Source organism: Opisthocomus hoazin, chromosome 3, assembly GCF_030867145.1.
Source record: "Opisthocomus hoazin isolate bOpiHoa1 chromosome 3, bOpiHoa1.hap1, whole genome shotgun sequence".
In the NCBI taxonomy this organism is placed as follows: Eukaryota; Metazoa; Chordata; class Aves; order Opisthocomiformes; family Opisthocomidae; genus Opisthocomus; species Opisthocomus hoazin.
The window spans coordinates 88,982,456-89,089,929 of NC_134416.1; the positions used below are offsets into that span (position 1 = coordinate 88,982,456).

The 107,474-nt window shown below is 44.6% G+C and overlaps 2 protein-coding genes across 3 annotated transcripts in view; both read right to left on the reverse strand.

The window, feature by feature from the left end:
- Positions 1–15,390: 15,390 nt before the first annotated feature.
- Positions 15,391–56,131, reverse strand: DSP (desmoplakin). 2 transcript variants are annotated; one of them, XM_075416967.1, is made up of 24 exons: positions 55,636–56,131; positions 45,427–45,529; positions 43,568–43,716; positions 43,047–43,221; positions 40,254–40,382; positions 39,019–39,069; positions 37,912–38,073; positions 36,887–36,991; positions 35,555–35,650; positions 35,193–35,318; positions 34,173–34,325; positions 32,476–32,630; positions 31,948–32,074; positions 31,215–31,419; positions 30,498–30,715; positions 29,524–29,690; positions 29,061–29,199; positions 27,471–27,664; positions 26,449–26,611; positions 25,756–25,839; positions 24,665–24,772; positions 23,936–24,034; positions 22,609–23,106; positions 15,391–19,251 (listed from the first exon to the last, which is right to left on the reverse strand). In XM_075416967.1, the coding sequence occupies exons 1-24, from the start codon at positions 55,824–55,826 to the stop codon at positions 16,057–16,059; spliced, it is 6,792 nt and encodes a 2,263-aa protein (XP_075273082.1). In that variant the 5' UTR covers positions 55,827–56,131; the 3' UTR covers positions 15,391–16,056. The 2 variants fall into 2 exon arrangements, with proteins under 2 accessions (XP_075273082.1, XP_075273081.1); XM_075416966.1 differs by having other exon boundaries at positions 20,815–23,106.
- Positions 56,132–97,147: 41,016 nt separating this feature from the next.
- RIOK1 (RIO kinase 1) overlaps positions 97,148–107,474 on the reverse strand; it is a 16,454-nt gene continuing 6,127 nt past the window's right edge. The window contains exons 7-17 of the mRNA XM_075415311.1: positions 107,273–107,385; positions 107,065–107,145; positions 106,431–106,517; positions 105,758–105,895; positions 105,082–105,185; positions 103,469–103,575; positions 102,247–102,312; positions 100,450–100,569; positions 100,110–100,163; positions 98,905–99,048; positions 97,148–97,405 (exon numbers count right to left, since the gene is read on the reverse strand). Of these exons, the coding sequence (XP_075271426.1) occupies positions 97,295–97,405; positions 98,905–99,048; positions 100,110–100,163; positions 100,450–100,569; positions 102,247–102,312; positions 103,469–103,575; positions 105,082–105,185; positions 105,758–105,895; positions 106,431–106,517; positions 107,065–107,145; positions 107,273–107,385 (1,125 nt within the window). The 3' untranslated portion in view covers positions 97,148–97,294. The remainder of the gene's footprint in view (positions 97,406–98,904; positions 99,049–100,109; positions 100,164–100,449; positions 100,570–102,246; positions 102,313–103,468; positions 103,576–105,081; positions 105,186–105,757; positions 105,896–106,430; positions 106,518–107,064; positions 107,146–107,272; positions 107,386–107,474) is intronic.

Genomic DNA, 107,474 nt, shown 5'->3' on the forward strand with positions numbered 1-107,474 from the left:
TATCTGTGATGTCCCTGCTCCAGAGTTACCAGTTAGTACTTGCTTTATAGTTGACAGGTTGACTCAGACCCAGTAGGCTCTGAAAGATCCTCTGGCTACTCATGAACTACGGTAAATGATCAAAAACTTAAACACCACATGTAATTACAATCCATGTAGTTTCAAAACATATACCAGTTGCTGTGTTCTTTTATTCCCTTCATTAAATATTATCATTTTTCATTGACAAATGCCAGGCACCAGGGATTAGGCAAATCGGTTTGCAGGACTTCAGTAGCTTTGGTTTTGTGTGGTTCCAAAGAGAGACACATGTTACCACACGGTGCACGTCTTTGAGCTTCTTGTATAAAAATCACATGACTAACTGTTGGGTTTTCTGAAGAAAAAGGTAAAGTTGGTTCTCAAGGTGGGGATGCCAATATTTTACACTGCCTCATATCTTGCCTTTAATACTAAACTTCACTTATTTGATTAGTACATAACTACATCACTCTCGTTTAACTGTCTTGTTCACTTGCAAATCCTGCCTCATATTTAGATCGTGGTATTTCCCAGTCCAAGGCTATCTTTTGTTAGCTGTTTTGATGAAGCCAGGCAGTGCAAGGCTCTGGTAGTTCAATGACCTTTTCCAGAGTAAGTTTTGATGAATTCATACTCAGTAAGGAATAACAACTAACCGTGTGTATTGTAATGCTAAGAAATGAAAAAACAATTGATACAATGTCTCTATTTTTAACTGAAAAAGATCCCAGTTTGCCAGGTCCACAGGTTGTATCTAAACCAAAAGACAACAGCATACACAATTAATACGTTGCATTTTTACACTGCCTGCTGGAAGCAGCTAGGTAAGAATCCTCGTAAACATACTGCTCATTCGAAACCCAAAAGCAATAGCTGGTTTTGCATTCCAGGATGATAATGATAAGAGCGAGGGAGATGGCTGCTCATGTGCTAGAGCAAAGGCATGAAATAGTTTAATTACAATTTGCATTTATGAGATTTATCTTGTTGCTCTGTTCATAAGAGCCAGATGTCCAAAAAACAAACAAAAAAAGGAGTATTCTCAATAGTAACATTTCTCTGCAAGCAGACATTTAATCATGATACCTTTTGGCAATGTTATCCTTAAGATAAATTCCAGTTCAAACATCAGTGTGTCTTCTCCTCTGTGCAAGTAACATATTCTTCATGTTTACCAGCTCCCACTACTTTAGTGCACTGAGACACATCACTGTTCATGAAGTAGCTAAAACAGACACTGGGGCCCACCACAGCTCCTAGATATTCTCTTTAGGTGTGGCTTAACAGTCAGCAGAAGCCAGTCCTAAATCCACACCATTCCTGAGAAGCTATACCTTTTCTATGCTTGCTTTTTTTTTTAAATGCATTGATTTCCAGCTGCATCTGTTCTCTGCTCAGGCTAAGAAAAGTCTGCAAAAGCAAGTGGAATCCAGGATTCCCCTTTCAATCACAGCCCACCTGGAACAGCATAATTTGCCTGTGAAACTACATCCTCAGATAACCCCAGGGAGCATGCAGAATATGTCGGCTGAAAAACATCGCTTTACTCGCAGACATCAAGCACCTGAGACCACTGGCTAAAGCATGGCTTCAGATGGATCCAAAGTGAAATGGGGCAAGGAGAGAGCCCAATTTGAACTGAACTTGCCCTATTCCTTTATCATATTAAATTTGGTACTGTTTTGAGAACTCATCATGGCACAGAATTTGTAGAAAACTCAGAGGGCTGGCTGTGGATGCTAAAGGAATACAGGTATAATCTAGTGAGAAATAAACAATCGTGTTGGAATAACAGCTCTCCAGTCTTCATCCCAGGGCTTTCCTGGTGCTAATGAACCGAACTATCTACCTGGAGAGATGGCAACTCTACAACAGGGCAAACCATGAGCTGCGTCTCCATCAACGCTGGGAATGGATGTCCTGAAGATGCAAATCCTTCGTGTGTTTACAGTCAAAGAAGTTCACAGAAATCTTGCAGAACTACACACAACTGGAGCAGATTTAGGTGCTATAGCCCTACTTGCAGAACTGTTATTTACTTTGGTGTGTGCTTACTCAAGTGGCCATTAGTGAAACTGGTGCTGGTGCTCCAAGAGGCCCAGACAGGCCCTATACATCCTAGTCCCCACCACTGTAACAAAAATACCTTTACAGGGACCAGGTAACTGTTCCTGCTCACTCATGGAAATACGCTTCCCCAGAACAAGCTCTCCTGACTCCACCAGGACTGAGCAGTCAAGGACTCAGAAGAATGGCAAAATTCAGACTTAAAGAAGGATTCGGTGACTTTTAGATGGCTTAGCTGAAAGAACAGGACTACCACGAACTGTCTGCTCTTTAAGGCTGCTATTTCTGCATAAGTTACTTAAGCAGGGCCCAAAGCACTCCAGCAATCTCGCTTCATCAGCCAAAGGACAGCATTCAAATATACAGCTACATGGTAGACAGACACACTGTAGCCTTGAGGAGATTTTATTCATTACTGTAAAATTAAGGAAAATATTACTACACAGAGTGATTAGTCCTGACCGTGACCTTTGCAAAACAAGCATTCTGACATTCAAGACTGATAGAGGCTATTAAAGGTGATTTTCTGATACTTGTTATTTAGAGGATCACAATCTTTTTGATGTCAAACACTGTGTACCTCACAAAGTTTCAGGCAACTCCATTACAGCACCATTCCTTTAATTTTCCTTTACCTAAGATTATACAGGGAGTATGCGAGAGACTGGAGAAGGCAGGCATATGATATAAAACAAGGTCTATTTTGAGTTTGGTCCTATGTCATTGATATCAATGGAGCCAGAATTTTCCATAAAAGCAAATGTAATTTTTAAAAAGAAAATGCCACTTCCCTGGTTTGCTGAAAGGCTAACAGGATTTTCTCTTGTAGGGCGAGCTGGAGAACAGAAGAGAACAAACTGTTCCATATGTTGTTCAGTTGGCCTAAAATAAAAGTTTTTCTTTTGTTCCTGAAGATGGCTAACTAAAAGCATGCAAGTGGAACATGACGTGTAAACTTCCAGCTTTGAAGCAGTTCCTGTTCTAGGATGGAAAGAATTGTATCAAAGCAGATTATTGGAGAGCATTAAATTCACTTAGATATAAAAGCAAAACCAAAAAGATCCTCTGCAATGCTGAGAAACATTGATTAAGAGCTTTATTTGGAGTGCTTTGTTATTTCCACGGTGATGAAGGGTATGCAGGATCTCGCGAGAGGATGGCAGTCCAGGGAAGCCGTGAGTTAGGGTTCACTTCAAAACACTAACAAAGCCAGTTTTCAGGCACGAAGAGCACACCCTCACGAAGATTTGATTGTTTCCTCAGGGTCCCTTGGGGATCGCAGGGCTAGAAGGCAAGACAGGATCCCTGGGTTGAAAAGACAATACAGCGTGGCTAGCACATGAAATCAGTTTTAGCATTCACAGTAACTGGGACACAAAACAAGAAGAAACAAAACGATAGCAGAGAAAGTACCATCTTCCAGGGCTTGACCTTCCAACAGCACTTGAGTGACTTTACAGCTAAAAGCCTTGCCAAAAATCTAAGAGTGGGTAAAGAACTCCAGATGATTCCTACAGCCTAATTTTTTACTATGATTACACCAAGAGGCTTGCCACATAATCCAATCATCTCCTTGGCTATTGCTGCTGCCTTCCAAGATCCTCCTTTCCTTGGGCAGGTTTGCTGTAAAAATGAGCTAGAAATAGAGATTTTATCGTTTCTCCAGAACTAAAAAATAAATAAAAGTTCCATAAGCCACCATGAGTCCAGCTTAACTCTTTCAAGATTTACCTTCACTGCATAGTGATATTGGATTGAAGTCTGATACCGTTAACTGCCATTTTCCAGAAGCAAATGATCCCAGATGTTTTCATCTGCCTTGGTAGGAGCTAAGGTCAAGGATGCTCCTCAGGAAGACAGGGCTGTATTGTGCTACACAGCACAATCCACTTCTTCAGTGTTGGCGCTTGGGTACCAGTTTTAGGACCCAATGTGGTACAAATACGTATGTGTCAGCGTGTGCCTGTCCATGTGCCAGCACAGTAGGAAGCAGGGATTTTTTTTGTCTTTCCTCCTGCTTCAAATGCCATTTCCAGGCTGCTGCAAAGCCCGAGCAGGAAAGACAGCAGTCTGGAGGGAAGCTGGTGGATGGCTGGAGGATGCCACGGTGCTAAGGTCTAACCGCACCTTCTCAGCCAAACACACAACTGCAATCTTCTTATGAATGATGATGATGATATCTGGCGTGCAGCTGGGACTACGGGAAGTGTAACCTCCCTGCTACATGCAGAGTGCTACTGATCCCTGGGGCATAAGCGCATGGCACTGTGCAGCAGCAGCAGCTCGACAAGGTGTGATGAGAAATGATCACCTGAAGGGGTCTCCAAGGGGAAAGCTTTGTCTGTAGGACCCACTTTTGTTTCCAGAGGGGAAAAAGGAGAGGGAAAAAAGTCGTCTTGAATATTTCTGGAGACCTGCTCACCAAAACTTTGGGAGTTTAAGATCCAAGTCTGAATTTGACTTACAGATATTTCAAATATTGAAACTGGAGAACTGCAAAGCAGGCGTATTTGTAAGAGAGAAAATCTGCCCAAAAATGACCTCTACAAGAAAGATAAGCCAAATCTCCCATGCAGTAAAAAAAAAAAAAAAATTAAAAAATTAAAATCAAACTTACTAACCTCTCTCTAAGTAGAAGTAAAAATAACCTAAGTAAGTTAACGTATTGTTAATGTTAAGAAAAATCAAGCAGCTGTGTAACTGACCTTTTAAGCAGCCCCTGTGCACATTAGTGGAGAAGTCTAGGTACAGCCTGCCATTTTATATCCTCTAGAACAGATCTCATTTCTAATTTAGGACTCAGACACAATCACATTAGCAGAGTCTAACAAGTCTTCCAAGACACACTCAAGACTTATGCAAATGCTTTCAGACCACAGAAAAAGTAAGATAATTCAACTACTTTGCTAGGAAGGCCCACCCTAGCCTCAGATCCTTAGATTCACAGGTGAATGGAGTTATATGGCGCTGGCAGGGAATAAATCTTTCCATCCACAGATCTCAAGCCTAATGCAGCACAGGTAACACTCACACACAGCTGAGTTTAAAGGCTCGTATTTTCTACATCGGGGATCAAAAAACTGTAATGAATGAGAATATCTCTCTTTATGGAGAGAAGGTCCAAGGACAGAGCTGGACTCCCTATTTTGGAGGGTAGTACTGTAGGAAAACGAGACAGGGATGCTGGGTCAAAGGTAGAACCGATGTTCTTTGACATTCTAGTAATTGGTAATTTCTAATAGCTGTAAAGCCCTCCCCCCCTTTTTTTCCTTTTTAAAATCCTGATGCCTACTGCAATGGGTCAGAAGCCTGAGGGGGAAGGAGTAAAATTAATTTCCAGTCCTACTCCCTATGCCATTGTTAAAGAAAGCTCTTATCCAGAAACAAATACATTTCCAGTAAGGTCACCTTTGGAGCTCACGTACAATTCACAAAGGCTTAGTATACGAATAATAGCCATGCATTAGTCTCATTCAGCCACAGGCAACTACGATAGCTCATTCAAAATGGCTGGTTTATCAGAATTCAGTGTTCCCAGCAGGGTGATGGACTTAGCACAAGCCTGCTGCATATTTGACACTAATCAGAGTCTTTGCTGGCAGCCTCTGCAGAAAGGCCAACAGTGAAGATGATTTCAAAGCTCTGCTGCTCTTCCCGGGCTTTTCTTCAGCTGGTCTGCAAGGCAGGGGCACAGAAATGACTCCTCGCTCCCACCTCCAGCCTGGGCTCACACTGAGCAGGTAGGTCAGACCTCCTTTCCATACTCCTCTGGGGATGGCACAGCTACTTGCCAGGGTGGGGGGGAGGCTCTCAAACTGCCTAAGGCTCTGTGGGTCTGGCTGCACAGGGAGTAATGCTGAGATTGTGAGCAAGTAGAGTCATACAAAATGGGGCATCTTAAGCCAGGTAATAAGCACCCCTACCCGAGGGGATGCGATACTAGACCTGGTGGTCACCAATGCGAGTGAGCTCGTTGGGGATGTCAACATCGGAGGCAGCCTGGGCTGCAGTGACCACGTGCTGGTGGAACTAACGCTACCGAGGGAAATGGGAATAACGAAGAGCATAGTCAGGACCCTAAATTTTAGGAGGGTAAATTTCCAGCTCTTCAAGGAGATAGTCAGAAGGACTCCCTGAGAAATGGTCCTCAGGGACAGGGGAACAGAACAGAGCTGGCAGTTCTTTAAGGAAGTATTCCACAGAGCGCAAGAGCTCTCGATCCCCAAATGTAAGAAGCCGGGCAGAGAAGGGAAGAGACCAGCATGGCTGAGGCAAGAGATGCTGGTCAAACTAAGGAAGAAGAGGGAACTGCACAGGCAGTGGAAGCAGCGACTGGCTTCCTGGGAAGAGTATAGGGAAGCTGCCCGGTTGTGTAGGGATGGGGTCAGGAAGGCCAAGGCACAGCTGGAGCTGAACTTGGCAAGGGATGCGAAAAATAACAAGAAGAGCTTCTACAGGTATGTCAGCCGGAAAAAGATGGTCAAAGAAAGCGTACCCCCGCTCATGAGCGAGACCGGCAAACTGGTAACAGCAGATGAGGAGAAAGCTGAGGTACTCAACAACTTTTTTGCCTCAGTCTTCACTGGCAACCTCTCTCCTCACCCCTCCCGAGTCGATGGATGGCATGAAGGAGACCAGGAGGGTAAAATCCCTCCGGCTGTAAGTGAAGACCAGGTTCGGGACCTCCTGAGGAACCTAAACGTACAAAAGTCCATGGGACCTGATGAGATGCATCCCAGAGTCCTGAGGGAACTGGCTGATGTAGTTGCCAAGCCACTCTCCATGATACTTGAAAAGGCATGGCAGTCAGGGGAAGTCCCCAGTGACTGGAAAAAGGGAAACATTGTGCCTCTTTTCAAAAAGGGTAGAAAGGAAGACTCTGGGAACTACCGACATATCAGCCTCACCTCTGTGCCTGGGAAGATCATGGAACAGATCCTCCTAGAAGATATGCTAAGGCACATGGAGGCCAGGGAGGCGATTCGAGACAGCCAGCATGGCTTCACCAAGGGCAAGTCCTGCCTGACCAACCTAGTGGCTTTCTATGTTGGTGTAACAACAAGAGTGGACAAGGGAAAACCAATGGATGTCATCTATCTGGATTTTTGCAAAGCCTTTGACATGGTCCCCCACAACATCCTTCTCTCTAAATTGGAGAGCCATGGATTTGATGGGTGGACCGTTCGGTGGATAAGGAATTGGTTGGATGGTCGCAGCCAAAGGGTAGTGGTCAACGGCTCAATGTCCGGATGGAGACCAGTGACGAGTGGAGTCCCTCAGGGCTCCATACTGGGACCGGTGTTGTTCAATATATTTATCAGTGACATGGTCAGCGACATCGAGTGTACCCTCAGCAAGTTTGCAGATGACACCAAACTGAGTGCTATGGTTGAGACACCAGAAGGACGGGATGCCATCCAGAGGGACCTGGACAAGCTGGAGAGGTGGGCCTGTGTGAACCTAATGAGGTTCAACAAGGCCAAGTGCAAGGTCCTACACTTGGGTCGGGGTAATCCCCGGTATCAATACAGGCTGGGGGATGAAAGGATCGAGAGCAGCCCTGCTGAGAGGGACTTGGGAGTACTGATAGACGAAAGGCTGGACATGAGCCGGCAATGTGCGCTGGCAGCCCAGAGGGCCAACCATGTCCTGGGCTGCATCAAGAGAAGCGTGGCCAGCAGGTCGAGAGAGGTGATTCTGCCCCTCTACTCTGCCCTGGTGAGACCTCACCTGGAGTACTGCGTTCAGCTCTGGAGCCCTCAGCACAAGAAGGACATGGAACTGTTGGAGCGGGTCCAAAGGAGGGCTACAAAAATGATCTGAGGGCTGGAGCACCTCTCCTATGAGGACAGGCTGAGAGAGTTGGGCTTGTTCAGCCTGGAGAAGAGAAGGCTGCAGGGAGACCTGATTGCAGCCTTTCAGTACTTAAAGGGAGTCTACAGGAAAGATGGGGACAATCTTTTTAGTAGAGACAACAGTGACAGGACGAGGGGTAATGGTTTTAAACTAAAACAGGGTAGGTTTAGGCTGGATATAAGGAAGAAATTCTTTACAATGAGGGTGGTGAAACACTGGAACGGGTTACCCAGAGAGGTAGTGGAGGCCCCATCCCTGGAAACATTCAGACCAGGTTGGACGGGGCTCTGAGCAACCTGATCTAGTTAGCGGTGTCCCTGCTCGCTGCGGGGGGGTTGGACTAGATGACCTCTAGGGGTCCCTTCCGACCCAAAACTTTCTATGATTCTATGATTCTGTGATCATTTAGTCATGTTCTTTTCTAGGTTAAGTAAAGGTGGCCCACCCACCTAAGTAAGGCTGGTGATTGGCATCTGCAGGAAAAATGACATCATGATACCAAGTCCCTTTTCATTGCTACATACTATCAGGCCTCTCCCACTTCTCTCCTTCACTCCTCATCAGGGTCCAGCTCCCGCCTTAGAAAACAAACAAGGAGAAATGAGTTTATTTACAATCATTTGTTTGACTCGCAAATATATGTACAGTGTCCACAGATGCAAACAGAGCCCAATTGAAAAGATGAGAGGTAACCTTCTCTCACCTTGAGAACGTGAGTGTCCCAGTTCATGCACCTAAGGAAATCCAGTGAATTTTATGTTACTGGCACTTGTCATCTGCTGGACTTGGTGCTTTAGATGTTGGTATTTCCTAACATTCTCAGCCACTGCATGAACATGTGATGATGGTTTACTATCGTATCTAACAGTTACATCCACCATAAAGGCCTGACCTCCCTTGACAAATATCAGGTCATGTTTATATAATTCATTTTAATGATCTTTTAAAAGTAGCTCCTGAAATACTACTCGTTCTTTCTTTTCAGCTTCCTGTGCCAATAGTTCACATAATTGTTTATGCCTCTTTACGCTAGAATCTTGAACCGCAGGGCAATACCCAATAATACGTGAGCAAGTCTCACTCTGTGCCTGAGAATGCCAACAGTTCTTAATGTGAGGGTCCTGCCTACTCCTTGTCAAAAATATGGTGTAGATATTAGCTTAATTGTAACGCAGTGATGAGCTTTCTGTGAAGAATGCCCCTACAATTTTCAATCCAGTTGTTCCTAATATTATCCTTTTCAAAGCTGGTGGTCCTACAGCCCTAGGATGGCAGCTTGGTCCAATTCAAACATTCCTGCTTTCACCAGTCACAGGGCCTCAGAAAGATGAGCTCTGGAGCAGGTATCTCCTATCCTGAGACTGGTTCCTCACCACCCACAACTTCCGAGATTACCATGACTGCACTGGGGTCCCACATATATGGAATTTTCTCTTAAACACCACCTGCTGCAAGCCATAGTTTTTCAAACTCTTTCTCTATACCTTCTAGCCAGATGACCAACCTTACGGTGTCATGCAATGAATGAGCAATTCAATGCAGCCTATGGACCTGCACACTAGGAATCAGTCCAGAGAGTCTGGCAATACCCAGCCCTCCATCCTGAGTGCAGGAATACAGGATGGCATCAAAGGTACACACCGATAAATAGATGTAATCAGTCCTTAACAGCTGCTCGAATTGCCAAATCAAGGGTTTGTAGGTACGTGGCTTTCACATCAGCTTGGTGTGCTAACTACATCAGTCATGGGATAGTATATCCCTTCAAGATGTCCACATTCCAAAACACTTCAATGGAGCCTGCCCAATCCACTTTAACCACTTATTCAGTTTTTCCAGTAGTTCCAGCTTAGATATTTCAACTCATGGGTCTGTACATAGGCCTAGGTATTTTTCAGAACTACCTGGATCAATCTGTTGAGCGGCAAGCCATCTATTGCCCATGCCAGACAGTCACTGATCATAGAAGTCCTTTGTAGGCTGACTTCAAGAGCCATGGTACTTCTTCCTTTGTGTTTCAAGGCCTGTCAGATAACAAAAAACCTCTAAAACTTCAATATTTTTCTGCATTCCATCCCAGGATTCACTTAATGGAACCAAATCCTCTGCAGAGGCCAAGGCTGTTACATTTTTTCAAACAGTGGTGGAACCCACACCCTTCCTCCTCCAGCTTTGACAGAGGGTCCACAGGTAAGTTGAATAAGACTGCACACATTGGCTCAGAATCTCCAATAGCAACTTGAAAGAAATGGAAGCTCTGAAGTTCCCAAGCTACAGATAAATGCGTTCCCCCTACTACTTCTCCCGCATCCCAAATTATTTGCCAGAACAGACACCACCAGATCAAGTACAACTATGTTGAAACTTGTGCTAAATGCCATGGATAGTTTTACAAATGAAAAAACCTAGAGAGGTTTAAAGATTTTCCTGATATTTCCTAAATGCAAATGTTCATAGCAACATTTGAAAAATTGAACTAAATTTAAAGTTTTAAAAATAAAACCATATAAAATCAAACATTGCATTCTGTTTTTAAACTCCTTAGCTCAGCCCAGAAACCAAGAACTATCCCAGTTCTGTCCTTGGTTGCTCATAAAAAACTTTGCAGTACTTCATTTTCATAGGAGGAAAAAAGTCACCAAAACAAACACATTACTCTCAGCCTAATTAAAAAAAAGAAAAAAAAAAAAAAAAGAAAAACTGCAACATTTTAAAAAGAGGAAAATCTGGTTTGCCCGGACTTAATGGTGAGCCTGGCACCAGAGGACCCGTGGGATTTCCTGGAGTGAAGGGAGCAGCTGGAATACCAGGTAGGAACCCAGAAGCCTCCAGGGTCAGTGCAGAAAGTAGAGTTGCACAGTGGCCAGATGTGCTTCTCCTCTTATTTTGCATCATGCGGGAGACAAAAGCTTTAAAGAGTAGAAGAGCAATTTGGGCAAAGTTGTCCCTGGCTTAGATGGATGCCAAGGTCTTGGAGGTAATGCACATGTTGAACAACAGCCATCTCTTATTGAATAGCTTTATCCTCTGTTTACGACTGATTCTGCCATTAAACTCAACATCACAGGAGTGGGACAGCTGTTTATACAGCAAAGGGCTTATTTGTATTCAGGTAACAGTACTCAGCAGCAGCTGTATGTTTACTGTTTTAGCTGCGTGGGAATCACAGTACTCGCTTCACCTCTGCGAGCAAGCGAGCTTGTCCAGCAGTTGTCACCATGTAAGCAGATAAGGGGATGTGTCCCCAGGGCCTTGGTGAGAGAAATGGCACAAGCTTGTCTGTTGGTGCTTTGAAGGAAAGGGAAAGAAAGCTGCTTTGTCTCCCAGAAGCCTCTTCAGTATATGGCAAATATTTAAATCGGGGTGGCTGAGTTACCCAGCACTGAGTAAGCAATGAGGACCCCCTAGTCCATTTGCATGAGGAAGCTGCAGGATTTAAGAGAAGACAAGTCCCTCCCCGGTCCTTCGCTTCTCAGTTCCCATTGACCTCCTAATCCTCACCATTTGCTCATGATACTGATTTTCTCTGAAGCACGCCTTGGATTCAAATCCTCCTCAGATTTTACACTAGCATATTTTCCCCACTACTCATGAAGTCGGTCTTAGTCAGAGCAGCATGAGCAGATGACTTTGTGGTGGACAGTGAGGAGTCAACTCCTCCAGCCTATTTCCTTTACATAGCCTCATCTTCCCTTTTCAGGGTCCCCTGGATAGCCTGTCACTGCCCTAGATAGGCAGCCAGGTGAAACACATTCCCCTGGAGACAGCGGCCACCCTGGGCATCCCACACTCCCTGGGTCACCAGGTGCATCTGGACTGCAAGGAGTAAAGGACTGCATTGTGTACATCCCCAGCCTGCCAACGGAACAGGAATCTACAGAGGGATCAGCCATGTTAGTACCTGATAGATGTTCAGCTCTCCTAACAGAGCCTCCCACTGGATTAGCGCTACCATAAAATATTTTGCTGATAAACTACTAAAGCTGAAACTGGCTCTGAGAGATAATGAATGGAGCCCCAAATATTGCTTTTTCTTTATTATACAGTACAGTTATTTATGTACCAACTGTGCATTTGATGTAACTGTGAGGACAAAAAAAAAAAAAATGAAGTTAACCTCAAATCCCAGGTGCACGATCATTAAACACCAGGCTAGCAAACGCAGGTCAGAAAGCAGCAGAGAGCCTAAGCACAGCTTGCCTTGACAGGCTCAGGAACTGGTCTCACATGGTTTGGGAATGTAAAAATGTATTTTCAAGTACAACATTATTCTGAGAGAGTTACACATGACAAGTAAATTCTGCTCATCTCAGAACAGCCTAGGTTCACGAAACTTCAGAAAAGTAAATGACTAAAAAAGGATTTGTAATTTAAAAGCATACAGGAACTGGAAGAAATACTAAAACCAAAAAACAACCAAACCTCACCCTCTACGTAAATACTTACAATTTAATAATAATTCAGACAATTTTGTACCAAGTCACATAGTTGCTATTCTACAAGGCTCCCCACCCCTTTTTCATATTCATAAGGCTAGACTATTAATTAATCATGGCATGTGTGTATTTCCAAATAGCCCAAGACAGACAAAGCTCTGGCTTGAGCACTGCTGTTTTGTGCAAGCCATAAGGTGCCTTACATACTTTGGGTCCTAAACAGCAGTCATTTCCCAGCCACAAGTCAAAGGACACCACATTCACAACATCAAGACCACTAACTCAGCCAACAAAACTCTCAGAACTAAATTCCAGTCCTGTTCAAAGCAAAGTCCAGTTCTCTAAAGAGCTGACCCTGCTAATGACTGAACCCTCCCCAGCCACAGCAGCCAAGTCAGCACTCTGGGCACCTATTTGCCACTGAACAGGGTGAGCATCATCTATACCAAGGCGCAGGGAGGAAGCAGGAGACAGGAGATTCAGAGGATTCACTGCTAACCACAAGGCTGCTGACAGGTACACCCAGCCCAGCACTCCTTCTGCCTGGGGAAGTGCTCGCAGACATAGGCTGGGCCAAAAACTTTATTCTGGCTTTTCAATACCAAGAACTACTGTCTCATCAGTAGAGATCATCCAAAGTTGCCAGCCTTTCTTTCAAAGTATATAAACGATGTTTATTCCACATTTGGTGCAAAAGAGCTACAGAGCCTATGAATACACTGCCCCAAATCCACTGCAGCAGCCCCATGCTCACCTCTGCGTCCCCACATCACACCGTAACAAACCACAGCCTGCCTGCTCTTCAAACCCCAGGCATGGCTCTCCTATCTCAGAAACATCAGGCACTGCCACAAATCCACTCTCCTCGGCTCCAGAACACCCTGCCCCTCCAGATGCACTGACCTGCCATGCCCCTTTCTGTTGGCTGACCTCCCCCCAGTAACTGCTAATTTTCAGCTCTGAGGGTTCTTCCTCAAGCTCCTTCCTCAGGACTTTTTTACGGCAGAGTAAAACTCTCCATTTATCTCTTTGGCACCCGGCATTGGCAGAATCCTGCCCTACCTGCTGCCCACTCTGGCTCAGCTGCAGCTCAGGCCCTGGACACCTGGATCTCCTGCACCAAACACCCCTTGCCCTAAAAGGACACCGCTGACTAACGTCACACCAGCATCTGCTGCTGGAGGTCACGGGAGGAGAAAACAATGTCATCATCATTTCTGGGAGATGGTCTTATATTTAGGCTACCTCAGTAAGACAGAAGGTAGTTCCAGCAGTAAAAAAAGAGTAACACGTAAAGAAGGAGCTTTAACCAATCTAACAGAGATGCCAGGAATATCTTGTGCAAAACATAAGCCCAGTCCTGTGGCAATTCTGCCACGAACAGCACACAGGATTCCCCAGTCCATGCAAACTGCAGGAGTGTGTGCGTCCAGTAGCAGAATTCCCTTTCGTAATGATGACCAATTTTGCTTTTACTGTAGAGCCCAGGAACCTCCTTTCCAACTGCAGAAATGGCTTGGGATTAAATAAAGCAGTGATTTTTTTACAGGGCTGCTTCCCTCTAGCAGTGAGAAAGCCATTCAGACATTGGCTGTTCCTCTACAGTACAGCTCATGAACTTCAGCTGAAGAGAGAAACCTCCAAAGCTGTGGAGTTTCATGGGAGACAGGATGCACTTTCTCACCTCTACAGAAGGTGAGGTCTCTAGAGGTGACTACAACCGATTTGTACCCGTCCGTTTAATTGTATAGTCCAGCAACTGACAATACTGTCTGTATGGCAGAGATTTATATACAGCTCTGATCTTCAGAAAACACTGGAAACGCTTTTCAGGCTAGAAGCTACACTTTAGCTGGAGACAACGGTATCAAACCCCATGCTATTCCTTACTGCAGAAAAAGAACACGCTACAAAAATTAGGCAGCATCGTTAACAGTGATTAGCATTTGTGCCTGTCAGCTGCTTCTTTTTCTTCTTTCTGTTTGTAGCAGCTGAGAAAATTCATAGACAGGTGGAGTTCCTACATGGTACACAGCTAAAAGCAGGTATGTGCTTCAGGCAACACTTTCAACTACTTACAGGAAAAAAGTATTTCAGGCACCGGCAAATTATACTAGTAGTTTTGTCATTAAAGCTCTGCACTAACAGTTGTCTAAAACCATATTAAATTTTTGTAAAAGTGATCACCCAACGAAGAACATGGTGCCTACCCAGAAGTATCTGCACTGCATGGCGAATGGGAGAGGACAGGGCAGTCTCAATGTATACAAATCATTTTCTGCTCTGGTTAAGGAACATTTACGGCAGCTGAAGTGGCTTCAAACCACTTCTGTGTCCTCTAATCCTGTGGTTGTTTAGTCCTGCTCTGGTTTCCTGTCTTATGAGCTTTCTCAGCTCAGGTAAAAGGAGTCAGCAGGCTGACAACAGCCTATGTAGAACTGAGAACAGCAAGGCATCATGCGAACACTGGTATACTCTCGCTATTTTCTCAGCCTAGGCTTTCAGGAGCCAGCAGACAAGGTGGGAGGACATTACAGGAGATGACTGTTCAGGGTTTGAAAGATCCTCCTGTGCAACCATATTGGCTGGCTAAGCCCCATTACTGTATCTTTATTCTGCTTGTCGTCCAAAGTTACATCAATGTGTAAGGCAGAATCCGACTCAGTCCCTCGTAGCTGCAGAGACAATGGGCTGGATCACGAGCAGAAGAAATGTTCTTCTGGTCATCATCAAGTCTACAACCAACTGCCAAAACAGGCTTTTTGCTTCTAGAGGCATAGTTTCCATTACTGGTGATTTTCCTACTGAAAATGCAGACTCAGAAGTCCACATTCATAAAAATGATGGATCAGCATAATGAAAAATAATGTGTCTGCGCACTTTTTATGACAAAGATAGTACTTGTTACCTTTTAAAATGGTTCTTTCTCTAATCCGTACCTCCAAGAATGTCTATAGCTAAATTTAATAAGCACACAAATAACTTTAAAACTTCAAAATTTTATTGCCCAGAATAGCTCACATGGTGCAGTCAGTTTTTTTCTTTCGTTACATGGAAATCAAGCTAAACAGTAGAAAATATATATGGGTAACAGTAAAACAAAGCCCAGCCTAATAATAGCCCTTTATATCCACCAAGTTATACTTAAGAACAGCTAGCCAAACATAGAGAAGTAGAGCATCTGGAAGACAGAGCTTTTCATGTTTATAGTATAGATTCTAAACCAATATTAAAGGCATTTTCTGGCCATATTGTTAGTATTTTTTTTCTTCATAACAGCAAATTGAAAAAGATCTATGTGGAAAAAAATTAACTTCTGCAAGACTTTCAAACATCAGTTATCAGCTTATGGGTTGACAGTTACAGATAACAGGAGAAGGCACATGACAGAGTATTTAAAATATACAGAGACCAATTAAAATCCAAACACTAAAAGGAAATGGGAACCAAAACTCAGAAACTCACACGTATGACTTTCGCATCCCCTAATCTATATTCCGTAAATTTCCATTCAAGCATTTTACAGCTTTTTCAGAAGAGAAGTTGAACACACTCAGAAAAGACTTAAGGGTTTTGCTTTGGGTTACTTTGTTGTTGTTGGGGTTTTTTTTTTAGGGAAGAGGATATAGAATAATCTAAACAGTACTAAAATGCAGACACATTCCCTCATTTGTTATTAGCGCCCAATAGACCCACTGCTGAAGGTCGAGTATGAGTAAGAATATGAAGAGCTTGCTGATGCATCAAAACTTCCCCTCCTAGACCCACTGCGTGAGCCTGAGCGGGAGCCAGAGCGAGAGCCAGAGCGAGAGCCGGGTGCTGAGGAGACATTGTAGGGACTGGATATGCCTTTAGATGAAATGGAGGCTGCTTCCAAGAGTTTAAGCCCGGTGATGTCTTCCACCATTGACCGATTCATTGCATCTTTGTAGGATATTTTCAGTTTGGTCTTGGGGCAGGTGAGAATTTTGGGATAGCTGTTCGTGTCTTGCAATTTCTGGGAAGCGCGACCATCAATCAACCCATTCCTAATGGCTTCTTCAGTACTTATTCTTCCACGCACTTCTGGGTCCACAAGACCTCCAGTGAGGTACTGGAACTCAAGGAACCGCTGCCCAGCCTCGTAAGGCAACCATTTTTCTTTCACTGCTTCAGCTGCTGACATCCTCTTGCGTCCACCCTTTATGCCTTCAAACCCTATGAAGGCTTTCTGCGCTGGTTTGAGACGTGTGGCCATATCCTGATCAATGATGCCTTGACTGACAGCTTCCTGAAGGGAAAGCCTCTGGCCTGTGGTAGGGCATATTATGCCCCCTGTACAGGCCTGGGCTTCAAGTAACCGTTGCCCAGTGATGCTATCCACGATGCCCCGCTGTATAGCTTCTGAAATGGAGATTTTCTCCAAGTTTTCTGTGTCAAAGATGGCTGCAATAGGGCTGCACTCTTCTGGGGTCTCTGAGTAAGAACCGCTCCTAATCAGTGAAGAAGAACTCCTGACACTCAGCACTGTGGGAGATCGAGTCACCGACTCATGACGAAACACCTCATCAGTGCCGTTACGGCAGGAAATCATGTCTGCAAACTGCGTCAGGCTTAAACTGCCAGAGCGGTACTGGTCAAAAAACTTCCTCTCAACCAGGCCCTTATCAATGGCGTCTTGGATGTCATACTGGCTACCTGTTTTTCTGTCGACAAGGACTACTCTACTGCTACCATCTGATCCTGTGATAGTTATTTCTTCCCACTCACACTCCTGTTCAGCTAGTTCTGTATAGGTGTCATAATCTATGAGGCCTTTGCTATATGCCTCCTGCACAGACATTTCCCTGTTTGTTTCTGGATCTACAATGACAACCCGGCGCTTCCTAAGGGTGTTCTTCTGCGAGGTGTGCACCACCTTCTTCTTCTCTCTCAGGGGTAGAAGGCAGAGCCCTGTCGCTTCATCTTTTATGCATCTTTCTTTCAGCTGCAAGTACGTCAAGTTCTCCTCTGTGTTAGGATCAAAGAACCCTTTGGTGTCATCACTTGGATCACTAAGGATCTGGTTGAGCTCTTCATTGAAGTAGCCACGCTTGTAGGCCGTCTCTACCGGCAAGCGGTAGCTCTCTTTGGGGTCAATGATTCCTCCGGTAGCAATCTGGGCCTCCAGCAAACGAATGCCATGGCCTCTCTCTATGAGCTCTTTGTTCATCGCTTGAAACAGAGAAATGATATTTCCAGTTTCTGGGTCTTTGTACCCAGTGACAGCTCTTTCAGCAGAAAGAAGTTTCTCTTTAAATTCAATTCCAACAAGGCCTCTTTTGTAAGCTTCCTCAACGGGCAGCCTCACATTGCTGACAGGATCCACTATGAACCCTGTGGCTGCTTGGGCTTCTAGGAGTTCAAGGGCTGTCCCTGGTCTAACCAAACCTATTTTCATAGCCTGGTAAATGCCAAGTTTCTCTTTAGTAGCCTCATTGTAGATACCCGCAATACAACTAGAGCCCTGAAGAAAATCAATAATTCTCTCGCTCACTTCTTCCACTGTAATTGCACCTCTTTCTAAGTCATTCCTTGTTGATTCCTTAATAATTCCAGCCTCAAGCAGTGCATCTACTGAGACGGGCTGCCTGATCCCTTGGAAAGACATACTCCTCTTCTGCACTGGGAGGAGAAGCAGACCAGTGTGTGGTTCAATCCTACATTTTTCCTTCAGCTGCATGTAAGTGACTGCCTTTTTGGTGGTGGGATCAATGAAGTTCTTTGTAGTGCCTTGGCAGTTGTTTAGGATCCTGTACAGGTCTTTGTCAACCAACCCACGAGATAAAGCTATCTCTTTGGGTAGGAAAACACTGTTGACAGGATCAACAATCCCTCCTACAGCCAGCTGGGCTTCAAGCAGACGAATCCCAGTTTCTCTGTCAACCAAGTTTTTCTTGATGGCTTCAGATACTGGCACAGTTTTGCCCGAGAAAGGATCTTTAAATCCTGTAATAGCCTTTTCTGCTGTATAGATTTGTTCTCTGTCATCAAAGTCAATCAGATCTCTGGCAATAGCACTGTCCACAGTTAACATCTCATTTCGGTGTGGGTCTATCACACCTCCTGTTGCTGCCTGGGCTTCTAAGAGCAGGACTGCATTTTCTGCTGTAAGCAGCTGATTCCGTTTGGCCTCAACAAAAGAGTACTTCTGTCTGGGCGAAAGAGACACCCCTGCAATAGCACCTGCCCCTTTGAGGTAGGGTTCAATGTCAGCTGTCACTTCTTCCACTGACCTCTGCCCCTTCAGCAGTTTATCCAGTGTGAGTTTGTCTATCAGCTGACACTCATACAGCTGCATTGCTGTAATCTTCTTCCGCAGCCCACTGAACAGCAACTTGGAGGCATCAATACAAAAGTCTTCCTCAGTCTGCGTAGATCTGTGGGACCCATATGGGCGTTGCTTGAGTTTCTCAATCTCTCTTTGCAGCCTCAGACGCTCAGACTCCAACTCTGACTGGTTTTTGACAGCGGTCTCTTCCAGTCTGCACCGGTACCTCTCCTCGATCCGTTTGATCTCCATCTGCAGCCTTTCAATCTCACTCCTCAGGGTGTTCTTCTCCCTCTCACTCTTCTCTCTCTCACACTGGATCTTCCTTATGGATTCCTCTGTCCGGGAGTGCTGGCTCTTCCACTGATTGAGGTCATTCAGGATTTGTTGCTTCTCACTTTCCAGGCGTTGTTTCAAACGAGACTCTGATTCCAGGGTAACTTTCAAACGGTTCAGCTCCTCTTCTAATCTCTGCAGCCTGGCTTTGTCTTGCTCCAAAGCACTCATTTTTATCAGCAAGGTTTCTCTTTCTTGCAGAACATGACTATACTGATTTTTGGACTCTTGAATCCTATTGGATGCCTACAATTTTAAGGAAGAAATAAACCAAGAGAGGATGGTTAGAGTTTATGCTAGTCAGAGTTATGCTCTCCACTTACAATGCTCTTCAGCCCATGGTTTAACCTGCAGCAAGCTGCCACTGGAAAACATTCTAGTCGCAGCAGTGAAGACCCAAGACCACAGATATACATACAGCAGTGAAGGTACATCGTCCCTTCACTGACAGCACCTCTAGTACTGCCAGAGGCTCCATTGTGTTACCCATAGCCTTGATATCCTGCTGATTTAGTGAGCTCTTCATAACTTTTTAATGTTTCTCGTAGTACACCTACAAATACTGAGAGCATTCAAGACTCATTAAGAGTATGATGCTCAGCAGATGTACCCTGGCATAGTCCTACTAACCTGGGTGAATTTGTATCAGCTAAGGGCTGGTCATACATGGATAAAAAGGAAATATACAAGTCAACTTTTGCTTTCCTATTAGTTTCACATATTATTCCAATAAATTTCACCTGTCTTGCTTTACATTTTAATTCACTTAATGTCTTCATATATGTATACACATATACAAACACCTACAAGCATGCACATTTGTATGCAGTCCACGTTAAATGGAATATAAGTTTATATATTTGTAATATATGCATATATATACGCACAGATGTCAGATAATCCTAAATGTTAGTATTTTTTAAAAATCAGTATTATGATTTTTAAAATAAAGGAAAGAAAAACTGAATAAAGGAAAGAATAGCTGAGAATGGGAATGAGCAAAGAATATAAAGGGCAAGCACAGGAAAAACAAAAGAAATATTTTCACAAGTGCTCACTTGTATATATTGAAACTGTAGCTCTTTGGACAAGAAACCAGGCAGAAGAATGAAATATGAAAAAAACGTTTTCTTTAACTGGTTTATGCTGTCACCTCACGGTTAAGAAATAAGGGCCAACAGTAAGATTTCCAAATGCCCTTAGTGACTTCGGAACATAAATCCCCAAGACAGTCAATGAAATGTAGGCTTTAAGTACCTTACGTACAGCTGACAACACGATCTTTAGTCCTCACTTGTAGTCAACACCTTACCCAGCTAAGCAGCACTCTGACAGCTGGTTGGTTCTGCGGTTTTTAGCTGGTTTACTTTGTGATAGCACTCAGGTCAGCCTCAAAGGACTGTTTTAAGCCATCCTGGCTGAAACAGCCTGGGGAAGCACACAGGCAGCAGGGTACAGCTAAAGCACAATGGGACTCCATGTACTCTCATCTCCTAGGATGGTTTGGTGGAGACTGGCACAGACCCAGGTTTTCTCCCAGGGCAAGGGCTGAGGGCAAGGCTCAGCCAGGCAATGAGACAGCTTATGGCTCCCTAGCAGAGCTCCCAGGGAGCAGAAAGGCTAAGAAAGTGGCCAAATACTGCCATTTTTGTTTAAAAATGGACAAGGGGAAGGGCCATAAAGAGGATATTAGTCACAAAAACAGTGAACTTAAACAGCAAAGTCTGAATCAAGTTGATTCAAATGGAGGCTGCAATTAATTATATATCTGAGAGACAGTAAAGCTGGGATCAAAATATGTGTGAATACCTCTAGAGCTTGCTTTTGGAATTTTTCAATTTCCTGTCTCAATTTTTCCCTTTCTTTCTGTAAATCATTAATCAACCCCTGAAGTTCCAGGGTTTGCTTGCTGCTCGTCTGAAGCTGATTCTTTAGTTCAGCAATGGCAGTATTTTTCTCGTCAACTTCACTTCTGACCATTCTGAGGTCATCGTACTCCAATCTAACATTGCGCAGCTCTTCCTCCAGCAACAAGTGTTCCTTGGTTAGGTTCTCGGTAAGAGACTGAAGCCTTTCGATTTCTATTTTGCACTCATTCAAGTTTTTGCTTTTCTCCTCAGAGGTTTTCTGTAAGTGCTCATATCGTAGGTGAGCCTGTTTTAATTGCTCCTGTTCCTGGACCAACTGACGGCGTAAAGTCTCAAGATCAGATGTATATTTTCTTATCTCCTCCATGTATCTCTGCTTCTCTCTCACATGACCATCTAGTACTTCTCTTTGGTGTCTAAGGTCATCTTCATTCCTCTTTTTTACAATAGACACTTCCTCTATCTGCTGTGTGAGATTAGTTATTTTAACCGATTGCTCTCTGAGCGATCTCCTCATGCCTTCTATTTCCTCCTCCAGTTTCTTCCTCCTGGACGTCTCCTCCATTATATTTTTATTCTGCCTGCAAAGTTCCTCCTCCAGCTTATGTTTTTGGATCTGCAAGTCTTTTACAGTGCTCTGGAACTTTGCACTTTCTTGATCCCTGCCTTTCTTCTCTTGTGAAACTCTTTCATAGTCAATTTTCAGCCTGGCCAGTTCCTGCTCTTGGATCCTCAGCTTGTTAATTGTCTCAGTAGCACTCGTGTTTGCTTTCTGCAGGTCAAACTGGACTCTTTTTAACTGACTGTTCTCATCCTCTAGTTCTTTTCTCTGACTTGTTTCTACATCCAACAACTTTCTCAGCCTTTCGATCTCTTTGTTTCTTTCCTTAATGGTCTTAGAAGCATCATCAAGTGACTGTTTGTACCGCATGCTTTCATCAGAGTGCCTCTGAATAACTTGTTTTAGCTCAATCTCCAGCTGCTGTTTCTTCTGAGAAAGCTCCGAGCCAGCTGCCTTCTGCTGCTGAGCATTCTCTTCTACTTTCCGTAGATTATCTGTTGTCTGATTTATTGTATTCTTCAGTCTCCTAATTTCCTCACACAAATTCCTATTTTCTCTCATGGCATTATCAAGCTGTGTTCTATAATTATTTGTGTCCTCTTCCTTCTGCATGGTGACCTGATGAATTGTGGTCTTTGTGATATTAATCTCAGTTTCATATTTGTTCTTTAAACTAATAATTTCCTCATCATAACTGTTCCTTACCTTAGCCAATTCATTTTCAAGTTCCCATCGGCTTTTAGCCTCTTCCTGAAGCTGAACCTTTAGCCTTTCCAGCTCCTTAGTTTTATCCTGAATAGTTGAGGCAGCCTCCTCAAGAGCCTGCTTGTATCTTGAGTTGTCTTCGCCACGAAGCTGAATAATCTGTTTCAGCTCCAGCTCTAACTGATGCTTTTGCTGTGACACCTCAGAACTGCAAGCCTTCTGCTGAAGAGCATCTTCTTCTGCTCTCCTCCGTTGATCTGTGGTTTGCAGAATGGCATCATTCAGCCTCACAATCTCATCCTTAAGGTCTCTGTTCTCTCTTGTCAGTCTGTCAACCTGGGCTCTGAGGCCTTTTGCATCATCATCTTTCTGTGCAGCTATCTGCTGGATTGTGGTCTTCTTAATATTAATTTCTGTTTCATACTTGTTCTTTAAATTACTCATCTCCTCGTTAAACTGGTTTCTTACCTTAGCCAGCTCATTTTCATATTCCCTCTTCCGTGTGCCTTCATCCTGAAGAAGAACCCTTAATCTTTCTATCTCGTACTCCTTCTCCTTGATGACCTTCTCAGACTCTAACTTTTGCCAGCCAAGGCTGTCTTTCTCATTTTGTCTTGTTTTCTGCAGCTGGTCATACTCATTCTTCTGCTGCTCATATCTATCCTCCAGTAACTTCCTTTTCCTTTTCTCATCTTCAGTCTCATAAGTCAGCCTGGTTATTCTGTCATTTAGATCCTTTATTTGGGCATAGCATTTGTCCAGGTTTTGCTTAGCAGAATTTCCATCCATTTCAGCTTGTCTTTTCATCTCCTCCAAACTCATCAGTTTTGCCTTGAGCTGAGAAATGTCCATCTGGTACTTCTGCAGATTTTGCTCCAGGAATTTATGTTTGTTGCTTGTCTCTGAATTTGAATCCCTGGCAAGTCTGAGTTCTTCTTCCAGGAGTTCAATTTTGGTGTTTTTCATCTGCAAAATGATAGCAGAAAAACAAACAAAAAACCCCACATAAACATTTGTGACAACTGTTTCAAAATCAACACATGCAATACAATACACATTTGTAACAATGAAAACTTACAAAGGAATTTTTTCTCTGCTTCAATGAGAGTTCAAAATCCTTTTTTATTTAATGTCATCAAGACAAATTCTGGAATCATTATTTATTCAGAGTCAAACCTTATACAGAAATCAGCATAATGACTTTCAGAGGGGAAATGGTACTAGGTGGGGGGGAGGAAGATGCAATACAGATACCAAAATCTGATGTACCAAGGGTTCACCAGCAAAGTATTAAACAGCCTTCTTTAGAACCTCCACAAAAAGGTGATTCATATTCCATGTATGTGACCTCTTAAATGGGGCTTTCTTTTTCCACTGAGCTGTATCAAATCAGGAGTTACTCCATTTAAAACACTTTTGGTATGGCCTCAAATGAGGTGTGGCCCCTCAACCATGAGGAGCAACTTTTTGGCGCTGAGATAACTGTACTGTTGCCAAGGTCCAGGCTGTGATGGGCAAAGAAGGACCTCTTGCGTGCTTTGATGAGCACCTCCTGTCTACCAAGAATGCTAGCATTCTCCACCTCACACATGACCTTGGAGGTACCTTTGCAAGACACTGTACTCTTTGACAAAAGATGCATGAAACTGCTTATATGCCTCCTTAATGGGACACTACTGAGCTCAGGATTTAGTTTTGTGGACTGTTTTGCACTGTACTTCAGCAGAAAGTCTTTGAACCGTGATAGTTTGCTAACCTGTGATAAAAATAGAAGGTAAAGAAAATAAAAGATTACCTTCAAGTCCTCCATGCTCTTTAACATTTCACTTAAGAATCTGTAATAATCTCCTGATCTTGTAAGAAGCTCTATGTAGCGAGACTGTGCCTCGCTAGCCTTGAAAAGAAAGAGAATTGTTAGCAGCTTGTACTACAGAGAGATATGAACAAATCTATGTCTCAGATCATTTAAAGGATTCTAATCCACTTCAGAAAACGTATCACTTGACAAAGTAAAAAGCAAATTCTTCTCCTCGCAAATTCACATGACTTTCAGGGGAGTCCGAATGTCCAAATTCTACCTTCTAATAAACCCACACCTTCTTTTTCAGGATTATTTTCCCCCATGGCTGATGTCATATTAAAACCAAGGCGTAATCCCCTGGTTCATCATGCTCTTCCTGTCTGACAGTCACAAGTAATGTATGTTAAACTTTTAATAGTGGTTAATTCCCAGGTTGAAAATGACTAAACCACTTGGGGCATGAATCTTATTTTCTCACAATATGTACGCAATGGACAGTGAATATGAATGAGGTAAATTCCTGAGTGGTAATCTACTGTCTAAATGAAACCAAGTACGATTTTACAGCACAGTGACTATTCTGCGCTAATTCCCTATGCTTACGTGCTTAGCCCACATTACCAAGGTCAGTGGTAATTATTAGAATACAGCTGGATATGACACAATGGCTGACACGGACAAACAAATGTATTCAAAAGATTGATGGGGGGGAAAGAAAGCTACCTCCTGTAGAATCAGCACTGCAGGAGACTGAACCATGCTCTTCTTGATAGGTATGTTGAGCAATGTTTCTAATCCGGAACTGTAGGAAGCAACCTGTAGTTCATAATCCTGTAGAACAACAGGGAAAGTTTAAAACTCATTTAGCAACTGCCAAGGCACTCTCTGGGTATCTGGATTTCCCAAAATGCAAGTGAAGTTTTGGAGTTGTTTTGGGTTTGATCTTTTAATAAAAAGCTACATTTTCCCATTACGTTTGGCCATATACAGATGATCCTCTACCATAAACAGAAGCTCATCAGTTCAAGTACTACTGTGGAGACTCATGGAAGAGAAAGACAAAGGGAAAAGGAGAAAAAACATTTTACAAAAAAAGGGAAGATACGTATTTCCGTTAGTTGAGGACTACCCAGAGGTGAAAAGACTCATGGGAGCAACTGGTCTAGGTACTGTTATCAACCAAAACTTAACCAGAAATAACTGTTTCTGCATCTCTCTCATATCACATACGCCATGTCACGCATATAGCAAGATCTTTGTCACAGAAAGTAAGACTGAGGTGGAAAAAGCATGGATATGAAGGTGACATAAAAATGCAAAGACCACAAAACCATTGCCTGTGTATATTCTTGGTTTTCATGGCTATTGCACACCATTTATGGTTGGACTTGATGGTCTTAGAGGTCTTTTGCAACCTTAATGATCTACAATTCCTCCTGCTAATCTGTATTTGTCTTGCCTCCTAGATCAGATCCTAATCAGACCTAGTTCCTAAGCTACCAATCTGTTCTCTACACCACTCTGTTCTCTACTCTCTTAAACATGTGAACTGGAAAGTTTGGTCTGGCTAGGAGGAGGCTTTGACTCTCCTGAAGAGAAGCTCTCAGTGTTTTCTCCTGCATCATTCTGTGGTCTTCAGGTGGTAAGTACACAAATTGTTTTCATTATATTTTGTACACACAAGTGCTTCACCCCAGCAATTTCTGCACACACACATCAGGGAGAGGTCACTTCACCTGCCAGCAGAGCAGAGACAGTGGGATGCGCCTGACCATGCAAAATCACACCCCATAAAAATGCTGAAATCCACGTACCTTAATAGCCGCTGAGCACTGATCTGCATACTTGAGAAGCTCCTCAACTTTGTCTCGCTTCCCACAGATTTCACTGTGCAAGTTCTGTCAAGAAAAGAAGTAAGCTGTGAAGCACTCCCTCGGGATTCACCAGTATTTCCTCCTGTACAGCCTGCCGCCATCAGAAGGCATCTGCAGGATGAGACCACTGCAAACCCAGAGGCTGAGACCTCAAACTACTTGTAGCCGTGCAGCTTTTACAACAGCAAGCTCTCTGTGCATGAGAAGGTTGTTCTCAGAAAGAACACCTCGCAACTGAACAACCCGCAGAGCAGGGGAGGGAGAGTTCCTTGACTTCAGCTTAGATGCATTTCCTCGCTTTTTTGTTTTTGTTTTGTAATTTGTCCCATAACTTGCACCATCATAGAGTCCCTTGAATTAATTCAAAGCTGATGTGTAAAAGTGTCAGTGATCATGCAGGAGCCAAAAACAGTCTTGTTCATAATCTGTAGCGGTGCTGACAGAAAGTAATGAGGAAGATAATATTTCTTCTCTCCTGCCCTCTACGCATGTGGTGTTGTTTTGGTAGCTTGCGTACTTTATAATTCAAGATAGGCCAGTGTATTGCAGATTGCATTGATACTGGTATTTTCTGAATCACAAAACAATTTAAAATCCAGATAATTGAAGACAACTCATTCAGGTGCTGCATACCTTCTGATCATGTAGGTATCTCATGACAGCGTTGCAATCACACAGTTTCATGGACTCGATAGCATCCTGCCTGCGCTTGGCATCATTGATCCATTTGCAGAGAGCCTGGTAGAGATCTCGGTAAGTCTTCAGTTGTTTGATCTGCCTTTCTAAATCCCATGATCTAGAAAAAAACAGGGAAAACCATTAAAATGGAAAATGTGTTCTCTTTCTCTCTCCTTAAACATTTTTCAGAAATAAGGCACAGTAGTAAACTAGGTAAAATTATGGGAAGCTCTAAAAGGAGATTCTGAACAAAAAATTCACATAAATGAGAACTGTACCGGTTATTAGTCACCCAGCATGGGAGTTTAGTGTCTCACTTTTGAGTAACTCTGCAATACGCAGAGGTTGGCACTTCCTGTCAACGAAGTGAGGGACGGATAAAACCTTGCAATAATAGGAATCAAGTTCAATGACTTCAGTACTCTTGTTCTCAATTTTCACCAAAACAACCAGCAACCAGCCAATTTTTATTAATAGGACTAGATTTTGGCCTAAAGTAAAGACAAAACAAAAAACTCACACCCTCAAAAGCCACACAAACAATCAGAATATGCCTTCACTTCAATAAAGCACTAGAAAAAAATTGTTGGGATTTTTTTACTTAATTCTTAGTGTTAATTTTTTTAACCCTCAGGTATAGGATATTCAGGAATAAGCATGGTTGCTTTGTCAGAGGAGGAAAATGCTGACTGGAAGTACTTAATCCAAGAACATTAGCAAGAATTAAAAAAAAAAGTAGAACAACTCCTTAGCACACAGGTTATACATTTACATGACTAACTGCATTTTCCTGCTTGGTACCTCTGTTTTGAGCTACATTCAACCTATTCACAGTTGCTCTAGTCTTCTTGCCCTTAAATTATCATTTGTCCTCTGGAAGTGATGATTTGTGCGCATCAGCTCTTTTAGACTCTTTGTTCAGATGATCTTAGTAGCAACAGCAATAAGGAAGAAGCTATTAGGAAACATAAGCAAACCTGTTATCTATCTGCTTATCGGCTCTCTGCCAGCGGTCTATTAGCTGGGTAACTTTGTCACAGAACTTTCCAACATCCATGTCATACAAGTTATATGACTGGCAAGACTGTGAGTGAATCTGAAGCGTTTTCTGCAGCTCGTTTTCCAGGGCATTCAATAGTGACTTCTTCATGTTTAGGTCTGACTTCATTTTCTGGAGAAAAAACAAAACGCTATCATACATTTTACTCTTCAGAGGATACTCAAATTTAACCATCAGCAGCATGCACAATGTGTTGGGATCTAAACATTTTGTTTCTAATTCAGTAAGGTATGTACACTGATGTCAGCTGGACTTCATGTATTTGAAGTGAAACATCTACTTTGGTAAACAGAGTTTGACAAGAAAATGTTTGAAGTTAGACTCACTCTTGAATAACTTGCTAAACCAAGGCCCTCTGCTGTCATATTCTATAAGCTATCGTTTCAGTTTTTCAGAACTATGTAGAGCAGTTACAAAAAAAAAAAGGGGACGAGCCTGCCTTGCTTGTTCCTAGAAATATTTGACTAGAAAATGTCACTGAAGTATAAAAAGATACCTGCACTTGCAACAGCTGTGGAATCAAGCCTCAGGACTAGCACATCCAGTTTTTAAGTGTTATCTAAAAAGCTGCACAGATTCCCACCACCCCACCCCCCATTTACAATTTTATAAATATCTTCCATGGAGATGGTTCTTTACACACATACTTGTTTGTGTGCACATACTCGCATACCATAAAATATCACCAAATGGCATACACAGTGCAGGCAGCAGTCTGCCTTGCATCCCCCAGTCACAGGGGTGACTGCGTCCTTTGATAACAGGCTCAAGCATATTTTTTTTTTTTGTGTAGCTCAAATTTACACTAGCTAGGAGCAACTCCCAGCAACTGCACTGCAGCTGTCATTTGACATGACAGAAAGGTAACCTGGTTGTGCTCCATTTGTGCCACCTACACACTCTTTCCCTACTACATCTGAGAACAGGAAGGAATGAAAGTCCCTACTCTCCCAAAGGTATTCAGTGTACAAAAGGACCAGCTCAACACCAGATAAAGACTGGTTCTGCAAGCCAACTTTGTGCTCAGCAAAGCAGTTGTTCTTTGCCCTCTCCCCTTGTGCAGGATGGATAGTTTTCACTGTAAGATTTGAAACGGACCTCATGGCAAAACCAGGACACACAGTAATACTCAAATTTACTTGTTACAACTAGATGACAAGAAGGGCAATTAATAAGCCATTTTTGCAATAAAGGAGCTATTGCCTTGAAATCTAGCTTCATAAGTGACACAAATAAACACAGATAATTCTGTACAGAAATGGATTATGGAGACCTTTCATGTCACTGGCTTTGCTGTGGCGGCAGAAACAACCAGGAGATGGAAAAAGTAGTAACCCACGCGTTCCTTCCAATAATTTGCAAAAGCATTGTATGTCTATGTCACAAAATACGACACGATCAGCATTTCCATTTCCTGTGATTTCAGAGGGGTTTCACCCAGCTCAACAGATCAGTGCTGGCAGCTACAAGTTTTGCCTTGCTGTATCCTTGAGTCTTGGCCTCTCACCTTCAGACAAGCCCGATAAGCCTCCACCTTATCTAGATCCAAAGGAACAGTCTCCTCTTCAGACAGTCTGACTTCAAAAACTCTGATCACATCTTCTGTTTGCAGAATAATCTGGAGCAGGCACCTCAATGCATTTAAGCTAAAATAAATAATACGAGACAAATCCGTTATGGACTGAGGCAGGAAAGGTGATATTTCTAATTAATTGCAGGTCATTAGTTAACTTACTAGACAATACAGAAATTTCAGTTGTACCCACAATTCTCACATTTGGTTTTTTTTTGTTAAAGTCTTCCAGAAAAGAGAAAAAAAAAATCACATACATGTCTGCTTCTACGCACATACGCAGCATTTGTAGGAAAGAAGTTGTAATTTTACACTACTGGTAACAAAAGGCAGGTTTCTGGACTAAGAGTTATGGAAGAAAGTGAATGATTTATTGCTATAACCTCCATTTTCTTACCTGTCTAAGTAGCCAGCAGAAACACCATTAATATTTTCCAGTTTTTGAAATAGGGTATTTATCTCTGACTGCAAATACACATACTTTTCAGAGCCTCTGAAGTTAGGCAGCAAGTCCTTATGTTTATTGAGGGTTTCAGCCATTATTTGAGAGTCATTCTGCACACCCTAAGGAAAGAGAATGCCCGATTTACACACTTCTGGTGGCTGAATGATCATTCTACAGCACATATGCAATTGGTCTCCTTCTCCAAATAGTCTGCTATTATCTAACCAGCCTGACTGAGGACTGAAGCAGTGCCTGAGCTTGCTTTCTTCAAGATAAGTAACACTGGGCGGTTTCTTTTTTGCGCAGTCCACAACAGGTAATACCTCTTTTCGAGCACCTTGTCCACTCTGAAACTCAGCTCTGTTGAAAGCAGAGCGCTTTACTGCCAGTCGCCTGCTGCACTCAGTAGACATGCCAAGGTCCTTCTGCTCTGAAGAGGTTGGTAGCCTCAATGCCTCAGAGGAATTTCTCCTATGCTGAACCTGTTCTCTTTTCATACTAATCTTCTCTCTCTCCAGTCTCCTTCAAATCTTAAGATTCTGGGAGGGAGAAAGTCCATAAGACTCATGCATCCACTCTGCAGCCCACAGACAGCACTTCAGAGGTAGGTGGTGAAGTGGGGCCCGTGCAGAAGGATTTTAATAGTGCTTTGACCTGGATGAGGCTTAACGTGAGCTCATGTCCACTTGACATCAGGGTTTCTGTATTCTCTGCCTGACAGAATTTGACTTCTAAAATCCAAGAGTCAACCTTTTCTGCTTAGGAGCTAAAGCTCAATTCCAAATCAGCATGGTTAGCTTCTAACTGAGAATTTTCTGCACAGGATGTGTGTCTTTCCCAGCTGATCAGAAATACAACTGCACTATGCTCTGCAGCACAGAGTCATACTGAGCTTGAGATGCTCAAAGGAAAACATCCACAGTTACCTCTAAATCCTTTATTCTGACTGAAAAGTCATGCACAGCCCCTTGATCCACTCCAAGAGGAGCTCTTTGTACCATCCGAATCTCAGAAGCTTCAATCTGATGCCGAAGTTTCTGAAGCTCCATCAGCAGCCAGGCCTCCTGCTTCTCATGTTCTCGGTTTCTTTCATTAACAATAATGGTGCTTGAGGAACCCACAGGACAGGTCTCAGTCGGGACCACTGTAAAATGAATTGGGTGAATGTTAACTACCAGAGAACTGAGCACCTACATATAGAAAGCCAATGCAGTGCCCAAGTGACCTCAGCACTGAGCTGATCTGCAGAACTGAGAACTGAGATCTGGACCCTTATGCAGCTGTTTCAAGGCATGAAATCTCTCCTTCACAAAAAGAAACTTGCTTCCTGAAATGCAGCAGAGAGATTTTGCTTCCTAATAACTGAAAACATATCAGATGGACTAAATTCCTCTCACTTTCCCAGCAAGCTCCATAAACTTTGGATGACTATTCCCAGATTCCCACCAAAGGAAGGAAGAACAAAACACACTCCTGCCTGCACAGGGCCAGTTTTGTTACGTTGGGAGACAGCAGCACAATTCTTGCGCCTGTTTCCATTCATATGTTTGAGAACATTTTCACATAAAAAGAATGCACTACCACTCCCCAAACAAAGAAAATCAAGCAGTCCAATCTCTACAAAAAACAGGAGGACAACGAACCCTGTTGTGGCTGCCGTGGTTGATTGGGCAGTTGTATAATCAAGGTTTGGTAGTGCTTCTGAGCGTCAGTGAATTGAGTCTGGATCTTCCGTTTGTCTTCATCACCAAACATCTCTGAGCCTTGGCTGTTCCTGAGGAATTCTTGATAATGGATCTCCAGGTCAGTTATTATTTTTTGGTAATCTTCTTTACGCATTGTCTTCAGCTGAAATGAGGAAGAAGAGAATTTTGAAAAAAGAAGCAATTGGGGAAGGTTTATGACTAGTTAATCATTGAGGAACAAACTAATACACCTGTATAAGAAAACCAAAGGGATTGCATTTTAGAATAAAACCTACCTGGGCTGCCTCTAAAAGTACGGTGCTAAAAGTGTCCTTTGAGCTAACCTATTCTTGTTATAATCATTTCATAACTTAAGAATAGCTTGAAATTCTAGCTCTTGCTCTGTCTATCCATGCCCTTGCATAGTGGGAACAAGTACAGCAAGTACGTAATAAATCCCCTTAGCTAATCTTCCTGTTTTTCCACATCATGTTTGAATTGTAAAGTATTTTGCTTCTCCTTTAATAAAATGACAACTTCCGTATATAACTGTTTGTGCAACCCAGCAAAAAGAAGGGCCATGGTTTTGCAGAACATACATCTGCACAGGACACAGCAAGCACTGTTTGGGACAGCAGAGGTCAGGTCATGGATGTCCCTGGTCTACAGGCAAGGCCAGTTGGAGTCTTACCTTGGCAATAGTCATCGCTCTGATTTTCTCAATGTCGATCATGCAATAATGCCAAGATACCAGACTCTTCATGTTGATATACAGCTGATTCCACAAAGCTAGAATAGCTTCATAGTACTGCTCGATTCTGAGATGAGAAAAGATATTCCATGGTCAAAATGAATCTGTCTTTGTAGCATAACTACAAAACATCCCAAGAAACACCCACCAGATGTGGCGTGTGTTAAGGCTTTCTCTCTACTTGAAAAAATCTTGGAAATGATTTTTGCACGACTTTCACTATTAGAGATGAAAAAAACCTTGTAAAAGTTAAGTTTTGAATATTTTTACATCGCAACCTTGATCCCAGCAAGCTTCACTGAAGTGAATTTCCTCAAGTTAAGGGTCTAGCCCTTAATCCCCCACCCTTATAGGGTGAGGGGGCACTCTGATCAAGGCACAGACCGAATTTTGTAATTAGTTGCTATTTTGAGCGAACTCTTCTGTCTACTCCCAGTAGTAGGTGTCCAAACCCAGGCAGCAACTCACTTGGTAGCAAGATCCACTGCTAATGGATTAGGGGGTGGGATGATAAGACTAACAGATGGCACCAGCATATCCACTCCTCCAGGGCCGGTCACCAGCCACTTGCTGCGCTCATTATTGTCCTTCAGGATACATTCATCTCCTTTGCGCACTGTTTTCTGTAAGGAATGCAGAACAACATTTTTTTCTTTAGTTAAGTAAGATGAGATTTCTAGGAGAGACAGACAAGGAAGATGCATCTAGATCACAGAGGTGGGAGTGCTTCCCAGCTGCCAGGTTTGGGTGTGCATCTTGGCTTCTTACTGGGGCAAGAGCTCAATACCGATCAACCCCTTCTCCCTGAATCTGCTTTCCACATGAAGAAAACCCAAGAAAACCAAGTGGGAGCCACAGAACACTCTGAGCAGTTGCCAGTCTGGTTGATCATCAGATTTGGAGCTTGCCATGACAAACATCAAAGAATGCATGTGGACACATGGCCACAGTGAGCTATACAACCATGTATGGCTGCAAGCCAGTGAGCTGGAGGCATAAGGATGCTCAGTGCTGCATCCATATTTGCGAAGGGACTGGGAGCGAGCATGAGAGAGCTAGATACACCAGCCCCAACTGCCAGAAATCCTAACACCGTGTGGCCATGAGTGTGGCCGTGGTGCAGGTTACAACCCACTCACATCTGAGAGAGGGAGGCTCCTCCTATCATTTACTCTGACGGGACTCTATCTGCATCACCCCTCTACAGCCAGCAAAAACGCATTTTGACATAACTAGTAAAAGGCCACGGGCTTTGCATTGATCTGAGAATGCAGCAGCTCCAGACTTGTCTGGGCTTATGTTCGTCGGAGTAGAATTTAGCTTGCTTAAAGTAAGAGCAATTGCCAAGCAGACAGGTAACCACTGTCTAAATTTGTTTAGTTTTGCTTACAATAACAAGTAGTTACTCTGTGTGGGCTGAACTTCTGTGACTCTGGAATAAAATGTGGTATGGAAGAGTGCAGACGCAGACTGGATAGCAGAAATCCGAGATACACAAACCATAGTGGTCAATTACTGCTCACTACAGGAGTGCAACCTAGTGCATCAGGTAAAACAAGTTTTACAGATAACAGAACAGAAAAAAATGCCTAACAAGGAACCAGTGAAGAGAAAGAGCACGTAAACAAAAATGCATCTAAGCCTACTGTTAAAAAAAAAAAAATAGAAATAAACCCAAGCAGCCCCAGTACCAAGGAGGAAGAAAACCCACCACCATCAATTTCATCCTCTATCTAGTGAAAAAATTGGAATACCAATGACTCACTGTACCTTCCCTCCTTTTGTTACATGAAGTATTGACCTAAGGACCCAGAGGGACACTGGAAAAGGTGAGAAATCACCAAAAAAACGGCATAGATGCTGGGAAGCATCTGTATAACAATTTTAACCCTATTATCAACGAGGCTTCTCTGTGCAAATTTGAACTATGAGTATTACCGCTATAAAACGGACTAAAAATTTTGACTAGACTCTTTAACCAGCAAGAACCTAGCTTGTTTACTCATAATTGCAAGAAAGTCAGAGCTTTTTGTCAAACAAATTTAAGTGCTGACCAAAAGCAGACAAAGGGGTTACACCTATCAGCTCAACAGTTTGTTTACTAAATCATTTTCCATGTTCTAGTTTACATGATGTTTATTCTCCGCCAAAAAGGGATACAATACCAGATCCTGTTTGTAGTCACACAGAGCCTTGAGGATAATGGGCTTGTTACTCCGGTAGTCTGGGTTACGTGGCTTCAGCTGCACTATCTTCTTGGATTTATTCACCAAACTCTGCACTTGCCTCTTGTATTCAAGGATTCTCTCTCGTTCATTCTGCAAAGATTAACTGTATGTTAAAAATTCATTCTAAGAGGAAACCACATCTAGTTCCCAGTGTTTCATTAAGAGAGAGATACATCTGGACCTCATAGTAGCCCAAACTTCCTTTAGCTCCAGTGGGATGAGTCTTTAGCCTATAATGTAAAACTGCAATTTTAAAAAAAGGTAAGAGAAACATCAAACTAAGTATCTTTGCAGCTCTGACAAGCAGCAAAGTTTGCAAAACTTGTAAAGCTGGTTTTTCATACAGATTTGCAACGTGGTTAAAGTGATGCATAAGAAACATAGGAATAAACGGAAACAATCTATTATAACATGAATGCTAAAAAAAAAATTTAATAACTACACTCTCAAACCTGATTTCATCAATTGCCCTTTTACATAATTGACCATTTTTTCTTTGGCATATTCAATTTGGAATTGTAGTACCTGATTCATGATGAGCAAATAGTTAGCTAAAAAAGCTGAGTCCTTTCAAAGAGACTACAGTGGTATAGTGACATGATTAATCATTTATTAAATGCACTTATCCTTTGAGGCAAAATCTATTCTACCACCTATGAATGAAATTCCTTCCTTTTTTTTAATTTGTTAGCATGTCAGAAACTTGGGAATTTGCTGGGGTCATTCCAGAATTAAAAGAAATCAGAGTTTCCAAACAGCATGACACAAATTAAAATAACACTGATCCATTTGTAGGCTTTTCTAAGAAATGGGCAGGAATATAGTGCTACAGTTTCAAGTTCACATAGTACTGTACATAAATGTTGCAGTACACCTGGGTTTACATTTGGTATCTGAAGAGGGCAACAGATTTCCAAGGAGAGCAGAACATAACCTGTCAGGTGAGCGTGACAGTACCTCCAGCTCTTTGATCTGCTCCAGCAAAGATTGCAGTGACATGCTCTTGTCACAGATGAACTTCTTTCTGATGGAGTCTTGCAAGTTTTTCAGGTAGCACTCTGTTGCTTGGGCCTCTTCAAAGAACTACAGGAGAGAATTTGTGATTTCAGTTGTACATAGCTCTTAAAAATGTCTGCTAAAAATCAGTGGATTCCTTTCATGAGAAATCCCAGATCACATTTGGCAGCATTTACAATATAACAGTGTCTGATGCATAATTGTGCATGGATTTAGAAAGATTTTGGTACAGAAAAAAGTATCTCGTGATGGGATTCCCACTTTTAACAAAAGTAGTGTGAATTCTCCACGTCACTACTCACCTGAAAGTAAGCCGCATTCTCTTTCAGATGAACATCAATGCATTTGGTGATCTGAAGAATCCAGCTCCACTGAGTTTGTAATGTATCCATGTAGGCCTAACAAACATAGTAATACACATAACTCAAATCACCACATTGAGCTCTCTCCCATACCTAGACTCAAGCAAAACTATTTATGTTCCACATAAATGCAAACAAAAAATCTGCTAAAACAAATTAATGCACACCAGAATAATGTAACTCATGCAAATAGTTCCCCAAATTCTAAGCATCTACCTAACTGAAATGAGTTAAATACCTGCTTGGGAGATGCAGAGAGAAATTTGTTCATGACTTGAATTTTGTTTGATCAGCATAAAGCCTGATGTGCATGAACAAAAAGGGGTGAAATGCACAAACAGTAGTGCAAATAAAATATATCAATTGCAAATTGTCATGTTCTCCTTCTTCCAAGGAACACTGTCAAACATGATTTTTTATGATGGCCAGTTTTAAATTTGAACTTTTCAAGTAGTCCTCACGTATATTTAGAAAATTACACACAACTTTTATCTCACTGCTGGAGTTTACATGGATCTTTCCTTTAAAGCAGAAACTGACCAAAGAAGAAATATGAAATGGTGATTTTACACAACACAGTAACAGTTAACAAAGTAAATACAGTGAAAAGCAGAAAGGACTTTTTTTTCCCCTACTAGTTTCAGGGTTCTTAGGCACTCTTTAAACTATAACAACTACAGCATTTCCTAATAAAATGACATTTTCCAAATTGTTGCAGCCTTTGTCATTGAAAAGTAAATGTACACCAAGCTGTGAAAATAAAAACATCTTGGCTAAGCTGTAGAAAGGCACTATCAATTTAATCTGCAGAAAGTATGTGCATTGCACCTGGATTAAATACAAACCCTCAACAAAGGGTGTGACTCTCTTCAAAACATGCCTACTAAAATAGCAGAAGAACAACGACATGACCTCCTACCATAAATTCTGCTGTACTGTAGTAAACTCAAATGAGATACAGCAATTTCTATACACTCAGACAACTCCCTAAGCCTCGTATTAATTTTTACATGCATCTACAATCAAAATTGACAGCAATGAGAGCTCTTCCCATAGATCTTAAAAAGGCTGTGGTTGTTGCGGCCAGGTTTGTAGAGGAAGGTAGCAACATTTATTAGAGCAGCTCATACAGCTGGATAAAAATGGACATGCTTTTTGGCAGGCAAGCCCTTCTCAGGTCCAAAGGCAGCACTTCATTTGCGGACTTTCACTGAGAACTTTTCTCATGTATCAACTAGAGGAGCAAGTGAAATCGCACAAAGTCTAACTCACCTCGATTTTGTCTGAAGCAGGGTGCTGGTTGAGCACTAGCTGATCACTTTCTTGCTTTAGCTTGTTGAGTTCTTTTTCTTTAAGCTCCAGTTCACTCATGCGTTTCTAAACAACCAAATCACAGCATTAAACAAGCCCCCCAACGTATGCTGCAGAGGATGATTTACTTAAAATTTTGCAGATAGTTGTGATAATGTAAAATCATCCCTGCTAACACTACATAGTAATTCTATTCAGTGCACTGAAGTTAATTATGAAGACAGTAGAACAATTATCTCAGTTCTAGTCTCTAAGCTTGCTACTTCACAGAGCAAAGCACTCAAAGTTCTGCCTTTCCTAGGAACGACGGAAGCAAAAATGACAGCATCTCACAACATCCAGAACAACCAAATGAAAAAAAGAAGTACGTCCTTAATAGTGTGAACTTCATTTCTTTTTCAATTTTGTGATCAGCATCGATATTGGATAAAGAAATGCACATGCTCAGTTTCCCTACACACCCACAGAAGACAAGAAGCAGTGCAAACTACCTCTGACTGTGCGATTAATGTGCTGCCGGCAAAACTGTCAGAGGAAGAGAGCAGTTCCCCCTGGTATAGCTCTACTTCCTGGTGACAATCAGAGCCAAATGCGGGGACCCCCTAGCCCCTGCATAGTCCTAACAGGGAGAATTAAACTCCTCAATTCAAGTCCCTTAATTTAGCATGTCAACAGAATGACTGTGTGCACAAGCTGTATGTGATTACTACTCCACAGAGGGCTGTAACGATAAGGCCAGCTTCCAAGGTCAAAAGAAACTATGACAACTGGTTGAATAGGAGCACAATCTTCCAATAGATGTCCGGTCTTGACTCAAAAGGTTGTCACACAGTACTTAATCCAAAAGTGTTGATAAGAATCCCCAGGAGCTTCGAAAGAGTGAAGGAATGCCTGTCCTTTGATCAGCTACCCTGAGCCAGGCTGTTCCTCCCCTACTATCCCAAAAGAGGGGCCATGGAAAGCATGGGGAGGTTGAGTTGTCTTACAGAGAAGGCCTCCTGCTTCCTGGCAATGTCAGTGTTCCTGTCACTCCAGTCGTAGAGAAGCTCCTCTTCCTCACAGTCATTGATCCACATGATTTCTCTGCTGGTGGCTTGGATGAGGTTCTGGAATTGACGGAGCTGATCCATTCTTTCAAAGGAGTATTTCTGCAAGGAATTCCACAAATGAGCAGCCATAAACACAGAAATGCCCGTACTGGGTGGAGAAGGGCACGCTAAGAGTACAGCATGTCCTTTTTTTTTAAAAAAAAAAAAACCAAACACCACTAAAATAACAGTAAAAACCACACATCTATAAAACCTGCTGGCAATGGACAGCAGATAATGTGCCTGGGTTTATAGAGCTATGAAACCTGCTGGCAATGGACAGTGGAAAACGTGTCTGGATTTATAGAACAACGTGAACTTGAAGTCCAAAAGTCATTTCAAACATAAGTGTAGCAGACATGTAAGCAGGCAAGCAAAAAGGCATGGGGGAAAATGCAAGAAATGTTTGAACTTGTAACATCACTTTGACTTGCATTTGCTGCTCATAGTACATCCTTGATGTTGTAGCAGCACCTTTTTAACAGACGACGCTTCACGAAAAGATTCATTCTCTGTCCTTGTGTCATAATACACATCCTGCTGCTTGAAATGCATACAGGAGTCAGCTTCCAATCCCAAGGGTTAAATCTACCATTTACACAAGTTTCTCACTGTATTTTACATGAAGATCCAAAGTGGGGAAGATGCACAGCCCTATACAGTGTTTGGTTCTAATCCCACCTTTGAGTGGTACCATTAAGGAGGTAGAGTTCTACTCTTCACCTGCTTAATGACAAACTCCCTTCACCAGGTGTAAACTAGAAACTTCCTTGTGAGGGTAAGTCAATTACACACCAGGTAATGAATTAATGTCAAGTTCATGACTCAAACTGAACCTTATAGAAACTACAAAGCACTGTCAGCTTACTGCTGAATACAATTATTTAAATATGTGTGTGTCACTGTTGAAACCTGAAGTGTCCCTTGACTATCACACCACTGTTAATGAAGCAAAAAGAGCGCTCATCACTGAGGGTATCAGAAATGAACACATCACATGCTCACCAGCAGTCCTTCATATTCTTCCTCCAGCTGATGAACCGCAGCCTTCTCACGCTGAAACAGAGACAGCAAATATTTAGTAAGCCTTTTACAAGTTGCTTATTTGCTGATATTTCCTTTACAGTGTCAGTATCATAACATTATAACTACAGGTGGCAACCTGCAAATGCCTGCCAGAGACATTTGAGTAGCAGATCTGCACACCACTGGAGGATGACAAGAAGCACAAAACCAAGGCTTGGACCAACTTAACTTCCCCTTGAGGATGCTTAGTACATAAGCGAAGTTGTACATAACCCCTGTAATACCAAAACAGCTCCCAAAACAGGATCTCTTTCTATGCCAAACTCCGAGACAGCTGTGGTGAACTAGCTAGTCCTAGAGCTAGCTTTGGAGATTATGAAGTAGTATAAACTATAACGTGAGCAGGAGGCTCCAATTTTTATTCCCACTTCTATGATTGGGAACCTGCACAACCTTGGAACTAGTATTCCACAGGGCCAGACTGTCACCTTTCCTATTTGAAGCAGAAGGGAGTAACACCCCTTCCACTCTTCAGCTTGGCTGAGAGATCAGAGCTCCGGAATGGAGTGCCTTTTCTTCAGATCCAAATCTCTATCCTCTTGTCCATGTGAGCAACTAACAGAAAAGAGAATGGGAACGAAGTAAGCCTCCTCTCTCCTACGTCTAGCTGCTGGGCTGATAGGAGAGGAAGTTAACCACTACATTTTCAGTGATTTCTTTATTCCTATCATGAAATGCAGAGGGGAACAGAAGCCTCGGGGGGGGGGGCAGGAATCCACGCCTAAGAAAAGCTCTAAGCTTAGCCCAGAATTCGGGCATTTTTCGCAGAAATTCCCTCATTATTCAAGACTGTATCTAAGCATCCACTTTATCGTTTCACTTTCTTGTTTTAATGTACCTAGACAGAAAGTGAGAATAATCATTCTTAGCCACTGTCCTCACAAAAAATGTTGCAATATTTATTTGCCAGTTTTAGTACACAACAACAAATGTTGAATGGCTACTAAATTTTTGTTTTAAAATTTTGGGAAAAGAAGCAGAAGACAAAATAATCATGAAATAATAAATATTAGAGTTGAAACTAGTTGCTGTCATGACACCAGTGCTTTCTGAAGAGAAGCGGAGCTATTCATCATTCCTTTTTGTAGCGGAACATCAGCGAGCCAACGATATAAATCTAGACTAAGCAATGTGTAAGGCAAGACAGTAATTACCAGATCTGTTTTGACTTTGTCCAGGTGCCAGCGATAGTCTCCAATGGCATTGTGAGTTCTCCTGTGGTCACCAATTTGTTGCTCGATGGATGCTGCATCAAACCCCCACTTCACTAGCTCCATTTCAGCCTAGAAGAAAGGGACAATATTTGTACTTTCATTTCTAACATTGTTATCTGAATCGGAGCATAAAGGAATTGCATTGAAGGAAGCACGACTACGCAGTAGAGAGTAAACCTGAACAAAGGGAAGTACAGAATAGGGGGTTACAATTTCTTAAAATTGTCATCACTTCTACTGTGTGACAGGCTCCCAAAGTAGAAGAAACAAAGTAGGGAAAATACATAAGTTATTAAAATTAGACTAGATGAAGCACACTCCGTAATGTATTTTCATCAGTTTTCTTTGGACCAAACTGTTCTTTTATGTTCTACAGTACAGTTACATTCTTATCACTCTGAAAACAAATTATGACTTTATCAAACAATGCTATTCATGCAATTCACATGAAAATGCCCAGAGTCAAGTTCTGTAGCCCAGTACACTATATTTCCATTTTAATTATACCCATGTAAACTCCAATAACTTCAGCTAAATTCAGTCAAACTAAATGAAAAACCAGAAGATAAACTAAAACGATTATAGAACGTGTTGTTTGTCTTGCATTTTGGCAATATTTATTGTAGGATGTGGAGTGAAAATCTCTAGCAACAGCCTTTGAAAAACAGTAATACACCTGGATAATTAGGAACTCAAAAACTATCTGACTGCGGTTCTTCATTTCATTATTTTCAAACATTAAAAGCTACTGAATTCACAATTCAGCTCCTTAAACTCCAAAACATCTTTTATGCTGTAAAGACACACTCTGTCTCTGCCTGAATGCCTGTCCGCGCATGTGCACAGTAAAGAAATAGGTATCTTAACCCTGGGTTGGGACCGAATTTGGTAATTACCAGCCTGGAGTTGGTAATCTCTACGAGTCAACAGATGACAATAAAGCCCAAACCACATTTAAGCGTAGGGGTTCAAAGGCAGTGTTGAAAACGATCCAAGAAACAAAACCATTCTGCATTCAGCCATCTAAAAGTTACAGGACTTTGACCCTTCTCATTACATTTAAACAGTCTAAAGAGTCTATAGCAACAGTGGCAGTCCTGGCTGGCTGCCAGTACGCGAACAAAGGCTGTCTGGATTTCACTGCACTTTCTCTAACTCTGCACTGGAAATTTGACCGATCCTCTTACCACCTGATTCTCCTGCCAGAAAACCATGCAGACAGAAAACAGAAAAACAGAAAACCACAGCTGCTCAGATCTTTTTCCCACATCTCACCAGGTTACTAGGGGAAACATTATCCTAGTCCCAGTGCAAGCAGGTAATGGGACATAGCGAGGCACGATGGAAAGAAGAGGCATGGTGGAAGATTCAAAACAAATTTTCCCTAAAAAAACCTCAGAAGCCCAACAGGGAGCTAAGCGCTTACTGGCCCCACCTCAGCTTTGCCTTTGGGACTGAAGAAGGGGGAGAGAGAGAGAGAGCGCTTTTTACTTTCTAAGGAGGTTTTGCGTGGGAACACAGCTACAAAGCACTTGCATATGCTCCCTGTGCTTAGCAAAGGGTGTCTGAACAGGGTGTCACGCGACGTCTTTGGGAGGTGCAGCATGTTCGCAGTCTTTCACTGCTGGAGGCGTGCCCAGTGTCTGTCCAACACCACTCCTCAAATCACAGCAGGTCTAACGATTAGCCTGCTCTCCCACAGTGTGTGTAGAGCAACCATACCTGCTGTTGCTGTCTGGGCACAAAGCTTGTATGTGTTAGCACTCAAGGAGTGCATCTCCACTTCCCTTGCCTTCGCTAAAACATGCCACACTATGGGAGGGCACTGAAAGACTGGACTAGGACTAGCACTCACATAAAAGTATGGGAACTGTACAGAGCTCTCCCCTCCTCATCTGGTTTGCATAGCAGCCACCTGGCAAACACCATATGCAGATAGCAATGACAGGATCACTAAGCAACAACCTAATACAGAGAGATAAAAATAATGCAATTTCAGTTTACAAGGAGTCTGCAAAGTATAACTTCAGCCACTTCATTGTATCCTCCCTACCTGTCTCAAAGGGCTGTCCAACCACAAACATACAACTCTCACTTCAGCAGCACAAAACCAGACTGTGGGCTGTCAACGCGTGTTTTCTACTTCAGGTTGCACCATGCACAGCTGTGCATAGGCAAATTTATTCTGGGAATGCAACAGATAGCACCTTCAGCTTTTTTGTGTGTATTTCAGCAGTCCTGTGGCAATCAGCTCTACCTTCTGGCTCCCACTGTGATAAGGATCGACGACAGCGGGAGAACAAATGTAAAATACTGGACAACGGTTAAATCTGCGAAGCTGGTCCTATCTGTGTCAAGGGTTAAAATAAATACAAATCATAAAGGAAATCTGTGGAGGGAAGGAAGGAAGGAAACATTGAGCATAATAATCTCTAACGCAAACACATCAATGCCTTTTGTTATGTTAACAGCTGTGTCTCATTCAGTTTTCAAATCTAGCTTCCACACTTTTTCCTCTGCAAAAGAATACCCCAAATCCATGTTCATATTTCAGTGGAAACTCACTATATGTATAACACTGGAGAAAAAAAAAAAGAGGAACTTGGAATAATATATGAGCATTCATGTGTACTTTTAATTTTCTACTGGCACCCAAAACCTTACTACATGTGATGTGACATTCATAAACAACACCAGGTCTTAGCACTGTCTCTGGGTTTTGCACAGATTTACCTTCTGCTGCCTCATCCAGTTTAAACATTCACTTGTGACACGTTTCGTGTACTCATCCCAGCCTGACCCACTCTGAGAGGAGTAGCAGCCACCGCCTTTGGAGCTGGCCCTCCTGGCACGGGGCACACTGATGGCTTTGTACAGGGCACGCATTTGCTCTTGAAGTTGAAGCAGCCTGAAAGGGAAGGAACCGTTTAGCATCTGTGAGGAAAACACCCAGAACACATGGAAGCAACGCAATTCATCTCTTCTACTGGAGCACCAAGTATTTAAAACAAAGTGTTGAAAGCACAGGCTGTGAAAAAAATACACTGACTAAAGTCTGAAGAGGACAACCAAGGTGTGAAATTCTGTAAGAAATGTATTACTGCAAGGCCCTTCTCCATGTTAGCATGCCCCAAAAAGATTTAGTTCCACCTTACTGATTTCTGTCACATCCTGCAACACCAGAGAAGGCAAGCACTTGAGACACCACAAACTTATCAGCCACTTTCCCTCCCCCAGCCCTTCCCTGGCAATACCTTTTCTGATACATATCGCAGGGCTGGCCCATCTGCCTCATCTCTCTGATCAGCCCATCCAGGATATCCATTTGGTCATTCGCTTGTGCAAAACACTCTTCCAGATCTCTGTTCCCTCTAATCTGGACACCATCCCCATATTTCAATTCCTAAAACAAACAAAAAAAAGAGATTAAAGAAATAGGATATTAAATTAAATATTCATCACCTAAGCTTCACCTTGTTTTCTTTAAAAGAGAGGTTATGAGCACTGATTATTTTTAAGAAGCATGATAGGTTTCAACTGCTAGGTCTCTGATTGCCAGTTTTAACTGGCAGAAGGCCAAGTAACAGAGGATCTACAGTCACTGGAAAGTCCTTATTACAAATAAAATTTGAAAGAAAATTATTAAAACATGATACTAACCAAGCACTTCCATAAAGAACAGCACATCCTGACTGATGTTTATTTCAGTGGAGCCAAGGCTTCACATGGTATGCTAAGTTTTTAAGACCTTATGCTTTTGTGTTTAGAGGATGAGAGCAAACACTGTCCTAGCGGGAGTTGGTTGATATTGCTCCTGATTTTTCAGAAGTTTCCCTGAGCTTCTCAGACTTTCCTCCCCTGCAAAAACGCAGACTGCACTCTGTCTGCCTGGGACCAGCTCCATGCCCCGTCACATTTGCATCCCACTTTATCACCCAAAGTCTAGGCAAATTCTCCATGCACCTTCGCAGTGCAGTGGACCAGCATGGTCGTGGTGCTTCACAGCAGGAAGACATAGCTTTTTGATCTCATCCCACACTGACACAGTCACGCCGAACAAAACATAACCCAGCTGTGATTTGATTTTACAAATAAAATGTTGATGGACCTCATGACTTTGTCCCTCAGAAAGAAAAGAAAAAAAACAAAGCAATGCATGTTGTGGCACCAAGCTGGAAGTAAACATTTCTTTCTTTTAACTTCATTGGAATAGTATTACTGCTTAACAAGAGGCAGTATTTATTCTGGCATTGATTTTCATACAAACATGCTCACACATGCTGTATCTCTGAAAAGGAAATGAACCGCTTAACCAGAGAGTTCACTCTTGAAAGAATTTTCTGCCCACAGAGGGTCCAAAAGTGTGCATTAAATCACATCTACGGCCAGAACTGTGAATGGGTTTTGCATCTCAGTGGCTTCAACAGCAGGATGCACTTACCACCCTGCACCTCCTCTTGACTTCAGCAGGAACAGGGGACATCCCACGTTCACCAGGACTGAATCTAACATCAGTGAGTAACCCACCCCCAGGCACTATGGGTTTATATCAGTGCAGTGTACAGCAAAGATCATCTGTGTAATCTGTATGTATTTGGGATGAAACAATCAAGAATATTTTAATCTAGTTTCGTTTACTTCTTTAGGAATCATCTGGAAAAATAAAATAAAGGTAATGAAGGTCTTTCCCACGGCAGTTCAGGTTCACCATGGCCCAGAACATGATGACGATACTCTGCAGGTGACACACTAAGAAAATATAAGTGGTCATAACATTATTAACAGCTGTTTACATTGACAGTGGTCTTGATCTAAAATGGAAAAATAAGATGCAGTAGAGTCTGTTTGAAGGGTGGGGGTTTTTTTTAAATCAAGAAGTCCCCCTTTTCTTAATTGGATGTCTTTCAATCAGTTTTACTGAACACTGAGTGCAGACGGAAGAGAGAGACCCAGGAAGGAGGTGTGCTATTCCACACCCAGTTGCCTCACACAAACAGCTGAAAGGGGAGGAAGGAGATGAAGAAGGAGAGCCTGTGAGTCCAGATAACAAGACAGCATTCATTCCCTGTAATATTCATGATCACTTTTGATAAGAAGAACAAGAAGCACTCACGGGTTGTACTATGAGCTCAGCTCGCATCAGGCAATCCGAACAGTTTTGCAAAAGCTCCTGGATGGTGTTCTGGCGCCTGGACACTGTACAGGTCCCATTCTGACTGTTGGGGGGGAGAAGAAGATGAACTAAGTACAGAGTAATCGCACATTTTGAAGAGACATGAGAAACACAAATTCGGAACATCTAAGGGAAGTTACATGGAATAATCCATCTCATTTAGCTTCACAGTGACACACATGCTTTATCTGGCCATCCTGCATAACTGCACTGTCGAGTTTTAATGCCGATTCCATGATGGCAGAGCCACTTTATAATTCTGTAACAGCAGGCGTGGACTGACCACCACAGGATAGAGCAGAAGGTGGAAACCAGCATGCCATAAAGAAGAAAGTTTTTCACCTGGTACAGGTATTTGTAGCTTTGATAGACAAAACTTCGGCAGTATTACAGTGAGAACGAATTATTCACACGTTAAAGTCAATACATTAGAACATAGCCTTTGCATGATGTCATCGTACATGTTATCACACCAGCCACTGAAAGTCAGAGCATAAAAGGAAAGCAGGATCCTCTGCAATACCAAAGCATGAGCACACAAGTCCATACAAGTGTACGAAGGGCCCTTTTATCAGCAGAAATGCATGAGGCTAGTGCAGCATCTGGAGAAGGAATTGCAAGAGGCACAAGCTACTACAAAAACAGATGTAGGGCTTGGAGTTAGAGGACATGCTTTCCTACAAATAAATAAAGTGGGAGTTTGGGGGTTCCAAGTAAAAATCCAGAACCTAAAACACTAGTGGGGGAAAAAGCCAAGATAGATAATGGGGTCGCTACTCTTGCACATAATCTACTGCATCCATACCACCAGGAGGTTGCTTTTCCAGCATTTGGGATTCAGCCACCAAAGCGAGCCGCTGCTAGTCAAACGTGGGTGAGGTGCTTCAAGCAAGGAACCATTCCTTGCTGATGGAATCAGAGCTCCCAAGCAAGTCCAGGCAGCTTCCAAACCAAAGCAGTTGCCAGCAAAACTAAAATAAACCACTATTAAGAGACGATAAGAAACTGAGACTTTTCCAAGCCTTGCCTAGTTTTCTAAGTCCTGTGCTCACAGTAGGTAATCTTTTCCATTACAAATCACTGAAGGCCCAAACCTTCCAAACAACGCTAACATCAAAAAGACTATCGGTGCAAACCTGTCCAGCTCAAAGCCAGCAAGTCATCTGGATTCAATGGAAATCTTTCCACTGACTTCAACAGACTCTGACCTTCCTTCACAAAAGGAATGGTGACAATGTAAAATACTCGGCAGAGATGTCTTCAGGAAAAATCACTGCAGTGGTGAGAAACGTTCAACGGTATATTTTTAAGAGTTCTTCTGCAGTGTGTGCGGTTGCTGCTTCAGCAGCCTGCCATTCTCCTATCAGCTCTTTTTGAAGTTTGAGTAACTTTTCACCAGCTTCCCCAAACACCAGGGAGTAGAATCATAGAATCATAGTTTGGGTTGGAAGGGACCTTTAAACGTCATCTAGTCCAACCCCTCTGCAGTGAGCAGGGACATCTTCAACTTGACCAGGTTGCTCAGAGCCCCGTCCAACCTCACCTTGAACACTTCCAGGGATAAGGCATCCACAGCTTCCCTGGGCAACCCGTTCCAGTGCCTCACCACCCTCATTGCAAAAAATTTCTTCCTTATATCCAGTCTACTTCTACCTTCTTTTAGTTTAAAATCATTACCCCTTGTCCTATTGCAACAGGCCCTGCTAAAAAAGGGCACTTTAAAAAAAGATGGGGACAAACTTAAGTACTGAAAGGCTGCAATCAGGTGTCCCCACAGTCTTCTCTTCTCCAGGCTGAACAAGCCCAACTCTCTCAGCCTTCCTCACAGGAGAAGTGTTCCAGCCCTCTGATTATTTTTGTGTCCCTCCTCTTGACCCGCCCCAGCAGGTCCATGTCTTTCCTGTGCTGAGAGCTCCAGAGCTTGACACAGGACTCCAGGTGGGGTCTCACCAGAGTGGGCAGAGGGGCAGAATCACCTCCCTTGACCTGCTCGCCATGCTGCTTTTGATGCAGCCCAGGATACGGTTGGCCTTCTGGGCTATGAGTACATGTTGATGGTTCACGTCCAGCTTTTCATCCACCAGTACCCCCAAGTCCTTCTTGGCAGGGCTGCTCTCAATCCCTTCAGCCCCCAGCCTGTATTGGTACCAGGGGCTGCCCTGATCCAGATGCAGGACCTTGCACCTGACCTTGCACCTGGCCTTGTGGAACCTCATGAGGTTCACATGAGACACAGAGACAGGACTGGAGAATCACTGGGTGACTTAAAACAAGCTGTACACATGCAACTCCTGGCTTGCACCATGACCCTTTGGCTGCACAAATGCTGTATCCCACTGTGCTATGCACCCCTGTATATCCTGGAAACAGCTAAAAGAAAACAATTGTGAAAAATAACACACGGGTCTGATCTTGTGCCAGACTTCCCATCAGCTTCCTTGTCTAAATCATTCCTCCTCCTTAGGCATCGCTGTTGTGTTCAGATCTAGAAGTATCTGACTGCATCTAAAATTTACATTTAATCATACTCACAATTATTCTCATGCATGAAACACAATAAAGCAGAGGAACCCTCCAAGCAGTTTTCTCTTTTTAGAACATCAGAAGAGTACTTTTTCTTCAGTCACTTCTTCAGTCTTCTCCTAACAGCTGTAAATGCCAGATATCCATTAAAGCCAAAAGAACTACAGATGGTGACCAGACTTGTACTATAATAAATTGGTATATCTCCACTGCCTTCAGTGTAACTTCACCGACCTCAAAGGCACTGAGAGGAGATCTAAATAACAGCTGTCATAGTTAATGCCTAAGAAATTGTGAAGAAAAAATATTTTCAAGTAAATAAAAAAAAAATCTAAAAGACAGAAGAAGTAGAATTACAAGTACTTTGTGTTTGTCCCAATGATGTTTGAATACTACATCCAGAATTATTGTCCAAAGAATAAAAAAGGTGGAAAACTGAAGATGGTTTAATGTAGATGCACAAAACTGTTTCAAAGGCAGGAGCAGATGCCTTGAAGTGAGAGGCTTAAGTGCACCTTATTTAGATCTTCATACAATGATCTACAAGTTAGTTGTTTATGGTTCATGGGGACCTTCACAACAAGAAAGCAACAAGCATTTAAGGGTCTCCAATCTAGCAGATAAAGACATAACCAAAATAAGGGCACAAGCTGGAGCAATACAAACAGAAACCAGAAAGTATTTGATCGATGCTGCTTTTAACATCTCAGATGTCAGTTTTGTTGTTAAACAACTGTTTTGCTAGTCAAAATACTAGGATAATGGGTGAAATGGGTGAAAATGCCTGTTAAAGGCAGCTCATGACACACGGCGAGCTAATGGCTTTTAAATCTGACTGCCGACCAAATAGAGCTACACAGAGTTGCGGGGCATACCCAGTGACAGCAAATGCCAGTTAGAGGAGCTGATGTTTGATGCCATAGCTCCACCAAGTCAACAGGACTCACAGACTTCAAATCTGAAGAGGATTTAGCTGTACAAATACACTCAAGAAGGGCACAAATCAGCCTCTGAACATAAAAATAAAAACACTTAGCAAGACAATACCTCAAGATATATTGGTTGATACATCAGATGGCACTTGCACAATCTCACATGGACACATCTTCAATACTGTTCACCCATGTGACAGAACCATATTTCATGAGCAGTTTCAAAGGTTCTCAGTAGAATCTTCCTCTTATTGAAGCCAACAGGCCTTTAATGGGAATGACTAGATCAAAGCAGAAACCCCAGTGCAGAGTAAGCAGACATTCAGCCTTGAGGCAGCAGAAAACAGCCAGCCAAAGGAAAACCAAATCCAACACAAAAAACACTGGACCAAAGAAACCGAGAGAAACCCTAATCCCTGAATGTGCGATGGCATCATAATGTGGAGGCAAGAATGAAGCTGGATCTTCAAAGCACAACCATGTAACCTTGATCCTACATAGAAATATGTATGTGCCCCTCAGGAGGATGTAGGACCCCAAGAATCCTCACAGGACACAGATCAAGCGCATTACTATAGATGGTATTTTGTCAATGTCTCCCTTCATCTGATTTTGTTTACTTGAAACTGAATGAATTTAAAGTAATGTTTGACCATTTTAGTAGAGACAGCAGTGACAGGACGAGGGGTAATGGTTTTAAACTAAAACAGGGTAGGTTTAGGCTGGATATAAGGAAGAAATTCTTTACAATGAGGGTGGTGAAACACCAGCACGGGTTGCCCAGAGATGTAGTGGAGGCCCCATCCCTGGAAACATTCAAGACCAGGCTGGACAGGGCTCTGAGCAACCTGATCTAGTTAGCGGTGTCCCTGCTCGCTGCGGGGGGGTTGGACTAGATGACGTCTAGGGGTCCCTTCCGACCCAAAACTTTCTGTGATTCTATGACCATTGTGACAACTACGGCTGCTATGATGACAGTTTGATTTGATTTTAACTTTGGCAGCATCTACAACTGAAATCTGTGAATAGGCTCCTGCTGCACCAAACACTAGGCACAACACACAGTGAAAATATGGACAGGTTTTTCACTTCTTTTACTGCACCCCTGCAAACACAGCGTACACTTTCAACCATTCCAGCAGAAGGGGAAAGAACTGCAGCTTGGTCTTTTAGCGGGACTTGTAAAATGAGGGTGCAGGTACTCCTACTAATATATACACACGTTTGCAATAATCTGACTATTTGCTGTACTGCTTTGGTTTTGTAAACCCTGCAGAACAGCTCTGAGTGAAACAGCCTGGACTGCTTCAGACCTTAACCACCTAATTGTCCCTACAAATTAAAATTTTAGACCACGACACTTATTTTGAAGGCAACTCATGAATTTCGAAAAGATGCTATTAAGGTGAGTTCTTTATTAAAATGACTTCATTTTAATAGTCCTTAATTATTAAAGGCACAAAGGAAAACAAAGGCGGGCAGTATCTTTGTTTTAAAATTATGACAATACTTCAAAATACAGAAGGATCACTTTTATCTGGGATCCTAAAATGTAGCCATGTATCTCTCTACTGCCAGAAGAACCCAGCATCTTCACATTGTCCTCATTTGGCAGAGAACACATCCCACCTGCTGCATGCCAAGGCAGAACATGTTGCTCCCTCACTACACTGCATTCTTGCTCCGCCACAGAAATGAGAGGACAGCCCAGACCCTGCTGCCACCGGGCTTTGGGCAGGATGGTAGCTCAGACAACATCTCCCTGCTGCAACAGACCCCACCCGCGCTAAACCCAGCTGTTACTTTACTGCTGAATCCTCAATTTCTGAACAAGGATTGCACTTCACTGCTAAGCACTACTGGTGATCTTCACGGGACCTCCATCTCTACAGAAACAAGAAATAACTACTCCTGCTCTTCATAAGCAACACTGAGAAATGCTCCCGAGGCCATGCGATGAGTTACGAGAGCTGAGACAGACATGGCAAACCTACCTGTGCCCGCGTCCCTGGATCACAGCAGGGCTGACTACTGCTGCCATTGACTTATTCCAGCAGTTGCAAGATTTCCTAAGTGATACATTTTAAATAAATGATATATCCTCTGTAAACACTCAGCTTGCACCCTTACAGGCCCAACCGAGCCATCATTACTGCAGAACCCTAGGGGTGAGGGGTAAGGACTAAAGCCAGCTACCTTCTGCTTTCTCATTTGCCTCCTGCTGCTGAAGACCTGCGGACCCTCAGCATAAACACCTGCAATGTGGAGGCTGCTATGGTTTCTGCCTTCGTTAGCACGCACCAAGAGGCTGCTGTGTGTCCGGCGAGCAATGAGTGTCTGGAGTAGCAGGGTGAAGGAGACAGGCAGAAGCACATCCAGCAGCTCTGTGGAGACTTCCAGCAGCTCCATAGCTCCTTAAAGCTTTGGAAGCACAAACGGACACTCTTGGCCCAAAGATCTGATTTAAACCAAATTAGAATAATCCTTGTTAAATTTTCTGTTTGCTCCACAAAACATTTAGCCTTTTGAAAATTCAAAGTGTTTTTTTTTTCATTCAAAAAGTAAGGGAAGCTTTAAAAGAGGTCTTTTTGCAGATCCAAAGTACCGAGAGACTCCCATAACTCAACAATGAGAGGAAAACAACAGCATTTTTTCTACTCTCCCCCCCTAAACTTGTTTGAACAAGCAATAGATTCATCAAGGGATTACCTGGTATGCCCAGGGTAGGCGAGTCAGTAGAAAAACCTGACCTGGAACCTCCATTCCGAAGCACCCAGCCTGCACACACCGCGGGACTAAGCCACCACCCATCCGCCACCGCCTGCCAGCTGGGTGTGTGTGCCCCTGGAAACCCACAGGCATACGCTGGCCAACAGGGCTGAATCGCTATGTCCAGAAGAATGCAGCCAGAAATTAAAATACTGTAAAGCAGCTTCCCTCCCCTGCCCTCCTCAAAGAAGGTGAATGCAACTGTCAGAAATCAACGAGAGTTTCCTAACTGGGTTCTCCCGATACATCTCTGCTCTAACTGGGATCAGTTTTGGCACACCGTGGCCTCGCCAAACCAGTCCCATCCGCCAAGTGCACACATAGACTAAGGCACAGAAACCTTAAAAGATGCCTGCATCTTGCACGACTGGGACCTAAATAAACACCTTTAGAAAGGTGCAGAAATTTGAGAGTCACTGGTGAAATCTTCAGACCCCGGAGGCCAAGCGCCTTCCAAGCAAGCAGGGTTTCACAAGGGATCCTGCCACACCTATTCGCAGAAAATCCTCCCACTTTTTCCCACCGGTATTAGCCACCAGGAGCAAGGGCATCGTTTCTAAAGGCCATGCCTGCCCGATGCGGTGGGCTGCAGGCATGCTGCCTCTCCCACCTCCAGCTCTGGGAGAGGGAGGTGCCGAATGCAGGGTCCAGCCTGGACCACAGAGACATATCTCCACCGGCAAGCAGCCACTCGGATGCTGGCAAACCCCTCGCCTGACAGAGGCTTTCAGGCCTGCAGAGGTACCCAGCTTGAAACGCACGTATCAATGAAGAGGAGAGCTGGGAGAGGTACAATCTGGCTTTCTTCTCGTGGCATGGCAGCGTCACCAGCTGCTGCCAAGACCCATTTCTTGGCGAGCTGGAGCACAGCACAGGCTCTGCCGGCGTGGAAGGTATTCGGCAGCAATTCAGACACACTCCTGCCTCTCCATCTGCCTGCATTTTTGTTTGTCACGGGCCAGTGGAGTTCAAAGGCGACATTACCACAACAGCCCCACCACGACTCAGCTCGGCCCAGACAGTGCAAACCCCTACCAGCCTGGCGGGAAGGGCAAAAACGCAATTTTGAATCTGTTTTCTCCAAGTTTGCCTTGTCTGTGAGTTCCTGGAAGTAATGTCAGGGCACGGGATGTGAATCTCTAACTCTTTTTCTAACTTCAAGCACAGAAGTTACGTTAACCCTTATGCAAAACTGCATAAACTAATTTCTTTTCGGAGCAACATATCACACAGTGACCATGAATCCTAGGCTATTTTCTTCCCTGATCTCAGCAGTGACAAGTAAAACTGCACAACTTGCTGCCTTCTTTCCTTCTCTTGCAGTGTATCAGATTTTATCTCTCCGTAGCAAAGACACTGATAAATATTTGACTGATGAATCGGCAGTTTAGGAGTGTGTGACTCACTGTCAAGCTGAGTATCTGTACTCCGGCCAAACTCATCCTGAGTTCCCAAGCCAGAAGAAACCGGGAATGTTGTAAAAGCACCTTGCTGAGCCCCAAGGGTAGGGAGCGTCTTGTATTGCTCTGTGAGTAATGTAATACTCAGCACAGACTTGTTTGGCAGAGTACGCCCCAAAACTTACAAGACTGGACCCTAAGCTGAATGCTACTGCATTTAAAATTAGGTAATCTTCCCCACTGGAAAAAGAAGCCTCAGTTTGATAAGTTCAGTAACCACCATTATACTTTGGCACTGAAGATGTCAGGCTGAATGCAGTTATTAAAACCAATCCCATAGATGATGGCCCTGATCCTGCAAGCACAACACGCACAGCATTTCGTGGATTTTCTGCACACAGTGCATGTGCAAAATTGGGCATTATTGCTTTTCTGCATTAACTGTCAACAAAACCCTCATTTTGTATTGTGGAGGACATTTTAAATCAAATTAGCACTGATTAAAAATAACCCTGTGCAACTCAGTAAGGTTCAAACATGTATACAGTTTTGCAAACAATTATTTAAATTGTTTTGAATGGTCAGATCTGTTCACATACAAAAAAAATGTATGCAACTGTATACACATTGTATGTATTTTGACCTAATTAACAGGAGACTTTAGCTCCATGCAGAAGCCTTGCAACAAAGAGAACAGAAACTTTTATTGCAACCTCATTGCCAGCTATGCCTTCCGAAAAAGGAGATATGAATATTATATTACAGAGAGTAAATGAAAGGATGTTGACAGAAGGTTTTTAACCTCTTGATCAGGCCTGTCCTTTCCACTCTTGCTACACCACCAGGGAATACCAGAGAAAGAAGAGCCTAACAAACCATGCACTGGCTTAAAATATGTAGCAAACCCCAAAGAACGCTAAATTAAAGAGACGTATCTCTCCTCTACTGAAAGTCAGGAGTAACAGGGAAGTCACTCTAGTGAATCCAATATAGTTGCACCACAGTAAAGTCTGGAAAAAGAGAACGGCCAGGAAATAGCATGTTCTATCATTAACTTTTCATGTCTGTCTCTCAAACAGTAAAGGTATTTGCAGTGGAGCACCACTAGCAAAACAGATCCTCACAAATGCAGCACAGCGACGGCATTTTGGAATCCTAGGATGTGCACTCTCCCATAGTCAAGTATTGAATTGTTCAAATTATAACAGTAAGCAGACATGTTATAGCTGCAATTCATTGTAAGTGACTTACCTGTGCACACACCAAACCAAAAGTAAATGGAAAAACTAAAACTAAGAACCGGGCAAATTAATACACAAAAAATAGGTACAATGCAAGTTTTGTCTTTCATTCAGTGGTCCTCTAGCAACAGGTCTGACGTACCTAAACACAGTTCTACGTGGTCTCTAGGGTAATCCTAATTCTCTACAGCCATTTATAGGTCTCCTTGATATCATAAAGCCTGCCTGTTCTCACCTGCTGTTCATTTACTATATATGTTTAATTCTCATCCTTCTGCAATCTAACCACGATGTACTCTCTGTAAAAATAGGGCTTCAAAACTAACACAAATTACACAACAGCGCTTCCAAATCAATTGCGAAGTTGGTGGCATCAATAATTAGGCCGAAAGTTTAATAGAGTCATTCCACGTGTAAAAAAGAGCCATCACCAGCAGGGTTTTGTATAGGTGCCTTATCATATGCCAGCGGTTTCCTTCAACGCCCGTAGCCTCAGTCCTGCGAACTCCCAGCCAAGGGGATTAACGGAGAAGTCTCCGTGACCACAGCACTTACATTGCCGGGACGGATCTGCGCAGACTGCCGGTACAGCTGCACCCACGGAAGCAACTGTTCTCCAAACCGGGATCCACGGCCAGTGCCCTGCCCGCACCACCTCCACTGCGCTTGCAGCAACACGGCGAGCGGAAAGTTAAGAAGGCAGAGGGGAGGGAAGCAGGCAGGGATGCCGCTTGTCTCTTTGCTCCCAAATATCTGGGATCACCGCACGAAAGATCATGGCCTTACGCTCCTGGGCCTTGCGGGGCCAGAAACGAATGCGGAAACGGGCAGCGGAACAACTCCCACTGGTTAAAATCGTTTTATAGCCCTCGCTCCGCAGCTGCTGGGGAGGACAGCGAGCGCCAGGCCTGGGCGCGTTGAGGCATAAAGGCGATTTACCTCAGCGCAACTCGCCCTGTGTCACTAGAGACCTGTCGGGTCAGCACAGACCCGCTGACACCCCGGCGCACGACGGGGAGACGCAGAGGCAGCCGTTCGGCTTTTCACCCCATCGCTCTCCTCGCAGAGAGTCCCCACCAGCAAAAAAAAAAAAAATTGCATTAAAAAAGTCCTTTAATTGCGTTTAAAAGCCTTTCGGAGGTCAGTCCTCTGAGATGGAGGCTTGCACGCTAGCACGGCTACGGAAGCACACGGCGAGCAGGCTGATGGCAGCTCCCCGACGGCGGGCCCGAGGGAGCGGCGCCAGCGTGGGGGTGGGGGTCCCCCCGCCCGGCCCGCACCTACCCGTATCCGTCGGAGGCGTAGTCCCCCCCGTAGGTCTTCTGGTAGTAGTAGGCCTTGTGGGTGTGGGTGCCGCCGCCGCCGCCGCCCGCCACATGCGAGCTCACCTCGTAGCGCAGGTCGGTGCCGGACTCGGCCCGCGCCATCCGGCCCAGGGTGTTGATCCGCGGGTGAGAGCCGCCGTTGATGCTCATGGCGGCGGGGGAGCGCGGGAGGGTGGAGGGGGGGCGACCGCCGCCCGCGGGGAGACCGGCCGAGGCGGGGAGCGAAGGGAAGACCGGGCCAGACCCGACGGGGTGAAAGGCATCCACCCGTCGGAGGGCCCGCCGCGCTGCCGCCTCTCCCTCGCGAAGGGCCGGGCGCCGGGGAGCGGCGAGGCCCGCAGGTACGGGGAAGGCAGACGTGTGCGGGGCCGGGCGGGCGGCGGAGGCTGCTGCTGGCGGCGGCGGCGGCGGCGGCAAAAGAGAAGGTCCGGTCCGGTCCGGTCCGGTCCGGTCCCGTCCCGTCCCGTCCCGTCCCCGGCGGCAGAGGAAAGGCGAAGCCACACCTTTCGGCGGCGGTTTTAAGCGGCGCTCCTGGGCGTGGAGCCTCCGCCTCGCCTGCGCCCTCCGCGCCTCCTCGGCGGCCGCCCCGGCGTTCGCCGCGGCCCTGGCCCCCGCCCCGCCGCGCTGGGCCCGGCCCGGCCCGGCCTTCCCGCGGCGGTGGCGGTGTCGGTGTCGGTGTCGCTCCCCGCTGGCCGCCCCGGCACCGCCAGTCCTCCCTCAGCCTCTCACCGGTGTTTCCCCCCGTCCCCCGTGCGTGGGCTGCCCCCGGGAGCCGCTCGCCAGCGGAGGCTGGAGCCCGGGAACGACCTCCCCCCTCCACCCCCGGGCTGTCGCAGGGGCGAGCAACCGGCACCCGAACAAGGGGCTCCCGTGGAGGAGGGATCGGGCCCGCGGGAGGCAGCCCTCTGCCCCATGCCGGGCCGGCCTGCTCGGGGCGGGGAGCGGAGAAAGTGGCCGAAAACGGGTTTTTCATCGACGGGGAGGCACCGCGGGTCCCACGTTCGGGAGGGCCGTCGATGCCTCGAGCCCCTTTCATTTCCCTGAAACCGGTGTCCCGGCGCGTGCGGTGTTTGAATCGCGTCGTGCACCGACCGTGTCTGTGCGAGCGAGAGAGAGAGGATATCCAGAAACGGGTGTTGAAACTGACTTTTCCCCGTAGTTTTTCTTGACTTTAAGAGTAAGCTTTACTCTTAGATAACAAAAAAAAAAAAAAGCCAGTTCCTAGAGACAAAATCAATACAGTTGTGTGCGTGCAGGGTGTCAGCAAAGGCCGTTTGCTGTGGGATGCCCAGCAGTGCCTTCGTTATCAGCCTTTGGGTCAGTCTCAGGGGTTGATTGGGAACAATTTCTTAGCTGCACTTGGTGGCACGGCCCCAGCTGGTCTGGCCGCTTGCCCGCGGTGTTAGAAGGCAAAGAGAAGGTGTCCAGAGTTTCAGAAGCAGCAGCCACCTGTGAACAGCCCTGCCAAGCTTTTCTGAAATAACCCCGAGGCTTTCATCCCAAAGTGCAGTACAGGAGCTGGCCGCATCAGTCACCTGATGCTCTGCGACGATGTCTGTGCTGTATGTTTTTCAAACTTGCGGGAGACCACCAGCAGCCTGCACCATCTGTAAATTCTTGGGCCACTTTCTGTCTTTCCTGCACTAATCGTTTTCCTGGTATTTTACATGCAAGTGTTAGGCCACAGGACAGTAAATAACAACTACACAAACACACCAGCAGGACAAGACTTTCTGAACTCTTCAAGAGAAAACCAAAGAAGAGCCATTCTTCTCAGCGCTGCTGGAACTGCTGGAGCTCTGCAGGAGCAACAGGGTACAGGCTACGTGAGAACCTGCCCTACTGCTGGCGGCGGTGGTGGGCACAGTGTAGTGGAGGCGTAAAAGAGCTCCTCCAAGCAAACGTGGGGTTGCTTGGTCCCGAAAGGCATCCTGACGGCACCGCCCGGAGCAGCTGTGTGAAGCGCTGCAAAGAGGCAGAATGCAAGTTGGCTATTATCTGTGGAGTCATACGGCGACTTCTGTATTGTAATATATATGCTGTATTATATATAACGTGAATCATTATATATCAGTGCATATATATATATGTATAAACACACACACATACATATGTGTGAATACATACATGGATTTGGGGTGCTTTTTTGAATACAGATTATGTCTGCACAATTTGATGATTTGGCATCACATTCCAAAGTCAGTAGGGAGTGGAATACAAAAGCAGTCAGGATGAGTAAGAAAAACAAATACATAGGATTAATGCTGTAAAGAAGGAAGTTAAAAGGTAGAAAACAGATGTAGAATAGAAGGGAGATGCAGAATGAGGGAAACTTGAACTTTCTGCCTTGATACTCCATCCAAACTTTTTGAAACATAAATATAGCTCACTGTGTTAGTGCCACCAGCGTACCTAAAAGTCAGATGTTTTGAGTGGTGATGCCTCAAGCCAGACAGTTGTATTTAGACATACGAACACAAAGCATCTTTTTCAGCAAGTTCCTTTGAGAGCTGTCCGTTTATATGCATGTGTATTTAGAAACCCAAAAGTGTTGCACTGATTTGGGGTTCTTGTTGAGTTGTAGCACCACCTCCAATCAGCCCCACCTTTCAGCGTGGACTGGTGTGCCAGGTGGGTGAGACACTCCATTATCTGTGATGGAGACAGCATTGTGTGGTACACCCAGAGGCCTGCGTGACTCACTGTTACCTGGATATGTACAAAAATGTACTTCAACAGCAAGTGGATTCTGCTGGTCCTGCTTGCACAACTAGCCCCGCTGAAATGAAGAGGAGAGGGTAAGACTGAACTGATACTGAAAACAGCTCAGTGCTCCTAGCTGAACTGTTTTCATACATGGACAAACAAAGTAATTAAATACAAATATTTTTATTTCCTGAAACAGTCAAATTTACTTGGGTGCTACCCTAGATGGACTCATGGATGAAGCAGGATCAAGTCACATGGGTATTGCTTAAAATGCTACTGACTACAGGAAAATATCAGTGTCATAACTGGACAATCTCGCTTAAACCTTGCTCTACTACTTCTGGAAAGGCCTGGGCCTGATGTACCTAAGGCCACATACTAAGTTCCTTGACTTTCTTTGACCTCAAAGAGTTTTTGAGAGCAAATGTCCAGTAAACTCTGCAAGCTGCAGAGTCTCAATTTCCTCCCAAGGAAAACTCCATGCAGGCAAGAATAAAATGCAGTAATTTCGAGTTTCTTGCTCATCTTCCTTAGCAGCAGGTGGAGTTCTGCCTCTTAAGACATGGATCCATAAAAACTGTCTGGGTCTTAGGAGACACTCTTTAAGCCAGTCAGTCTAAAGGAGGTGTACTATTCCCTCTGGGCGCCTTAGACCAAGCTCGAGCCAGGGTCCGTGCTGCAGCCCTGTACCCTAACTCACCTCCTTTGGAATTGCAGATACCATAAGGATAGTAGGAGACAGCAGTTCCAAAGAGGCAAAGGGGCTACAGCTGAACACTGGTCTAGTAAACAGAGGGAAGCTCTTTTATGCATAATACAAGGGCTAGGCATAACCTATCTCTTTAGGTTTCATAAAAGGCTCCTTCCCAACCCCAAATGGTTTGCCCAAATGCTCTATTTTAGGCTTAGGCTGCTGGATAGTGGGTCTTTCATTATTCAAGATGCTACCTGAGGTGCACTTGTCCCTGTCTATACCAGGAGACATCTACATTTTATCTTAAGAACTGAATTCCCAAGGGCACGCTGAAATTGCCCTCAATGGCTTATTAATTAACAACTTTTAACAGTAGCTGACAGCCCCTCTCATTTCACCTGCCATCTTCTGGTTTTATTTAATGACATCCTCTCTTTAATGTCCTCCTTGCATGGAGAAGAACCAAATAAATTTTAAAAAGCTGAAACACATTGATAACCAGTGACATCTGACATTCAAAGCACAAATCTGAGTGTGACTTGGTAACAGATTTCCATTATTGTAGCTTGCAAAAAATCAGGTCTGGTATTCCGAACAGAGATTGAATCATCCAGGCAAAGCAGCACGTGACTCCTGTGTTCCTCACTCCTACAGTTCTGGGCAGTAAGGACAAGCCTGCACGTGCAAGCCACGAATCTGGCAGCGCATCTTTGTAAGGTGATTGCTGTGCACCACCACTCCTGTGCAAGGGCTGCCTGGGAAGCGATAGAGTAGGCTGAGTGGCAGCATTCACAAAGTCCGTGTTTATTGCAACATGAAGGTCAGTCCTGGGAGTTTCCACTTCCTCACTTCACTCTGGCTGAACTCTTCCCCAGAAAATTCAGCTAACAATCCCGAGTCCACCGTCTGAGCCCGTCTCTGCATGGGAAGAGAGGCTCATCAGCTGGTGCCAGTAGCAACACCTCTATAGCGACTGCAGAGACGGTCTGAATTGTCATTAATAACAAAGCAAGAGGGCTCAGACAATTTACTCAAAGATATGCCTGTCATGGGGAAGATATATCTCAAATGCACTCAGCTGGTACCTAATTATGGGCAGATTTACAGTGCCCCACAGCACAATCCATTTTACAATGTAGATATGCCCCAGCAGGTGTTTGGTGGAGTTGGGGAGGGTGGGGAATGACTGACACAAGGCGCTCAGTGGGAGTCTGTAGCCAACCCCTGGACTGCCTGCCAAGAGCTCTCATTCCCAGGTCCCTGAACACTCGCTGTGCTCCTTTTAGACAGTCCTTGGCATATCTTGTTACCAGTTTCTGGCAGGGTTAAAAAAAAAAATAAGTCTTTGAATTCAGCAGGAGGTAACGCATCTTAGGACTGCACAATTCCTTCTATGCCATGCGAAAACAGAGGGTGTGGTGAGGGATGTGTCAGCCCTGTCAAACCTGACTGACTGCTCGGACAAAAAGTTACAGGAGGCCTCGCTGTTTTGCTTCAGGTGGAGCAGACCAATACGTGACAAACTTTTCCTGCCATGGTTCCACCATGATCAACACAGCATGCTCACAACATTTCTACACAGCTCTTGATTTCATGTTGCTGCAGGCAGAGCACCCTGACAGTGACAGTACAAAGTCAATTATTTAATGTCACATTATTTCTGTTCCTTTAAAAGCTCACTTCACAATTCTGTTTCGTCAGCAACCGGTGACATTTGCTGGAGCGTGAGAAGTTAACACATGGAAAGATACTTAGCAGTACTGAGGGCAATACCAGGCCATTTCTGACTAGCTATTCTTTACCAGCGGGACAAAAATGTTTTCAGCCACATGACATGCATGCAAAATGCATTCATTTGTGAGGATGGATTATTTTAATAAACCATGAACTTTTGGCAAGGTGCATCTCCCCCCCTGTTATTCAGACAGTTGGGCAATTGGTGTTAGATACCACAGTGCAGCTGAGCCACGAGCAGTACAAGGCGAGGAGTGGGACAGTGGAAGCTCTCAAGGGACCTTTACACTTGCTTCACGCTGGGGCTGCTCTAATTTATACCCAGGTATCTGTGAGCCCGAGGGGATAAGGAGCACAATGATTTTATTGACACCCATCCCTTTCTTGTGCTTGTGCCTTCATTCTTGGAAATGGGAGTGAAGGGTCAAATGGGAGCTGCTGCAGCAGCCCTGTAGGCACACAGGGTTCCCCCTCATTACCTGAATCTTCCATTAGCAAGGTTGCACATTGTAACAGACACTTGTCATCCCAGCACACCAAATAACTGGGTTATGGCATTGGCCCCGGGCACTAATAGCCCTATTAAAATGTTACCACCATAATTAAAAATACCTTGTAACTTGTAAGAGGGAATACCAGATCAGAGCGGTTATAAAGGTCCCTAGTATCTTCACCAACTTCATGGAGAAGTGTGAGACTTTTAAAACAGGTTTTCGTGCACATCTCCCCTATGCTGAACTTTTACAGTGTAAGATGGCTGCAGGCTGTGGAGTACAATGGAGAATTGGATCTAATGTACACAGAAGAATGCCAGTTATCTCACTTTGCATTAGTTTTTGCAAGCAGACCTGTCATTTCATGTTCAATTTGTGGGTCATACCACAACTATTTTGATAACAACCAGGGAAGATAAAGATTCAGTTCTTTACTGTGCCAGAAGCTCTGCTTCTCACAGCTGGGGAGTGGAGGTGTCATCCTTAGAGGAATATTTTGTTCTCCAAAACCCCAAGGCTACAGAGGGCAATTTATCTCCTGGTAGAATTGGAAACCTCCTTACCAAGATACCCTCTCTACAAACTCCAGATGTTATCGCAGCATTGTGTGCTCCAGCTGTGCTTGCTTGCACGCCCAGCCAGAGATTGCTCTCCATACTGAAGCAACCTCAGGCTACTTGGTGAAGGCAGCATTAAGAATTGCTTTGTGCTGGAAAGCCTTTTTAAATGTGTAAAACTTGACTTAAGAAAGTTTCCTAAGATTCTTTTTTATTCTGATCACTTAACGGGGAATTTGGTTACTGTAACGTTTGCAGTACAAGTGAGACAAAAAAAGAGGCAGCCTCCTCTCTCACACACATCCCATAACTCGCTAAAGACAAATTCAGAAGTGAGAAGTTGAAGTCAGCCTTTCTCCTCCCTGCAGCTGAGTCATGTTGAACGGAAATGGGAGCTGGTTTATTACAGCTGTATTCTCCTCCATCACAAAAGCACGACCACCGCTATACCTCATTTAAATCTTCAGCTGTTGTCGTCAGTGGGACCAGAATACTACGAGGCAGCCACTGGCGATCATGAAACATCTGTGATTATTGCAGTTCTCAAGATGTGATGGTGTAAATGTGGAAGTGTTCTCCTCTCTAGACCAAATTCCGGTGCTGCCTAAGTCTCACTCAGACTTGCAATGGAATATTCTCCTCCTCCTCAGTCCTCAGTTATTGCTATAGTGTTGCTGCTCAGCATTCAGGAGCCTACTTCCTCCAAACACCTACATTAACCTTGTAGTTCAAACAGCAGAATCAATTGCATTTAGTTTTCCGCCTTCTCATTCTCTGCTCCATGTAATTATAAAAGCCTGATAAAGAGACCAGAGGATTAGAGCCCTAAAATGATATGAGATGCTAAAAAGGCTACTTTGCACTAATGTTTTCTTTCCAGCTCTCCATGTGATTTGGATGTGTCTGTGGGTATCTACAGTATCTTCTCTGTGTAAGTAGGTCTGAGTCAGATATGCAGGAAATAAAATTATTTCCTCTTTTTCTGTTCAGATCCACTTTTTTGTTAGGATCATTTAAATCCCTTTAGGACACAGCCAGCTGTTTCCATAAGAATGCTCATCTTTTGCATGATTAGCAGCATAAGAACCAGTGAGGTTAACATCAATTCGAAATAAAAGACTTTGATGGGAAACAGGGAAGAAAAAGGATTGCTTCAAGTTAACCTTGTCGGCACGGCTCTGAGCTCTTATGCGGGCACTGAGGGACTGACAGCTCTCCTTGGTTTTATTTTCTGTGTGGATTCCTGGGAAATCACCTCAAATGGCATTGTAAGAAACAAGATCAACTTAGTGTAATGATGTCTCCTTGTGCACATCTCAGTGAACTAAGTGGGCGCAAGTAGTCCTGAAAACCCTGTAAACAGATACAGAAAGACCACTCTGTAGAACACTATGTGACACACTGTACATGGGATTTTCTGCAACGTAAGCAGAAATTTCACTTGTCTGTGCTACTCTGTTAAACGCAGTATAAGTTTTAATTAAGTCCAGTTCTGCCAGTTGCATGACAGGTGTGGCCACACTTCAAGGACAGACTCTAGCCACATCCTTAAAAAAATGCCAGTTTTGTCTGCAAGAAAGCAATAAAATAATAATTATGAACTGGACCACTGTTTACAGCAGTGTGCTGTCTTGTGCTTTTGTAGCTAATGCACTCCGTTGCCACAGACAAAAACGAGAGGAACCACCGCCTGGCTCTTCTGTGAGAGGCCAGGAGCACTCAGGTCTCGCTCCTCCTGCCTCAGAGCTGGGCAAAGGGCGTGCGGGAAGTGGCATGACACGCTGCGCCCAAGGGCAGAGCTGAGGCAGGGCACTGGGCAGGAGGAGGAAGGACTCTCATGTTTGTCGGATGTATTTTACTATAAAGTTTTGCCTCCCTCATCTCATCAGGCCGTAAGTTTTTCTGGGCTTTTGTATATGAGCACTGACAAGTTCCTGATATCACTAGGACAGCACCAGGTCTTCTAGGTACTGAACAACTTAAGTAAAAAGTCTCCCTTCCCAGTTTTAACAAAAAATGGTTCAGGTTGGAAGGGGTGTTAAGAGGTCCATAGTTCTCAAAGCTCTTTAGCTCTGAGAACAAAGTTGCTCGGGGCTTTGTCCAGCAAGGTCTTGAAAACCTCCAAGGGGTAATGGTTTTAAACTAAAAGAGGGTGGCTTTAAACTGAATACGAGGAATAAAGTTTTTACAATGAGGGTGGTGAAATACTGGAACAGGTTGCACAGAGAGGTGGTAGATGCCCCTTCCCTGGAAACATTCAAGGTCAGGTTGGACAGGGCTCTGAGCAGCCTGGTCTAGTTACCTTGCTCACTGCAGTGGGGTTGGACTAGACGACCTTTGAAGTCCCTTCCAACCCAAACCATTCTATGATTCAGTGATTCTATGGTGCCTGCACATTATCACTCCCTGTTCCACTGCTTGTTGTCCTCATGGGGAAAAGTTCATCTTCACAGCCAGCTGGACCTTCTGTTGTTTCGGTTTACACCCTCTGTCCATTGTCCTCTCATCAGGCACTGCTGTGCAAAGGTTCGGTGGCTCATACATGCTGATAGGCTGCTTCTACGTTCCCCTGACCATGTTTCATCCCTAGGCTGGACAAGGCTTTGTCCCTCAGCCTCTCCTCATAGGGCTGGTCTCCAAACCCCAACCATCTTGGTGGCCTAGTAACAAGTTTATCAACCTGTGCTGAAATCTGGATGCAGTACTCTGGATGGATGTGACGAGTCCTGCACGGAGGGGGATAATCACTCCCCTCCATCCAGTGACTGTGCTCCTGTCCATACAGCCCAGGCTGCAGAAGGCTCTTGGCTTTCCGTGCTGCAGAGCACGTTTAGCCTGCCGCTCAGCAGCACCCCCATGTCCTTTCCTGCAGAGCTCACCAGCAGCCTATATACCATTGCAAGGAGCTGCTTCACTCCCACTGCAGAACTTCGTATTTGTCCTTGTCCAATTTTGTAAGGTTCCTGTTGGCCCCTTCCTCCAGCTGCCCGGGTCCCTCTGAGCACCAGCCTTGCCCTGGAGCGTGTCGGTTGCTCTCCCCAGTTTGGTGTCAGCTGCAAACTTGATGAGAGTGCATACTGCCTCCACTTTTGCACCACTGAAAAAGATATTAAATTGCTAGAATAGATCCCTGAAGAAATCTGCTTGTAAAGGCCTCCTGGTAAAATATGAACCCTTTAAGCTCAACAAGCAAGCCAGTTTTTCACTCATCCATCTGTCCAGACCAGAATTGTCCAGCTTAGATACAAAGGTGCTGTAGGAGATCATGCCTAACATTAACTTAAAGTCAAGGTAGATAACACCCACTGCTCTTCCCTTATCACACAAAGCGATCAGGTTGGTCAAACAGGCGAAATTCCCTCACAATATTGGGGAAAAGAAGTTTACCATGAGGGTAAACATTGGAGCAGGTGCCCGGAGGGGCTGTGGAGTCTCCACCCTGGAGATACTCAAAACCCAAGTGGGCAAGACCCTGAGCAACCTGCTCTACCTGGACCGGCTTGGGACAGGGGTGGGACGAGAGACCTTGAGAAGTCCCACAAAGCCTGTGTTATCTGATGATCTAACTTTGGTAGATCCATGTTGTCTATTTCCAATCACCACCTTCTCACTCGTGTAACAAAGCTTTCACATTCACTGCTGTCCCTCAGAAAGGCTTGATAGCAGCATGAACACACTCTATCTGTCTTGCAATGTCCTTGTTCCCAAGGGCATAAGTTGCCTCCTTCGTTATTCAGTAGCAAACACACAAGTTCTGGCAGACTCAGTAGAGATCCTGATACCTCTGTCTACTCTCCACAGGGAATTTTTTAATAAATGTATTTAATTCTTGTTGCTGGATGATAAGCTTTAAAGAGAAGGTGGGGCTGTCAGCATTCTTTTTATAATGGCAGAATAAGGGATACAGATGTGTCCAAGTGTTAGTGATATCCACTTTCAAGCACATCAAAACACTGTAATTTTTGCAGTAACAATACTGATGAAATACTTTCTAAAAACTTCCCCTGTATTTTTGGCATTTGAGAGATGCCAAATGACCCAGCCTAATGAGAGATGCCAATATAATGGCTATGCTAACATTAGAAACGTAACAAGCAGAAAACAATGCAAAATTCTTATGAATAAATGGAAAACAAGCTGATTTACAGTTTAAGATTAATTTTCATTGCTTACAACAATATGTTGTAAAACTATCAATCAAGCATCATCCATCTACACTATCATTTCGGTTCGCTCCCTCTTTCACTCCTGGGCCCCTGATTGTCCGTACCACTTACATGCTGGTTTGCCCCCAGGCCCCTACGCTGAGAAAATCAACTAGCTCCCTCCCAGAGGGCACGAAATTTCCAAGTCTCATCTCCAAGGACACAAGACACTCCACTGCTTGATAGGTCAGGCTTCTCTTCCGCAGGCGGTTGGGGCGTAATTCCCAAGCAGACCACGGACTGTGTAGGCTCGCCTGTAGTCTATTGTCATACTAAGATATTCATTTTGCTGTGTTGCTTCATCTGGATCAGATGAGCCATCTTCCACAGGGCAGCTGGAAGGCTGCTCCAGGGGAAGCTGTGGGAGAAGCTGGAGGAGGTGCAGCACCAAATGGCTGAAATCAAAGATTTCTCAGGAAGGAGGAGGAAAGCATTACCACAAGGAGCTGATCAAAGAAACCTGCAGTTGTACTGTGACTGTTCAGTATTTTTAAGGGAGAATATATGCCTGTTTCCAGGCTAGATAAGTGCTGCAAGCAGGGCTTACGTGTGGTTGTGCTGTACCCAAAGCAGCCTGCAACTCACCGTTGGGGCTGACCACCCAGTTGTGGGGCTGCTCATGACCACGGCGTAGGGAGAAGCCTGGGGGTTAGCTTCAACCAGATGCCAGCAGCAGTGAAACTCCAGCAGCAGGGACTGAGCATGGCCGGTTACCAGAACATGTGCCCAAGGTCTCGGGCAGCTACGTGCTGCTATTGCACTGCTGTCATTATACTGCCATTACCACCTGAGCCGGCACCACTAAATGAAGCCCAGCGGAGTCCACCCATGCTGCAGCTGCACCCTCGGCTGCGGTGTGGACGTGGTCCGTGTGGCAGATGATAATCTGTCCTGTAACGATGCATGACGTCAACTGTCCCTCCTGCTGCCACCTCCTCACCCTTCGTAAGGATCTTGCATCCCCTCTGTGGGTACAGCCCTTAGGTGAATTAGCCCACCGTTGTTTTAGCAACAGCCTATCTCCAGGAACACCGGTAAGCATTCTGTGTAGGCTGGCTGATTCTGCTTTAACCACTATTCCGACTAACCTTGCTCTGAGCCAATTTTGTGGTAAAAAAAAAAAAAACCAACCTGTTGCCTCTAGAATCCTTATGCCACTAGTAAAGATAGGGATCAGCCCTGTAGTAGTGGCAGGAGATTTCCCTACAACCCTCTGTCATAAAACCTGCTTTTCTGTATGTTCACAGAAGGCCGGGTCCATCACACATGGAGATGCTGTCCTCCATGGCATCGCTTCTGTAAGAGGTTTGTGGGACGCCCTGGCTCAAGAGGATGCCTGTCACAGATAAAAAGGCTTCAGTACTGCATGGAGAACTACCTTCAGAAAGTCAGACCTAGGGGTCCCCAGCATTTTTACATTCTACGTTGCTATAATCTCCTTACTAGTTTCACATGTCCTCGAGAAGACCAGCCTGTCATATTGGCTGACAGATGTATTCTATATACACTACTACATATTTCATGCATAATAAGAATGAAAACATCTTGCTCCGGAAAGGGAACTGAATTAATTCACTTATTATTTGGTCTGCATTTCCTTCCCCTTTATCCCATCTTTCTGCAGACTTTGACAAGTTTCCACAGCTAAAAAACCATGTCCAACTTACATCAACAGACTGAAAAATCCACTGCTGCGTGCCCTTGTTTTTAATGGGAATAGCCCATCAGAGTGCTTGTTCTAACATGCGTGGTATGATTTTTGCACCAGCAAACAAGTTTTTATCTAGCACGCAGAACCTATTCAAAAGGTATTACTTCTGCTAGGACTAGAGGCGGGAATGAGTCACATCTGCTGAATACTCATGAAGCGCCCTGCCCCAAGGAGTGCCTCTGTTTTCCTCCCTTCCCTGTCTCGCGCGCTCTCTCTCAAGCCTTAATTGTCTTGAGTTATAATGCTTTTGAGAAATCACTTTTAAAATTATGACTCCTGTTGAAGTTCATTAGACATGAACTCCAGCTAGGAGAGCAGGGGTAATTTCATAATTGTTATTCTAGCTTAAAACAGATGGATTCCCTGGCCACAGGAAGTTCAAAGAACCAGCAGCAAAAGGAGGAGATAACCTCCCTTCCCAGGGAGCACTGGCTTCACTTGGGACGCCAGTGGATTTATGACATGAGCTTCGCTCTAATTAATGTTTGGGGTGGGGCCTCTCACATTGATAAACAATAGGGTTTCTACAGGGCTGAAGTTTGCAACAGCACCGCATATCTAGGCATAGGTATTATGGCAACACGCATTCAGCGTATTTCGGAGTCTGCTGTCCCTGAAGATGAAGATTGCCTGCAAAAGAGGAGGTGTTGCCCCATGTAACCCATCTGGAAAAAGATTAAGCTTCAGCAAGGTCATATTATTTTAACAGTAATGTTAACAGTATTTAACAGTAGTACTTTTACATAGTAAAACAGTATTTAACAGTAGTGTTTTACCGTAGTATTATTTACAAATTTAGAAACCCAGAAGTCATTTGGATTTGCAACACTTAGGAAACCAAAGGAACTTTATATAGACAATATTTGATCTATATAAAAAATAAAGACAAAGAAAACTAATAACCTAAACCTACAACAGGACAACGATAATTGTAAGACTGTACTCAAAAACACCCTGCGGCAGAATTCCCATTGACTTTATTGAGCAAATTCTCACCCCACAGATTTTTCTTAAGATGCTCCCTCACATAAAAATAATTTCAAAGCGATTCCAAAGATGAATAATGTTCCCATTTATTGAGCATCAACAGTGTATTTAGCGAGGTATAAATATGCATGGCAGAGTCTTTGCCAGAAGGTCACCGCAGTCTAGTCAAAATACAGCTAGAAGAGATTCAGAAGAGCGTAATAACTACCTAATACAAACATTGATCATATAAGCAGACAGATACAAACATGGAGACTGATGGAGAAACATGTCAGATGCCTCTGTTTAAAGGGTTCATGCATATACAAAAGGTTTTGGAAAAAAGAGAGGAAGGTCATATGACTCACTGTCAGGATGAAAGCCAGTTTTGTCAGCAGGCACCAAGCTGGGATCTGTAAACACATATGGTCTATAGTCAAGAGGGAATCTGGAGCAGCAAGATAAGGAAGGAATGTGTGAGCAGATACAGAGAAAGGGGGTCATGCAGGGCATCGCCTGGGAAGGCAAGAGGCTCCAAACTCAGTGCAGAGAGACAGGAAAACTTGGAGAGACGGAGTGTGAGGGGGGTAGCTTGGTGGGAAGGGAGGCTGACTTCAGCAATGGATGCACTTAGGATAACCCATGATGGGAGGCGAGGACTTCTGAAGATATCATTTTGATTTTTCCTGCAAGTTTTAAATACAGATTTCTGTTAAAAAAAATACATTTTGTTCTTTTTTAAAGGATTCAAGAAAAAATTACCATGTATGAAATACAGAACTTCCCTCCCTGACCTGTTGATGTTATCTCTCTCTTTAATACCTGCAAGAAGAGATCTGAAAACTGCTCACAGAAAGGAGCAACACAACGTATCTCTGCATGCAATGTTCATGCTTTTCTATGAATGTAATATGCATTTAGCAGAGGGCAGTTTGACCCTATACTAAGGATTTAAACTTCAGTGGAGCTGAGGTACGGCGTGAGCCTCAGCAGCGAGAAACAGTGGCTTGGAAGGCAACTCTGAAATTCAGGAGCAATGCAGGCGTGGGTAGATGCAGGACCGAGATCAGACTCGATTGCTGCTTGATGCACAGCAGGTTTACAGCGAGCCAGGATCCCAGGGCAAGCTCTTACAGCCTGCAAACACGCGGTTTGTGCCCCCAGCACAGGGGAGCAGGGAGACTCATCCAGCTAGCGACTGCCAGCCCTGCAACTGCAGGAATCCCAGTTTGCACCAGGCAAAGGATCATTTTTTGCACGCCTTTCTCTCATCAGTGAAAGCCCTTCAGAGTCTGTCAGGAGGTCAGCAAAGCACTGCCTCACGGAAAAACAGCAAGCACAACCAAGCAGCTGGCTATGCCAGCACGAGGTGGCTGTAAGCAAATGGTCCCTGTCACACCTCTAAGTCATGCCCTATGCTGCATACAGCTATAGCTGAAAAACAGCTAGCTGTTTTTCATAGAGATGAACATTTTAAAGCCAGAAGGAACTGTTTTGGTAATATAATTGGTCCCTGGGACATGACAGACAACGTAATCTCACCTTGCAAATCTAATGTTGAATCAAACCTGTATTTTGTGGATGAGTTAAAGCATAAATTTTGGAAAGATAGGCAATCCTGATTTTGCTTCAGATGACTGTATGACAGGGGTGATTAGGAGCTTCAAGGGGAAAAATCAACTCCAACGGAACATTTTGGATCATGGGTCAATGAAGCCGACAGTTTAACCTTCCCCTGTCCCTGGATTAGCAAGCAGTGTGAGAGCACATCAGTCCTGCCCAGACAATGGAGAGGTGGTACCTTGTATGGGACCTGCTGGGAAAGCTTAGGTGGGAAAAAAAAAGAGACATGATAAAGGGACACTGAGGTGGAAAGCTTGTCTGTCTTTCCAGAAACATTACTTGATCTGACAAAAGGTTTTTTGTCTCTTGACAAACCTTGTTTCCCCTTTATCCTTAAATCATCCCAACTATCTCAGTTCTACCTCTGCATCTTGCATCTCACCTTGGAAAACAGTATAAACAAAAAACCGTCTTTCAACAAAAGAGAAAACCACAGCAAAATACCAAAGCATATTACACGCCCACTGTGCAGCTCGCAGCCAGATAGCATGGTCCCAAGATCTGTTATTAAGCATTGCATAAGTAACAACCATTTGATCCTATAGACGTAAAATAATGCATTCAAAGAAACAGACAATGCATTCATATGCATGCTGTCCGTCTCCCGACTGGCACATGTAATGCTGGAATGCATTACTTTCATAAAATACGCCTTTTATCTTGCTGCAGCTAATAACAGATCTGTGGTTAAGAATTTTTCAGGCATGCTCCATCCAAGTGGTGCTGCCTTAACAGACAGCTGCTGTGCCTTTCCCCTCTCCTCGCAACCCTGGCCAGCCAGCACATCCCAGGGAGGCCTGGCACGCCGGAAAATTGGCTCTTGCCAAACTTACCTTCTGAAAAGAGGAGGGGTAGGATGGGGCACGGCCACAAACCAGCAATCCTCATGGTGCTCCTCCTGCAGCGTGGTCCCTCTGCCCTCACGGTAAAAGAGGTCTGACCGAAACAAGCAGGATTTTCCATTGCATTCATCATCCCGTCAGTGGGAAGCAAACTCCTGTCTCTCCTGAGCTCCAAAATGAGCTGGAAATAGCTCATTGTGGGTGTGCAGTCATCCTCTTGTGGTTCAAGGGTGGTGTGGAGAATCAACCGTTTGACCTGGTCTCCTCTGATTAATACAAGAAAAGAAAATATATTTCATCTTTCATAGTCTGTGACATAGCACTCCATCCTCATCGTACCTTGGAAGACTTGTCAGAAGATTAGGTACTGTCCGGCACCAGCTAGGTATTCTGATATCTAAATCTCAACTTAGACTAACAAATATAAACGTACATCCACAATGCAGGCATAATTTTTAGTGCTTCCAGTTCTGCACAGTTGCACCAAGGGCTCCTAAGATGCAAAAGGACCAGAGACTGGTTTCAGTGGCTGGCACATAAGCTCAGTTTGTACAAACACGTGGCCTGAAGAAGTATTTGATTTATGGTGAAATAAGTTTGTTGCTTATGAAGAAGAATTAGGCACAGAAATCCCTTTCTGAATTCCAAGGTTGCTATATTTCTAAGCAGCAGTCTGCTCAAGACAATTTACTTTCTTTTTACAGCATTGTATTGGGTTTGCATGGCCAGGTTTTGGTAGCAGGGGGAGCTGCAGGGGTGGCTTCTGTGAGAAGCTACCAGAAGCTTCCACCATGTCCAATAGAGCCAATGCCAGTTGGCCCCAATATGGACCCGCCCCTGGCCAAGGCTGAGCCCATCAGCAACGGTGGTAGCACCTCTGGGATAACACATTTTAGAAGGGGGGGGAAAAACCTGCAGTAGAAATACAGCAGTAGGAGAGAGGAATCAGAATGTACACGAGGGACAGCCCTGCAGACACCAAGATCAGCGCAGAAGGAGGGGGAGGAGGTGCTCCAGGCGCCAGAGCAGAGGTTCCCCTGCAGCCTGTGGAGAAGACCATGGTGAGGCAGGCTGTGCCCCTGCAGCCCAGGGAGGTCCATGGTGGAACAGATACCCACCTGCAGCCCAGTCCACACTGGAGCAGGTAGATGTGCCTGAAGGAAGCTGTGACCCCGTGGGGAGCCTGCGCTGGAGCAGGCTCCTGGCAGGACCTGCAGACCCATGGAATGAGGACCCCACGCTGGAGCAGGTTTGCTGGTAGGGCTTGTGACCCCATGGGAGACCCATGCTGAAACAGTGTGCTCCTGAAGGACTGCACCCCATGGAAGGGACCCACACTGCAGCAGTTCATGAAGAACAGCACCCCATGTGAAGGACTCACGCTGGAGAAGTTCATGGAGGAGTGTGTCCCATGGGAGGGACCCCATGCTGAAGCAGGGGCAGAGCGTGAGGAGGACGGAGCAGCAGAGACATGTGATGAACTGACTGCAACCCCCATTCATCATCCCCCTGTGCCACTCGGGGGGTGGATGTAGAGAATTCGGGAGTGATGCTGAGCCCGGACAGAAGAAAGGGGTTGGGGGAAGGTGTTTCTAAGATTTGGTTTTATTTCTCATTATCCTACTCTGATTTGATTACCAATAAATTAAACTAATTTCCCCAAGTCAAGTCTATTTTGCCAGTGATGGTGATTGCTGAGTGATCTCTCCCTGTCCTTAGCTTGACCCACGAGTCCTTTGTTATATTTTCTCTACCCTGTCCAGCTGAGGAGGGGAGTGATAGAGGGGCTTTGGTGGGCCCTTCACGTCCAGCCAGGGCCAACCCACCACAATCATGATCCTTTTGTGGTCCCTTGCATTGTATCTACCACCTTCAACATGTCTTGCAGAACTGGGAAATACAGGCAGGCCCCCACCCCCCAACATATGAAATGAAAATGACCCCAGTCCTCAATAAGTTCATTCGAGTTGTAGCTAATTAAAGGGCATGAAAAAGTGGTAAGGATCTGGCCCTCTGCCCCCTCCCACATCACTGGGGAGAGCCGAGGCCCCTGCCCTACTCCTGCAGCCTACCTGGGAGGTCCAAGGAGAATGGTGTCTATCTGCCACCTGTGATCCCGGATGCTAAAAGCCACAAGAGCAGATTAGATATACGTTCAGCTCCACCCACCGAGCCTAACACATCTTGCATTTGAATCTGTTGATATCAATGGCTGTGCACAAGGGATGGATTTTCTGCATTGCAGCTACCCACCGGATTGCTGTTTGCAAGTGTCGTGTGGTTGTATCTGCTTTACGTGTATAAAGGATATGCTGGCCTTGGCCCACCTTGCTTATTCACATGACTCCTGGAGCAACACTATTTAACATCAATCCCATGTGAAACAGCAAGGGTAGGAAGGTATGCGAGTGTGGAAAGTAGAAACCTGAGGTGAACAAATTCAATGTGGAAAACAGCATAGAGGGTCCAGATTTGGCCCAGGCTTGTTGTTCATCTAGCCCCAGCACTCTCCACCTAACACTGGTCTTCAGAAAGAAACGTTCCTCACGAAAAAATTAAGTTTGGGTAATTCTCTGATGAATATGATTGTAATAGCACTAAGAATTGTTTGTGATTTAAGAGTAGAGAAGGAATCATTTTCCTTTTCTCCTCTCTACTAATAAGAAGGGATCTGAAACAGTCAACAGCCTAGAAATTCATCTTTTGTTGGAAATCTTCCAGAGCCTCTGGTAGGTGATGTTTGAGGACACACAGAGTAAACTTGCAAAGAAGAAACAAAAAGCAGGTGGCATGTACATGTTTCCATGTATTCCAAGACTTTACCTTGAAGCAGAGGCTGCCCGCAAGCATTTCATTCACACAATTAGGTGTGAAGGACTTTCAAGTTGACCAGCCAGCAGTTTTTGGTCTGAGAGTATAGCCACCTTCGCAAGAAGCCACATCAACATACAAGCCAAACACCCCCAGGACAAGCTATTTCCCATTTACTCTTTCCAAAGTTGCACTGGATCTGAAGGGCAAGCCCTTGTCCCAGGCTAAGAGAGTAGAGGTTGCCTCTCGCACCCCTGACACAGCTCCCTGCTCCCATGAGGCTGCCCGAGCACAGAGCAGTGGGTGTGGAAGGCAGGCGGCTTCCACCCTCCCACCCCCTCGCTATCAGTAACACATAAATCATTCGCGCTCAGTCACAAGTAGGAACATGCCACCTGGATGGCTGCCTGGGTTTGTTCTGCCACCGATGGCTGCAAGTAACTAGCAGTTAGCCCCGCAGAGAGTGCGAGGTGCTGTTTTCACAGGTCTAGCGAGCTGTGATTACACAGGGACCATGATAAAGGCTGAAAATAACCCCGACGGCCAACCGCCAGTGGAGAGGGAGTGCTCTGCAGCATAGATCCAGCCAGCTTTCCACTTTCTAAACTCAACGAAATGCCATTTTCCCTCGGCAGCTATGTGCCCGCCCTAGCGTGGCATTGCACCAGAGAGCCGAAATCGCTCGCCGCTCTCTATTTGTGCACCCTCCAGCTCCTCCCTGCTGCTCGCTTGCCTTCCAGACTGAAAATGACAGCCGGGCTTGGCAATCATACTGCCAGCAATAAGAAGTGGAGAGACAGAGAGAGAAAAAGAAACAGGCCCCGAGTAGGAGCAATGCCTGCACTGCCAGTCAGTGAGGTGCTGGGAGTGGGTGGGATTGCACGCAGTCATCAATGGGGCTTGTGGAGATGGAGGAGATGTCACTTTTACAGTGGGGATATAACAAGGTACACACAAGAGACAATCAGGTAAACAGAAACTCTGACCCCTGCACGCAGTGCATACTGTCGATGTTACATTGGCTCCAGCAAACACAGGGCAGGCAAAGAAGAAAGTCGGTGGGAACCATCAGCAGTGCCAGGGAGGGGAGCGTAAGCTCCAGCCCAAGAGGCGAGGTTGGGCCTGGCTGGGGAGCTGGCGACACTCGCTGCTGCAGCCCCTCGCCTTGCCAGGCATGGGCAGGAGACCCAGCAGCCAGCAAGGCAAAGCTGCTCGGATTTTAGAGGCACCAAACAGGCCCCTGCCCACAGCAGAGGCTGAGCATGCTCAAAGAGTCAGAAACTGGGACCGTGCGGCACCTGGGGGGTCTAATCAGGGCAGTATCTCTGAGGAGAGAAGGACCGAAATAAATAATTTGAGGTTGTGCAATCTTTTACCCCTCTTTCCCCCAGATAAATGAATAATCTGTCACTTTAATTACTCCACCTTGTTCTCACTTTAAGACGAGACTTTTCAAAGATGCCTTGCTGAGTCCCATTTGTTTCCACTGGGATTTATGGTCACTCAGGCAGCTACCTTAGAAAACCTCTGCTTGGAACTGAGGGATATGGACCCAGCTGCAAGCTGGGAGCCCAAAAACCTTTAGTGAAGGGCACCTGCCAAAGCCAAGTGGGTAAAGTGCTAAACTGCCTTCTGCCGAGATGAACGGTTCACCAAGGAAATTTTACCTCTCTCTACTTTAAAGGACATTGGAGGGGGGGGAACCCTTATTTACATGATGCTGACACACATGTTTGAGCACAGACAGTCAAATGCTTCTGTAAGTTTGACCCATGATTTCACCCAAGCCATACTAAACTGTGTGCTTCTCACTAAGCCCCACGTTAGTATGTGCAAGGCGATAAGGTATTTATAGAAAGAGCCACTATTAGCCAGTTGCCCAGGGATGCTCCAGTTACCTCGCTCCTTTACCAAATAATTTCACTTAATCTGAAATTACATAAAGAGTTTGTTCCTGCTGAGGTTAGGCTGTTTTTAATGCAAGATAATTAAAAATCTTCCTGCATCCTGCATGCCTATTAAAGCGCTCTAATTGACCCTGCTAGGAGAGCGCCTTTGCAGAGAACTCATTCAGTATCAAGCACAGTTGTGAGACACATAGGCCCTTTTCTGGCTGTCAGTGGGAGTTGCTGCAGTCCTGGTGATTAACGCAGCTATTAAGTTACAAGGAAAACTCTCCATCTGACTGTCCTCTGATTCAGTCATAAACAAACTTGCTTTATCTCTCATTCTCCAGCCTGGGCCCCCTCCCTTGCTCCTTTTCCACATCAACAAAGGCAAACATGGGACAAGATGAAAGAGCTGGGCTAGGGCTTTCATTAGCATCCCAGGCCGAGGAAAAAGAGGTAGGAAGCTCAGGGAAGTCCTCACTGCCTAATTCGTACCCCTAACAAATGCCAAGGCGTGCAACGTGAACCAACACAATTGCTGTGTAGCATTTTATGACAAAGCGTCAATGCCTCCTGCCAATACCAAACGCCATCCTTGAGCACTGTTCTCAGACACACTCTGGTTTTAATCCTGCCTTACTTCTGACCATGCTCTTGCCCTCAAAAGGCACATGAGCAGCACAGGAATAGAATGAGGCTCCCTGCTGCCTAGTTCAACCACCGCCTTTATGAATCATAGAATGGTAAGGGTTGGAAGGGACCTTAAAGATCTTCTGGTTCCAACCCTCCTGCCATGAGCAGGGACATCTTCCACTAGACCATGAACAAGACCTATCTTTTACTGCAGTGCCCCTTCCTGGTGCTCTCCAGTGCCTTGCCACAGCAGCCCGAGCTGACAGACGCAGCTCTCATCATGGTCCAGCCACAAACGGGCTGCGTGGCGGCTGCAGCCCATCAGCCCGGTTTGGAAACCCACTCTGTAGGCAACCCCGAGGACCTTTGGGGAGGAAGCCTGCAAGGGGTCATTGTGTTCATGCTGCATTCTGCAGCGCAGAGCTCACAAACCCATCCTGCTGGATATCTCTGTCAAAAGCTTTTTGTTTCAAACGACCTTAACTGTCACTTGGTCTTACCTTTATTAATGTCTCTTCCTAAACCTGCTTAATTGTACCTTTTACTATGCCATGCAATAAGGCAGCACTTTATCAGGAGATTTCAGTGCATACAGAACAATTTTTAGCAGCTGAGGAGCAGGCCAAAATACACGTATAGTTCCACAGTTTATTACTTTTTATTACTCTGTGCTTTTTAATTCACTATGTATTTAACCTGAAAAGACAACATAATCCAAGCAAACAATACTGATAATGAGCACTGAATAACAACTTCTATATTGCAGAAAGATCAAAATCGAGCTAGATGTTGTCCCTTGCCTGTAGAGCTTACAAGCGACACAGCAGGTGAAAGAGGGAAGGAGGGAAAACTCATCCCATTGCTGCAATGCCCAGTAAGATTTTACTTGTTAAGCTGCCCAGCTAAGTTTCTGTTACAAGGTGTTTATTTCACTGGTTAAATTTTTGTATGGATGAACATACCCTTTTATAACTAGTCCTCACTTGTTACACTCTTGGCTGGCGCCAATAAAAGCATTGCTTTTCCATCTCGGGAATGGGCAGGGAAGCACGGCGTCTCCAGGTGACGTCAGGAGAGTCCGACCTTTTCTGCTACGAGGGCCAAGGCTGTGACCCACCCCATGCCTGTGTGTGAATCCAATCCTTCAGGACACCGCCTCTGCAAGCCTGGTCCTACTCTTGCCTCTTGCCTCCTTTTTTGCACTGGACCAGAGAGACAAGCAGCAGTTCCCAGCAAATGTTTGCACCTGCTGGCTTTCATGATTTATTTGATCCATTTTCTTATCTGAAAGCCTTATCTGGCTGGGGAAGATGCTGAGCAATTTCACCATGACACACTGTGTGCGCTCAGCTCCCACCCGGCCCCAGATGAACGGCAGTGCGATCTTGCACAGCAGCATGGGGTAGCAGTAATATCTCTTCCTTGTCCCCACCTTTTGCTACTAAGCTGTTACGCTTTTCTGGGAAAAGGCTGCCTCTCGTTAAGCTGCTTTACAGCCAAAAGAGACCCCAAACTTGTCAAAGTCCCTAAACCTCACTACAATACAAGAAATAGTGCTGCTATAAAATTCATGAATGAAGGAGCAAGTCCTGCAATGTCTTGCTCTCCCTATCTGCTATGGTCTTATAATCAATATGGAGCAAAACTGGCTGCTGCGGTTACACAGAGCCTCGTGAAGGAACACAGGCAGGAGTGAGTTCCAGGAACGTGCTCCCCTCTCTCCTTACTGTCACAGGCATTGGCAGCAGCCTCCAGCAGCCACCTGAGCTGCTGCCCGGAGCCGGTGCAGGAACCTCTCCAGTTGTGTGCTCCCCACCACACTGGTGCACTCTTCAGAGAAAGAAGCGTATTAATAAAGGGAAAAGTTACAGATGCTTTTTAAACAACTCTTCTTTTCAAATCATGTTCTCCGTGCTGTCTACTTCTGCCACAGACTGGTGTGACAGTGTCAAATGGATGTCCTGTGTGGGCAGTAGCACGTGACCTTCCTAAGCTTTGCACCCTCTGAAAATGAGAAGTGATCCCTTGACCTCTACACAAGCAAGTCCTCTGCCATGTAAGTAAAAGGTAGCATACACTATTTCTCACATGCATGTCTGCAGGCAAGTTAAATTACAGAGTTTACACCTTAAGCCATGTGAGCTGGTCAAGAAGAATCACTGCAGGCCATGACCAGATTGCCTGTGGCAAAGCAGAAGGAATAGTGCTCCACCTGGACAACCACAAAGCACAAGTAGTGCTGTCAAAATGCTCACTGGCACCTGAACCATCCGATACCACATTGATAAACCAGAAACCATCGTAAACAAGGGTACACCACATTTTGTTCAGATCTTCTGAGCTCCAAAGGCCGTGGACATACACAAACCATGGTCCAGTCCGAGCTGTGGGCACTAGTATCAACCGATATGGAAGGGGATGCTTTAGGAGATTAATTTTATATACTTAATCCACTTCTTAGGTTGATCCCTTTTTTCCTTACATCTAAGGCAGATGCAGCGCTATGAACCGAGAAGCTGAGCGACAGACACTGAACAGGAGCAAACTTATCTAATGAGAAACACAAGGCTGGCGCATCCACCTCAGCATCCGGGCTCCACTGGGTACTCAGGGGCACATACCTGTAGAGCTGCACATAGAATCATTAAAGTTGGAAAAGACCTCTAAGATCAGCAAGTCCAACTGTCAATGCAACACCACTACGCCTGCTAAACCATATCCCACACTGCCATATCTACACCTTTTTTGAACACCTCCAGAGATGGTGACTTCACCACTTCCCTGAGCAGCCTGTTCCAATGCTTCACCACTCTTTCAGTAAAGCAATTTTTACTAATATTCAATCTAAATTTCCCCTGACGCAACTTGAGGCCACAGGTGCAAAGCAAGTGCAGAGCAATACTTCCCCAGGTCCTCCACAGGCATCCACTGAGCCTTGAGCTAGACACTGCATCAGAGGAGCGACTGTTTTGACTCAGATGTGGTAGATTCCCTTTCATGAATTTATTCAGACCTTTTCCATGTAAACCTTGTAAATCTAAAATGGACATACTGTGAATAAGTATCATCATTAGCTTCTTTTAAACCTGGGTTTTTGCTAGACCTTGCATTAGAAGTGACAGCAAACCCTTACTCCTTGCCCACTTCCTCCTTTCTTTTCATAATTTTTTAGCCTGCCATCTGATCCCTCTTTACCTGGCTGATGCACCCTAGGCCATTGAAGAAATCCTTACAGAATGGCTATTCTGCTCTTCTCACCGTTCCCAGACACATTCTGTATACTTTTTCCTATGTTACAAATTTGCTGAGCTAGAGAGACCAGACCCATGGATGTACACTGTGGCACATTGACACCTTCCCTTCCATTCACCATCTCTTTCCTAAAAATTACTTGACTTTTTTTAAATGAGGATCATTCAGATTTTCACAGCTCACTTATAACGCCAGACCTCACTTTTGCGTGGCAACCACCAGCCTGGGACCCATTGCAGTATACATAAGGATGGGGTTGTTTCCCCCCTCCTCATCAGGTGCATCACCTTACACTTACCTGTACTATATTTTATCTGCTATTTCCTCATCCAGTGAGTATCACAAAGTCCTTCTGCAGCCTGTCACAATCAGCCCTCGACCTCCTTCACCCTTGTAACTCAGAATCACCTGCAGATTTTCTCACCTCACTGCTCACCCTCTCCCTGATCGTTTACAGAGATGTCAAACAGTGCAAACTCAGGCAAGACACCGCTGACGACTTCCTTCCATTGCCGTGCTTCTGCATTCACTTTTGCTTCCCCGAGGGATGACATCTCTCATAGCAGTTGGTGAAGGCTTCTTGTTTTTCAATAATTTTTTAATGACCATAGTCTTAATCTTCCCTTTAACTGGCTTTGCCCTTTCAGTAATTACACCGTGCGGGTATTTAGGGTGTAATGGACACATGGGACAACAGATCCACTGAAGTACCTACAAAAATTAGGATTTATACTCTACCCAAATACTGACTTCAGCAATAGACAGCAAACCTGTATCCACGTGTGCACATGATCTCCTGGTTCAGTGAGGCTTTCCACAGAAGTCCATGCACTGCTCCTAGAGGACTCATTCTCCCACCAGACCAGTGGTTTGGATGCCCAGCAAAGCTGCTGGTGCTGCATTTACCACTGGTGAGCAAAGGAAGTCTGTCCAATCATTCATTGTCATTATTAACTGATTTCTGTAATTACAGCACCAGATCCCATCCCTTCCCCAGAGAGCAAAAAACCGACCAGCCGAGCAGAAGGGTACCAGGCACACTGCAGCAGGGCCTCTTCAGGAGAAACCTGGCCTTTCTCAGTCCTGAAGGCATTCAATCTTCAGGCCAACCTGTTGTTCAACCCTAACAGCAGCAGCAAAGGGGTACCAGACACGGAACCGCAGATGAAACATGCTTCCACGCTTGCTTGAGGAATACGCTTCTTCTCAGCCACTGCACAGTGTCTGTGTGTGGGAGACAGGCTCTTCTGGCATGGAAAGTTCATCAGATTTAGCAAAGGTCAGATACACATTCACGCCCAAGAAACGTGCAAGAGACAAGCCGATTCCACGCTGCTCCCTCCTTGCCACTTAGAGTTTGCAGACTCGCATCTCGGCATTAAGTGTATGCCCACACGCAGTCATTATCAGGTCAGAAATATTATTCTGGGGTAGCTCTTCATGCATTAACTTGGAATAGAAATAACTAAGAAATGTATCTATTTCTTTCAAAAACGGTAAAACTGTCATGCTAAGAGCTACACATTTGCATGTGTTTTTTCTCTTTTAGGATACCTCCATGATTGTGCCAAGACTGTTGAATTTTGTAAATATGTTAACATTATTTTATTATCTTCTACTGGAAGAGACAAAAATAGTGTTTGGGTTTTTTTTCTTACAGTGACTCAAGGGTTGGAAAAATACTGAAAAAAATCTGTTTTCATTAAAATTAAGAAACATGATATTTTCTGACCTCATTCCATCTTGACTTTCTTTCCGATTAACCTCTGATGATAATTGGTTTTACACTTCATTTCAAATTGGCACAGACAAGGTCAGTGCATCTCTTTGTAAAGAAAAAATGTATTAATCCCTGCATTAATACTTACATTCATACATGACTGCCCATACCTTTCTGTGACACTGTGATACTGTATCAAGTAAGCATTACTGTCCAAGTACTAGTTAAGTAACACCTTTGGGAATCATGGTAATATTAATACCAAATGTGGTTTTCACACACACCTACATGACACAGGCTGCCAATAAATATGACAATACATTAAACCTTTCCAAGAGGTAGTCAGTGTATTTTGGATAACTATCAGAAAGTATGGGGGAAAGGAGATGGGATTCCTGCTGTTGTATCACCATGTCTCAGTTTGACCCTGTGGGGCTTCACCCATACACAAGACCTTGAAGGACTGCTGCCTTCAAGTCATGAAGATCAAATGCACCCTAATGAATTTCCTCTGTTAATTCAGGCCTGAGTGCTCACAAGAATGGTTTTAGTATTTATATTTTGAAACCCTTTGCGCAGGCTTCAGAAGAGGCAGCCCTCTGCGAGTCTTCATGTCATCTCCCAATAACTCCTTACCAGAAGGAAACCACCAGGAAAGACCGGAGCTCAGATGTTTCAGAGAGTTAGAGTTTTCCATCTCTTATTAAAAGAATTAATGGGAAAAACTACCAAGAAGGACCATAAAAAATAATCTCTTTTTTTCTTCAACTGGTTTTAATCTCTCCTTCACTTTCAGCAAGGACGGCTCCCAGTGGTGTGGTCCCAGATCAGATGCCGTACTTGAAGCAGCTGCATTTCAGAGCATAGTAAATCACTTGCAGATATCCAAATTGGCCACAGACGCAGAGCCAGCTCATTCAACAACGTACAGGACCGTAACACTCAGGAAGCAACTTCAGTTTCATCAACTAAGGTAGCTTGGGTGACGCCCCTGCCTGAAGCACCGTGCTGGCTTCTGCTGCAGCCAAAAAAAAAAGTTGCTGAGTGTGGACAAATCACGGAACAGATTAAAAAGCAGCTGAGCTGACTCATGTGCTTTGTATATCATCTTTCAGTGTATGATTCGATCCAAACTGCTCAGGCATCAAATGGTGGATTGGGGACATGATTTGGTTTTTCCTCCATTATAAAAAAAGAAAAATCCACAACATAATTTCTGAAAGGATCAGCTTGAAGTGACACATACATACCCAAAAATAGAGAAAGCATCACATTCCAAATTGCATAAACATTTGAGATTTTTTTTTTTTTTTAAAGAAATGTGCTTTTTTATATTGCTTCACACTGACCTATGCAGATGATGGCTTCATATTATTTTACAACAGACAACCAAAATTTTGCCAATACACCCGCTCAGAGCTAATTGGAAAAGCATTTGGCTCTCCCCGATATCAAAGTAACCTGCGCACCACTCCTGTTATATTACCCTGAACCTGGTAAGAGTACATATGCAGCACCTCAAAAATTAAAAGGTTTCTTTAATATCAAACCGCAGGGAACGGAGAATGGCATTTCACATCCTGCAAAAGTGTCTGCTCTGGCTGATCACAGTCGTGCTACAAACCCCAAACAGGCAAGACGACACAGTAATGATTTGCAAGAATCCTGAGGTCTGTAACCAGTTTTTAAACTATTTAAATCAGAGGGAAAACAATCAAGACAGTTGTTTTTACTTACGGCATTTTGCAAACACACTGAACACTTGCAAATCCTGCCACAGTTCGGGGACAGGGGAGCTGCTGGAAACACTGGCAATACCTTTCTGAGCGGTCTCTGGCATCTGCCACGGCACAGTGCAGAGATTTACATTAACAGGGGCTTTAGGTGCGGATTTGGTCTAACGCCTCCCCAGAGCCTGCTGCAAACCGTGGGAGAAGCCCCCATGGCCGGTGGGTCGGCACCACAGAAAACCAACCCAGCCTGCAGGGAAGAAAGGAAAAGGTGGAAGCATGTTGCCAAGACCCAGAGTGCTCTCCCAGGGGTCAGAGCACCCAGCTGCCAGAGGAACAGCCACTGCTGGTACCAAATGACAAGAGCCAGTATGAGGGGAGGTATTTGCGACTCCAAGAGGCGATTGTGCCAGAGGCAGAAACAGAAGCCAAGTCAAGCCTCTGCTCTCCCGACCTGAACACGACAGCAGAGGAAGGAGGTGACACCAAGTAGGTTTCGCTTTACGAAAAAGATTTCTTGGTTTGTTTTTTTTTTAAGTCAGCTTGCCTGCACCTGTCGGGGAGAAATCATCAACTCGGTATAATCACAGAGATCTAGAGGGCAGCTCCTCCAGGATCATCCATCACACCCTGCTTCGGAGGAGTTGAAAAAGTTGTAATAAACACAATGTAAGCAAGCAAAGGCTAGAAGGCGAGATCAAAAGGTTTACCCGAGATGCCTAGCTATGGGAATGCGGAGTGCAGCTGCGTACATGAAAGGGTTACACCCAGAAAATGAATATGATTGCCAAGCAGGGTGGAAAGAAATTATGTTTACAATTGCAAAGCCTCATGCTTCCCTCATCAGGTGTTACAGAACAGGAATCATTCCGTACAAAGTTTTCCAGTTACCTTCCTCGATGTTTTCTGCACCTAGTTTCCTTTCTTAATATTTGTTTGGGAAATTCTTTTCTGGAGGCCTGTTCCCATGCAAACCAAGAATTAACAAAACAAAATCCCAGCCCCAAAAAACTCTGATGTCACAGGATGAGCTGTATGCCAGTTCAGACAGGATCATAATGGAACTAAAAACAAAACCCTGAACTTGCTCTGATTCAGATTTTCAGCTTTACCTATAACAAAAATAGTGATAATTTCCTGTGTCCTTCTAGAGGGTCCAATTCATGGAGTCATTTGAAATTTTGTAATTAAAAAAAACCCAAACAAAAGCATTTTAAAAGTAAAGCAAGCTGCCATTGCTTTCCTCTCTCCCAGAGCAAGTGCAAGTTCTGAATACGCCTTTACGCTTCTAAAGAAGTGGTCAACTTGAAAATAGAAAAGGAAAGAAAGAGGAACACAGACGTACTTTGAAAAAACAACCACCAGAACAGCTGCTGGCTTAGAGATAGCTGCTGTTTTGAGGTCTGAGCAGCTTAGGATCAGCCCTCCCAGAAGAAAGCATTCAGTACTGCAAAGAAGAGGTAAAAAGAAGAAAAAGAAAGGAACCGCCACGAAGCACTTTGAGGCCCGTACATCACTGAAGACGCTAGAAGGACTTTGCTGACCCTGGAGGCCATTTGCTGGGAGGGAACTCCAAATCCTCCTGTTACAAGATAAGGTTAAGAAAATCATCAAACAGCTGCATTGAAATACTACTACTAATAATACAGTATTCTGCTTTCCTGGGATGGTTTGAAAGCTTGCCGTGTTTTTATTGGACTTCCCAGTGATGTCAGTTTCAGGCAAGGCTTAGGCAAGTAATTGTGAAAGGGTGAGTCTAAAAAGGGTATAATTACCACAGGGAGTGTCTGATGTGGGAAAGTGGCATTCCAGCTGGAGGGAGTGACAGGCCCATCTCTCCTGGGTCCCAGTGAGCTCACAGATACCGTATGAGTGTTCCCAGCCCCGCGCAGTCAGTTACAACCGTGCAACACCACTGACCTCAGTTATTCTTCAGCAATTACTCAGGCAACAGCAATTTCATGTCCAGCATTACTCGCTGTCGCAGCGCTAGGAATGCAAGCACATCTTCAACCTTTAAGATATGTAGCCCTTGAGTTATTGCATCAGGCAGTGGTTGCAAAACGGACAACTGCTGACTTCAGTAAGGTTGCATGGGTGTAACTGAGAACAAAATTTGGCCTGTAGCATTCAGAAAGGTTTCACTGTAACTTGCGAGAGGGATGTGGAAGAATCCTCATTTTGAAATAGCAGAGGAAGCACTACCTCCCCTGCTGTCCATCTTCTGCCCACAAAAGCCACCCATCCTCCTGTTATGAATGAGAGGAATTCCAGGCGTCACTCAGTACACATATCCTCCTTCAGTCCTCTCCTTTCAACTTGCCTCTCTGACGAATGCTGACAGTTACCAAACTGGGCCTGTAAGTCGTCTGGACCAGAACTCCCTGATAGCCCTGCAGTGCGTAGCTGCTCCTCCACCCATGCCCCTCAAGCCATGTCCTTCATTCAGCTTCTGGGTCTTGCCATTGACAAAGGCTGAAAGAGCTCTGCAGCTTTTTCTTTTGGACACGTCTACACAGCAGCGCAGCCCCTAACCAGTTTGCCCAGCTCCCCAAAACTGTACGAACACGAGATGGCTGGGCACCACAGCCTCATCCAAAGCACAGTCAGTTCAACCACCATTATCTTGTGCAGCCTGACGAACACTGCCAGATCCAGTAGCCTGGGAGCCACTCAGCGATGCGAGGCTACAGCTACCCTGGTAGTAAAAGCGCTCCTAACCAGCTACCATTTTGACATGCCTGCTGTTAGCCTTCTTCCCATAGACATCTTTGAGTCTTTTGTCTGTACTGCTCCTTACGTACGAAGCAAACTCCCAGAAGCAAACTGGAGGCTTTTGCAAGAGCTGCTGTGCTGGTCTGGGAGCTTACATCTCTGCATGGTCCTGGCTAACGTAACTATGAGATAGCAAAAAGCATCAGCAAAGAGCTGTCTCAAGCCTGAAGGTGCTCTTACCATGCACCGACACCCTAAAGGCACACATGGCTGACAGCACAGCGCACACCAACAGCTCTGTGCAACCCATGCCTGATGTTGAAGGATTTCAGCTGTGTCACATTATTTTTCTCCCTCTCTTGTCCCCTTTCCTTGCAGTGCGAAGCTCATTGCTTCTCCTGACTGCACTACCAACAACAGGTGCTTTCAAGACCTGATTAAAATGCACTTCATTTAAGCCTTGCCACGAAACTAATGTAATTATTCTCAGCTCCCATTTCTAACACTTTCAGCATTGCAGTCAGTACAAAGCAAGAGAACATCGCACCACCCAGCCTCACCAGTTGTCGATAAAAAGTACTCATTAAATGTCTTTCAAAGTTATACACAGAGCTAACGCAAACAGCACAGATATTGTTAATCCCATGCAAATGGTAATCCTTTAATTCTGCACAGCGCAGAACAGACATAGGCAGCCACAGGGTACTTGGCGTAACTGATGGACTCCCCAGAAAAGGGCCTGGCCAGCTGCAGAAAGCTGACGTCTCATTTCTATTTAAGTGGAAATCACTTAGCAGTAGCGTCTGTGGGCATTGCTACTGGTTTCCCCAAATGAAAGGGAAGAGAGTGTTCCTGGTTCACCTGTGGGAGGGGAAATACTCCATAAAACATGCTTGATGGGGACTTGCCAGAATCTTGGGAAAGTTTTATATTTGTTCAAGTACTTGGAAAGCCAACATTCAAGGCAAGTTCAAATTGGTTTCCGACTCCTTTGTGCAATAACAAATTTTGCGTGGTTTTTTTGAGTTTGTTTTTTGTTGTTGTTTGGGGCTTTTTTAAAAAATAAATACTTCCATTGCAGGCTGGAGCTTGTTCAACTTTGAGGAAAGATCAGAACTGGCTTTTCTCTCCACCATCTATCATGTGTATGATGTTGAAGTACATCTTAATGCAAGCACTTTGGATGACTGAAAGAGGACATTACAAACACTGTATTTTCTTCTTTTTCAATGCTACAAACAGTAATCATTAGAAGTTCAGGAAAAAGAAAACACACATGTAACTGACTCTTCTGAACTGGCCCTTTAAATCATTGAAAAAAAACTTTGAAGGAACCGCTCACTTTCTCCTGCTGCACCAACACTAATGTGCCAGAACACTAAAACCACGACACACTCAAGAAACCATGTGTCTATCTCCCCCTACTCAGCTGCCAACTCTTCAGACCCATTTTAAGACAGCCATAAAGCACAACTCCCATTGGTTGCACCAGGAGTTGAGCCTTCAGCAGGACTGAGCCCTTGGTCTGGTCCCTACCCATCCCCAACAATGAATCGCTGCACAGATGCTCCTGATGTCACAGAGACAAGTCACTGCAAATCTGCCACCTCAGTTGCATACCCTGGCAGGGAGTGGCTTTTCAAACAAAACTGCCCTGAAAATAGTTTCCAGCTCTCTCTGCTGTTTCTTTGTTTTGCCCCATGTGTAGCTGGTGCATAGTCTATGGTGAAGGCATGGAGCAGAGGTCAGGTTGGACCAACAAGGGAGGGGAACTGGCAAGCCCTCAGAGCATGGTGATAGATGGGTGACAGCATCCAGAATGAGCAATGGTGCAAAAGGGGCTGGAGAACGACAAAGTGGCAACCCTTTCTCTTCCTCCTCAACTGCTCTTTCCCCTTTAGCTTTGTCTATCCAGACCATCGCTCCATCACCTGAGCTTTCACCATCTCCAAAGAACAACTGTTTCCTGTATTCACCACTGTTAGAGCAAAGCAAATTGCATAAACAATGCATTTCACGCCGTATGATATTACCTCCTTACATTTCCTCGAGGGCCCAAATATTTGTCGGAGCTGAGGTCTACCATGCATAGTGGTAGCCCTTAAGTACATACAAAGCCTGTTTGTAGACCAAAGAGACACAACGCCCCTGCAACACACGCACACTTATACTCCGCAAGCTCGTGCCTCTCCGAGGACCACAGGATTAGCAACCTGATGAGGACAGAGGACAAAATTCCTCAAGTTTCTTTTTTAACTAGAAGTATAAAAGCGTGAAAAACAATGCCTTATCTCAAGCACACAAATTAGAATTTTTCTTTTAAATAGCAACCACCAGCAAACCCTCCGCTCCCCACATCACGCTCTGTCCTTACTGGATCTAGCAAGCAGCTTGCTTACCCAGCCCCACCTCTCCAAACCTGGACTCCAACCTGCTTTGACTATTTGTGGGCTAACAGCAAACTCACCAATATGACGACTTTAACTTCTATACCTTACAAACACCAATCTGCACCGTGAAGAATCCAGAAAGAAATGACACCTTTTCAGACTTGCTGTCAAGATGCCTGACCAAACTGTCAGTAACAGACCTTCAACATCTCCCTGCTCAGAATTCAGCATTGTTTTTGATGATACAAACATTCACTCTGACTTTACAGAGCTGCCCATCCTGAGTACCATCCGTCTTTCGGGCAACCCACAGCCACAGCTAAGGATAGAGAGGGATGAACAGATAATTTCATTCCTGGATCCTGGAAGCACCACCAAACTACGCTGATTCTGAACAGTACCAGTTTGGCAAGCCGCTGGCTGCATCTGATCATAGGTTTAGATTAGGGAGTGAAGGGGCTGAAGAACCAGCTTTGTTTCTTGCTCATTTAGGTGCCAGAGGATTGGGATGACAGCTGGTGCTGATCATACATCCCAGGCTGATGTCTGGGGAATACAGGACTTTCCTGTTTCAGGGTAAGGCTAGAGTTGGAACTGGGGTTAGTGCTCAGGGCTGGAGGCACTGAAGAGCTAGATCTGCCCCCAGACCCTGATGAGTGGGGTGGGGGCTGCAGCCAGCTACAGAGAACCAGCCCTGGCTGCCTTCAGGATAAGGACCACAGCCCAAAGCACAGGGTTCATATTAGGCTTGAAGGTTTGGGGCCCAGATTAGGTAAAGGGATGACAAGTACAGCTTAAGAGCAGGAAAGCCCAGTAAACACTCTGGTTCCAGCAGCCTTTCCAGAAGATAGCTATGAATCAATATTTCTATCCTCATATCCCCATCACTGGCCTGCATGCCAGCACTTAGCCCAGTGCTAATGCCAGAAGAAAGGTCACTGCCCATCTTTCACCCTGCTCTGCAGCAACCCAGTACAGCCTGCTGTCTTAAAAATACAACAAAGAAAAGAAACGAAACACCACACACAAAAAGCCCCCAAGCAATACTTGCCAACTGCAAGTCCTGCCCAACAATCCCAGCCTCGCGGCCTTTGCAAACTCCAAAGACGACACGGATCTCTGGGCTAGATTAGAGAGAGAGTCTTAAATCTAGTGCTGTAGGCTAGGTCTGGCATTTGCGGTGTTCCTTCGGAGAGCTTACCATTCTGCACAGGCTGCGGAGGTCAGAGGCAGGTTGTTGCATGTCAGGAAGAAAGGCCAAGTTTTTTCTTATGTCAATCCTTTGAAAATAAACAGGGTGGGGGGCAAGAGCAGTTGTCAACGACTCAACCCGTGTTTAGGGCTAGGGACTGTGGCAAAACAATTGCTAAATATTGCATTACACAAAAGCCATGAATTTGGACAGTTGCAAAACAGCATCCTTACTGTTTTTTAGATTCTCACCATGAATCTTCATACATACAGGTGTGGAAAACAGTCTCCTTGGTGCTTGTTATGTGCCATCTAGAACCTCCTTCTAAACCCAGCATTAATACCATAGCTGCAGCCCCTGCCTGGCCCAGAACAAATTATGCCCCTATCACCTCTGAAAGTATAAAACTTTGTCCAAGAACTACAAATTGAGGAGGAAAAAAACAAAACAAAAAAATATAGGTGCCATATACATATCCACCAAAATTTATAGCAAGTTATGCAGAGAACTGAAACATCATTAGCACTTTTTGTATATTAAGGGAGCCTTAACACTTTCCAACATAGTCTGAGCAAGAACTTACTTCTCCCTCTAGAGGATATGAAAATTAGCACAAGAAACATAAGATTATGTCAAGGCCAGGAAAGTACTGAGATTCTAAGGCAAAGAGTCAGTGTTTTCGTTTGACGGCCTAATAACATTTTAGAAGGACCAAAATTACAACTATAAAAACAATGAGTTATAAAGTTATCTGTTTATTTTTACAGCAATGCCCTAGAAATTTCAAAATAAATTCTCAGGTTTTTTGCATTTAAACAATCTGTGAGGCTGTTTACCACGGAACAGTTTAAGAGTTCATCGAGAGTGACAAACCAGTTTCTTTAGGTCCTCCATCACTCACCGAGTGGCCGAATCCTTTCACTTCCTTAGTGGTGAGAGGGTAAGACAGGCAGGTCCCCGTAACCAGACAAGAGTCCCCTACACACTTTCCCACCCCAGTGGTCCCCCATCATTCTGTGAGTGAACCCCAAGGGAGAAGCCCAGGGTGAAGGGCACAGAGACAAAGCACCTTGCATGTTCTGCATCTGTGCATCATATTTACAGTATCATACTCAAACTGGCTGTACAATATTGCAGGTGAAAATAGCAGGTTGAGATTCAGCTGGAGAACCAGGTAAGCAATCCGATATTCTGGAATCATCTCTCACCTTTGTGCCCCCTCATCATTAGCTTCTCCACTATCAGCTGTGACCAAAACCTGCAGGACACATCAGTCCTCAGAAAACCTTGGCCTCACTTCTTTTATATCTCAAAGGACCACAGATGTGACTCTTGCCTGAGCACACACGTCAAAAGCAAGCATGCAACCTGCCACAGCTAGTTCTGCATTGTTTAATCAGAATATTTCAGCATGGAAACAAAAACTCTCTAAGACAATATATCCTTACATGCAAAGCTGGTTTTACTGGCTTCATCGCAGAGAAACCAAATCCACAAACCTTCACCTTCTAATGCTTCTCTTGCTACATAAAATAAAAAATAGAGCATGGGAGAAGCAACAAATTAATACCAGCCTGGCACAGACCTCAGAACTGAGATGAATCACGGAATGGTTGGGGTTGGAAGGGACCTCTGTGGGTCATCTAGTCCAACCTCCCTGCCGAAGAATTGTCACCTGCAGCAGGCTGCACAGGGCAGCGTCCAGGTGGGGTTTGAGTATCTCCAGAGAAGCAGAATCCACAACCTCCCTGGGCAACCTGTTCCAGTGCTCCGTCACCCTCAGAGGGAAGAAGTTCTTCCTCATGTTCAGATGGAACTTCCTATGCTTCAGTTTGTGCCTGTTGCCCCTTGTCCTGTCGTTGGGCACCACTGAAAAGAGCTTGGCCCCATCCTCCTGACACCCACCCTTAAGATATCTGTAAGCACTTATAAAGGTCCCCTCGCAGCCTTCTCTTCTTCAGGCTGAACAAGCCCGGCTCCCTCAGCCTTTCCTCGTAGGAGAGATGCTCCAGTTCCCTCATCATCCTCGTAGCCCTCCGTTGGACTCTCTCCAGTAGCTCTTCATCTTTCTTGAACTGGGGAGCCCAGAACTGGACAGAGTACTGCAGATGGGGCCTCACCAGGGCAGAGTAGAGGGGGAGGAGAACCTCCCTCGTCCTGCTGGCCACACTCTTCTGAATGCACCCCAGGATGCCATTGGCCTTCTTGGCAACCAGGACATGCTGCTGGCTCACAGTCAACTTATCATCCACCAGCACTCCCAGGTCCCTCTCCACAGAGCTAAACAAAGAGACAGAGCCTGACGCCAATAGCTCAGAGTTCAAATCAGCCATATAGCACTGCGGGACTTCAGAGATATGGCAGGGGGAGTGAACCCCCCAAAAAACTCCAACATCTCACTGATGAACTTTTTTGGAACTTAGCATATCTTAGCTAGGAGTATCTCCCTCCCAGTCCTCCCCCCCGTACCTCTCCCACTGAGTCCCAGTGAATGACTGGGAAGATGGGACTACTTGGGAATGCCCTGGAAGACAGGATTAATTGCTTTTGCACATTTTTATCTTTGATAGCAGAATTGTAAATATTCCCATTCTACATAGTTAAGCTTTCAAATATCACTAAATCTTTTGGCTGCAAATTCCCAGAAGTGCACTTTTCCAAGCATCTGACTTGCGCCTGAGAATTTGATGCATTTCATATGCTCAGCCTGTTCTAAAAAATAATTAAAAAATTTAAAAATTAACAGCATTTCAAATTAGAATGCTCATTTTCAGCCCGTGCTTACCCGCACCGGTGCAAACACCACAAGCAGCACTCTGTGCAACTCCCCAGGACCCTGCCCTCCGTGAGAAGCACCTTCTCCTGCCCCTTTTAAATCAACCCTCCACTGGTTCAAGCTAGTTCCCCTCTGTTCTGCTATTTGCAGGGTTTGGTGAAGAGCACTTCTCATTCGCTTTGTCTGCTGTTTTCATGGTTTAAGCCTCTCATCTCACCGCTCTGCTTTCTCCTTTCCAAATGGAGGAATCAGTACAGGCTTGGGGTGGACCTGCTGGAGAGCAGCTCTGTGGAGAGGGACCTGGGTGTCCTAGTGCACGACAGGTTAACCATGAGCCAGCAGTGTGCCCTGGCTGCCAAGAAGGCCAATGGGATCCTGGGATGCATCTAGAGGAGTGTGTCCAGCAGGTCGAGGGAGGTTCTCCTTCCCCTCTACACTGCCCTAGTGAGGCCTCATCTGGAGTACTCTGTCCAGTTCTGGGCTCCCCACTTCAAGAAAGATGAAGAGCTACTGGAGAGAGTCCAGCGGAGGGCTACAAGGATGGTGAGGGGACTGGAACATCTCTCCTACGAGGAAAGGCTGAGGGAGCTGGGCTTGTTCAGCCTGAAGAAGAGAAGGCTGCGAAGGGACCTAATGTATACTTACAAATATCTGAAGGGTGGGTGTCAGGAGGATGGGGCCAAGCTCTTTTCAGTGGTGCCCAGCGACAGGACAAGGGGCAACAGGCACAAACTGAAGCACAGGAAGTTCTAGCTGAATATGAGGAAGAATTTCTTCACTCTGAGGGTGACGGAGCACTGGAACAGGCTGCCCAGGGACGTTGTGGAGTCTCCTTCTCTGGAGATATTCAAGACCCTCCTGGACAAGGTCCTGTGCAGCCTACTGTAGGTGACCATGCTTCGGCAGGAGGGTTGGACTAGATGACCCACAGAGGTCCCTTCCAACCCCTACCGTTCTGTGATTCTGAGACTCACTCAGCCTTTTTGGCCTCCTCCACACAGCAGCTGCCTTCCCTGCCACAAGACCACGCTCTTCCCCATGCCAGCTCAGTGATGCAGAGACCACAGCTGTAGGCAGCACTTCAAGATTTGGACAAATGCATTTTGTTGTCAGCTTGAAACCTATATGCTCCTTACATTAAAATATGACATCATTTTCCAATTTAAAGTTTTACCTATAGGGGCTTTGATTTCACCATGCATATTTTAGATGTTTAATGTTTCTACTTTAGCCAGAAAGGAGTATTAAAGCAGTTGACAGCGAACTATGCTTTTGCAGCTATAAATATTCATACTGATAACCTGACAGAACTGGACTCCAATCCATTCTCAGAGAAGATGGATAACAAAACATTCGTGCTTTGAAAAACACGTCAGACAATATCAAAAGCCTTGCTTGCAGAAATATTCCCAAAGCCACAATGAAAAAGCAATGGAATTTATGCTGTGACCTCAGTACAGATGTTCTTGTTCAAAAGGGGGGAAAAAAACCCAGCAATAATCTGGATGTTCCACTTTGACGCTGGAACACCCAGTGAGCAGTGGAGCAGAGGAGGAGCAGGTTTGCCGTCAACAGGAGGGAATTCTCAGTGTTAGGGGTAGGTATCACACCCCCCAGCTCAGCCTCACCACTGCAGTAACCTCTCAGGGTCATCTCCAGGAGCCACAGCCCACCAGTTACCTCAGAGCCCACCTCTCCAGGGCCTGATCACCCGTGCTGTGTGCCATCAGGTGAGCTACACAGTGGAGACACTTGCAGTAGCCCACAAGAGACCCTAGAGCCCTACCAGTAAGCGCAGTCTTGGGGAGAGGAGGGAGATGGGAGGGAAGAATATGGAAGATAAATGGGAAGCATTACTTGGAGCTGTTTGTGTCCCAGTTCTTCTTACGTAAGGTACTGGCGTTCCTGCCCTGGCAGCACTACCCTGTCTGCACAGGTGCCAGCAGCAGGGCACACCATAAACATGCTGCCGTGGCACACAAAGCGAGTGGGCCTCGTCCGACCCTGATGTCCGAGGGGGGAAAAAATCCCTGCCTCATCACATATTGGCAGCAGTAGAGCATCACTGAGTATCTGTGCTACTCTGAAGCTCTTTCTTTAGCATGGGATACAGTGTCACAACATCCCATCCCACCCTCCCCACCCCCTATCAGACTGGTGCCCTTTGGTAGCTATGTCTAACATTTCTTAACAGCCATTCTCCTGCTTCAGGGGTCACCAGAAAGATAGCTTATCTCACAGTCCTGGCCCAAAGAGCTCTCGGCCCACCCCGTTCCTGTGGACTGCCTCAGTCCTACAGCTCTCAAGCCTGCAACAGCCAGGACACATCAAAAGCACTCACAGCCCACCTCAACATGCGCATACCCAGCTGCCACAGCTATCCCCAAGGCCACCCACACTTGGACAGCGTGGGCTTTTCTGGCACACTCCACCTCAGGTGCTCTGCAAATGCCCTGACTATGTAAACATGTCCTAGAGAAAACACCTGAGGCAGATAGCTCCTGCTTGCACAACCTGCACCAACAGCCCTGCTGCACATCACCGCAAGCAAGGCTCCAACCCCAAATGACTGCTTCAGGACCACGTTCATGCTACAGGATGGCTAGAGCTAGGCAGACTCGATCAGGCTGTGGTGCAGGGCCTGGAGGGAAGACAAGGTTACATGGGCTGGGACGTTTCCTCTTCCCTCAAGGAGATGACAGCAGCCTCCTTTCTCTGAAGTGCCTCCTCAGGTAAAGGAGGTAAAACCCCACAGTGGGACGCATGCTCTGGGCCTGGGGCTTCCAGGTTCTTTGCCAAAAACCGGCATCCATCCTTGTCTTCAGAGTACCCAGCCCCAACAAACAGAAGGTTGTCCCTTGTGCCTGACAAGCCCCAACTCCCACCGCTCAGCCACGGAGCGGTCTCCTGCTGCACAATGTGAAGTTAAAGCACGCACAACTTCTCATTTTCACCAAAAGCATCGAGGTCTAGCCCACACGCAACTTGTTGCTGGAGGAAGGCAACGGGTCACAGTCCTCCCCCACCACCCCTAGTCCCTACGCACACCTCCTGGTGCACACCCCTTCATGAACCACAGCTGTTGCAGCAGATGCACACACCACAGCCACATCAGTCAGCAGGGGAGAATCACCAACACAACGGGATCCAAGGCCAAAGCAAGTACAAAAAGCCATTACTGTTTCAGTCACCTTCAGCACTGCACCCGTGAACACAACCTGTCAGGTTCAGGGCAGCCGTCACCAAGGCCATCTCTGCCCAATGATTTCACTGTGCAAGCTCCCACAATGGCAAAGAAAAGCAGGAATTAGCACATCCACACATCTCGCAGCATCTCAGCCCTCGGCGTTTAGACAAGTGGCCACCAACAGTACTCCCCTCACCTCTGGATGTAGGTCTTGCACCTCCTCCTCCCTCCACTATCAAGTCAGAGGCTGCCCCCTTCCTCGCACCTGATGTAATGGCACTTCCCAAAATGCAGGTATTTCATCCCCACTTGCTGAGGAAATACCAGTCCTGCTTCCCAACATTCTCCAGCAACACTGTCTACACTTCTATGCGTACTGTACATGAGAGTGCTGTCAGTCCCTGTGTGGATAGGGAGAAACAGAGCACAAAGAGAGAGAGCTGGAAGCACTGATCAGTTCCTCTTACCAGATTGCTAGCCAGAGGCACCAGAGAGGTTATGAATGTCACACTGGGGAGCGCAACCATGTGTGCAAATGGACATCATCTCTTTTTTGGGTGTGTGCAGTGAGGAAATAAAGCTTCACCCTGCCCCTGGCCAACCCATCATTGTTGGATATCTGTTGCTGGATAAAACGCTGTCCTCTGTCAGAGGATGTACGTCCTGTAAGTGTAAATCGACAGGGCACCAAGCCCACCCCTAACATGGGAGAACATATCAACACATCTACTGGAATCAGAACCTTCCTTTGTGCTGGCACAGGGAGTTCTGAACCACAGGCAGTGGGAAAAGACAACTGAGGTGCTACAGCATGAGGACACCTCTCCCAAGACTTGTCAGCCTCAGTGGCCAAAGTGGCTGCCAGAAGAGAAGGTAGTCTGTCTTCAGTGTGGCAACTTCACCCTGATCCAAGTGGGTCACTTCTGAGCAGAGCGCTGCCAGCTTCTCCCTCACATCGAGCTGGGGCACCTTAGCACAACATGGACTGGCAATGCTGAGCCACACCACAGAGAGGTTCTGCCACAAGCCTTCACAGAGCCTGGAATTTGAACACCACTGATTAATCTTGGCAGCAAATACTCATTTGACCAGCTTACAAAATAGCCAGTTCATAATACTCCTAAAAGCAACAGTGCCTATGTTGGATCCAAAAAAAAAAAAACCACCAAAACAAAACAAATTTGGCATTGGACTGTTTGGGTACACCTGCCTGATTGCTTCAGAAAGGCAATGAGGACAGCTGCCTCCCAAATCACAAAACTCAAGCTTTCAGTAAGAAAATACCAGCGGTAATACAAGCACAGTGAGGCAGTCAAGGCACAGTGCCTGCAGGGTTATCCAGGGGTGACGGTGACAGCCTGCAGCAGACAGCCAGCTCTATTTGCTTCCACGCTGTAAAGAGGGCATGGACCTTGGAATCACAATTCCCTCTCCTCCAAGGATCTGTTTGAATCAAATCACTGCTCTGGAACAAACCGAACCAGCTTGTATGCAGTGCGAAGCAGGGGACTAAGACCCCAGGAACAAATCAGTGAGAGTTTAACAAGAAGTTAAGCCTGCACAAGTAAAGGATTTTAGCACGCACAAGTGTTTAACTCATTGTTTCCTATTGAGAAACCCATGGCATATACGCTGTTCAAACATTTACACCATGTTCTTAAACAAAACAACCCTCACAGTTCATACTGTATGTACATAAATAAAGGATTTTTAATTTTAAAAAAAGAAAAAAGATGGTGACTAAATAACCCAGAACAAGCCGTCCCCTTCCCTAAGCCAAAGCTGATTTTATTTGCCTTTCTTCATTTTTGCAGTCTTTTCTTTCTGCTTCTTCACATGCTTTGGGATTTTGGTTTTCCTCTTCTCTCTTTGGGCTTCTTTAACCATCTTCTTCCTTTCCTATAAAGGACCAAACACCATTCATTTAAACCCAGAAGGAGTAAGATTTTGAGCAGGACAATCAATTGTTACATTAATGAGTTAATTAACAAACCACACAAAAATGAGGCTATCAAGAGGAAGAAATACAAAAAGAAAATTAACAGGAAAGGTGAGGCAAAACAAAAAAGGAAGAATAGGTTGGGGGTGGAGCTACGACCTACACACACGTAATGACAAGGCAAAATTCAAACTAGTCAAAACCTTTTGGTTTCATGCAACCTTTGAAAAAAGGGAACAAAAGGCATTCTTAACTCCTGCTATTTACACCTAAGATTACAATAGAATGCCTGATCTAGGTTTTCGGCTACCCACAGGGCTTCAATAGCATGTGTTTCCAGGTGTCGTGCAAAAATACTGATCCAGTAACTGCTGGTAACTCTGAGCATGGTGATCATCGTCAGGATTGGTAAGAAAGGGTGCAATGCTACTGCAATGCAATATAATTTGTGTCAGACCGTGAAGAGACTACACTCTACTGGAAAAGAAAGTCAGCATAATGGGGTAGAGGGTGGAAGTAATTGCTGCTAATCAGTTGTTTGAGCTACAACTGAACACATAGGTTAGCAAAAACCTCATCTCACTCACACAAAAAGAAGTCCAGATGAAAACCTATCCATAAGTATGAGAAGTGAAGAAGGCTTCCCTGCTTCACATCTGAAAGGCAGCAGCTCTAAATTGGTGGAAAGTGTCTAGTAGAGCACTGCATTTTTATTTGATGGATATGGAATGTATTATCTTGCCTTTTCCAGGAAGAAAAACCTAAGAAGCAGACACGCAAATCTTGAACCCCTTAAGCCCAGCAAGTTTCATCCTTCTTTTGCACAGCACCTAAAAGGCTGCCAAAAGGCTCTTACCCCTGTGTGATACTTTGCAGAAGAGCCTCACTCAAACAGACCGTACTTGTTCTGAAGTTTGGAGAATGAAACCTCAAACCTCACAAAAACCATAATCCCCTTGCATAGCTTTATGTCTGTTACCCAAAGCAAAGCCAGCTAGTCTGTACTAAGGGTACCACAAGAGCCATCTGTGGTACAAACATTGTCACCAAGTCTCCAGTTCTTCAGCTCAAGTGGTCTCAATTCCCTAGGCAAAAGGAGGTTAACTGGGGACCACGACTACAACCTGCACACCAAATCCTGGAAGAGTAGCCAGAAGCACTGAAGAGCTGGCTCACGCTTCACTAAATTCTTCTTTGCATGGCCTTAGAATTCCCTGCAGAGATCCCTCTTCTAGCTCTGTCTAGGCTACAGAGAGCTATGCTACCTGTTCCTCTACATAAAAACACCATTAACAGAGCATGCACAATGAAATTCACTTTCTCTGCTCTCATTCTCCACAACAGGAAAAGTTCATTGTTTCTGACAAGAAGTAGCAAGAACCAGTCGGAACTAAGTTTGGATTTTTTCCTGACACATAGGCAGAAGTGGGGAAAAATAAACATTTCCTGGCCAGCTGACCTTTTTGTCCATGCTAACTTCAGCAGGTTTATCTTTGGGATGTACAGATTCTTTACAGCCCAAATCACAGTCCTCTGAGCTGCCACCATCATCATCAGAGCCTGTTCCTGACTCATCCACCTTCTTTTCAAGAAGTGCAGGAACCTGCAACATATATCAAGAGAGAGTTATATCATACCAAAACACAGAAGCCTAACAACTATGTGCACACACTATATATAACAAAACAGAATGGCCTAAAAAGAAACCCTCGGGTGAGCTCGTGCCATCTCCTTTACTACAGCCATCACTGAGTCTCAAGGAACAGAATGAAAAGCAGGTTAATCCAAACCAAGGAATCTAGAATGTACCACACAGACCCTTGTAGGTCAGGGCCCACAGTACAGCTGTATTGGCACTCCCAAACTAATTTCTTTAAGTTAAACAGCAATTTGCTAATGCATGTGGAATCCAATTTTTAATTATACTAGGATCATAGCAAAATCTACCTCGGGGGCGCTGTATGTAGGCTTTATTGCAAATACAAGCATCTACGTTGGAAAACTCACTTCTTTAACAAGCCTGGAGACTGGGCCACAGCCTGATTCCATGCATAGTTATACTTTCATTTTAAAACAGGTCTACACCACTTCTAGGTAACATTTACAAAGGAAGGAAGGGGAATCCACATCGGGCTTCTGCCTTGGGTAACCAGCTTCAGTTATACTGCTACAGACTGATCTGTACCCAGCTTCTTACCCAAAGTACTTCACAGAAGCATCACTGTCAAGTACTTAAAATACAGTAGGGCATGATATCTTATGCCTTATACTGCAGAGTTGTTCTTTACACAATTGCAGCAAATCTACCCCAAACATATCAGAACTTGTAGTCACACCACACTGTAAATCAATTAAGTTTTCCATAATTGGAAAATGTCTTCTTCCACCCTCCACCTTAACTTTTGAGATCATGACCACAGTGAGGATTACCATTTCATTCCCAAGCAATGCAGCATCAGTCACTGTGCAGGGAATCAATTCATGTAGTGTGCGGACACACTGATGACAGACCCATCCCAGCATAGGCAGCACCCAACCCAGCATAAATGGTCACTCTGCAGACAAGAAGCTTCTTCCAGCTGCAAGATGAGGCATTCTCTGCACTCCTTACAAGTGCTTTTCTGAAAATGGCTAAAGCAAAAGATTTCAAAAAGGCCTTCTCACCTTCTGAACACCAGACAAATCCTTCTTCAGCCCTGTCACAGTCTGGTAGAGAATCTACACTCAGGGAGAGAGAAAAAAAGAAAAAAATACGTTGTCAAAATATGAGTCTTAAATTTTTATGCCCAGAGAATGTAAGTATCTCAAAAAAAAAAAAGGAAAAAAAAGAAAACACACACGTTAGTATTAGTACTAAAGAGATGACTTTAAAGTATGACACTAGATTCAGTACTCCACACCTTGGTAACAAGGCTTCTGGGGTTTTTTTGTTGCTATCAGTTTCCAGTAAGAAGAATTTGTATTCCCTCCATCTTTCTTGCAGTGCCTCAGCACGTCTACTCACATTATCTTGCTGAACATTCAATGCCATATCCTCTTCTTTCAATTTCATCATTATATCCACATCTCTCTCATAGTTTTTAACTTCAGTCAAAGTTCGAGGTATGTAAGCCTTCTTAAACACCTAGCAGAGTGAAAGGAAACACAGACTTCCTAATTTACATAGTTTCATGATGGTTCATCCTTCCCAATTATGCATCCTTAAGAGAAAATTCATGAGGGATTTCATGGCTCAGAGAAACTAAAAATGAACACAGTAGTCACCCACTACCATTGGAACTTGCTGGGGTTTTTTGCAGGAGTAGACTTAACCTTCAACCTACACATTACTGATAGCTCATTACGAATAAGGCCCCTTCCTTAGCACGACTATCACAAGGCCACTTATAAATTTCTCTAACCCTTCCAACTTCCTCTTAAGCGATTTGAGTCCTAAGGTTTTGTATTCTTAGGATTTTCTCTGATGTTTTTATTGTTATGTTTACAATGCCTTCAGGAGGCAACTGCATTAAATGCACTGTTAACTTAATCTCTTCATATAATAATACCTCCTTCAACCTACAGTCCAACTCAAAGAAGGTTCCTGCAGCAGTATAGTACCGTAAAACCTAACTGCAGTATCAACAACATAAGTTAAAATCTGTCATGCAGTCTTTTTGAAACGGTCCTCTAGCAAACTTAAGTCTCCACCAGATCAGAGAGAAGTATTTTGCTTCTCTTTTCCACGGTATCAGTTTAACCCCAGTACAAATTCAGTACACTTTATGATCATAACTGCTAGACTAACAGCAAAGAGCAGAAGCCCCCACCTCCACAGAGCTTAATCAGCTCTACTCTTATGTCAAAAAAGTGAACACAAACTAGCCATGGTCACATGAGAAGTCAAAGACAAAAACTGAACTTAGATGTTACTAAACCATCTCTCTTAGGGGTCAGTACCTTTCTATAAGCAAAGGAATAACTGGTTTGCAAAACATGGGCTTGCAACAAAACATTAGCATCCGACCCTACAGCTCAGAAGTTGTGGGCTGAGGATATCTTAGGACACAAAAAAGTCTTTCCTTGGCCAAGCTTGAGCCAAAAGCAGTTAGTAAGACCTGCAGAGCTCCAAGATGAAAAGTCTTTGATAAATCAAGTAATATTGACTCCAAAGATAAACACCATGTGAACCAGTACAAATAGGTTCTCACTGATATAAATCCTGCTCAACACAGATTTGCTTTTCTGGGTTTTTTTTTGTTGTTTTCTCTTTTTTTTTTTTTTATTTTAAAACTCTTCTGGAACAGAGAGATAAGATTAATATAGACATTGTTTTATCTTTATGTCAAGCCTTTTCAAGACATTAGCAGTCTTCTGTAACGGACTTGAAATGGCTTCACTTAATGTAAAAGCAAAGGAGAGAAACAGTACATGGAAGAACTGAATTAGACTGGGACAGGAGCTAGATAGGCAATCTGGTCAACGCACGTATCCAGATACCCTGCTTCTGTATCACTGGTCCAAAACCACTGGCATAATCAGATCTCTCCACTCAATTTTTCTGTTAACTGAACCTGAACTGGAAGATACATCAAGGGACCCAGCTACAAGCAAACACACTGGTTTAGGAAATGGAGTATTTGCCTTCTAACACCTTAGCACTGTCAGCTTTTACACACGGCATCCCTTAATACTTCACATCTCATCTGGTTCAAGACCATCTCAGTATCACATTTTGACAAATAAAACAGAACATCTTTTATTGCTTAGAAGAGGCAAGGTTAATATTAACTTCATAGCAGGAACAAGAATCCTCACTTACTTCCTCGTCTACTTTATCTTGACTGGATCTTTCCTCCTCTGTTCTTTTTGATGCTATTTCCATTGCCTAAAGAAATACAAAACAATACAAAGTTATCACTCTTTAGAATCGCATCACTTTATCCAACCAACCATTCCCATCTGCGTTTCTCTACACACATACACAGGATTATGTGTGTACATCACACAACTGTCGCTCACAACATACTCCAGCTTTCCCTATGGCAACGCCTTGAGCGACACCTAATGGTAACCAACACTTCTGCGAAGCACGCCTGTAACTGCACATTGGCTTTATTAATAGTGGGAAAACATGCTTGCTGCTCCTTCCAAACCAACTTATGGCAGGCCCAGCATGATTACAGGACGCAACAGCACAAGTAGAATACAATGAGCAGCGCACAGGCCTGGAACTCAGCTCTTCTCATGCACATTGAGCAAGCCAGAGGAGCACATGGGGAATCACGTAGCACAGCTCTGTCTCATTCAACCTCCAGCAAGACACACAGCACACAACAGATATCCATCCCCATGCTGTACAGGTATTTGGACCACACTCAGTCTCTGCCTCGTGGTCTTGACCAGGAACAATACATCAAATCTCCACTCTGAGCATGGCATGTGGCCTGCATCTTTCTTGCATTAACTTAAAAAGCTTCCCCCCCTCCCCTTTTTAAAGATCTCACCAGGAGCAGAGGACTGGCAGCTAGATACGAAATGCATGGGCACTGCTAGCAACACTGAGCCAGTTTACCTCCTCCTAGAATCAACATGTTCTGCCAGCTGCTATATTTGGCTAGCAAGAGCAGGCACCTTAGAGTAACACTGCCCTGAGCAATTCCCTTCCTCCCTCAGCCCACCCTGCTCCAACTGGCATTCCTAACCCCATTCTCTACGTAAGCATGGTTGTATTTCTGCAGAGCTTCTCCTTGCCAAAAAGAAAGAACTGATTTAAAGCATCTTGTCTTTAGTAGCACTCGAAACAGACATTTGAGTTTTCATGATTACACTTTGCAAAAACACAGAATGAACGTGTTGCTATCCTACAGTGGTATAAACGGAAAAGACCCGTATGCATTTTTGAAGCACTAGCATAACATAATGTCATATACCAGCTTTCTTCAACAGCAGGATGTAGATTAAGTAAGATGAAGTAGCTTGAACTAGATCCGATTTTATTGTTTCAGTCTTCCTATATAAGCAACGAGGCCATGAGGTCTTACCTTAGACAGATAGTCATCAATGTTCTCGTTTGTGATAGAAGGATCAGTAATAAATTCAAACAGCTCCCTCACAGTCATCACTGCAACATTGCGCTTCTGGAAAAAGTCTACCAGAAACAAGGGCAGAGTCAAAAACTGTAAGTAATTACATGTAACGTGCAGCTGTGATGTTAAATTGACAGTTACAGCAAGCTGATGGCCCTGATGACTTCAGAAAGCCTCAGCAACGTGTACCGCATCATACTGGGTTTAGTTATCATATGACTCTTGGCCATCTGAAATAGAACTGTTCATCTTCCAGATGCAACAAATACTGAAAGGAGAATAACCACATAAATGTAAAAGCCAAATCAATTTCAGCAAGAGCCAGACTTAATGAAGTAGGGACTACAAACTACTAATGACTGCACTCAATCAATTTCTTGAGCCAAGTACAACCAAATTCAGAGGCTGCACTTCTGTACTGAAGAACAGCAGTGAAAGACACTGAGGACTGCTTAATAAGTGTTTCCTACTAAAGTTCTGAGAAGATCTCTCACCATGAGAAATTAATCATAGAATGAACAAAAAAAATTAGTTTGGAGGCAGCTCTCTGTGCCCATGGAACCCCAACCCTTGCAATGCTCACAGCTAGGGCTGTCTCTGTAGGACCCACTACACAGAGAAAGTTAGTGACAGGAAACAAACAAACAAAACACACCCAAACCACTGAAAGTCACTGAGGCACTAAAATATCCATGGAGAGCAAGCCAAAAGACAATAAAAGAGAGTAAGAGTGCAAGTATCTGAGCCAGAAGGGAGTTATTAGAAACCCATGAACAGAAAAGGAACAAGTTAAAACTAGCATACTGGGTATCAACGAACACACAGCATCAAAAAGCACACAGTTCTTCCACAGACTTTCAAGAGTCTCTGTAAAATTAGAAAAAAGTCAATCCGAAAACAAAGTGGGGAGAAAAGCAGCCTGCAATGACAGATTTCTTGTCCTCAGAGAGAAACACAGCCTACCAGGAGGTGGGTGTCTGTTACACAACATGCATACCCACAGACGAAGTGCGAATTTTCAGAAGAGAAATACAATAAAAGTACCTTGTTCATCAAAATACTATGACAAGCGGTATCATCTCTAATAAATTACTCTATGCCTCGATCCTCTCAGCTGACCTGGACAAGTGAGTGGAGGGTACTTCATAACACATTGCAACTTCTTGCCAGCTGAAGAATTCCAGATGTGGATTCCACTCACAAAATGAAAACACATCACTATGTCTGTGCAGTCCGTTAAGTAAGGGGGGTTAAGGCTGGGGTGCATGCTGCTGCATGCTGGGACTGCTCTCTCATCAGTCTGGGACCGATCTCAGATCTATCTTAAATCTGAGATTCAGCCAAGTGACTCATTTCAGCCAGACGACTCCTAGCAAAACGGACTACAATCTTCTGAGCTCAGCACAGTACACTGCTCCCTGAGGAAGCCATGAGAACCCAGGAGAGGGAGGCATTTTAACAGAAGTTTGACAACTTCTGCAGATATACTCGCAAGAACATAGGCGAACCCAGTCCGCCTTCCTAATAAGCCAGCTATCACAGTAAGAATTGAAGTGCAGCTGACTCACCGTTAACGTTGGCACAATCCTTCCGCAGGAACTCCAGTGCATGTGGGTGGTCATGCTCCACGGCCTGTGACACGTCAATGATGTATGCGTCCCCGCTGTGGTACCTGCAGAGAAACAGAGAGCTGTGCTGACTCCACCACTGTTAGATGGGAGATTACTGAGGGGCCAGGAACAAAGTGCACGTCAAACTTCAGAGCCAGCAAACAATCTTAACATTTCTCTAACATACACCTCGCACAGCAAGGCCAGAGTGGCTTTTTTGGGGTCAATCCTTTCGCTCCTCTACACAAGTTGTATTATTAAACTTCAAAGAAATAGTCTTCCTGCAAACACAAAAAGCAGCATTATGGTGGGGGGAGAAAGAAAAAAAACTTTACCAACTTCTTCTCTAGTTGAGTTTTGTTTGCGAGGGGTTTTTGTTGGGGTTTTTTTTGTGGTTTTTTGTTGGGGGGTTTTTTGTGGGGTTTTTTTCCCCCCCCTTTGTTTTGTTTGTTTGCTTTAAAACAGAGAAAGCTCAGATCTGGGTTAAAAGCTACATAATTAACTACCTAAGTTACAAAAGTCAGTCACAAAAAGGACCCCACCCTCCCTTAAAGGTAGGTTAGTACTTTCACACAGAGGTTCCCAATGCATACATTTTAGATGTCACAATTCACAGCGAAGTTTAAAAACGTACAGCATATTAAATTCACTGAGATCTGCATGAACAAGTCTGGCATCTTGGTACATTCTTCTCATATACTGGATGATTTGCAGGTACAGCTCCCGGACTTTGGAGTCAGATAGCTGAGCATTCTTCAGCAGAGGAGCAGGCCTTGAAATTACAACATAAATAACAGAAAGTTAATACTTTTTCCTTCTTCATACCAACTGCAAATGCTTTAACTGCCGTACCTGATCCTTCCACTCACTACACGTGTCAACCACATCAGCATGAGCAGCTAAGTGCATGCAGTCAGCATGAAGGGCAGCAAAGCTTTGTATAAGCTTGCCAATGATACTGGAGCTCTGTTTCCATTGTGAGCTAATCTGGATCATGCTACATTAATGCTTGTACTACAAAATGATACGCTATCTTCATATATGATTAGCCAGCCTTTCCAGGCTTAATCTCTAGTTAAGCCACTTCATGAACTCATTTTGCACACAACTGAGGCTTCAGAATCATGGAGATTGTCTGCAGCAGTAGCTGGCAAATGTCTGGGTCACATGCACACTAAGAGTAACATGTTAATTTTACAGGCCTAAAGTAACAGTAGGTAAATTCAGAGGGTTGGCTTGTTTGGTTTTAATAAAATGTTGTGGAAAGCTACTAATAAAAAAATATTTGATTTTCCACGCATGCTTACCTATCACCCTTACCAATAAAGCCCATGAGAAGTACATGACTTCTTAGCATAATTGGCTCTGGGCAAGGTATCTGGGCTGTATTCAACCTGTAACACAGAAACAAAGCCACAAAAAATAAAAACAAACTCTATTTGCACTGCACTATTGCCTACAGGAGCTCTGTTGCTTTAAACATAATACACAATAAGAGCTCCTCAAGAAACTCACTTGTGAGGAACACATAGGGAACAAATACAAAAAGCCACAACCATTCTGCTCTGACCCTTCTTTATGCATTCCTGTGTGGGACAAAGAATCTTTACACAGTTCAGGTTAACTGCAGATTAAACTGATACCACACAGTGTACTGTTACTCAGCAGCAGCAGCTTCTAACTTTTCCTCACTTTTCAGTCATGTCAGACAGAGCGTTCAGACACTGAAAAGCTTATACCATGAGCAGCAAGACAAAAGGGTATCTTTATTCCTCCCTCCCCTTTCTTTTCTCTCCCACAGGGAAGCTTAAGACACTTCCCTGAATAATCCAGAGACCCTAAAAGGTAGTGATAGCCACAGTCTAGCATTAGCAGAGTACCTCCTATGAACTTACAGTTCCAGTGACCTTTGCATGCTGAAATAAAAACTGGAAGAATCACCTTATTAAATTCCTCATTTCTTTTTCAGCCCATGTCTTCACCATTTTTCTTGGGTTGCCTTTGCAATATCCATGACGAAATCTTTATTTAAAGAAACGAAAGACAACAGGGACTCTCAGCCAGTCAATGCAGTATTAGCACAGGCGATTTTACCATCTTTCAAAGCAATACCTCTTCCCCAGTAAAACCAGGAAGAAGTCAAACTCACCTGAATTCTCCACTCACATACTTATCCCGATCTTTAAACATCAGAATAGAGGTTTTGTAAATCTTTATTGCTCTGTTCTCTCCATTCACAGTACTGGCATGATATACGTTAGCCTATTGGATTATGAAGGGAAGAAATAATATTAAAGAAAAACTCTTTAAACCAACATAACCTTCTCTCTTCTTCCCTTTCCAACATCCTG

What these genes read in the sequence shown, in the direction of transcription:
- DSP (XM_075416966.1), bottom strand. Translation starts at nt 55,826, where the DNA reads ATGAGCATCAACGGCGGCTCTCACCCGCGGATCAACACCCTGGGCCGG. An exon ending in GGAAGCAGGAGGCCTTCTCT is followed by an intron (nt 36,992 to 37,911) that starts GTAAGACAACTC and finishes TTGGTTGTTTAG; the next exon opens with AAACGCATGAGTGAACTGGA. An exon ending in GATACCTACATGATCAGAAG is followed by an intron (nt 25,840 to 26,448) that starts GTATGCAGCACC and finishes TTTTCTTGACAG; the next exon opens with AACTTGCACAGTGAAATCTG.